The 143,317-nt window shown below is 38.0% G+C and overlaps 13 protein-coding genes, 2 non-coding genes and 2 pseudogenes across 18 annotated transcripts in view; 7 read left to right on the plus strand and 10 right to left on the minus strand.

Annotated features, from left to right (window-relative positions):
- The window catches only part of LOC126789275 (putative respiratory burst oxidase homolog protein H), a 4,289-nt gene extending 140 nt beyond the window's left edge, over window positions 1-4,149 (minus strand). The window contains exons 1-13 of the mRNA XM_050515402.1: window positions 3,822-4,149; window positions 3,568-3,736; window positions 3,435-3,483; window positions 3,224-3,337; window positions 2,164-2,973; window positions 1,560-1,655; window positions 1,365-1,480; window positions 1,180-1,282; window positions 923-1,047; window positions 683-842; window positions 447-599; window positions 237-365; window positions 58-136 (exon numbers count right to left, since the gene is read on the minus strand). Coding sequence (XP_050371359.1) covers window positions 58-136; window positions 237-365; window positions 447-599; window positions 683-842; window positions 923-1,047; window positions 1,180-1,282; window positions 1,365-1,480; window positions 1,560-1,655; window positions 2,164-2,973; window positions 3,224-3,337; window positions 3,435-3,483; window positions 3,568-3,736; window positions 3,822-4,149 — 2,431 coding nt within the window. The remainder of the gene's footprint in view (window positions 1-57; window positions 137-236; window positions 366-446; window positions 600-682; window positions 843-922; window positions 1,048-1,179; window positions 1,283-1,364; window positions 1,481-1,559; window positions 1,656-2,163; window positions 2,974-3,223; window positions 3,338-3,434; window positions 3,484-3,567; window positions 3,737-3,821) is intronic.
- Window positions 4,150-23,154: 19,005 nt separating this feature from the next.
- Window positions 23,155-28,508, plus strand: LOC126789269 (uncharacterized). 2 transcript variants are annotated; one of them, XM_050515393.1, is made up of 3 exons: window positions 23,155-23,366; window positions 23,532-27,604; window positions 28,110-28,508. In XM_050515393.1, the coding sequence occupies exon 2, from the start codon at window positions 23,534-23,536 to the stop codon at window positions 27,593-27,595; it is 4,062 nt and encodes a 1,353-aa protein (XP_050371350.1). In that variant the 5' UTR covers window positions 23,155-23,366; window positions 23,532-23,533; the 3' UTR covers window positions 27,596-27,604; window positions 28,110-28,508. The 2 variants fall into 2 exon arrangements, with proteins under 2 accessions (XP_050371350.1, XP_050371349.1); XM_050515392.1 differs by having other exon boundaries at window positions 23,156-23,366; window positions 23,465-27,604.
- A 4,154-nt stretch (window positions 28,509-32,662) lies between these two features.
- On the minus strand, window positions 32,663-38,721 carry LOC126789270 (kinesin-like protein KIN-5D). Of its 3 annotated transcripts, XM_050515396.1 has the most exons (23): window positions 38,558-38,721; window positions 38,134-38,348; window positions 37,860-37,989; window positions 37,477-37,632; window positions 36,919-37,395; window positions 36,703-36,800; window positions 36,450-36,606; window positions 36,289-36,358; window positions 36,124-36,200; window positions 35,982-36,035; window positions 35,801-35,881; window positions 35,608-35,719; window positions 35,371-35,457; window positions 35,114-35,289; window positions 34,847-35,008; window positions 34,659-34,766; window positions 34,363-34,521; window positions 34,146-34,229; window positions 33,827-34,032; window positions 33,643-33,744; window positions 33,443-33,552; window positions 33,199-33,350; window positions 32,663-33,111 (listed from the first exon to the last, which is right to left on the minus strand). In XM_050515396.1, the coding sequence occupies exons 2-23, from the start codon at window positions 38,310-38,312 to the stop codon at window positions 32,887-32,889; spliced, it is 3,162 nt and encodes a 1,053-aa protein (XP_050371353.1). In that variant the 5' UTR covers window positions 38,313-38,348; window positions 38,558-38,721; the 3' UTR covers window positions 32,663-32,886. The 3 variants fall into 3 exon arrangements, with proteins under 3 accessions (XP_050371353.1, XP_050371351.1, XP_050371352.1); XM_050515394.1 differs by having other exon boundaries at window positions 32,663-33,350; XM_050515395.1 differs by having other exon boundaries at window positions 32,663-33,350; window positions 38,134-38,362; window positions 38,558-38,715.
- Window positions 38,722-43,624: 4,903 nt separating this feature from the next.
- Window positions 43,625-43,696, minus strand: TRNAM-CAU (transfer RNA methionine (anticodon CAU)). Its single transcript has one exon. It is a non-coding gene; the product is annotated as a tRNA-Met (tRNA).
- A 4,053-nt stretch (window positions 43,697-47,749) lies between these two features.
- LOC126787379 (probable calcium-binding protein CML11) lies at window positions 47,750-48,597 on the plus strand. The gene is made up of 2 exons (XM_050513275.1): window positions 47,750-47,938; window positions 48,013-48,597. Exons 1-2 carry the CDS (start codon window positions 47,750-47,752, stop codon window positions 48,595-48,597), a joined length of 774 nt encoding a protein of 257 aa, XP_050369232.1.
- A 4,355-nt stretch (window positions 48,598-52,952) lies between these two features.
- On the minus strand, window positions 52,953-54,263 carry LOC126789283 (26S proteasome regulatory subunit 4 homolog B-like). Its single transcript, XM_050515410.1, has one exon. The coding sequence runs from the start codon at window positions 54,261-54,263 to the stop codon at window positions 52,953-52,955; it is 1,311 nt and encodes a 436-aa protein (XP_050371367.1).
- Window positions 54,264-73,050: 18,787 nt separating this feature from the next.
- LOC126787380 (pentatricopeptide repeat-containing protein At1g12300, mitochondrial-like) lies at window positions 73,051-75,800 on the minus strand. The gene is made up of 2 exons (XM_050513276.1): window positions 74,296-75,800; window positions 73,051-73,366 (listed from the first exon to the last, which is right to left on the minus strand). Exons 1-2 carry the CDS (start codon window positions 75,786-75,788, stop codon window positions 73,051-73,053), a joined length of 1,809 nt encoding a protein of 602 aa, XP_050369233.1. The 5' UTR covers window positions 75,789-75,800.
- Window positions 75,801-76,020: 220 nt separating this feature from the next.
- Window positions 76,021-77,102, minus strand: LOC126789285 (chitinase 2-like). Its single transcript, XM_050515413.1, has one exon. The coding sequence runs from the start codon at window positions 77,059-77,061 to the stop codon at window positions 76,138-76,140; it is 924 nt and encodes a 307-aa protein (XP_050371370.1). The 5' UTR covers window positions 77,062-77,102; the 3' UTR covers window positions 76,021-76,137.
- A 9,607-nt stretch (window positions 77,103-86,709) lies between these two features.
- LOC126789287 (zinc finger protein CONSTANS-LIKE 2-like) lies at window positions 86,710-89,271 on the plus strand. The gene is made up of 3 exons (XM_050515415.1): window positions 86,710-87,140; window positions 87,655-87,828; window positions 88,928-89,271. The coding sequence occupies exons 1-3, from the start codon at window positions 86,763-86,765 to the stop codon at window positions 89,123-89,125; spliced, it is 750 nt and encodes a 249-aa protein (XP_050371372.1). The 5' UTR covers window positions 86,710-86,762; the 3' UTR covers window positions 89,126-89,271.
- A 5,931-nt stretch (window positions 89,272-95,202) lies between these two features.
- Window positions 95,203-98,694, minus strand: LOC126789276 (protein GAMETOPHYTE DEFECTIVE 1). Its single transcript, XM_050515403.1, has 6 exons — window positions 98,139-98,694; window positions 97,968-98,045; window positions 97,802-97,882; window positions 97,371-97,525; window positions 95,993-97,287; window positions 95,203-95,518 (listed from the first exon to the last, which is right to left on the minus strand). Exons 1-6 carry the CDS (start codon window positions 98,652-98,654, stop codon window positions 95,397-95,399), a joined length of 2,247 nt encoding a protein of 748 aa, XP_050371360.1. The 5' UTR covers window positions 98,655-98,694; the 3' UTR covers window positions 95,203-95,396.
- A 13,394-nt stretch (window positions 98,695-112,088) lies between these two features.
- Window positions 112,089-113,421, minus strand: LOC126787381 (temperature-sensitive sn-2 acyl-lipid omega-3 desaturase (ferredoxin), chloroplastic-like; annotated as a pseudogene).
- Window positions 113,422-116,025: 2,604 nt separating this feature from the next.
- On the plus strand, window positions 116,026-116,651 carry LOC126789292 (histone H4). The gene has a single exon (XM_050515422.1). The coding sequence runs from the start codon at window positions 116,087-116,089 to the stop codon at window positions 116,396-116,398; it is 312 nt and encodes a 103-aa protein (XP_050371379.1). The 5' UTR covers window positions 116,026-116,086; the 3' UTR covers window positions 116,399-116,651.
- Window positions 116,652-117,071: 420 nt separating this feature from the next.
- LOC126789272 (calcium-transporting ATPase 4, endoplasmic reticulum-type-like) lies at window positions 117,072-123,551 on the minus strand. The gene is made up of 9 exons (XM_050515397.1): window positions 123,458-123,551; window positions 121,944-123,368; window positions 121,632-121,695; window positions 121,425-121,546; window positions 119,226-119,507; window positions 118,718-119,095; window positions 118,257-118,366; window positions 117,874-118,102; window positions 117,072-117,760 (listed from the first exon to the last, which is right to left on the minus strand). The coding sequence occupies exons 2-9, from the start codon at window positions 123,330-123,332 to the stop codon at window positions 117,179-117,181; spliced, it is 3,156 nt and encodes a 1,051-aa protein (XP_050371354.1). The 5' UTR covers window positions 123,333-123,368; window positions 123,458-123,551; the 3' UTR covers window positions 117,072-117,178.
- Window positions 123,552-125,796: 2,245 nt separating this feature from the next.
- Window positions 125,797-125,870, plus strand: TRNAI-AAU (transfer RNA isoleucine (anticodon AAU)). The gene has a single exon. It is a non-coding gene; the product is annotated as a tRNA-Ile (tRNA).
- Window positions 125,871-126,024: 154 nt separating this feature from the next.
- LOC126789273 (receptor-like protein kinase HERK 1) lies at window positions 126,025-129,521 on the minus strand. Its single transcript, XM_050515398.1, has one exon. The coding sequence runs from the start codon at window positions 129,021-129,023 to the stop codon at window positions 126,519-126,521; it is 2,505 nt and encodes an 834-aa protein (XP_050371355.1). The 5' UTR covers window positions 129,024-129,521; the 3' UTR covers window positions 126,025-126,518.
- A 3,549-nt stretch (window positions 129,522-133,070) lies between these two features.
- On the plus strand, window positions 133,071-133,517 carry LOC126787382 (pentatricopeptide repeat-containing protein At1g12775, mitochondrial-like). Its single transcript, XM_050513277.1, has one exon. The coding sequence runs from the start codon at window positions 133,071-133,073 to the stop codon at window positions 133,515-133,517; it is 447 nt and encodes a 148-aa protein (XP_050369234.1).
- A 5,076-nt stretch (window positions 133,518-138,593) lies between these two features.
- On the plus strand, window positions 138,594-140,817 carry LOC126789281 (pentatricopeptide repeat-containing protein At1g12300, mitochondrial-like; annotated as a pseudogene).
- The last annotated feature ends 2,500 nt before the right edge of the window (window positions 140,818-143,317 follow it).

Genomic DNA, 143,317 nt, shown 5'->3' on the forward strand with positions numbered 1-143,317 from the left:
GATGCTTGAAGTGCAGAAAACTTTGTAGCTGGAAGGGTTCACTAATTAGTGCCTTACCTATTCGAGACTGTGGATGAGCCGTAGCCATGTCTGAAAACACCTTTTTCCAATTAGGTCTTGAAAAATGAGTTCTTATCTGTTACATCACGGTAGAAGTTAGATATATCTAGAATTAGTGTTAATAGTCCATCTAGAATGCCTTGTGTATATGGTAAATTTGGTTAGTGAATATATACCCCACTTTCTGAGACAACATCGACTCCATTCTTAGCATGTTGTAGTTTTTGTACCATGGTAATAAGGGCAGACCGAGCATCTCCTTCTTCGTAGACGCTTGTCAAGTAGGTGTGCATTTCTATTACTTGCTGCAAAAATCATCGACTCTCATTAGTAAATTTTTAGTAGTGATGGTTCCTGCTGTTAAAAGAAGGCACTTTGAAACTCACATGGTGATCACACTCTGCAATATCATCCATGACGCCTTTGAACCATTCGAAGGAACCTTGTTCCCTTGTTAGCCAATAGAAGTATGCTCTTTCTGGAGTCTTTTCAATTCCTAAGCAGCTTCCCTGCCGTTTGTGACCTGCTGCTCCTGATTCCTGCATGGTTAACTAACCCGAAGTGTTAGTTACTAATCACATCGCATTTTCGATATATTGAAGTCTTTTGCTTCTGAACTTACAGGCATAGCGTATCCGACGCTTATACGGTTGATGATATCTTTTGCAATGCTGATGAAAGGAGTTGCTCCAATTCCAAGACCTATGAGCAATAAGATGTCATACTTGGTGTAATTCTGAGCAGGGGCTCCAAAGGGTCCCTTTACTACAATCTTCGGATATCTGTTACAAAAAGTAGAATTTACAATCCAATATATGATATCATAGCGAACTCACATTGATTCAGGTAAAATTCTGCTCACACTGGTTGTTCTTGGTCGAATTTTTCTAAATTATCGTAGGTTATTGTCGACGGTCTCGCTCTAGTTTCTGTTCTAACAAGAGATCCCTTTCTAGTAGTCTGTGTAGTTTGAAGCCCACTGCTGACCTGCATGGCTGCATATGTTAATACATAAATCTAATAAAAATAATTGAACAGAAAAATGCAAATGAAATGATCTAGCCTAATTAAATTGTTACACTAGAACAAAATAGATTAAGTGATACACAATTATACTACCTTAGAGAAGGTGTCTCTAAGCTCTGTAGTCCAGTCTCCTATAGCTCGGATGTGGACACTCAAGTAATCATCGCCTGGGGCAGAAGTGATGCTGAACGGATGCCTGTACGTATTAAATGAATTCTTTGAGTATGAAGATGATTTAGCTTCTGATTATGTCAAGAACTGTACGTGTGATACATTACCATTCGAAATTTGATAAATCAGGACACTTGACAAAGAGGTACATTCCACTTTCGTACTTGAATCCTGGGGGTTTGGTCATGTATAGTGCCAGAACATTTCCTGTATAAGTTATTGCCTGAAATAATTCAGGAACCTGATGAGGTTGATAAACTTCTTTATATTGTAGTGAACTGATAAACGTTTCTGGTACTGACCTTGATGACAGAGACAGGGTGTGAGAATTCTCGAAGTATTGTAATCAATCGTTCAGTTGCATACATTAAGAATGGAACTGATACATACATCCAAGTCTGCCAAAAGAAAAATCATACTTCATAACTTCACACTCTTTCAGACTTACACCATTGCTTATGCTTGACGGGCTATTAATTGTTAACTTTGAAACAGATGATGAAATTTGGAACTAGATGAATTCTACGACTAATTAGAAGGTGCTTACGGATTCTGTTGAATCAGTGCTAACAAAATTATACAATAAAGTGAATAAACAAAATGAGGCGCTTATGATTTTTCAAAGCGAACAAACACCAGAATTTCTGATCGAATAAAAAATTACCAATAAAATTTTGAAGCCAGAGTAAATATATATATATATATATATATATATCCTTGCGAATTTGAAAGCCTAAGATTTCCCTAAATGCACTGCTCACTGTCTCATGTGCATATGAAAATGTGGAAAGCATTTTACATTATATAACCTCATGTGACTCAGGTCACATACATAATCTCAATTTATTAATTAATTGAATTTGCTCAAAGGAAGTCAAAGCCCAGTGAAGTAGCTAGTTTACGTACCGTTTTTTTGTACCATATATGCTGAAAAATGAGGCAAACACCGTGTAAGATGAAGAGCATATATGCCAATCCCAGCAACTGATGTGAATACCAGAAGGAATTAAACCCTATCCATTTCTTTAGAGGCCCAGGTAAGTTGACACTTTTCCTGAATGAGTTCAATGCAAGAGTGAAGGAAAATGACATTATAACAACCATGACTATCCCAGTTATGCCTGGAATACTCCGAATCAAGTGCATATAACTTGGCTGCCTATTTTGGAAATAATGCCCGGCAATTTTCATGAACTTATCATGTTGACATGATGTCAGTCTTGGAAAATCGCAAGATAGATGCGCGATTCCATGTATAGCAGTCCCTATAGTTACTCCCAATGCAATCAACTTATGGAAGTTGATATTGTCATCAAAAGGGAACAAGTGACTCAACCATGTTGATCTAAGGGCTGTAAGGGCTCTCCTACAAACTGGAATGAGAATAAGAGCCATGTTGAACTTCAGGGTCTCAGCAGCACCCTTTGCCAAGCATAGGCATTCACCCATGATTTTGTATAACGGATTTTTATGGTACTCGCTGTATTTCCAGAAAAAGAGGCCCGCGTTTACTACTAACCATAACGACACAACCCATATTTTCTTCCAGTTGTCACAGGCAAGCTCTAAGGTGGTAGATATGAATTTGCTCGCAGGATTCCTGTATCTTCTGGGAATCATGGCTTTTGCGAGAGTTTGGGTTCTCTTGCTAATTTTTGGTTTTGCTTCAGTTTCAGCCATTGCCATTTCCTTAAGTAAAGTTTCTAACTGCCACATCTGGAGAAACAGAGTATAATATTAGACAATATCCTAGCAAGCTTTACCTGCCGAAAAACGAACTAATAGTGCATTCCCACCTGGTTGGGGATCCTGATTAATTAATTGGAAGTTTATAACTGTGATACAAATGTATAGCAACTACAACTAAATGGGATACGGATAGTTAAAATTATAATTAACAAGATGATGATGAATTGAAATTAGCTACTTTCAATCTGAGAACATAGTAGTGATCGATAGTACCCACCTCTATATATCCGAGGTGGTCAGGGTCAAGCTCTTCCATGATCAAAGCTGCATATGACGCTGCTTGCTTTTTAAGATTTGCCAACTTGTTCGTTGAGGCACTCAAAACTATAACCTTTACAATAATCAATCATTGAAATCTTGTTCCATAAACATATACAAAAACGGGAAATTAAAACGTACAAAACATGTAATTGAGTCTCATATCTTACCTCCAATACCTCATCCTCTGAGAGCTTCCCATCACCATTCTTGTCGCACCTAAAAAAAATTCATCAGCCCCCCTCATTCCAGTTTGTATATATTTAAAGCGTGTAAAATCAAGAAACAAGAGTTTTGCCTTACATGTCAAAGAATAACTGAAGCCGGGATTCGGTGTCTTCATTAGTCAAGTCTTCCCAAAACAGCCTCAGTTCTTCAAAAGTAATCCCTTCGGTTGCACATAGATTCCTTCTCCTACACAATGCATCAAACAGTTGGCATGCGAAGTCCTTCGACTCTCGTCCACCCATTCCTACGAAACTAAATCGTCAAAATCCTCACATCATTGTGTTTAATGTTCCATTTCAAGAACTTCGATCAAAATTTGTTCAACTTACCAATGCAGGTACCAAAATCATCCCTAGATAGTCTATTCTCAACTGCGTATTGATTAAAGCGCTTCTCCATAGGTTTCCATGCATCTGATTCCTTCCCTTTGATATTAAGAAAATGTAGGCCCTTAAGCCCTCCTCCTCCTTTAGGTTCAACCTTTCCAGTGCCACCTTGAACATTTGCATGAAAGCCAGCAGTTCTCCTCCTTACAATGTTATTGGGCCCCTTGTCATTGGAAGTAGCTAAGGGCACATCAATCATGGGATCAATATCGATGTTCTGAAGACCCCCTTTTGATGGGTCCTCCTTAACTTCATTTTCTAAGATGTTCATTGACACCAGGAAAGATTTAGCCGAACTGAGATGCGAAGAAAGAGTGAAGATTGAAGAATGAAGAAGAAATACTGAAGAATGAAGATTTGGGACATGGGAAAGAAGAACAAAGAAACGGCCGGTGGGTTTGTGGAGAGGATACAAAGTTTAAATGATCGCAATTAAAGGTTTGCAAAGGAGGGAAGGCCAATTGAAGGTTCATGTAGTTCAGCCATCTTGTCTAATAATAGGAACCAAAACAAATTCACTCCCAGCGACTCATTTTCTTTCTTTCTCTTTTGGTTTCGAGGCTGCCGCTAGCTATTTGCAGTTCTATATAACCAGGTTGACACGTTGAATATCTCAATTCAATCAGATCCTAACACGAACTCAATCGCCCGTCGAGAGCCCTAAGTGCAAGTAAATAATTAGCACCAAGATAATAAATCGAATATGCAACCAAATTAAATCTATATAATTATGAGCAAAACGTTGTATATATAGATTTAATTTGGTCTACTGTCTACAAGTCTCTTGTTGTTGGAGATCTCACGTCAAATATTTCTCCTTACTCCTTACAACCCCAAGAAAGTGCATCCACCATGTTGGGCTTAGCACAAACCCTAGAAAAATATGGGACTTCCGTGAATTGGTTATTGGTATGTGGACGCAGTGAGAACTAATCAAACACCTCGCTCTCTCTAGTTCAAAAATTCAAGTTCTTTTGGCAAGTTTAGGGTTTACGTACCTCTGCTACATGTGTACCAGATGAAGAATTGGACCAGGCCAAACTGTAATCCCAGGACCCCTCCCTCCGGTAGTGAAGGAGAGTTCCTAAGAAGCAATATGGTCACAAATTCAGTGTTAGCACCACCCCTCAAAGATTATTGGAGCACCGATATTCTGCGATTTTTTCATAACACTGCTAGCTGCGCGTCACCATATACAACAACCTCGCTTGAAGGAACACAGTGAATTCTAACAGTCTGCAGAGTACCTGTGTAATGGTACCGGGGAGGGTCAGCAATCGCTATAGAACTGATGAGTTGGGCCGACGGTTCCGGGATGCATGTAGTAATCCCCTAGCCTTCACCGGAAAGAATCAACGCCCCAGTCGTCGCCCCTATCATCTCAGACCTCAGCATCGATCCCGACATCCAGTAGTGTAGTTGGAACCCTAGCAGTTATAGGATTTTTAGAAGCCCCTCGTCGCTGCAGTCTCTAATTCTAAAGGGAAAGGCTTATCTCACCACAACCTTGGTCAAGATGTTCTTAAGCTAGAAGCCAATATATGTTAACCAAAGACCTCTGTAGTATGTACGTTGGCGATCTGATCCTTTTCTCTCTGCACCAAAAACTCAATTAAGAACAGGGGCGGATCCAAGGCATAGCTTGGGGGGCTCAAGCCCACCCAAAATTTTTGAGGTTTAAAAAAAAACTAGGTATATATAATTATTTTTATGATATTTATATTTATTCTCAGTCAAATTTTTCCTAATAATACTAATTCTACACCTCTAGCCTTTGTTATTTCCCACAACTCTCCATTCTTGACGCAGTTCACATCGTATTCGTTATTGAACGTGAAGAGAAAGTGATATTCCCAACACCGTTTTAGTTTTATTATGTCTTCTAGTTTCTGATTGATATATATATATATATATTGTAAAATAATTTTATTCTTCTTAAATAATCAAAATTTCGTAAGTAAAAACTCTTTTAATAAATAATCCCTCTATCTATTGATTTTGAAATTGTAAGTACAAGTTATTGAGGTTCAATCTAATCAATTTGAAAAGAAAAAATTAGTGTGTTTTCTAATGTCTTTGGTTTTCATAATATTCTTTTATTTGCATTCACGCCTATTTTTAATTAAAAAACTCATTAGCATTTACAATTTACATGGTTGTAGCAGTAAAAAATTTTTTTGCCTTCGGCCAAACTTAAAGCCCACCCCATGTCCAAATCCTGGATCCGCCACTGATTAAGAACAAAGCGATCACCTTTTTTCAACATATAGAAGATTATTTAGAACGTGCCGCCTCCCATCGAAGGTTATTACATTTCCTTTCTTGGAGATAGGAAGAGAAATTGTAAGCTTGGTTGAAACTTCACCCACCATTTGGAGTACGCGACGGCAAAGATAGACTAATAACCACCCATGGAATAAACCCTAGCTAGCCGAGCGTCTTTTCATATTTTTAATAGAAAATTACTTAACGGTAATATCACATTTGGATTAACTAATAATTTTTTTTTCATTTTTTCTTATACAAATTAGGACATAAGCTCAAGCCCAAAAAATAAGTAAAACAAAATTAATTAATTAATGCAAAAATATCTAAAATACCTTTATTTTGTGAAAATTACCAAATGTCACTTCTAGATTTAACAAATTTATCTCTCCTCATTTTTTTAGTTTTTTTTTTCCCGGTAAATTTAAGTTTTCTGGCCAAACCACCGGCAATTTGGAGGTGAGCCAATATATAAAGTTGTTCCTTATGTCTTGGGCTTTCATTTAAGTACTATATTACATATGTTTTGAGAAATTTTGAAATTTCGAATTTTGCTCACCAAAAATCACAGTAGCAGTTAGTTTCTTAATCGACAGTAGCAGCTACATTTATAGTCAACAGTAGGAGGTACATTCCAAGTCGACAGTAGCAGTTAGATTCATAGTCGACAATAGCATGTACATTCCAAGTAAACAGTAGCATGTGTCTTCCAAGATGACAGTAGCAGCTGGTTTTTAACTCGACAGTAGCAGTTAGTTTTTATAGTTGATAGTAGCAGTTAGTTTTTGTAACGACCCTAAAATTTCGAGCATAAAAACTCAAAATTTTAAAGTCGTTAAACACCAAAACAATCTCAACGAAACGAAATCATTTCAAATGCACATCGGATCAACACTGAGTTCTCAATACAACTCAGAAAACCAATTATTACAACCCAAATTTATAATTCAACATTACACAAGATGGAAATGTAACAATCCTCACAATCTCTCACAAAACTCACAAATAAATCCACACCAATTCTCACACACAAATCCACGCTAGAAACCTCACCACAAGTAGGATACGAACGACTTCGAGTCTCCGGAGTCGTCACTCAATCTCCACTAATCAACACCTGCGGAATTATCCCCTACACCATCGAATTGGTGCACCGGGATTGTAAACACAAACCCGGTAAGCTTATAGCTCTTATGAGTAAAATGAAAATATAATTTGCATATCAATATATACGAAAAATCACAAATCAACAAATATAAATGCCCTCATGAGTCAATGGACGGCCCATCTGGTTGTCCCAAAAATATATGAAATGTAAGTGCTCATGAGAAATCGGGCAACCCTTATGGTTACCTAAAAACATTTATAATACGGGTACTAATGAACGCTGGTACACATCTGTTACCCCTCACGTAGTACACCTCTGATATTGGGTAACCACCCGCTACCCAACATCCAAAACAATCTGAGTACTCATGAACCGATAACTACCCGTTACCTCACATGCAATACTCCGGAAGACAGGCTAGAGCTCTAACTGTATCGTAACTTTCACCCGGCCAAAGGCTAGGTTCCGACTTGCCCAACACGTACAATAATCTCACATCATATTGTACAAAAATCAAGTCCGAAGATAAATCAACATTTTAACAATCTCCATGTTAAAATTCACGTACAATAATCTCACATCATATTGTACAAATCAAAATCACATGCTCGATAAAATCTTGTCGTCGAAATGACATCATCACGATAAAATCATAACAGTACATTATATAGCAAACTATATATATATATGTACTTATTTACCATTTATACAATATATATATATATATATATAATCCACTATATCGTATACGTGTCATAATTCATAAACACGTCCGAAGACAAAACGTTTAACAAACACATATTAAAATCACGTACAATAATCACACCTCATATTGTACAAATTAATTCACATGCTCGTCATATTGTACAATAATCACTGTTACTGTTCACGTTTACTGTTCACTGTTACTATTTATGTATTAATGTACAAATACACATCCAATACGTATCTCTGTACGAGTACATACTGTTTATGTATTTATGTACGTATAAATACTATTCAAATGTACGTACTATCTCAGTAAATAATAATTACCGAATTACCCTTCCAAAATTACTTTTTACATTTACTAAAAGTAATTTATATTTACATTTACCGTACGTAATTAATATTTACATTTACCGTACGTAAATCACTTTTTTTACATTTACTATACGTAAAAATAAATTACAAAATTACCCTTTTCGGAAACACTGTTCACACCGCCGCACATGGCGGCGCGTGGGGTGCACGCGCCACCTCCGGCAGGCCGCGCGTGGCGCTCACGCGCCACTCACTGTGGCAGCGCGTGGGGCCCACGCGCCGACACCAACCAAGGTGCGTATGACGCCACCACCACCCCCAAACTTCTTCTCTCTTCCTCCTCTTCCTTCTTACGGTCTCAAACCACCTCCTACTCCTCCCATGATCCCCCACGCGCCGCCTAAAGCGGCGGTAACCTCACCCTCCTCACCTCCTCCGATCTGCCTCCAATCCATTCAAAATCCAACAACAATCACAACAAACCCATCAATTACATCAAATCAAACCTTAATTAAAGTTTAGAACTTCGATTTAGCACCGGAGAAGCTCGGATCGTCGGTGGTACTTCGATCCCTCGAGTGGATTGAGATCGTGCGATTTTGCCCCTGAGTCGACAGCAGAGGGCTCTAAGGCAAGGATTCGGCATCGTGATGCTCTCTTTCCTGCTCGTGCGTCGCCGGAGGTGATGCTGATGGTGGTGACGAAGCTCGCGGTCTCGGGTTCAAGCGCAGAGACTCACGGCATTGCGAGGAGGTGCGTCGACCTCGGGGTCGACTGCGGAGGTCCATGTGGCACTCTGGAGGTTGGCGGTGAGAGGCACGCCGGCCTAGAGGCTGAGATCGCCGGCCTGGTTTTTTTTAGAGTGAGGGAGGGACTCGGGGAGAGAGCACGAAAGGGGAGAGGGAGAGAAAGGAGGCGCGGGGTGGGTTTCCTGAAATGGAAACCCTATCTCCTTTAATTGTCTATTTATACCTATTTCCAAAATCGGAAACGAACTTCTGTCGTTAATATCTTCCGCGTCCGATGTCTGATTCGAACGCGTCACATGTCCACGCACTCGTATCGACGAGCTCTACAACTTTCATGAAGGAAGTTTTCGCAACCGAGCGACGGAATAAAAGTCGATATATACGTTGCGGAAACGTAACGTTTTTCTAATTAAACGTTCTAAGAACGTTCCCGTTTCTCGTTTCCAAACGTCACAACCAATCACATTTATTCTAATTAAATTTCACAACTTTATAGAATTTATATCAAACCAAAATATTGTTTGAAAAGTAGGGTTATTACATTAAAACTCTTGCAAAAATCTTGAATTTACCGCAAGGGTAGATTCGTAAATATGTGAGATTTTACTCACCGTATCGACTCGAGCGTAATTCCACAATTTCCGAAGATAATTCCTTTCCTTGATTTATCGATCACCTTGAAAAGATAAGAAAATAATTTAGAAATGTTTCGTAAACATTTAAATGCCGAAACAGTAATAATCGGTTACTGTTCAGCAATTTTCGGTTTTACGAATTTACTGTTCACTGAGTACTGTTCACTGTTTACTCTTTACGTATTTACTATTTTATGTATTAATGTACAAATACACATCCAATACGTATCTTTGTACGAGTACATACTGTTTACGTATTTATGTACATATAAATATTATTCAAATGTACGTACTGTCACAGTAAATAATATTTACCGAATTACCCTTCCAAAATTACTTTTTACCTTTATTAAAAGTAATTTACATTTACATTTACCGTACGTAAATAAAATTTACATTTACCGTACGTAAATCACTTTTTTACATTTACCGTACGTAAAAATAAATTACAAAATTACTTTTTTTGGAAACACTGTTCACGCCGCCAGAATTTGGCGGCGCGTGGGGTACACGCGCCACCTCTAGCAGGCCGCGCGTGGCGCTCACGCGCCACTCACTGTGGCAGCGTGTGGGGCACACGCGCCAAACCTAAAGCCGGCGCGTAGCACGCCACCACCGCCTTATTTTTCTCCTTTGTCTTCCTCCTCGACCCTGCATGGCCCAAGGCCACCCCCACACTGCCTCACGCTCTCACACGCGCCGCTTAAGGTGGCGGTGTTCAACACATCCACTCCCTCCTCCGATCGCCACAATTTGAACCAAAAACAACGACAATCCATTCACAACAATCAATCTATACTAACCCTCACCTCAATCGGACCCTTGGACCGTCAGATCGTCGTCGGAGAGTTCGAGATGCCGGCGGTGCCTATGTCACCGGAGGCACTAGGGGCGAGGAGAGGTGGTGGTGGTGCAGTCCCTATGCCTGGTCTCACCGGTGAAGTACTTGGACGACGAAAGAAATCGCGAGGCCTCGGGATGTCGCGTGGGAGCTTATGGCGGCGAGGTGAGGAGCGTCGTGCACGAGGGTCGCTCGCGGTGAGGCTTGCGAGGGTCGAGGATGTGGTGGTGCCTGCCACAGAGGGCTGGGCGGCAAGATTGTCGGTGAGGGTTTTTCGGGGGAAAGGGAGACTCGGGGAGGGTGAGGGAGAGAAGGAGGGAGGCGCGGGGCGAATGAAGAAGTGGGTTTTCTGAAAATGGAAACCCTACTTCACAAAGTTTCCTTTTATACCCCCCTCTAAAATCGGAAACTAACTTCCGTCGTTAATAACTTTTACGTACGACGTCCGATTCGAACGCGTGACGCGTCCACGAACTCGTATCGACGAGCTCTACAACTTTCCTGAAGGAAGTTGTCGCAACTGAGCAACGGAATGAAAGTCGATATATACGTTGCGCTAACGTTACGTTTTTCAAATTAAACGTTCCGAGAACGTTTCCGTTTCCGTTTCGTAAATTCGCAAACAATCAAATTCATTTTAATTAAATTTCACAACTTTATGGAATTCAAATGAAACCAAATATTGTTTTAAAAATAGGGTTATTACAGTTTTTATAGTTGATAGTAGCAGTTAGTTTTTATAATCGACAGTAGCAGATAATCTCTCAATTTATGGTAACAAACACTATATGTCAAAGAGGGGTTAAAAAGTAAAATATTTTATGATATGTGACAACTTGCCAACATTTTGTCCTTATTTATAAATTTTGGTCTTTATTTGCTCTATCAAATTAAACGCTCTTCACATTATTAAAAAGTAGCAATGGGTCAACGATTTGAATATCAAAAATCGCCAAACATTCGTAAATCAAACATGTACACTTATCCATACATGGATCAAAAGGAAAGAGAATTGCATAACAACTCAAAACAAGACCTTACAATGAAAACATATTTGCGCGTGGTATGACCTTCACACACTTAAATAGTCAGAACTTCTTTGATACAATAGGTATGGATGAACCGTAAAATATTCTAGACAATAGACACCAGTGGCTTTCCAGTGATATATGGTTCACAACCTTCTTCATTCTGAGATGATCACAAAGCTCCGTCGAAGTTGACTCAGCTGTAGTTTCCAGACATATCCGTCCTATTTTACTAAAACAGCTATAACTCACTCAATATAATAGGTATGGTTAAATGGTTAGTGTCTCTAGAGAGTAGACACATAGAGCTTTCCAACGGTATCAAATTCGCCATTTTCATACAAGTGAGCTGCCATATAGGTCCCGTGGAAGTTGACCTATGAATCTGGGCAGATTCTGAAATCGCTTCATTAAAGTGTCTTTTGTGTTGGGATTTAGGATTTGATGTCATAAACATGTTGTGATCAATCATTCACATGTGTGTGGGCGCACTCAGCCATTATCTTGGCCTTATGAGTTTAAACAGAATGAGGTGTCACGTCATGTATATTACAAAAAGTACATGCATACACATATCGTACTTAAATGTGGAGAGTTTCATCTCTTAAGACTTATCATCGCTCATACGGCGGAAACACGTCTTTTATGACTTCGACTTATTCATAGAATACTTGTAAATATTAGTTCAATATTCTTGTTACCTTTAGCCAACCAATGAACAACATCATCAATAACGATCATCACTTTTGAGACCTAGTATTCTCAAGATCATTTCATTCTAAGTACAGCGGCATGCAATATTGCATATCCCCAGACAATTATGGGTAAATTACTTATGTGTAACGAGAGCCCTATCTATAAGCTTTAACTGCTTAATTGTCGCTCACACTCATCCATTCATGTAGAATGAACTTGGGGTTACGGGGATGTCCAATAAAAAGTCTTCGAAGTGAATTTTCATGCATTTTCAAGGTGGTGAGCCCTGAGTTTTGAGCAAGGAGCATCAAAAAGCAGAATTTGGCTCTTAGTTCATCAAGAGTCCATCATACTTCATTTTACTATCCATACCTTAATCCAGCTATCGCACTCCGTGGTCTGGAGGTACTTGAATTAGGTTAAAACCAATCCATGCAGGATCTTTATCTACATCTCTTAACTTAGTCCAAACAGAGATGATATGTGACCACAAGCTGCAAATTCAGTTGTTTTGGAAACCACCTAACTGACAAGGTATTATGAGAACAAACCGTCTCATATTTGATTCTAGTGCGTTTTGTCAGAGAGTTTGCGCCATAAGGTGAGTCTAAACTCTTCTCTTTCTCACTACGCCTAACAAAGGTGTAATAACCCTATTTTTTTCAATCAATATTTGGTTTGATATGAATTCTATAAAGTTGTGAAATTCAAGTAAAATAAATTTGATTGTTTACGACTTTACGAAATGGAAACGGAAACGATCTCGGAACGTTTAATTAGAAAAACGTTATGTTTCCGAACGAATATATCAACTTCTATTCCGTCGCTCGATTTCGAAAACTTTCTTCACGAAAGTTGTAGACCTCGTCGATACGAGTTCGTGAGTATGTGACGCGTTCTAATCGGACATCGGACGTGGAAGTTATTAACGTCGGAAGTTCATTTCCGATTTTGGAAACTAGTATAAATAGGAAAATTTAGGGATTAGGGTTTACATTTCTGGAAACCCTTCACCCGCCCCCATTTCCTCTCTCTCTCCTCTCGCGACTCTCTCTCCCCGATCGCTCTCCCTCCCTCCATCGAGCTTCGCCTACAACCTCACCGACCGGCCGCCGTGGTGCACACCGCCTAGCCCAGAGGCATCACCCACTCCTCCGCAGTCGACCCCGAGCTTGCGGCACTCCGTCTCGCTGCCGAGAGCCCTCTCTCTCTCTCCCCGAGCCTCCCTCTGCCTCGCACCCCGATCGTGGCCTCCACGCTGCTGTGTCCCTCACCGCCATTCCCTGGGGCATCGCGAGACCCTCCACTGCCACCCTCTAGCACGCCGTGCCTCGTCTCGCCGCCAAGGAGCCGCATCGATGAGGGAAGTTCCTACGCGAAGCTCATCGACGATTCAATCGTTTCGACGCAATTTGAACTCCGATCTAGGTAAGGATGCATTTAATTCATGGTTGTGATGATTGTGTGATGTTTTTGGATGAATTGGGAGGTTTTTGGAGGAGGATCGGAGGTGTAGGTGAGGGTTGAGCACCGTTGCCTTAGGCGGCGCGTGTGAGTACGTGAGGTGGCCAGGAGGTGGCCTTGGGCCGTGCAGGGGTGGAGAAGAAGGAGAGGGGAAGAAATGGAGCGGCGGTGGCGTGCTACGCGTCGGCCCTAGGCTCGGCGCGTGTGCCCCACGCGCTGCCACAGTGAGTGGTGCGTGAGCGCCACGCGCCGCCACGTGCGTCGGCGCGTGAACAGTGTTTCCGAAAAGCGTAATTTTGTAATTTATTTTTATGTACGGTAAATGTAAAAGTGATTTACGTACAGTAAATGTAAATGTAAATTACTTTTAGTAAATGTAAAAAGTAATTTTGGAATGGTAATTCAGTAATTATTATTTACTGAGACAGTATGTACATTTGAATAGTATTTATACATATAGAAATACGTAAACAGTATGTACTCGTACATGAATACGTAATGGATGTGTATTTGTACAGTAATACATGAATAGTAAATAAGTGAACAGTACATTCGTAAAACCGAAAATTGCTGAACAGTAACAGATTATTACTGTTTCGGCATTTAAAGGTTTACGAAACGTTTCTAAATTCTTTTCTTATCTTTTCAAGGTGATCGATAAATTAAGGAAAGAAATTTTCTTCGGAAATTGTGGAATTACGCTCGAGTCGATAAGGTGAGTAAAATCTCACATATTTATGAATCTACCCTTGCGGAGATTCAAGATTTTTGCAAGAGTTTTTAATATTGAATTATGACACGTATACGATATAATGGATTATATATATTGTATAAATGGTAATAAGTACATATATATGTAGTTCACTATATTATATACTGTTATGAATTCATTAGAATTGGTCATTTCAATGACGAGAATTATATTTTGAGCATGTGATTTAATTTGTATAATATGAGGTGTGATTATTGTACGTGGTTTTAACGTGGTGTTCGAAACGTTTTGTCTTCGGACGTGTTTATGCAATATGACATGTATAAGATATAATGGATTATATATATATTGTATAAATAGTAAATAGGTACATATATATATATATAGTTTGCTATATAATATACTGTTATGATTTTATCGTGATGATGTCATTTTGATGACGAGATTATATATCAAGAATGTGATTTTGATTTGTACAATATGATGTGAGATTATTGTACGTGATTTTAACATGGAGATTGTACCATCAATTCATGCCGGATAACACTTTCCATGTAGGCCAATCTTCAATGTTGGAATTTTGCTTCAACATACTACGTATGGTTCGACATCAAACTCATTCAACATCATCATTATTCGAGATCTCTCATTTGGATTAATATTGACATTGATGTGTCCTCCAATGATAACCATCATCCAAGAAAACAGACGAGTGAGTATCATTGATCATAGATCAAGTTGTGTCATATCTCGCATTCAACAAGTATTCTCGAACCACGTGGTTTCTCTACACTTTCATAAGAGCCACGACCTAATGACATCATCTACCATATTTGTGGAGTCACCACGTCACCAACAAAGAGTGACTACATGACCATCTGTCGGACATCAATCCTTACTGGCATAGTTGCAACATGTATTTCTAATCTCATAACTTCTATTTATAGGACTATTAGGAATATGATGAGGCACAGTGGGACAAACCACGACAAAACCAAGTCGTTGAACTTGAGCAAACTTGTTCTTCTCTCCCCCTAACGACGGAGAGACTGGCTCATCAAAATTCACTAAATGAAATCACATAATAAGGTCTTTATGTAAGCGGACATAGATTGTAAGTTCATGTCTTATTCAAAGATGAAATTCAACATCAAATAACCATCATGATGTGCTTGTGGAGCAACAATTTGGTACACAAAATATGTGGACGATAAACCGTTAACATAATCCGTTAACAAACATGCATATTGTTAGATTTGAAACACTACAACTGTCATGTCAATGATGTTGGTATAGATGGATACCGTAAAACAAGACACGCTATAAGCCGTAGCTTATGGTTCGAATTGTTGGTTCGTTGGAAGCCTAGGCACATCAACAACCAATACCGAACCTCTGTTTTACACTTCCGTGAATGGTTCACTAACTTTCCGAACCCCGCATGCTACGAAATTTTAGGAGCAAATAAACAAGGGTGTTAGGAATCCAATGCCACCGGCCTCACTGCTAGAATCGGTCGGAAAGACATCGAACCGGCCGGAATACTCACCGGCGGTCAGTGACCACTTGTGTCGAGCGGTTCACCATGTCTTAGATATCCAATATGCTCAAATATTGTGCGTAGGTAGCCTTGGATGTTAGGAATCAGTGACCGCAAGTAGTACCTCAATAGCCCACCTAAAAGTAGGTGAACCTATCCTCATAATGACAAGTCCGCAATCTGTAAATTCTGAAAGTTTAGGGTTTTTCAACTTTTGTCATTGTTTTGGGTGCTCCATAACATCTAAGTGTTATGGTTTGAGTTTAACCATGATCAATGGTCTAAATATCGTTTTAGGCATCGTATCGGTCGAGAGGTAAAACGATATATCGGGGGATATATCGGTTTTATCGGGGATATATCGGTTTTATCGGATTTGCTTATTTTCAATAAAATTTATAAAATTATACTTTAATATGTATCAAATAAACTAAAAAAACGGTACTAAGTAAACTAAAATAAATAAATACTTCATTTAATGACAATTAAAGTACACGAACGACATCTAATAATAAAAATAGGCATTTAAAAATGATTATTTAGACTTGAAATTCATCATATATATTTAAAATATATATAAAGTAAAAATATATATGAAAAAATGAAAGAAAAAAATAAGTTTTTAAAAAAAAAAGGAAATAAATATTAAAAAATTAAACAAAAATTGAGAAAATAATAAAAAAATCAAAGTTTGACTGATATTTGACCGATATATCGGAGTTTGACCGATATTTGACCGATATATCGGGGTTTGACCGATATTTGACCGTTGACCGATATAGTCAACCGATATGGCGATATCGTATCGTTTTCTAAATATCGCCGATATATCGGCCGATATATCCGATATTTAGAACACTGACCATGATATATGTATCACCAAAATATATTTTATCCTCAAATTGAATTAGGATAAACCAATTTCGGCTTCCATCTTATGTCTCATTCTCTTTAACGTAGGAGGGTGTATGCCACTCTTAAAATTTTGCTAAAGAATAGGCTTGGAAATTGAGTATAGTCAATGAAGAATCAGAGAGGGAGTTTATGTACATGATAATGCATAGAGTACATCTCCATTACTTTTTGGAGGTATTTTATTGATCCGTTAACTTCTTTACTTAAAAGAATAGCCTAAACGAGTCATCGATTCATTATTTCGAATCATAGTATCGTGAAAAAATACAATTCACACTATTTCGACTCATGTGATGCGCTACATCATTAGAAGCGATACATAAGAACTCATTCACAATGAGTTTGTAAGTGATAAATAATGGTGGCACATCTATTGTCTTCAAGTAGCTTATCGTCTCACCAAATTTTTATATATGGTATCATTGTGAATTCATCAACGTAAACAACTACGATGATAAAAACCATTTCATAGGTTCAATTGCTCTCTTGATGCATAAAAGCATGTGACTTGAATCATAATGTCGTAAGGCAGTTAAACTTGAGCATCTAAACCAGTCTTGATTCTATGTGTGATGAGCTCGTCATCATAGTCACAATAGATTAAAACTAAATCCATTAATCATTTTCATTTAGCTATGCACTCACTGTCTCTTTACATACATAAATAAGAATATAGAGACAAGTATTCTTAGGTCAAGACATATATATATCACATTATAAAGCTTCGTAAGTGCATTGATATAGTCTCGAATGACTGTTTAACGTTACTTAAGGGTGGTAGACCCTCAAACGTTATTCACGAGTGATTTTTGACATGCAAATATCATGCATATACACCATAGATCCAAATACAAGGATCGGTTTAAGGATCGGTGTTGCCTAGGCATACACAAAAAGGGTTTCCGGCGTAAAAAAAATAGAGCCAAAAAAGCTAGGAGTTCGTGAGGAGGCCATATGGGGGAGGCTGCGGAGGCCGTGCGGGGGGTTATGCAGGGGCTGTGGGGGGCCTCGCAGGGGGTTGTAAGGGGGGCTGCAAGGGGCCTCGTAGGGCGGGGGGCTGCAGGATGTCTAGGGGCCAAGATAAGAGCTTAGCCAATTTTTGATGCCATTAGGGGTAAAACAGGGCGGCGGACGGAACATTTTGGCGATACTGCCAAGGCCGTAGTTCTTAAACCTGTTATAGTTTGCCACTCCCCTAATCTTGTACGAGCGTTAGTTCAATTCGAACTTTGTGAAAACATCACCATATTTTGAAACGGTGGAATATAGGGTGCATTACATGACGTGTAAGTATGTAACATAATAAATCATCACCAAAACAAGGCGGAAACATGTCATAACAAGACATCAATCAAGGTTTCATCATGCCAATGAGGTTTAAATATGCTACAACAAGCATTATCGGTTCGAAATAAAGCCGAGAGCAAATGCTCATGGCTCGGAGTCCTTCGGCGTTTTACAATGCTAGTTTACAAAGTGTTGATCAAAATCAATAGATATAATACCCCGAAAAATTCACGTCTAATTTCCAATGAGTTCCTTGGTATTATTAAGTTGGTCATTGTCCAATTTTATTTCACGAGGATGAAAACGAAAGGGTTCGAAAGATTAATTGTTATGGAACGTTCAATTTGACGAGTCTAAGAGTTGACTTTTTACTCATTAGGTTTCTTAGAAAACTTCTTACATGAAAGTCGTAGAGCTCGTTGATACGGATTCGTGGATACACGGCACGCCTAAATCAGAGTTCGTATGAAGAAGTTACGAATCAAAAGGTATTTGCACTTTTTTTTAAAATAGTATAAATAGGGGGATTAAAGAGAAAAAGGGAGATAAAAATCAGAAATTCATGTGTACTGTTCACCCCGAAAAAATCCAGAAATTCTCTCTCCCGAGCAGCCGACTTTGGGCCGCCGGATCTCTACATTTCGACCACCATAGAGCAGCGCATCGGTTGTTGCGTCCCCTATCGATTGGTGGCAGCGCCACCCGCTATCTTGCCGTCGTTTAGGAGCGGTGAAGTCCGGAAGTTCTCCCAAAAAAGCATATTTCACTGAACTTCAACTCGTCGGATCTCCCTCCTCCGGCAACCAATCGGTAAGATTCTTGTCTCATTTTGAAGGTCTTTTTCCATACTACAAACCCTCCAAAATATTTAACCCCAATCGTTGTGTGCTAGGAGAATCGAATAAAAGAAATGCTAGGTTTTTAAATTTAGGCTTTTCGATTCTTGTTAAATTGAAGTGTTTAGGCTCACAATTAGACTTTGTGGTGAACTAGGAAGTTATTAGGAATGTTATTTAGATTGTGGTGGTGAAATTTGGTGGTCATTGGTGGCGGTCGGTGAATAGTGGCGACGCATGAATAGTACTGTGAATAGTGTTTATGAATAGTTACGGTGAACAGTGCTCTGTAAACAGTCATGTGACCATTAAATGTGAACAATGTTATGTAAAACAGTAATGTGAACAATGTTTAGTAAAACAGTAAACATGAACAGTGTTCTAGGAACAGTGTTTTATGAACAACATTTAGCTGTACTGAAATCTTCACCTGATATTTTAAGTATCATTTTCTAAGCATTTTATCATACTATTAGGTGACCGACGAAACAATTGAGTACTTTCAGTGTCGTGGAAGTTGCACGCATGAAATAAGGTGAGTAAACCTCACAATAATCATCATGATCGAAGTAGTATTATAATTATTGAATTTAGTTTGAGTTGTTACCATAGTCGTTGCACCACTAGTTTATATAAATTATTTTAAAAATATGTTTTGGTTTAAATTACGTGAACTTGATCGTCTACGGTTCATTGGTCAATGGAACGCTATTTTAATAAATGATTAAAAAAAGGTTTTTAGTGATTATGGACTATGGTGAATGTGAGTAAATCTCACTATGACGAGTCTACCCGTGGTGGTGACTCATATTTACGTTTTCTTAAAAAGATCGAACTATGAAATGTACATAATATAGTGGGTTGTGTATGTGTATAAAATGGTAAATACAATACATATATATGAGTTGTTATATTATATACTGTTACGTTCTTATTTCCAAATGAATTATACTGTTGCAACTATATTTATTTTATTTGAGCAAGAGTCGCTTGTTGTAGTACAATAACATGAGTGTATTGTTATTGTACGTGGTTTTAGCATTGAGTTTTGTTAAAACGTTTTCTGTCTTCGGACGTGTTTTCTGTCTTTGGACCAGTCTTCGGACGTGTTCGCATGTCAGAACCTAGCCTTGGCCGGGCGAAAATTACGATACAGTTAGAGCTCTAGTCTGTCTGCCGGTGTACTGGCTTGAGAGGTAACAGATGAGTTACCGGCTTATGAGTACCCACATTTTTGGATATTGGGTAGCGAGAGGTTGCCCAATGTCTGACGGCGTACTTTATGAGGGGTAACAGATGAGTACTTGGCGCTCATGAGTACCCGTATTATAAATGTATTTGGATAAACAGATGGGTTGCCTGATTTCTTATAAGTACTTATATTTTTAGATATTATTGGACAACCAGATGGGCCGTCTAATGACTTATGAGTACATTTATAATTAAATATTTTCAGTATTTTTCTTTTGTATTTATACACGATTTATATTGTTGTTTTACTCATACAAGCTGCAAAGCTTACCGGGTTTGTGTTTACAATCCCGATGCACCTATTCGATGGTGTATGGGATAGTTCTGAAGGTGTGGATTAGCAGAATTGACGAACTACTCTGAAGACGTCGAAGATTTCTTTATGCTATTAGTGATGGGGATTAAGTGAATTTTACATTTCCATTGGTTGTGTATTATTCAAGTCGACTGAGTCATGATGTGGACTCAGTTTCGATACACTGTTATGATAAGATGATTTCAATATACTTGAGATTATTTTAGAGTTTTCATGGCTTCGAATTCGAATTTTTATCATTCGAAATTTGGGGTCGTGACAATAGATGATGACCTAATCCGCCAAAGATTATGGAGAACCGAAAAAAATGTATAATAACAACAACATCAAAGATCATATAAGTGTGTATTGTGCTACACTTATACCACAATTAAAACCGTGGACTTATGTAGGTAGTGCCATGTAGTATGTAATGCGTTACATTGCATTAACATATCGCTTTTGGTAATGAAACCATAAATGCATCAAGACATTCTCGTATGTTCGTTTACTTGAACTACATGAGAATTTTATAGCCAACAATTGGATTGAGATCTTGACCATGAACCAATTTAAAGTGCAATGACTAAGTAACTATAGTTTTCAAAAACTATAGTAACAATTCCCGTCGCAAACCAATGTTTGTCACTTTTTTTTCACACTTGTAGCTACACACAATGGCCACGGATGGTAACAGTGGCACTCCCACACACTCCTAAAACTCGGTACCAGGGGAATCATATCCCTGTATATCACCGGAGAAGTGAAAAATCGGGTTGAAAAGGAAATGAAAGTTGAAAGTCCCCGATGAAAGACAAAATTCAGAAGAATTGAAATTGCATGAAAACAACAACGTTAATTTAAAAACATACTTGGTTGTTTGCCAAATAAACAATGTATTAGTTGCTCTTAATTCCACGATCATGCTTGAATCCACGAATGTGTTGCGAAGTGACTTTGGGAAAAATTACTATGCTCTTTTTACCATATTTACCATTTACCCAGAGGTGAAAACCTCTCTTGCCGAGTTGGGTCGGATCCCAGAAAACTAACTGGTTGGGTCGACGTATCATGTTGGACCATGATCTGGGTCGGAGTAGTAGCATCACTGCGTCGTCGATGGAGGAGATCTCCATAGAGTCGTCGGTGAGCTGCGTCGATCTCTCCAGGCGTGGGTTGCCATCGTCAAGCGGAGGAGGGCTGGTTGGGTGGCGCTGAGATTCGTTGGGCTTGTAGTCGGATCTGAGAATCCGAGTTGGACGTCGGGGAGGCTCGACGAGCGACGAGGTTGAGCGTCAGAGTTCGTGGCTGCGAGGCGTTGGGCTACGAGAGGGTGGCCGGTCTCGCCGAGAGGTGGATGCGCAAAGTCAGGCAAAGCTTTGGTCGGCGCGGGTCGACATTTGTGGTCGGAGAAGAGGAGGGGTGCCCAGATAAAATTTTTGGGTGCCCTAAGGTTTCTGATTTTTTTGGTCTTTTCTTTAAAGTTTTAGCAGAATATTTTTTTTCGTCTTCCGTCGATTTTTTTAGGACAGAAGGAATTTACATCTTCTTATATCGAATTATTTTCATGACATAAGAAATTTTTTTTCTTCACAAATCAAGGTTCTAGACCTAGTAACTTAAGGTTAGAACTACGTGCCGATAACGTGTTACAGAAGAATGCAATACACATCAAATAGAGAAAAACATCATATTTTTTCATTGATAAGTATGTCTTATATATAGGCAATTACATTGAGTATCTCGTTGAATAAGAGATTATATATCGCCATTTATCTAGAATAACATATACTAATTATGACAAGATACACCGGAATGTTACGGAGAGTAATTCTCCTACCACAAGTATGAAAAAGTTATTAAAAGCGGCCACCAATATGTTTTTCTATTTTACGAGGTTATTTTTACACTACTGAGGAGTTGGAGCTGGGACAGAAAACCGGAATGTTACGGAGAGTAATTCTCCTACCACAAGTATGAAAAAGTTATTAAAAGCGGCCACCAATATGTTTTTCTATTTTACGAGGTTATTTTTACACTACTGAGGAGTTGGAGCTGGGACAGAAAATTATTTTTAGTTAAGCAAGATTTAACTGATAAAGTTAAGTTAATCCATTGAAGTGTTACCATATTGTAAAGTCTTATTTTTACGTGGACGAAGTGAGAGAATGTTTCGAGTCTACGTACGTTCCTCTTCTACCGAGAGTACTGCGTGTATTGAGAGATTTTTAGAACAGAAAGCAGGGCCTACATGTACATGTACGAGCAGAAAATGTACAATTATACGCATGATAAAATCAAACACAAACACAAACACAAACGACGTCGTTTCATCAAAAAAAAACACAAACGACGTCGTTCCGTACCAGTCGGGTCAAAATGAACAAAAGAAACGAAACGGGTCCCGTGGCGGGTAACTAGGTCCAAAGACCGAGGCAGCGGCGACCGAGTCGACTCAAAGGTTCTTCATCCTCTCGCTGTTGCTTTCTCCAGTTTTTCCTCCCGCTTCGCCTTTTCCGCTCCTGTCCCTTTTTCGTCATTTCCTCCCCACATCCGACGACCCACCTCCCTCCACGTCACCATCGTCTTCTTTCACCCCCCAAACTGCGAGACCCTCCTCCCTCTCTCTCTCTCTCTCTCTCTCTCTCTCTCTCTCTCTCATCACAATTTTAACAAGAATAATAATATCCCTCTCTATTAACCTAAAAACTCCACCCCTAGGGTTTCGCTTCTTCCTCATCCCAAATCTTCAACCGCCTCCTTTCCTTCTCCGGAGTCTTGAAATTCCATGTCTCCGTCGTCCCGCTCCGCCGCTCGGTTCCGCCATTGAAGCTCCTCCCAAGGTATTCAATCTCAACCTCTCGAAATTCGTAATGTCGTGGATTTTATTTGGGGCTTTTGTCGATTTCGGTGTTGTTCTTTGTTTTTGGTGTTGAATTAGGGCTTCGATTTGGTTCTGGTTTTGAAATTTTTTGTTGTCGACTTTTGGCGGGGGTTGTGGAAGTCAGCCATGGCGATTGAGAAGAACAGCTTGAAGGTTTCGAGGCTGGATTCGGAGGTGTCTCCTAGTAGTAGGAAGAGTGCTTCCAGTGACGACGATGAGCTTCAGCAGCGGAGCTCAGCTGCTGAATCTGATGATGAGTTTGATGATGCCGACTCCGGGGCGGGGTCCGATGACTTTGATTTGTTGGAGTTAGGGGAGACTGGAGTGGAGTATTGCCAGGTTGGGAATCAGACCTGCGGCATTCCTTTCGAGCTTTACGATCTTCCGAGTTTGGAGGACATTTTGTCTGTTCATGTGTGGAATGAGTGCTTGAGTGAGGAGGAGCAGTTCGCCCTCGCCAAGTATCTGCCTGATATGGACCAGGAGACGTTTGTGTTTACCATGAAGGAGCTTTTCACGGGCTGTAACTTCCATTTTGGGAGCCCCGTTACGAAGCTGTTTGATATGTTGAAGGGAGGACTGTGCGAGCCCAGAGTTGCGCTGTACCGCGAGGGGTTGGATTTCTTTCAGCACAGGCTGCACTACAATCTTCTGAGGAAGCATCACAATACCATGGTTCGTAATCTTTGTCGGATAAGGGATGCTTGGCTCAATTGCAGGGGATACAGTATTGAGGAGAGGCTGCGGGTGTTGAATATTATGAGGATCCAGAAGAGTTTCATGTCTGAGAAGATGGAGGACATGGCTAGTGACTCGTCGGAGAGAGATTCTGGGGAAGGTCTGCGGAGTAACAAGATCAAGGACAGGAAAATTGCACAGCATATGAGTCGTCATTCTCCATATGGGGTGGGCTCGGACATGGATTTTGCATCCAAAGGGCGGGCGCCGTCTTTGGAAGTGGCAAAATATGGGAAGCAGAACTCAAAAGGTATAAAGTTGGGTGGGTCAAAGACTCCTCTAGTAAAAGAGCCAGCCAGTTATCCTGGACCATACAGCTCAGCTGCTGTTCTTCCTCGGTCAAATAAGCCTGGGGCGTATGATTCTGGGGCAGCTCTCAGAATAAGTGGTGATGATGCTGAAGAAGCAACATATGGAATTGATGTTCAGCGGGATCGATTTGCGCCTCATAGCATGCTTGACAATTCTGGTATTCTGAAAGTGGGAAAGAATCTTATCAGAGGTGATGGTGTAACAACTGACAGTTTGATGGGTCTACCTCTCTCTTCGAAAACCGAGATGCAGGCCTATGGTAGGAATCGGGATGGAAACCTTCTCCCAGAAGCAAAGGAATTGACAGCCAAACCTCCTAACATGAGGGCTCCATATGATTTTGGTATAAGGACCAAATATTCAGGAAATATTCAGCAATATGCAGTAGGCGATCAGATGAAGTTCTTGAAAGGCAGACTTCCGCAGGCACCTTTCAGAGGAGATCGATATGATTCATCTGATCAAGCTCACATATTCTGGAATAATAGGAGTGAAGGGGAGCTTTTTGCTACAGAATCTCCCCTTCGAGCAGATGATTGGAGTCTTAGGAGCAAGAAATGGAAGCCTGGGATGGAGTCTCCTGATGTAAATAACAAGTCTTATAGAGCTTCCCCACCACAGATGAATGATAGACTTTTATCTTCAGAATTTAGAGCAAAACCTTTACAAGGGAAGTTTAGAGGGAATATACTACACAATGGAGGATCAGACATGGTTACGTTGAAAGGTAATAGAATGTTTCCTAAAAATGAAGATACAGAATCGGACACATCAGATCAATTTGACGAGGATGAGGATAGCAACCCTTTGTTGAGGAGCAAGTTGGCTTATCCCAGTGACATTATGGAAGGTTCTCCATCTTCCTTGATGATGCCTAATCGAGCCAAATATACTCAGAGAGAGATGAAGAATATGCAGGCTTTTGAAGGGATCAATTACTCCAAAAAGATGGGTGGTTTTGTTGATCAAGGGAATATCCGTAGTTTAGATAACTATCCTTCTAAAGCAAAACAGAAGGGTAAAATGGGAGACAGTAGTCCCATGCAATTGGAAGGGCGTTATGTCCTTGATGACGACGATGAACTGAAACCGGTCTACAGATTGGGCAAGAATGCAAAATTTCAAGGGGGACCTGGTGAAAGATTGCATGTACCCTCACTCAAGACCTATACTGCTAGTAGAAAGCAGAAACGAGAAATTGTTCATGACCATTCTGTTTCGCAGTCTCACTACTTTGTTGATGAGGAAGATGATTCACTTCAAATGCGTTTACTCGGAGATGGTAGAGCAGAGGGCAGATCAAGAAACAAAGGCCAGAATGTCGAAGCATATTTGAGGGAACACCGTGAAAGCATTGAGGTCCCATTACTGGGTGGCAATTCTGAGACAAGGAGGCGGAAAGGGAAAGAGGATGCTATGGCTGTGAGTAGAGAAGATGAAGATCTACTATCTAATCATTTGCAACGTAGTGCTGAAACCAACTCCTTGAAAAAAAAGATAAAGAGGAAGATGGAGACGGAGACTGGTAGTTCAGATATGGAAATTTCTGACCCACCAGTTGCTGAAATGGAAGCAACAGATATGGAGCTGGAAATCAAGCCCCAGAAAAAGCCATTTATTTTAATTACACCCACTGTTCATACTGGTTTCTCATTCTCGATTATGCATCTTCTTTCAGCAGTTCGCGTGGCAATGATTACTCCGCGTTCGGAAGACACTCTAGATGTTGGGGAGCCTATAGATGAGAAGAACAAAAGTCAGGAAGATGGTGCCAATGGCGTCACTGATAAAAAGGTGGACGCAAATGTCTCTGAGCATGCTGCAGAAGGGCCTACGAGTTTTGTGACAGTTCAGGAGATTGTGAACCGTGTTAGATCAAATCCAGGAGATCCTTGTATTCTTGAGACACAAGAGCCACTTCAGGATTTGGTGAGAGGAGTTCTAAAGATATTTTCATCAAAAACTGCACCTTTGGGGGTGAAGGGTTGGAAGCCATTAGCTGCCTATGAAAGAGACACAAAAAGTTGGTCATGGACTGGCCCAGTTTCCCATAATACATCAGACAATGACACAATTGAGGAGGTAACATCTCCTGAAGCATGGAGTCTTCCTCATAAGATGCTTGTCAAGTTGGTTGATTCATTTGCTAATTGGCTGAAATGTGGGCAAGAGACCCTCCAACAATTAGGAAGTCTTCCTGCCCCGCCTTTGGAGTTGATGCAGCCCAATGTAGATGAGAAGGACAGGTTTAGGGATCTAAGAGCGCAAAAGAGTTCTAGTACCATCACTCCAAGTTCTGATGAAGTGAAAGCTTATTTCCGTAAGGAGGAACTTCTTAGGTATTCAGTACCTGACAGAGCCTTCTCTTACACCGCAGCTGATGGTAAAAAATCCTTTGTTGCCCCTTTGAGAAGGTGTGGTGGTAAGCCAACATCAAAAGCCAGAGATCACTTTATGCTGAAACGTGACCGACCACCACATGTTACGATCCTTTGTCTCGTGAGAGACGCAGCTGCAAGATTGCCTGGAAGTATTGGCACCAGAGCAGATGTTTGTACATTGATAAGAGATTCTCAGTATATTGTTGAAGATGTGTCTGATACACAAGTAAATCAAATTGTTAGTGGAGCCCTTGATCGGTTGCATTATGAGCGTGATCCGTGTGTTCAATTTGATGGGGAAAGAAAATTATGGGTCTATTTACATAGAGAAAGAGAAGAAGAAGATTTTGAGGACGATGGTACTTCATCTACAAAGAAATGGAAGAGGCCAAAAAAGGATGCTGCTGATCAACCTGAGCTAGGAGGAGTGACAGTGGCTTATAATGGATCTGAGGAACAAAGTGGATATGATTTGTGCTCCGATCTTAATGCAGACCCATCATTTTTGGATGATGACAAGGGAATGGAACTTGAATATGATGATCTGCGGCAAGATGCAGATGTTGATACCAATCAGGGGTCTGAAGTAGACGAACTGCGTCAAGAAAATGCAATGGTTTGGGAGGAGGGTCTTGACTTGAATCCTATGCGTGAAAGCAAGTTGCTTTGTCAGGAAAACTCCACAAATGAAGATCTTGATGATGAGACGTTTGGCCGAGAAAGGACCGTTGGGCTCTTGAGTGCAAGCTTACTTTGAGGTCTTCAGGTAGTTGACAATATTCATTATATTTATTTCCATGCATTCCTTTGCGTTTTGGTTGGAAAGTTTACTATTGAGCGGATTTGATTGGGCTATTGTGTTGGAAAGTTTACCATTTTTATTTGCATTTGGATTCCTTTTTATTTTTTTAGGATCCAACAATTACATCAATAGAAGATACCATATTTAATTGAGTGTTCAATTTTGAGTTCGAATATACTGAACTATGGAGTTAGTGCTGCACTAGGAAAACTAGATAGATATTGGTAGAGATTTGTGAAAATTGTAAACATTAAGGTTTGTTTGTACTTTAGAGATTACTAAAAGCAAAGGCTGTCTATGAGACTGTTTTGCCAGTTTTTTCCTCGTGGCACATTTGATTGGTGTTACAGTGCTTAGTTTTTATTTAATGGTTGTAGTTATATCTTTTATTTATGTGTGTATGATTTTATGTACTATACCAGCCATTCTATGAGTTGCTGATGGAGTAGAATGTTGATATGTTCTGCAGGCATAAATATCCTCTACGCACATCTGATTGCACGATTTGTTTCAGATGAAGGAGTCTAGGAAATGCTGTCATATTGAAGGTGCAGTATTTTTGCATATATATTGATTCTATCAGGAAATGTAGAGTAGAAATTTGATCTTGTTTGAACCATAGGGTCGGTACAGGTGGATATCTATATAGTTCCGCATTCCATAAATAAAATTTTGTCTCTACTTTAGATCAGAAAAATGGGAAAGAGAAGCGACTAAATTGTGTACATTAAGTTGAGCAAAGTGATTTATTCAGTATCTGTGCAATCTGCACATGTTTAAAGTTCAGTCTCTCAAATGAGTTGTATTGTCAAACTAAATGTAGTTAGACTGAATGTGGAATAGCTTGCAGGGTTATAAATGATTTTGGTTTGCCCTCTGATTTTGGTTTGCCCTCCACGGCTCGACCCTGTTGCAATGTTTTAAATATCCCGATATATCTTCGATATATTCCTGATATTAAGAAAACGATACGATAAGTTACTTATCGGTCTATTATATCGGTCAATCCAAAAAATCAAGTCAAATGATGATATATCGGTGCATTTTTTTAAAATATTTTTTAAAATCACGTCGTTTTGAAAAAATAATTTATAAAAAATGAAAGTTTCGTTGATAACATTCAATGATGAGAGAGCTTATGATGAATGATCACCTTTATTTTTATTAATTAATACTATTTATGTATTTTAATTGTCAAAATAATCAAATATTTTTTTATGAAGTTTATTTAGTAGATGTACTTCTATAAGTTTTAATTTCTCAAGTTTATTTGGTATATTTTGATATATATGTTTATAAATATATTAAATTTTATTAAAAATTAGCAAAAATGATAAATCCGATATATCTCGATATATCTCCGTTATATCCTTATTTTACAAAACCGATATGATGCCGATAACCGTTATTTAGACCATTGCCCTGTTGAGTAGTGTTTATTCATTACTTTGCTCATTAGTCATTACCTTCCGTTTTTTATCAAAGCCTCACGGGAAACCACTTTTGTTTTCTATACTTGTTTGATTAGTTTTTCTTGATTTCCAGTAGAGTTTGATTCATGTGAAGAGGTATTTGATTCTGGTACATGTTCAACAAATGGTGGAGTAGAAAAAAGCTTTTCAATTTCTGATAAGAGGAACAGGTCTTTAATGAATAAAGTCAATAAACTAGGGTAGAAGGAGAATCATATTGACATAATCGGTGGAATCATCACGGAAACGATAAGTTGTAATTCTGCTGCATAGTTCGTTTTTAGTCTTGGTTGGATCAACGAATTGGTAGAAAAGCTTAGGGTGGGCGCGGTTCGGTGCGGGTCGGTTTGACACACTAACCACAATGCAAACTGCATTTACAGTTTGTTGATTCTACAAACTGCAACTGCTTCAAAATTATAACAACTGCAATTTCGGTTGAACTGCATTAGCGGTGCAGTCCGGTGCGGTTTGCACCAACCGCATTTCATGGTAACCTGGACAACATCTTGCATTTTCTATAATAAGTAAGTACTAAAATAGCAGAAATACTCAACCTACAATCATCAACAATCCCAAGTCCAGTTACAGACCATTAATAATAATTAAGTCTTATAAGTCATATCCTTACATACCATTAAAATTAAATATTCAACCGTCCTAAATAACTGAATAAGTACTTAAAGTCTTGATAATTAGGTTACAAAATAAGTTGGCAACTTCATTCTACTAAACTCATACTTAGCAGCTCAGCTCCTCAATCATTCTTCATTTTCTTCATCACTAGAAATCTCTCAATCTATCATCAAAGTCCAATGTAGTGGAAAACACAAACAAGGAACATGTAAGCCAACCTATTGTGCATTTCATTATTCAAAAAGGAACAAATTAAGAACAACTTACCAATTTCTAACTTTTCCAACGCCTCATACACCTTCAGCTCATCTCTGGTAGGCTCCTTAAATGCTTGAAATCCATCACCCCTTAGCCAATCACTCAGACAGACCAATCCTTCAACCATTCTTGGCGTTAGTGAGGCTCTGAAAGGGTCAATCACCCTTTTCCAAGGCTGAATGCTGATTCAGAAGCCACTGTGGAATTCAAGGAAAAGTTGTTCAAGTAGTCTTCTTCTCATAAAAATCAGAATATAAATGAACCGCACAAAAAAAAAAGATGAGAACTCCCTTCCATGATCTACAAAAGCCAAAACGAATCTAAAAGATGAGAACTCTCCTACTAAATGATGGACCAGTTGTATCTTTCAGTCCACTAAAAGTGTTGACAATCAAGTGAAACATCCTGCAAAAATATACAGAACAATCAGGCGGGAAATACCATAGCATGTAGATGAAGAGAATAAGAAAAAAAAAACTCAGTATGTCGTTTACTCAGGGTGCAGTTATCCGGGTTATCTCAGGGTTGGCAGTCAATCCAAGGCTAGTACTTATTCCAGCATACTCATGTTGGTATTGAAGCTCCACCTGTTTTCAAAATTACCCGAAATCAGAATGTTGTGTAATAATGCACCTCATATAGTCATATATATCAAGACATATGGGGCAACTCCATTATAAGGGATACAAAATGGTTGATACAATTGATGCAACAACAATGCTTTGTGAAGAACATAAAGATATCTTACCTTTCCAGATTTTTGATCAGGTACAATGAAGCTCAAGATTGCCTTAAGACCAGGTGCGGGCTCGTCAACGGTAATTGTTGTGAGAACTAATCATAATCAAATAAATGAGTATCATATTCCAAAATCATGTGATGTTTTCATATTTGATGGATGTTTACACATCAACCCTTAGCTACATAAAAAAACTACATATCAGAAATCAACATGACTTAAAGTAAAATAAATCAATGTTGTTGCACTAACATGAACAGCCAACTTATAACGATTAACCTTTGGTTCAGTTTGCATGATTCACAAAATCCCACAAGAATATGCAAACACTAGTCATGAAACCCAAAACAAATTGTTGTTAACCATCTAAGATTGCAAGTACATAGCCAAAACTAATATACATACTGACATCGTAAGGGGATTAGTAATTTGAAGTGGCTGATAACTTACATTTGAATTGGTATCAACTTTAACATCAGTCGTGATGTTCTTGTTCTTCAGTTGAGTGCTCACATCCCCAAAAGAAGATCTTATTTCTTAGTTCCGCTCGAAGTGATTGCCTAGAGAAGCACAATGAAAGTTCATATCAGAAACATAGCACAAATTCTACAAGACACAAAACATAATGTAAACCATATCCTGCTTAAAACATCAAAATAACACCATAAGCAATAATGACTGTAAAGAAGATCTACACTGAGAAATTACTATTATGAGTGAAGAACGAAATTATAAAAATATAAAATGAAACTAAACGGATAATCAAATAGTGATTAAAAAGAAAAGGCAAGGACCTCTAGCTTTCTTGCCGATATCGGAGTAGAGACCGGGTCCCTAATCAAATTCCCTCAACTCCTAATCAACCCAAATCATTGAAAACACTCTAACCAACTAGCTCCTAGATCCTCATTCATTCTACCAATCTAAAACACTAACAGATATATACAAAAAGAAATTATCCTTCTGCATAAACCAAGTTAGAGAGAGAGAGAGAGAGAGAGAGGTTTGAGAAGGGTGGTGAATGGTTAGAAACTGAAAATATAAGAATGAAAGGATGCGGCGCGGCAGTGGGTATTACTAATTGAATAGAGGAAAAAGTTTGCAGCTAGGGTTGGTATATACTCTAGAAAAGTTGCGGCTAAGGTATTAGGTTTGTGGGTTTACATGTGTATATATAAATGTGATCCGGTTCGGTTCCATTCGGACGGTTTGAAGAGCAAAACTGCAGTTGCACCGCATCAAACATGTTCGGTGCGGTTTGCACTCCGTATGACGTCATCCACAAACGGTTCGGTTACCGAATCAAAAAATGCAGTTCGGTTCCGGTTGAAACTGCTTTCCGGGTCCATAATGCCCAGCCCTAGACTAGCTGACATATGGACATAATTTTCCTTATTTCAATCCTCTAGCTGGAGTGGGAGTGATCGATAGCTCTCTTTTTGAAATTATGTTTTCGCCAAAAGTAAAGTTATGATCCCTCTGCATTGAGAATTAAAATGATTTGAACCTAATCTAATTCTTGAAAATGCACTCACAAATAAGTTTGCAATTTGGTTTATCATCTGAGACTGAGTTACTGAGTACATCTCATCGAAAGCTGTAATGTAATGAGAATGGAGACTAAGGTTGAGAGAACTGCCCCATACCTTTGACAAGGCACGATCCCAAAACTCTAGTCTGCACAAACGAAAGTTTTCTCCCCCATGAGAAAGCTCTTTACAAATCTCACCTCACTCCGACTTAAACCCTCTCGGCAAGTTTCCCGCAATTCGCATGGCCTCAGCTGGGTATCTAAGCAAGGTGCAGGATTCCGAAGAAACATCATCGAGCAACTTGGTGGAAGCCCCGGTGCCATTTGTTCACTTTTTTTCTTACACGTCAATAATACAAGATACATAGGTGGTAGAAGAATAAAGAAACACTCAAAAAACTCTTATCAATAAAACCCAATTGCTCAGTATATGTTACAAAGCGGGAGAATTCAATGAACTGATGTTTTGAAGTTTCCCCAAGACACCTACCGCATAGTGTCATTCTTCTTTTCTTTCAAGAAACAATCAAAGAATAAGGTAACGTAGCCGAATGACTAGCACATATATACACCAAATATCGATAAATTATGTACACACTGTTTTCACTCTTCAGTTAATAGCAGTGAGAGGAAGTCTGGAATCTTTTAAGGATTGCGCACCCTCATAAGCTGTTGCAAGGTGTTTCGCGTCTCCATTTGCCTGCTTTGCGGATCTTCCATCCCATAATGATCTCAACAAGTCCTCAAAAGCAGGAGTCCTAAGTTCTTCGATGGATGCAATGCTGGGAAGATTGAATGACCTCTTTCGTGGCGTGGAACATGATGGTTCATCCACCTGTTTATAAGCAAATTGCAAGACATGCTTAATAAAGGGCACATTGTTGATGAGAGTCCAAAAAATAAACATTGTAAACAGTCTTACCACATATTCTTCCAGAAGAAATTTTCCGGCATTCTCTGTGATTTCAACGATATTGTGGTAGTGGCCTCCCTTAAGTTCCCTCATATCACCGCAACAGGGAACAATAGTTGAGTTTAAGTTTCCACAAGCATCATGGTCAAGTTGTAATGAATCTGCATGCAAGAATTAGTTCAATCAGTTCACGTGGAAACCCAATATAACTACAAAGACAAAAGCCAAATTGTTATGTGAAACTGGTACTGACGATCAATAGAAGAGAGAAGATCCTTGTCTGCAACATCTACATCTTCAAGCGCAGCTGAAACAGCAGACGAAAACCTTTCCCGTAGAACTTGATTGGCGTCCATTCCCCTCCTAGTAATATAAGTTCAAAATAATAAATAATTTGCAATTGAAAGCTGCAGTATTATAAGAAATTTGCATAGCATACGGCATACGGCATACCTAACAATGGAGTCCACAGAAGCAACATTTTTCTTTTCGAGACTTAGCAGGGACTCTTGAGCATTCTTCCATTGTTGTTCACCCATTTTTGCCTTCTTCAAACTGCAATTTGGATTGGTACAAGTCATTCTACTAGAAATAATAAACTACCAGCAACATGCTAAGACCAAAGTCCTATATGTACCAATTCTGAAGAACCTCCTCCATGTCTTTCTTTCCGCATTCCACGGCAGATGTATCTTCAAGGTAATGTGATTCTATCTTTTCCATGTGAATTGTCCATTTTTCTTTGATAGAAGAAGTAGAATCTTGCATGGTTGACATTTCTTGCTGTAGCTTGTTGGTTCTGCTAGTTGCACTCTCCCGGAGGTCATTAACAGCTGTTTGGACCTAAATATACATGCACGAGGTTACTGGTGAGAAGCTAAATAAAATGTTTTACTGGAGTAAATCACAGGAACGAAGACATAGTTAATCAGCGCAAACTTAAGATCAAGACGTACCAGGCTTTTCTTCCTAGCATTTGAACTTGCTAGCAGCTCTGCCACTTTTTCTAGCAACTGTCTTTCTTCATTAGCAGCACACTCCTACATATATAAGGACAAGTTTAGAAGGCAAAAGGCAAAAGGCAAAAAAAAAAAAAAAAAAAAACTAGACAAAAGTACTAAGGTTACTAATAATGAGAATATCAGTTAGCTAAGTTGCTCAGGAGCCAATCACCTCAAACTTCTCTTCAAGCTCAGACAGTTTCTTATCATTGACAGTTTGTGCTTCTTCCACAATTTGAGTTAAACTGGATGCATGCATGTCCAAAGTCTTGAAGAAGTCCACGGTGACTATAGAAACTGACCGTGCCATTTCCACTGCTCTGGCATGAGCCTGTTGTCAATTAGAACAATTATACTCCAAAAAAAAAAGTTGATTTACAAGTACACCTTTCAAAAAAGAAAAAAAGTTTATTTAAATTTTCGGTAAGCATAAAAATTAAACCCTGAAAGGAACAATGCACTACGAACCTCACGCTGTTCTTGGGCATGTGAGCTTAGCTTCTCCTTTTGCTTGTGAAGTTTACTTTGAAGATCATTAAGTAATTCATCAGCTTCTGAAGCAATTCCTTTGAAGAGCTGATTATATTAACAAAGTCAAATAAAGAGATTGGAAGAAGAACACTGAACATGCCAAACCAAAGTTACTTAATACTTACATCCTCCACTGCAGAAGAGTGGTTAGAAACCTCGGAGTTTAGATGACAAAAAGTTGACTGGGAATTTCCTTCAAGTTCCACTGCTATACCATCCAGTGTCTTGATACCAGAACCATGCAGTTTTTTCAGCTTTCCTAGTCTTTCTCGAAGTTCTTCAGTAGCCTTCAAAAGGTATAACCAGAAAATTATGTTGTGTTATATGTAGACTGACCCAATAAGATATTATGAATGCATGCAAAGACAAGTAAGTTGTATTCTAGATCTTACCTCGGCCTTGGTGGATACAAATGACTGCATATCATCTTCCATATCCTTCAACTGCTGCTCCTGTTGTGTCACTGAAACTGCAACCATCTTATGCAAGACTTCAAGCTGTTGAGTTAGCTGTGACTGAAACTTTTGGACCAGTATCCGATTCCCATCTTCAATTTTATCCTTGCGCTCTAGACAAGCGATGATCAGTAATAAATACCAGAAATTTCCAGAAGACCTAAGAAATATATCTCACAAGTAATGATGCATACCAATTTTGGAAAATAAACTTGAAACATCTGATGCAGCATTCTCTAGCTCTGCTCGAAGCTCAAATGCATGCTCAACAAGTGATTTCTCTGAAAGATAACGAGTGGTTGTTTGTTTAGTAACCGAGGATTTAGTAACTAACACAGATTTTCTTACCCTTTTAACTTCTCATGCATTGCATTTCTCAAGTCAGATAAGTATTTATGTTACAACATTTAAAGCTATATAAATGTGCTTACCAGATTTGAGAAGATTTGATATAAGATATTCCTTCTCTTTAATGGTCGCATTTGCTTGCCGATGTTTTTCCTCGAGATCTACCAATGAATGTTCAGTTTCCTCAAGTTTTTTCTGCAAAAGGTTATATTGTTTGAATTATTACTAGGATGTCAAACAGAGAATGAGTAGATACTCTGTAAGTTGATATCTTACCTCGGTTTTCTCAAGTTTATCCATCAATTCGGCAGTCAAAAGTAGCTGAGAATTGTAAAGTTCCTGAAGCTCCATTGATACCTGCTCTTAGGTCACACCATATTTATTGTATTAGTACCCAAGTCATTATTTGAAAAGAAAAGTTTAAGCAAAGGAATGCAACTTATAAATGGAAATATACCTTGTCTTTCGATTCAGATTCATGTTCCATGCGCTCTATCTTTTCTGCCATTGCCTAGGGTTGAAAAGGAAAAAAAACAGTAAGTTCAGGGAGAACAAGAAGTATTTCACAAATTCAGTTATATATACAGCAAGAACCGGACCTTTTTCTCAGCTTCTTCATGAAGATATCGATCCCGTGGAATATAGATTCCATTCTTCTCTCTTGCAGCATATACCTCTGAAACAGTAGGCGAAACATGTTAGACCCACTAAGAAAATCTTGGACACAGAGAGAGAACAGTTTGATGCTGTAATGAATTAAGTACCTTGCTTGAGTCGATCAATTTCAGTATATAAATCTTTGATTAAAGCTGATTTCATCATCTTTTGATTAATCTGGACCAATAAGCAACAAAGAATTAGAAAGACAACAATGATAGACCATCCAGCTCTACAATTTGTGAGAACTAGGAGAGTGCCTTCTGACCTCTGGTTTATTCTTTATATTTTTGGCACGGTGTGCATAATCCAAGGTGCTGAGTGTTTCTTCCAAACAATGGATGGAGGGTGTTATGGTAGCAATAATGCATGTCTTTGTTTTCCCTCCTAAGGAGTCCCTCAGTAGTCTTGTTAGTTTACTATCCCTGATATTCAACAATGTCATTGTAATTAATTTACTTTCCGACCTTGCAAATAAAGTCAATACTTGAGGCAAGAGTTACATAATATATAAATAGTACCTATAAGGAATATGACCAGAGTGCTCAACCAGGGCATTAATGACACGACCAAGAGTAAGTAAGCTTTTATTTATCTCCCCAGCTTCCCTTGCTCTGCCCTGCCAGTGGAAATTTATTTTCAATTAGATGAAACTTCTTACCCTATCTGGCAATGCAAATAACCATTGCATCTTCCTGTTGTTGCTTTGCGTATAATACCCTGTTTCTAAACCTTACCTCTCTTGCACCAGAGCGAGAAATGTTCTCTGAACCAGCAAGGTCGACAAGATTCAGCTTCCCACACTTGATCATTTCTTCACCCTCTGGAGTGCATTCCTTAATGTGAATTGTGATTGAAAATATAGAATGTGAACGACTACTTTGCTTGTTAAGAAGAGTCTCAGCTGTACGTCTTTTTGCAGAACCTTTCTCCAAGATTTTATATATTTCGTTTGCTGTACACACTATCTCTTCTTCCAAGCCCCTCACGAAAACACCACCTTTTCCATCTTCCATGAGAGCTATCGGTTTCTTGGTTTTATCATCTATAAACTTTGTGGTCTCCTCTAGTGCCAACAGATCAGTAATTTCCTCATTATACAGCTCTAAAAAAGTGACTTTCATGCTATACTCAGCAACCTGAGCTTCTAATATGTCAAAAATTTGTTTCACAGCTCTTGGGATAACACCAGCATCACTTGGAAACTCACCATTCTAAGAATACACAAAACTCGATCAGCAGATGATGTAGAAGAATTCAGAGTAGAAACTTAGTAAACTCGGAAAAACACAAACCTTCTTTCTTGCTCCTCCTTCCATTGTGTAAGTCTTTCCCGTCCCTGTCTGACCGTAGGCAAAGATAGTACAGTTGTATCCCTCAAGTACTTCGTTCACAATAGGTGACACAGCCTGATCATACAATTCCTTCTGTTCTGATGCTGGCCCAAAGACCTAACCAACATTATCCAATTTTCATGTCAAAAATAGAAACAAAACATAGCATTATCAGTCAATCTATTTCAAATTTTCCTTTTCTCTAAAGTTTGCATCTAGCCGGGAACTTACTTTTGTTTGAATCTAGTATCTTTAGGAACTACATATCATTATTCTTTTTACAGCAACACTAATTTCAGAAGAAGCTTAGCAGTTGCACTATTATAAATTTCTAGCACACAAACCTTGTCGAACGCGAAAGTCCTATCAATCTGCTTGTTAGCAATGTTCTGAATTGCAGCCACCTCCTTCCTCCCCTCATTGCAAGAAATCACAACTGGCGTATGCACTCTAATTTCTTCTTCACTCAAAGGCCTACACCAAATGTAAATTCACCTCATCAGCTCATAACTCAATCAATTCATGATCTTTACAACTCTAAAAACAAACAACACTCAATCAATTCATCAGCTTTACGACTCGAAAAACAACCACTCAATCAAATCAACCTAAACTCACCTGCAACGCACTAGAACCTGCACATTGACGCCTTTCTCTTTCTCATTCCTGCTCGCCGAATTCGAATCCGCCGATCGCAGATCTCTCGCCGTCTTGTCGCTCGACCGCGGCGTCTGCGCCGGCGACAGCGACACCAGTCCTCCTCCTCCTCTTCTCTGCTGCGCCTGTACCGAATCCATTCCCTATCGGAATCCCTAGCCTTCAGTCAACCAAAACTACCGCAAAAACGCTGAATCAGTCAACGCAAAATCTCAATACAGAGCCAAACAACGAATCACGAAAACTAATTCGAGCAATGCGACCACCAATTCACACTGTAAACACCAAAACGGAAAGAGACCGCCGATCGAGACCGAAATGTACAGAATCGAAAACCGAAGAGCCGAAAACGAAGAAGAAGCAGTAAAAAAAGAAAGTAACTTACAGCGATCAAATCAGAGTGCCGGCCGGCTGGCGAGCACGATTGCGATGTGTTGGAGACTCTGGAAGCAATGCCGGCGATGGCGATTTCTAGAGAGAGAAAGAGAGACTGTGGTTCTGAGTGTGAATGAATTCGCTTTTTATATTTTAAACCAGAGAGAGAGAGAGAGAGAGAGAGAGAGAGAGAGAATGAGCTACTTGCTGTGTGTGAGAGTTTTTACAGTGAGAAAGTGAGAGGTGTGAGAAACAAGGAAGACTAGCGTGGTGGAGGTGGAGGTGGTGGTGTTTAGATTTGGATTTAAGAGCGCAAATATTATTTATTTAATTTCTATATTGGGAACAATTCCAGAGAGACGTTACGGTCGGTTTGAAAATGTAAAGGGAGATATTTGACGCCGTCAGATAGTGGAGATAGTGATTTCCGACCGTTAAGAAGCGGGTCTCGCCGGACGTTGATCCGGTTTTTTCAAATATCTTTTTTTAAACGGATATGCCCGTTTTGAAATTAATGCCCCTGGTTAGAGATTTTAATGACGGAAATGCCCCCCCCCTCCGCTATTATCAAACCTGTTTAAGTGTCTATTTTTCAATTAATGTGGGGGAGTTTAATGAGGAAAGGAAGTAAGTGGGTTTCTTTTAGTTTGTTGTTAATGACCTGATATGGGGTCCAGTGAATCAATTTGATAATATGGGCCATTTCATAATTTTTGTCACGGGTGTGCATAAGTTTGGGGTTGGTTTTTGCTGGCAAACAATAGAAAATACAAAAATGTGAATTTGATTGTTTAAATTTTGGAAAAGTGTGAATATTATGGGTCTATGAGATAGTTGCTCCCAACTTGATGGAGACATCACACATAGCTTAGTCGTGACTTGATTGATAAGTTATTCGGTGAAGAGTTTCATTTATACGATCATTAGTTAATTATGAAACTTATGCTCAATTACTATTTTAAATTACATATAAGGGTTAAAAATAAAATAACTCAATTTTTTAAAAATTCTCCTCACCATTTAATTTATATCCAAGAGTAATTAGATATGAGTTCCATAATCAACTAATGACTGTGTGAACATGATTGATTTGGTGAAATATGAAGTTTAATCTTAATCCAGAGGAATTTTAAATCAATCTTGATTACGAGATGTTGGTAGGGCGGTGTTGTACTTGTATGAGAATCAAATTTGCTAGCTTGCCTTGCCCTAGTGAATAAGATGAAGAAAGCGTAGATATTACGCAGGCAGGTGCTCCTACAAGATTAGCGCCACCTTTTGGGGGCAGTCCATGAATTTTACTCCTTAACAAAGTTCACAAGTGCTAGCCGAGGTACATAAAAGAAAGTTGAAGAATCGGGAAATAGCCAAGTGTACTTCCTGAATATGATGCCATTCAAGCTGTGTTAGGGTTCATGGTGGGCGATGATGGGGCTTTAGGGATTGTGCATAAACACCCTAAGAAGAGGGGTCGATTACGCGACAGTAAGAATTACAAGCCAAAATTTCTAGGCTCTACATCGGGTTCCAAAAGCAAGTGAAGGTTTTTTTATCGAGTTCTCTGGCTCTATAGTTAGCAGTGGAGACGCAGGGTTTGTCAGGTAGGTCATACTTCAAGAATGAAGACGGGGGTGGATGGTGAAGGAAAAGATGGTGCATCTGCAGTCCTTTCTAAGGACCAAGACCCCTACATATTATCTTATGAGAGCATTTTCGTTCTACTCGTCTAGAAATGTACCCTGTTGGGTTATTAGGCTTTATGAGGGAGTAAGAGTCTCTAATTTTTTTTTTCTGTTTTGTAAGTTATTTACATTTTTTTGGTCGAAATTTTTCCAAGTTATTTGCTTTGTAGTGTTATTTGCCTTATTGAACTAGTTTTGTTTATTGTTTACTTCAATTAGTTGTAGTTAATACTTCTTGTTTTCGGACTTCTCTCAGAATTCTCTCATATGTAATAAACTAGCAATATATAGTTGGTTGTATATTGTTAGGCAGTGGAATATAATTTCCGTTTACTCCAAAAACAAAAAATTGACAAGTGTGTTTCTTATTCTTTATAATATTCATTATTCCCCATAGTAAGTACAATAATTCATCCCGTTCTCGAAGTTTTAGCTTTTTTTGAATGGAACGAAGTTTTAGTTTGAAAGAATTGGAATATCAATTATTATAGTATGCTTCTTCTTTAGAGACTCATAGTACGCTCTCTTTCATTATGAAAATATGTATACATACGTGTGTGTGTTTGTGTTTTACATAAATAATAAAACAATTTGATTTACTATATAATATGTGGACAAGAATGTAGACCAAAAGGCCACAAAGTTTTGTCATATTCCCTCACCAATAGTTTAACTCAATAATTCATTAAACAAACCCTAAATTTGTTCAAGCGACGTAACATATTCAGAATAAGAAGCAGTGATCAGAGAACTGGGGCGATGTTGTTATTTGTCAAAATAGAGGGGGTAGGACGGGAATACTAAAAAACAATTGGAGGATGACGGAAAAAAGGGGAAGACAAGAGTGGGTTGAGATGTGGTGGCAAAGTAGTCCCACGTGATAAAGAGTGATGTTGTTGAGATTGGCACATGGTGTTGGTGCCTGAACACATTCTGCTCTCTTGTCATCACAACTTTGTTATATATGTTACTAAGTTCCTTCGGTTAGTCACAACTTGTGATGTTAAAATTAGTATCAACCAATATTACCTTTCCTAATTGCTTTGATTTCAGCTAATTTTTATGTCCAAAGCTTGCTTTTTTCTAAGTGTCCCGACTCTGGAGTTGTATGATTGTTTTTAGTATCCCACCCAAAGGGTGACCTTTAATTGGTGCAATAGTGATTATTCATTTCCTCACTGTACTAGAATGCCACTTTGGAATTATGTGGAAACTTTTTACTTAATTCATGGATATGTACCAAGCTATCAATACAATACCTATGCATATTCTCTTGTTTCATGACCGGAGAAAAGACATAATCCTTTTTAATTCCCAAATTTAAAAAACATCATCCAATATAATGAATAAATTACTGAAAAAGTGTGTCCATAATTAACGAATGTTAGCGCGTAGAGAATTACATTGATCTCAAATACCTACATTGTCAGTTACAAATATTGATCAATGTGGATAACAAACATATGTGAATCCAAATTTGAGTCTCGAAGCTAATTGATGACAATTGTTCATGTACGCTTAAGCCTACATGAAAAACTATTGATTGTTGTATTGTTGATAATTCCATGAATGTGCTACTAAAATAAGATATTGATCGTCTTCATTTGTGCTATTCGATTGTAACATGGAAATCGAGTTGGTCAACTAATGGAAATGATCGATCAAGTGAAGGAAATAACAGATTTAAACACTACTGTAATCATATCTCAGAACTTGACCGTCAACCAAATCCGGTGTACTTTCACGTTCTCTTCTCAGCCAGCAATGCTTTATATCCAAAAAGCACGTGCTAACTCATTCACCCAAACCGAATGAATAGATTGCTCAACAAATCTCACACTATTAAACAAGCCAAAGTAACCCAGATGTATTCATCTCGGACCTGCACGCTATACCATGTGAGCTCAACCCTATTGGATCGCCCCCGTCTTCTTCTTCATTCTTCCTCTCTTATTTACTTTGCTCTACTTATTCACAGCCTTAATTTAATTCAGACTATATGAAAGTAAGAGGCTACCTGTTGAAGGGGGACTGTTTACTTGGGATACACTCCATCTCCGTGATAGCTGCGTGGGCTTTACTGCTCTCTCACTCGCTACTGACATGTCTGCTACTTTGATTTTGATTCTTTCCACTATGGAAAAGGAAAACTATATGCCCCATTTGATGCCTCTCCTGCTCCAACCACAACTAGTCGAGGAGTAAAGGTGTTGAGGAAAGTGTTGCATTGACTTGCAAGGTTTGCATATCATAGTACTCCGAGCACTCTTGATCGAATAATGATAGCCAGTCCCACATGTTTGGTGTTTAAGCTGAGTATACACTCACACGGAACTATTAGTCATTATAACAAAGGGAGAATTCAACAAACAATACTCTAATTATTGGTATTTTTAATTTTTTAGTATCTCACATTTGAAAACTATCACATTGATACCTCAAGTTTCTATTTCAACCTAATTTTAGTTCATTCAGTCAATAACACCATTAGTACATTCATCTCCCACTAATTTTTAGGGGCATTTTTGTCACTTCATTTCCTCTGATTTCATCTTTCATTTTCCTTCAATTTCTATTTAAAAAAATTGATTAATTCATATCATTTCATTATAAAATTAATAAGCATCATTCATTTACCACAACAATTACAAGCAAGCTAATATTCACAATTACAAAATAAATCAGCATATATTTCATATTGCATATGTCCATAAACCAACAACCATATTTCCGTTTAATTTTAGTTTTTTCCGTCAATTAACATTATTAGTGGCTTTATTCCTCACTAATTTTAAGGACATTTTTGTCATTTTATTTCTCACTGATTTCACTTAGTAGTTTATAGCCAGTATTTTCTATCATTCAAACCAATTGTTATATAGACATTTTCTTTTGCTTTTGAAACATTTAAATGCCTATGATAGAGTTTTTTTTTTGCATATTATTATAACAATATGGTAGTTTTCAAATTAGACTGAAATATAAACTTGAGGTACCAATGTGATAATTTTTAAATATGAGATACTAAAAGTTAGAATTGTCAATAATTATGGTATTATTTGTTGAATTCACCCTTACAACAAATCTCATATCTTATAGGTCCTTGGAAACTTCATGCAAATCGACTTCATTCTTGGCGAGAGCATTTGCAGTTTCAGCATAGAATCTGGCCATAATTTGATATTCAGCAAAATCACTAATCATGATAATTAAGCACAATAAATTAGATTCTAAAATGCAAATAGTTCTCGGAAAAAAAGAAGAAGCTGGCACTGCAATGCATGATCTGCATCCCCACTTTATTCTCTTCCCTCATAAACTTTGCAGAAGTAGCAGTTCCACCTTATTGAGATAAAAATAGCTCAAAAAATTGAGTGGGAAGAAAAGCCACTCTCTATCAGAGCCAGGTTTCGATCCTGGGACCTGTGGGTTATGGGCCCACCACGCTTCCGCTGCGCCACTCTGATTATTTGTAACAAAGTTGACTATATTAATACTTATACGTTTCTACATTGGAATTAAGTCTACATCCTAATGAGCCTTTAGTTTGATTTGGAGAAGCCCATAACTATAAAAGCCCAAAAGAGCTTCTATTCATACCTCCCGAAATGGTACTTAGATCTCTATTTTTTTTTCTATATATTTTTGACTTAGTCAATTCGTATGAAATTATCTAAAAATAATTCTTAACTTATCTATTCTAAATTACAATGTAGATAATTATCCTTTTATATTTATTACTAGAAAAATCTCAAAATGGGATATCAAATTATATAAAATAATTTAATTGATTACCTTATTTTTTTGTAAACATCATAAGTCAAAAAAAATGTAGATGATTAACATCAAATTGAATGTAGACGATTTAATGTATAAATTATATGACTATCTAAACTTTTTTTCATAAACTTTGATTTTAGTCAAATAACAAAATTTGTTCATTAGAGGTTAGAATATTTCATATACGTTGATGTTAATTCTTGGTAAGTTGCATATATATATATATATATATATATATATATATATCAGTGAATGAAAAAGTTAGTCTACCAATTTTTTTCATGAATTTAGAAAACGAGTGGAAGAGTGAATTAATTCGAGAATATAGTTTGTATGATTATTATACATTTTCCGAGTTGTATATAATAAATGAATTTGAAATAGAATAAGAAAAGAATTAATCGATAGTAGTCTGATTTAATATACCAAATTAGATATTAGGCATTTTAGGAAACAATATGGAGGTATAAATAGCATTTTAGGTATCTATAAAAACAAAATGAAAGTCCACTAAGTAATGAGGTCTAAATACCGATTTTGGAAGTATGAATAGAAGCTCCCCTAAATTCCTTAAATAAATTCCCAAGTTTGTTTCAATTCTGATCCGCACGGCATTGTGGTGACCAAATAGAGGTACAATATCTTATTTGCCAAAAGAAAAATAGGGTATAGTAGTATGAGACTGAAAATTACATTATATTATAGATTACTTCTATTTTGTATTCTGTCACTCACCAATCTGCATAAATACTACAGACAAAGGTACATCTACTACCTTGTTGACAACTACATGACTCGGCTTATTCCACATATTTGCACATTTGGGATTGCCTACTCTTGAATCACGACTCTTTATACTGTATAAGTAGAGCAGCAGCAGCAGCAGCTTCCAATGTTCACTTCACTTATATCTAGTCAGCAGCAATGGTATTCCAAAGCTTAAGGATATCACTTATGAACACCCTTTTTGTCCATTCAAGAACGTCGTCGAATCCCGCACATTCATGTCTTCGAGAATATATAGGAGCTGAGTTCAGCAGTGCCGGGTTTTCTGATGTCCCCATTAACCCAAATGTTGAGTTCCACTCTCCTCTTTTTGCCATCGACTATGATACCTGATGGTTCTTCACCCACCGATGAAAATTTCAATGTCTTTTGGGATAAATGATAACGTTGGGGCCTCTGAAGTTTCTTGTATCAAGAATGCCACTCAAATGTGATAGTTGGCTTAATGTCACATCCCGCCAAACTTAGTCATTTTTACTTCGAGCATTTTTAAAGCAAGCATGGCTCAAAGAATGTTGCGAAGAACACTTGAGCATTCTAGGCGCATCCGGAACATGGCAGAACTTTTTAGAACCCTTTGGAAGGTTATGGAAGTTTCTGGAAGAATGAGGAAGCCATGGAACATCTCCAATTTCTCTAGAACCATAGAGAGGCTAAGAGACCAAGACTACTCCGGAAGTCTCTAGAATATTCAAGGTAGCTCTTAGACTTGTATAGACATGTATAGAGTTATCTAGAAATCTATACACTTGTACATAGTCCTAGAATTTTCTAGAACTATTGATGTAAGAAGAGGATACCTATAAATAGGGAGACACCCCTCACATTTGAGGCATCAAGTAAGTTGCCTTCAAGCATACTTGTAAACACTCTTGTAAGCTTTTTTTGTTTAATACAAGTTCTCTTTTAGAGATATTCTCTTTGTCTTTCATTTGTTCCAGCCAGGTGTTGCGAGAGTAAGGCTGACTTAGCATAAGTGAGTTGTTAAGGCCGCACGAGTAGCATAGCAAAAAAGTAAGCTCGTGACAGGTGGTATCAAAGCCGAAGTTCGATCAAGAAGCTAGCTCGACACAATGGCAAAGAACGACAATCCTGCTAGTAATGTTTCTGATGACACGCAAGAGAGGGGTTGTGAAGAACTTGTCAATCTGATGGTTCCAAAGAAGGACCAGCTCAAGGACATGTTAGCTTCAATCGACTCACGACTAACTCAAGTGGAGGAGAACGTGAGTGGCATGGGGGCCTAAGTGGAAGACTTAAAGGCGGAGGACGCCGCTATCCATACTGCGATCAAAAGACTAGCTCGACACAATGGTAAAGAACAAAAATCCTACTGGTAATATTTCTGACAACACGCAAGAGAAATGTCACGAAGAACTTGTCAATCCGACGGTTCCAAAGAAGGACCGGCTCAAGGACGTGTTAGCTTCAATCGACTAACGACTAAATAAAGTGGAGGAGAACTTGAGTGGCATGGGGGCCCAGGTGGAAGACTTGGAGGCGGAGGACGCTGCTATCCACATTGCGATCAAGGACATGATGCTCAAGCTAGAGGAGTCCTTGCAGGGCGAGATGGACAAGATTCGCGAGGAGTTCATGGGAGAACTTTACCGGATGCGTGAAGTTCATGAAAGGGAGCACAACAACATGATTGCACGCATGGAGGAGATGCAGGCATATTTTGCACGCATGGAAGAAGTGCGGACAGACCTTGCCCTATGCAAGCGTGCACTAGCCACGGGGGCTAGCACCAGCAGCACCGTAGAGACCAAGAGGATCGAGGTGCCAAAGCCAAAGAGCTTCGGAGGTATGTGCAACGCTCGAGAAGTAGACAATTTCTTATGGGGGCTAGACCAATACTTTGGGGCCGTAGGCATCAAGAGGAGAATGCCAAGATAAAGACAGTGGCTTAATATCTCACCGACACCGTCATGCAATGGTGGAGGAAAAGGTGAGGAGATGTCGAAAGAGGTACGTGCACCATCTCTACCTTTGATGATTTTATTAAAGAGCTTAAGAGGCAATTTTATATCGAGAATGCCGAGGATGAGGCAAGAGCTCACTTGTGAAAGCTCAAGCACACGGGGCCTATTCGTGATTATATTTCACTAACTTGGTGCTTGAGATTTCCGACTTGTCCGACAAGGATGCTCTCTTTAACTTCATGGATGGTCTCCAATCATGGCCTAAGACGGAGCTAAGGCGATGAGGAATGCAAGACTTTGCCACTGTCATAGCTGTGGCCGATGGCTTAGTTGATTTCTCAAGTTCAAGGGAGTCCACCAAGCCAAAGGAGAAGAGTAGCTATGCCAAAGGTGGGGGAGATAAAAGCCAACGCAAGGAGGAGCCCCATCGTGAGAGCTACTCGGCAAGGTTCAAGGATAAAGGCAAGCATAGGGACACGCGGAGCTCAGACAAGCCTAATGACAACAAGTGCTTCCTTTGTGATGATCCGCATTGGGCTAGGAATTTCCCATAAATGAGAGCTCTAAGCACACTCTTGGGAAGTCATCAAGGCGGGAGTGAAGCTGAGGGTGGCGATGAAGGTGCACACTTGGGGTCTATGCAGGTGCTCAATGAAATCCGCTCTACACCCAAGGTTCAAGCCAAAGGTTTGCTCTTCACGGATATCAGCATAGGTGGGAAGCCAACAACGGCCATGCACGACACGAGAGCAACCTACAATTTCATTTCCATTGAGGAGGCACGCATGCTAGGGCTAAAGGCGAGTAATTGAGGGGGCTCCATTAAAGCGGTTAACTCACCTGTCCGCCCCATACAAGGAGTAGCTTGAGAGTCAAGACAAGCGTGGGAGCTTTGTGTGGGAGTCTAGACTTCTCGATAGTACCGATGGATGACTACAAGGTAGTCTTGGGGTTGGAATTTCATGACCAAGTCAAGGCATTCCCGGTGCCATTAGCCAACAGTTTGTGCATCATGGATGGTGAGAAGTCATGCATGGTGCCAACAACTCGAGGAGCAAAGCAAGACATCAAGGTGTTGTCGCATTGCAATTCAAGAAAGGCATCAAGAGGGAAGATGAGAGCTACTTGGCCATCTTTAGTGAGTTCGATGATGAGGAGCCAAGACCACAAGATGACATGCCCAAGGAGGTAGCTGCAGTACTTGAGGAGTTTAAGGATGTATCCCCCGCAAAGCTGCCCAAGAGACTACCCCCAAGGAGAGAGATCGACCATGAAATCGAGTTGGAACCAAGGACCAAACCACCCGCCATGGGCGCATAGCGCATGGCGCGTCCGGAGTTAGACCTTCGAAAGCCTCTTTCGTTCCAATCCAAACGACTTCTAAATCGACTGCAACTAATAATGAAGTCAAGAAATACGTTAGGTCAGTGATGACAACGACAAGGGAGAAGGATCCGGAGCTGAAGAGGGTGTTTGCTACGTTCGACAAGAACAATGATGGGTTCATAACAAAGCAGGGGCTGAAGGAGTCGCTGAAGAACATCAGGGTCTTCATGAGTGATGAGGAAGTTGAAGAAATGGTGAAGAAGGTCGACATAAACAGAGACGGGCTGATCGACTTTTCCGAGTTCTGCTTGCTCTGCCAGGGTCAGTCTATTATGAATGGAGGAGAAGCCGGAAGTGAAGCTAGTGATGTGGACCAAGAGGAGGAGCTGAAGGAGGCTTTTGATGTGTTTGACAAGGATAAGGATGGTTTGATTTCTGTGGAGGAGTTAAGGGTGGACATGAGAAGCAAGTACTGTCAACTCCCACCAGCTTACATGGTCTGCATTGCAGTAAGAAGCCCAAGCTGGTGGGGCGGCCGTTACACCCGATGACGATGGTTGCGCCGCCTTCGCTCAAGCTCCACCGCGTTTTTTCCATCAAAGGATGTTGTGCCTCGCCGTCGACTTCCGACTCGGTCGAGGGAGGACAATCGACTCTATTCGAGTGCTGCTTCGTCACGCTGACGTTGTCGCCATCGAGGAGTGAGTTCGGTCCGGTGATGAAGGGGCAGTACGGTGCGTTTGGTGCCGTGACGCTTGAGAAGGGCAAGCTTGATATGACTCAAAAGCAATCCAAGTCTAGCCCCGAGCTGCAAGCTGGGGAAGGTGGTGGAGATATCGAAAAGATGCTTCTGTACGCAAGGCGATAAATGAAATCAATGCAGCTCAAAGGCTTCAGCTTGCTAATGTGTACAAAGGGGAGGGCGAGAAGGTGCTTCAGGTCAAAAGGGCAAAAGCTGACGGTGAGGCTAAGTACCTTGGAGGAGTTGGTGTTGCCAGGCAGAGGCATGCAATCACAGATGGCTTGAAGAAGAGAGGATTGTTCTTGCAACTCTTGGTTTTGATCTTAACTTACTGCATCCTTATAAACCCCTAGTCTCGGCTCAATATTTTATTGGCATACATATTATATGACACTGTTACTACAGTGAACACATGGCTCTATCATTACCTAACCTGAAGAACCACCAAGCCTAGAAAAAGAGCACTTTGCAATTAACTGACTGTTAGGCTCTTGAAAGACTAAAAGACCTTTTCAGCCTGAAACAGCAAGTAAAGCCAAGATCCTGCTGGCACAATAATACCCTCCATAAACAAGGCTAAAGCTTTGATGAAAAGCATCGGTTGACAGCAAGTGCATCTGCGAAAGTGACTTCCTTTGACAGGAGAGTGGGGTCTCTCAGAAATTGACAGTAGGCCTTTTGGTGGTTAACGAGAAAAAATGGTCTGATTGATGGAAAAGAGATAAAAAAACATTTAAAAAAAAAGGACAAATCAAATGAGAAAAATGGTCTGATGCTTTCGGTGGTAGATGGAAAGATTTTCAAAATTAAATTCATCTGATTAAAATATATGATAGAAATATTACTACAAAATTTGCAGAGCCTCGGAAGCTAGTTCCACAAATTCTCCAGATCAAAATGCATACTTCAAGTTGCACTTTCGGCACCTGACGAATATATGTCTGCAACACGACTTGAAGTGGGGGCACTTGTAGACACATGAAATTTAATAAAGTAAATCATCTTCATTAAATAATTAAATCGACCAAGAACCCGACAAAATTACACACGTGACCCAAAAGTCAACAAAGTTAGTGCATATCCGAATAAAACTCGTGTCAGCACATAAATGGATGATCGTAATCGAAGCTACGTGATTCCGACTTAAGTCGGAAATTGAATGTCATTGACGATTCGAAATGGTAATCGGACATTTGATTAAATTAATAAATTCTTTAACGGTTATAATTAAATCAATTATTTGAATCTGTTTAATTTAGTTATGAGAATAACTAATTTTAAATTAATCAAAAAATACATATTGATTTAATTATACAATTAAAGAAATTTATTGTTTTAGTGTCATTAAAATATTCTATTAAAAAGAAACTTTGACACTATAAATACCCCTTCCAACATGAAGAGAGGGGACTTGAGAAGAAGAAAGAAAATCACTTGAGCAAGATCACTCTCGAGAAATCCCGAAGTCTCCCGAGTCCACGAAGAATCGTCAAGCTACCAAATCGCTCGTTTTTCATCAAATCCAAATCCAAACTCAAGTCCACGAAGAGTCGTCAAGCTACCAAATCGCTCGTTCTTCATCAAATCCAAATCCAAACTCAAGTTCACGAAGAATCATCAAGCTACCAAATCGCTCGTTCTTCATCAAATCTAAATCCAAACTCAAACCCACGTAGAATCATCAAGCTACCAAATCGCTTGTTCTTCATCAAATCCAAATTCAAACTCAAGTCCATGAAGAATCATCAAGCTACCAAATCGCTCGTTCTTCATCAATTCCAAATTCAAACTCAAGCCCACGAAGAATCATCAAGCTACCAAATCGCTCGCTCTTTATCAAATCCAAATCCAAACTCAAATTCTCAAGATCAAGTGCATGTCACCGTTGACTCAAGTTACATACGGAGATAGAATCAGAGGAGTTCACAAAAATTGTAATCTCGCGCTTGATTATCAATAAATTATATTTTTATTTATACACGTGTTTGCACTCTTATTTGTTTTTAGATTCTTGTTTTACAGATTATAAAGACCGCAATTATAATTCCTCTACAGTCAAACACCCTGAATTAAAGACGGAGAACAACATCCGTAGCTTCATCACTAGTAGTAGTACTGATGTGAAGGCAGTGTGGAAGCAAGTTGGGTCCAGGTTCGGAGAGATGCAATATAAGATGTGGCGGTTCAAAGTTTGCTGGTACAAAATCTACTCCTTCATTGTTACACGTGATGTTGACGTCATCTTGAGGCTTGCACAGAAAGGACACAAATTAACTATAAGATTTGCAAAACCATTTGTGTAAGTTAACTATCAACATTGTTCTGGTTGAAAATGAAATTGGCAAAAACAGAAGGAACTTTTTGTGCCAAAAGAGCTTGAAAGTTTTCTGATGAATAGTTGGAAACGATCAATGGTATCTCTGATCAATGGTATCTCTTGAGATGATTTCTACCTTCAGCTTTTCTTTCATTGTTTTTCCTTTCTTTAAGGCCTTTGCATCTACGTATGCTTCGTGTGTTCTGCATCATACTAAGTTGAAGCTCCACTTCTCAAGAAACGTGTTCTCTTGTTCTTAGCAGTTTGGCATGTCATCTTCTTGTGCTTATACTTATCTTACCTCAGTACTTTGTTTGACACAACATACGTGGTGCACTGGTGTTGCATATGGCCTATAATCTATCTTTTCTTCTAGATTAAATTTCTGAAATGAGGTTACTGAAAACATGTCAACTAATTGAGAAATTTTAAGAAATAGCCATATTTTAGACACTAAATTGATTTTTAGCTTTTTTTTATTTACTTGTTGAAAACTGACCAAAATAAGAGTGAATGAGACTACAATACCCTTGAATTTTTAGAAAAAGAACTTCAATTTATTTCTTCTTGCCTACCGTCTGTTTCCTTCAATTCTTAAACTATTTGACTGGTTTTCTTACCATGATCAATGTTGATTAATTATGAAGTTTGAGACAACTATTTTTCTCCTATACACAAGCACAAAGAGGCAAAACCCTTTTAGCATCTCTCTTGATTGCATCCTCGAAACAAAGTTTAAGGCGTCTATTAAATCTTGTGACTACGTTTTTAGGTAGAGGTTTTGGTCAGCAAATTATATAGAACAAGAACCCTAGCCATATAATTGCGTCTTGGTCTGCACCCTAATTGAAGGTTTCACTGAATCCGTAAGACGATGGTGAATTAAGGATGATGCATACTGAATAATTTAAGGTACTCAATTTGAATACTCTTGATCGAAGAACACTAAATAAAACCCTAGATTCTTTTTTAAACAATTCAGATTCTCCTTTATATTAGAATACAAAAATATTATTGATGTGTATACCTTCAGAACGATAGTATTAATTCGGTTTTCGTCAATAGCATGTAAAAGCACAAGTCAAAAAGAGAGGAATTTATGATGAGAAGTAGGAATGATGAACAAAATATTAGAAAAAGAGAAGAAGGGTGTTATGGACAACAAGTAAATACAAAAGCTATTAATCAATTTAATGTCTAAAATATGGCTATTTCTCCAAAATTTCTCCTACTAATTTGGGCTAGTGTAGCTGAGGCCTCAGTCTAGACACTCATACTTTTAACTTGAATCAGGATCTACCTTTATAACCCGAAGCAGGGCTGTGAATCCGTTACCGATCCCGAGTCGGACCAGGGGTGGATCCAGCCCATGGCGGATCCATGCTATTTTTATTATAAGTATAGTTATTACAGCAAGTAGGGGCAAAGTTGAGTTTTGTTCATTTGGTTTGGACTTTGGAGTCACCCATCTTTTCCACCACTTCACCCATTCACGAACAAAACACCCCAAATGAATTCATGAAAAGAGAAATTATTATATATACCCACTACATATCTCACGTAGCGTACCCCTTTAATGTTATTGGTCTATTTTTTACTGTGATTGTTTCTGATTGATTCGTATATATAAATAAATTTTTGTCATTTTTCACCGCGTGTATGTTAATTATACCATAACGTAATATATATGATAATAACACGTGGTGTGACGGGTACATAGAATAATTATTCGAAAAGAGAAATAACGTTTGTTCCTTATGGCAGTAACTGTGGAAATTTTATTTATGAATTAAAACGTAGAATGAGTAAAACGAAGTAGCATGTCACTACTCACTAGTGAGGTTTTCTCACAAATAAAGGCCCTCAGGAATTCCTTCCTTCTTCTTGTACATGACTTTTTCTTTTGCCTTCTTAAAATCCCCATGAGTGACCTTCATGCGTCTCTCCCTCAAAGCAAGCATTCCAGCTTCAGAGCATATGGCCTTTATGTCCGCCCCCGAGTACTCATCTTTGGTCATCACCAGCTCCTCCAAGTTGACATCGTCAGCCAGAGTCATCTTCGACGTGTGAATGTTAAAGATCCTTCTTCTAGTTTGGATATCAGGAAGTGGGAACAGAATCTTCCTGTCAATCCTCCCAGGTCGAATCAAGGCCGGGTCAAGATTCTCAATCTTATTAGTTGCTAGAATCACCTTCACATCTCCTCTGGAATCAAAACCATCTAACTGATTCAGCAATTCCAGCATGGTTCTCTGAATCTCACGCTCCCCGCCAGAACGTGCATCGTACCTTTTCGTTCCAACTGCATCAATTTCATCAATGAACACAATTGAGGGTGATTGCTCATCAGCAACCCTAAAGATTTCCCTCACTAGCCTCTGTCCGTCTCCAGAGTACTTCTGAATCAACTCACTCCCAACAACTCTCAAGAAAGTCGCTGATGTTGAATTCGCCACTGCTTTCGCAAGCAATGTCTTGCCTGTTCCAGGTTCACCATATAATATGACTCCCTTTGGAGGCTTGATTCCAATGTCTTCATATAGCTCTGGATGTGTGAGCGGGAGCTCAACCGCTTCTTTGATCTCTTGTATTTGGGACTCCAACCCACCAATGTCGGCATACGACTCTACCGGAGCCTTTTCAACCTTCATCACCGCCACCAGTGGATCAACTTCATCTTGAAGAAGCCCTACAACGGAATGTTGCTTGTTGTGGAGCAAAACGTCACATCCAGGCTCTATCTGGTCTTTGTCAACAAACGACATTATCCCGACGTAGTGGTTCCCCGATGAGGACGACACAATTGCATGGTTGTCGTCGATGAGCTCTTCGAGAGTGCCAACGTCCATAGGGGAGCCACGGAGAGCTTCAACGGCTTTAGATCTGTCTTTTTCTTCTTCGTTCGCTTTTGGTTTGAGTTGCTCTTGGTTGGATACAAACTCTTCCTCCATGAGAAGATAATCCTTAATTCTTTCAAGCTTCAACAACCGAAGCTTACATTTGGTCAGTGGCCTAATCGATGGAAGCCGATTAGCAGCTTCAGGCCCTTTCTGCTTGCGCTGTTTTTTACCTACTCGAGCTGGCGGAGCAGCCGGCTCCTTCTTATCACCATTAGGGTTTTGGTCACCCTGTTGATCCCCACTCTGAGCTTGACCCATACACAGAACAATATCTTATGTTTCAATTGTAAACGTGCGCTTTATGATTTGAGGTTGGTATTTAACTATTTATAGATCGACATGGATGCAAGCATGATTACCAGCTTAAAAAGGATTCATAAACCTAGTAGGAAAAGTAACGAGGTTCAAAACTTACATGGTTTAGAATATTCTGGAATGAGTTGTTTTGTTGTTCAATATACATTGGTTTCCTACTCCACATTGGGTTGAATATATTTACACAAGAAGTAAGAAAGGAATTTCTGAGTTTTTACTTAAAATCGTAAATAACCTACTTGACTTGTCCTAGCGCTCCAAGGTCCAAGCCATGATTCCCCCATGATCAAACGTACGTGAATTATACATAGGTTTTATACTGGATAATATATTTAGAACCAGATAGATTAGCCTCTGTAATCGAACAACGACATTGAATTCGAACAGTGATTAAGAACTTCTGTGTGCAATCAATTGAATTCAACTTTGCAACTTCTAGTTCTAAGTTCTAACTACGAGGTACCACTGAGTTAAAAAAAAATTAATCAGAAAACAGAACAGCCTTTGAGTAAAATCCAAGCACTCAAGCAGTAACCAAAGGTGAGGCCGGGAAAAAGACTGGTGCCCATTTGGCTCAACCAGGAGCTACAACCCGGAGTCCCGGAGAGACCAGGAGCCACCTCAACTACCATAAGCACCACCGACTTGTATGTATGTTCTGGCCTTGTTTGGTTTAACGAAGCAACTGAACTATAACATATATCGTCTTAAATTTCAATTGTAATCTACAAACTTGTAGGCCCTAGAAGGGGTGAAAAGGCCTGTGATAACTTTTTCGAAGCAGTGACACAAGGATGGCAATGATGTGTCATATCCTAATGTACACCATAGACGATTGGATATGTATGTAAAAATAACATAAGCAATAAAGAGATGTAACACCAAGCTATTTTTTACTCGCAGAAATCATGAATAGAGGTAGAAAAACTACGTGTCCTTAACTCTTGAAGGGAAAACCTTTCTACTATGCAACACACCTCCTAGTACAAGTTTATAGTAACATGTGGATAGCAAACTATGTTTCTATCATGTTTCAGACTGAACTATTCTCTCAACTGATCTGCCTCACTTGACTCTCAAGATGCTTACACATGAAGATTACAGATAAGTTCAAAAACCTAGATTACAGCAACCCATATCAGGTATCTAATGTGAGACTTCTCTCAAGTTATTGCACCACCAATCACGATCTCATGGCATGCAAGTGTATGTATGAATGAACTATGGGAGTTCTTGCTCTATACTTGAGTAACTTATGACTAGCATAAAGACTCAAAACGCAGAAGACAAATATGGGACATATGAAGTAGGACTAAAACCCTGGAGAGATATGCTATGGCAATTTTCCCAATCTAGACCACTAAGTTGGAGAGAGAAAGGCTCTCAATTTATTAGCAAAAGGTGAGGCTCTTCGGGAGTCTACACAAGCAGCTGATCAAATCAACTCAACCTAACCAACTTAGAAAAACTAAATTAGAGAAGCCAACAAGAGAGAGCCAAGCTAAGTACATGGTTGAAAATCAAATATACTTAGAATGAAACAAAACACAATTATGAGAAGCAATAAATTCAGGGACTTAGAGAAAGTCAAAATGACCAGCAACATACATTGCACACGGTGTAATAGATAGACTCAATGGACAAATAAATAACAAAAATCCTAAAAAATATGCATAGTCATTACCAAGCCAGATTTGAGGGGAAAAGAAAAAAAGAAGAAACGACTGAGTCCGACAGGGAACTCAGATTCTCTTATTGAGGCACAATAGTAATGGAGCAAATTAAAAATACATCTAGTTGGTTCTAAAGTCCCCAAACGAAACTAAACAAAAACTAGAATTTGTCAAGGATAAAAGTAGAGTCTTCTATCCTGAATGAAATGCATATGCGTGATTACAAATTTGCCCATGAGATCATGTTGGGTCTTCAGACATACTTGGCCCAAACAACTTCAACCAATTCAAACATACATACTTGGCCCAAATGTTGTTGTTTTGTCATCAAGGAGCTATGCCAACATAATTTGAACCTACAAAGCTTCATGTTAATGCAACTCAAACTCTTCAACTACTCGCCTTCAATTTCCTTAGTCTAGTTATGAAGTTTAATCCAAGTATGAAATTTGATATGAATAGAGATGACGCATGAAAAATATAACTACCTTTCTAAATTAACGAAAAAGAAGCCGAACAAGTCCCCCAAAACAGTGTTTATTTTGGTAGTATACTATGTCTCCAGTGTCACTGACATAGTGGTCATTGCAAATGCTTGCCACAAGATTCTTGATCAAGTAATGGAAATATACCGGATTTTCTTGGCTCCCGGTAATACTTCCCCAGAACATGTTTGGCTGACCAGGTCATCAATACAAGTATGCCAATTGCACCTGTAGAATTATCAAGTAAACTGAAACTCTAATACATTTCACATGTCAATTGTGAACAGGTCAGTAGTTTAGTTGAGATGAAGGAGAACATACTACTTCAACTAAATGCTAGTAAGTATTCTGAGGGAAGAGATGCTGGATTACATGGGTGCCAATACCATGGTAAAAGTTTTTAATCAATCCATAGTCACGATCGACAGCTGTAAGACCACCTTTTAGATAACTCCATTCCTGCAAAATGAAACCAAGAGGAAAAGAGGCTTCTTAACAACATTCAAACAAGAATCCAGCCATAGCCTTCCAAAAAAGAAAATTGAGCAAGATAACATTTTCCTTTTTGACAAAATCTCCCATTGAGTACTGAATTCTTCAGTTTTAGCAAATAAGTTAAATGACATGTAAACTAAAAATACATTTGTCATGCTCTTTCTATAGATTATCTGAATGCAGAAACATACCATTAACATCCATTGAAGTTGTCATTGCTCCTGCCAGTAGTTGAGAATGAATCGAGGTTGTTGTCTTATGTTAATCACCAAACTTAAGCTTATGAATGGGCATAACAATTTCTTGTAAAATCGTGGTGATAGTAGGGACCCCAAGCCTCTATTTATACTAGTTCTAGTTATAAGGATGCCTCCTATAAAAAGTATTCCTCATAGAATTAGAACTGACTGTAATAGATATTCCTAATACATTACATATTTGGACATTCTTGTTGTCCTAACAATGGATTCCTAATTCAGTAGTAAATACACTTTTGTATTGAACATCTAGGAAGATAGTGTTTCTGATCCACGTTATATTTGGTTCGGCATTGGATGATTCCTAGTTACTCTAGGATAACTATGTGATTGTCCAGTTTTAGTATTACAATCTCCCACTTGGACTATCACTTGTTATCAAGGAAAATCATCATTGAATAATGTCTAAACAATTTACAACCGACTGAAGTGTGTACCAGAAAAGAAAAACTTCTTAAATCCATTCACCATGATCAAAATACAGTAACTTATGCAGAGCAAGAAAAACATACACTTATCAAAAAATGTAGTACTTCTATACCACAACATAAGCCCATGCACTCTGCATATGCTATTTTAATAAAATAATGCAATATATGAACAATGTGTATTACAAGAAAATCATATACCAACTAGTCCAACTAAATGTTTCTAATGAAACTCAAGCATAACTAAAAACACTGATGATCCTTAATGCTTGAACTGGAATAACATGTTGAACTGTAATTCCACAAGATCATTTGATTTCAAGATAAAACAAAATACAAGATATAGTAACAGAAATAATCTCAATGAATTATCTCATAATTTATTAATAATTATAGTTCAATAAAAAAAACAAAGGTTTAAAGAACTGAAACATAAGAATTCAGAAAAACACAGACTTAGAATTTTATTTTGCTCTTTAACTAAATAGGCTCCCACTGAACTTAAGCATTCAATCTTGACCAAATTCCCATGTTCTCGACATGCTGCTTAAAATGCTACTGCTAATGCCTTGGTAAAAGGGTCTACAAGCTGCAATTATGTGTTGATGCCTAAAACTTTAACTTCTCCATGTTTCACCCTTTGTCTCACAATGTAGTACTTAAGATCAATATGTTATGAATTATTTGATCTCTTACTGTTCTTGTTAAAGAACATAGTTGCTTCATTATCACACAAAATTTCAAGTGCATTTGAAACTATATAACTCAAGATATCAGTTTGCATCAAGAAATTTCTAATCCATAAGGCCTCACACATTCCTTCATAAACTGCTATGAATTCAGCTTGCATTGTAGACATAGTTATCAGGCCTTGCTTCATGGCTTTCCAAGCAACTGCACCACCTGCAAGCATGAAAACGTATCCACAAGTTGATTTCTTAGAACTTGGATAGTTTCTTGCAAAATCTGAATCAGTGTATCTAACCAGCTTCAATTCCTTGGTTTGTTTATATACTAACATGTGGCCTTTAGTTCTCTACAAATATCTAAGCACTTTCTTGCCAGCTACCCAGTGTTCATGGCATGGATTAGATTGATATCTAGATAAAATGCCAATTGCAAACGATAAATCTGGTCTAGTGCAAACTTGAGCATACATGAGACTACCAACAAGCTTAGAATAAGGCTTACTCTCCATCTCAACTTTCTCTGTATCACTCTTTAGACACTGATTCTTTGTAAGCTTGTCACCTTTTGACATTGGAACTTCTCCTCCAGCACAAGTCTCCATATTGAATCTCTTCAACACTCTAGAAATATAGTTCTGCTGTGACAATCACATAACTCCTTGTGCTCTATCTCTCTTGATCTCGATTCCAAGCACATATGAAGCCTCTCCAAGATCTTTCATGTCAAAATTATTTGACAAAAAATTCATAGTTTCTTTTAGCAACTTCATATTACTGCTAGCCAGTAAAATATCATCAACATATAACACAAGAAAAATAAACTGACTTCCTACAGTTTTGAGATACACACATTCATCTACGAAATGTTCTGTGAATCTAAAAGATGAGACCACATAATCAAACTTCTTTTACCATTGCCTTGAAGCCTGTTTAAGACCATAAATTGACTTTTTCAACTTGCAAACTAAATTCTCTTTTCCAGCTTCAACAAAACCCTTTGGTTGCTTCATATATGTTACTTCATCTAATTCTCTATTTAAAAATTTTGTCTTCACATCCATTTGATATAGCTCCATATCAACTGTGCAACAAGCGCCATAATGATCCTAAATGAATCTTTTGTAGAAACAGGTGAGAATGTCTCAGTGTAGTCAATTCCTTCCTTATGTGTAAACTCATTTGCTACCAATCTAGCTTTATGTCTCTCTATTTTTCCTTGTGCATCTCTTTTGGTTTTAAATACCCACTTAGACCCTATAGGTTTCTGTTTAGGATCAAGTTTGATTAATTTCCATACTTCATTTTGTTTCATGGACTCTATCTCTGCCTCCATAGCAACTTTCTAATCATTGCACTGGTCACTTTCTATAGTTTAGCTAAAGGTAAATGGATCATTATCTTCACCAAAATCCATCTCAATTTGCTCGGTCTCTTGCAAATACATAATGAAGTCTTTTCCAGTACGTGATTCTTCCCCATAAATTGGAATTTTTGTTCTCATAGACCTTCTAAGTTCAGGGTTTGGTTATGCAGCTTGGTCTTGTTCTACTGGTTGCACTATTAGTTGGACTTGTTCTGCTGGTTGATTCTGCACAGGTAAGTGTTCTAACTCGTCTAAATATAGATCTTGTTTTTAATGTTGCTATTTCTTTCTACATTATCCTGAACACCACTATCAACCACAATTTCCTCAAATTCTAAAGGCAATTCTTCAAAAGTTGTATTGTGCACACTTTCATTTAAGAATTTAACTTGATGTGTTTCAAAACTTCTTGGTGTATGACTAGCTGAATAGAGCTTATAGCCCTTAGATTTTTCAAGATAACTTATGAAGTAGCAGCTGATAGTTTTAGGATATAATTTGTTGATTTTAGGATTAGAAACTCTGGCTTCTGCAGGACATCGCCACATATGAAAATGATGAAGACTTGGTTTTCTACCACACTATAACTCAAATGTAGTTCTATCAACTGTCTTACTTGGTGTTATATTGCAAATATAATTTTCAGTCCTAAGTGCTTCACCCCATAAAAATCTAGGTAAACCTGTTGTGCACATCATACTTCTGACCATGTTCAGTAACGTCTTATTCTTTCTCTCAGCCACGCCATTCAGTTGAGGATTATATGGCGTGGTATAATGAGCTTTTATGCCTTGTTCTTGAAGGAACATTGCAAAAGGACCTTTCTTTTGTCCAAACTCAGTGTATCTACCATAAAATTCACCTCCTCTATCAGACCTTTCAGTCTTAATCTTTCTTTCTAGTTGTTTTTCTACCTCTGTCTTGTATATTTTAAAAGCTTCTAGAGCTTGTGACTTCTCAGAGAGTAGATAGACATAACTGTATATAGAAAAATCATCTATGAAGGTGATGTAGTACACGTTTCCACAAATTGTTTGAGTTCTAAATGGACCACATATGTCTGTCTGTATGAATTAATTCTAAAAGTGCATGGCTTATGTGTGCAGTTTTCTTCCTTGTGTTGGTTATTTTCCCCTTAAAACATTCAATACAATCTTCTAAATCAGAGAAATCAAGTTCATTTAGGATATTGTTCTTTACTAAAATTTTCAGTCTCTCTTTTGATATGTGGCCTAATCTTCTAGGCCATAAGTATGCATAATTCTCACTGGACTTAGTTCTTTTAACACCAATTAAGGCATTACTGAGTGAATATGTGTTCTCAACAAGTAAAATCTCTTGTTGTGCAGGAGAACAATTTAACTGTAAATAATCACCAATAATATTTGCAAAACCAAGTCTTTCTTAATTTTTGAAAATAGAAATTTGATTGAGGTTCATGAGAAAACCACAACCACTCTTTATTAAACGAGAAACTGAAACTAAATTCCTTCTTATGGAATGTACATAGAACACATTATCCAAATTAAATTTTTTCATAATCCGAGATCTAATGCTAAGGTTCCAATAGCTTTGACTGCAACACACATTTCATTTCCTACGCACAGGTTCACTTCTTCACTTCTTGAAATTCTCTTCCTTTGAAAACCCTGTAAAGAATTTGTTATGTGTAAATGACGGCCAGAATCTAACCACCAAGAACTTGGTGCTACATCAACTAAATTAATTTCTAAAATAAAGACTATGTTAGACAAATTACCCTTCTTAATCATCGAGTTCTTGAAGCTAGTGCAATCTTTCTTCATATGTCCAACTTTCTTGTAGAAATAACACTTAAATTTGAATGACTTGTTATCATTAGCTGCAGAGTTTGAGGTTGAGGTTGAGTTGGAATTTTTGCTAATGGTTTTGTTTGGTTTTAGCTTATTTTAGAACTTCTTCTTCTTCTTCTTCTTCTTCTTCTTCTTCTTCTTCTTCTTCTGGTTCTCAACCAAATTCACTGAGGTTGCAGACTCTCTTTCTCTTTTAATCATATCCTCTTCAATTGAACAGATGGCTATGAGCTCCTTGAGTGACCACTTCTCCTTTTGTGTGTTGTAGCTAGTTCTAAGCTGACTGTATGAGTTGGGAAGAGAATGCAGTGCATGATGCACCACATAATTATCTGGATTCCCCATCTCAAGCTCCCTAGTTGAGCATTGATATCAATAACTTTCACGATATGCTCCCTGACATTTCCATTCCCATCATATTTTGTGTTATGAAACTGCTTGGACAATCTTGCAGCCTCAGCTTTGTCACTCTCCTTAAACATGTCCTGAATTGCATACAAAAATTCTATGGTTGTTTCAGGTTCCTCTATGCTACCCCTTATTGTATCAGACATGGTATTCAAATCACAGTCTTAGCCATCTTGTTTGTTTTCCACCAGTCCTTGTGAGCCTTCTTTTCTTATGTGGTGCTCTTCTCAGTTATTTCATTAGGCATTTCATCATGCAAAGGTCCATATTTTGGTTCATGGCTAGGTAAAAATCTACTTGGCTTCTCCACTTCTTGTAGTTATGTCTGAGTAAAAGTTGGATGGTGTTGAGGGTAACTGAGTGGATTCCTAAGAGCAAAAATAAAATTTTATGAGTTTTTCTGTAACTTAAGTATTCTTATTAAGTCTTAAAATTTTATATTTGATTCTTAAGACAAACAATGTCACACAATACCTGTTGCAAGCATTACAAACAATGTCAAGCAATCTATTTATGCATGCAGATGCATCAAAACAGCCCTAAAATTTAATATTATGCAACACTTTTGAGCAGAAGACACAATATTTTGAAGTTTCTGAATCAATAAGCCATCCAATTTGAATCTAAGTTATCTAAAGAAACCAAAAACCATCTTTAGACATAAGTTTGATTACTAAGTATCTGAATTTGAAAACAAATAAAATGCTTATTGCTATATTTTGTTTTAAAACATTTAAGCACCTTTTTAGAGGTTTTACTGAATTATCTTTTTAAAGACAAAAGACACAAGTTTTCTAGATTTGTTAAACTGCATCTTCCCTGCAAGAATCAATTGAAAAGCTTTGGCACAATCCAAATAACTCTTACAGAAAACACAAATCTCGTTTTATACTTGTAAAATTCATTTATGCAATAACCTGAAGTTTTTGGGATATTTACTCATGCATAAGAACTGAAAAACAGGCAGTACATATATAAACCAATCATATATGCATCATCAATTTCTTATAGCAAACAAATCCTAGTTTATAAGTTTTATCAGCTCTATCACACGTCAACACAAACCAATTCACTTATGTGCACTGCTGGAGGTGCTCTAGGGTTCTTGCATAAACAGTAATTGAAAACGGAATTGAAAATTTACCAAAAACCTCTAACATTTTGCTTTCTTAATGATGATGCTACAACTTTAAAAGCGAAAGCATGAATATAGATGCATCAATCTTCTTTCCAGCCTTGAATTCTTAAGAATGAGGTTTGAATCTCAATCGAGATGGATGCATCTCGTGCGCTTTCTGCATCTCATCCCCAAGCTCAGCCCCAATTCGAGATGACCATTGATTACAACATTCACAGTCTCGATCTCAGCCTTGAAAAGCTTTTGGGCTGGGTCTCGGGTCAAGGAGCGCGAGTTCATAAGACCCAATTATTTTGTTGTTCATGATGAAAAAGATTTTCGTGTTCTTGAGTTCTAAGGCATATATCCAGGTTTTTTAAAAATCCTAAAGAGCAAGGAATGTTCTGATGCCATAATGTAAACTAAAAATACATTTGTCATGCTCTTTCTACAAATTATCAGAGTGCAGAAACATACCATTAACATCCATTGAAATTGGCATTGCTCCTACTAGTAGTTGAGGGTGAATCGAGGATGTTGTCTTCTGCTAATTACCAAACTTAAGCTTTTGAATGGGCAGAACAATTGCTTGTAAAATCGTAATGATAGTAGGGACCCCAAGCCTCTATTTATACTAGTTCTAGTTATAAGAATGCCTCCCATAAAAACTATTCCTCATAGAATTAGAACTGTAATAGATATTCCTAATGCATTACAGATTTGGACATTCTTGTTGTCCTAACAATGGATTCATAATTCAATAGTAAGAACACTTTTGTATTGAACATCTAGGAAGATAGTTTTCTTGATCCATGTTGTATTTGATTCGGCATTGGATGATTCATAGTTACTCTAGGATAACTATGTGATTGTCCAGTTTTAGTCTTACATGACATCCAAATAAAAATAATAAATTCATGTATCCATCAATACATTGCCCCGGTATCAAGGAAGTTTATGTTCATCATAACCCACCATGGTTAAATATGTTACCATATGCAACCACATTAAAAAAATCTTCTAGTAAAACCCAATACAAAATTAGGAATAAACTCTTCAAGGTGCTGTTGTTTTGTCGAAGAAAATTGAACTAACACAGTAAGGGACACCATAGCTCTTCAAGACTTGGACGGTCCTACTATAATGGACATACAGAGAGGTTTTACTACTGGAATATTGAAAACCAACAAGAAGAATAGCAAATATGATTTATCTGATAAAAATTATTATGGTCTCTCTTTTCTCTCTGCAATCATACCATACCATGGTATTTGATCTATGTTGACCTACATGTGGGTGAATGATATGCTGGGCTAGACTATTAGATACCATATATAAGCATCTAATTCCAATGTCCTGGCAAAAAAAAAAATGGAAAAGCCACTTATATGGATAGTTGGATACCAATGCACGTAGAAAAAAACATCTCTTTCATTCACAGATGCCAAAATATATATTTAGCAGACCTCACAAACAGTACCCATTAAAAAAATCGGTTTAGAGAATTAGATTAATTGCATATGGAGCTTCTTCTTCTTCTTTTTTTTTGAATAAAGGGTTTGTATAGCTACCCTCCAGCCTGCATTAATGAAATTATCGAATACAAATGAGGCACGTGAAGCCTAAACCCCTTGTTATAAAGATCTGAAATAATATCAGAAGTCTCTACAAACAAGTACCTAACAAAGCACCAACTAGTAAAGAACACTACTCTAATAGCGACTCTATTTGCTATAAAACAGCGGTGACATAGTTGAGAGCACAATATATATGTACCGTTGAAAATGATGAAACATCTCTTACATATCCTAATGTCAAATAAAACAGCTCTCATCCTACATTGCCGCCAAAAAATTAATATGACGACACTTAGTCTCACCTTACCACTAGGCGGCAACGACCATTTGACGAAGCAAGAAACTCGTCACCGACCTAGAGTAGACAAGACACAAAGAGTGCACACACGGACACAAAACCCGACTCGCCCGACATAACTATCGTAGGAACTTATTAAATACGAAAAAATAAACAACATTGAAATAAAAACTAAACTTAGGGTTAAACCCAAAAGGAGGGTCCAAACCCAAACATTATTCCAGAAACCAAGGATACTATTGGCTGCCAAAAGCGCCTGACTCGACCCGACTGAGATCTCCACCGGCAGTAAACCCGCGACGCCGTCTACCCACAGACACCGGACAACAGCCATCGTCGATGCACCATTGTTGCCGCTCTCATGATGAGTGTTGCCTCTAGCATACCCAGAAGCAGTCGGACTCATCCAAAACCACACCCCTAGATCATATCTAGATCTAACCCAAGCGCGCCTTCAGATCTACAGCCCTCCGACCGACCACCACCACGTCCACAAGATCGCTCCCTACCGACGACAAGACCAGCGAGCCAAGAGCCAAAACCCAATCAGCGACCCCGATCTCCTTGTTCTTGACGGCCACAACTACCCCGATCTGAGCACAATGGAAGAGACCAGCACACAAGCAACCCCATAGAGGATTGACAAAGTCTATCCGACGACGACAAAGGGCTCGCCACTGGACAAGAGACACGAACTCTTTTGTCCTTCAAGCGCATGAAGCGCGTTCTTTTTTTTCTGAGTCTCTATCCTTTTTTCTGAGCTTTTTCTTTCTCTTAAATATTTTATGCTAGTTTTTAAAACGTACTCATTGCAAGTATTATGTTGCATCCACATAGTTTGAAAATAAAAAAGTGGTGTGTTCTCAAGCGAGGTACCTGACTAACGAGATTGGCAAAAGTACTTGTTTCATCTTTCCTCTATTGTGTTATTGGCCCTATAATTGGGGGACCTTGGAATTCCTTGTCAATCATATCATTTCAATCCACAAGTTCTTGAAACCGCCAAATCTACCAGCCATAGGATCACCATTTTTCATCAGTATGAGAGAGTAGCTCATTGAAGTCTCCAACTAGAAACCAAGAAAAATGATGTGAAACTAGAATAGTATCAAGATAATTCCAAAAAAACAATTAACAACAATCTGAAAAGGCAACAATATCTTTACTTACATAATCAGACGAGGCAACCACCTTACTATTTGGATTATACAAAGCAATCATCTTCCGAACATAAACTGATAAGACAATCATCTTACTATTATAATCTGACACGTTGATTTAAAATATAACAAGGCAACCATCTTACTAACATAATCCGACAGGGCAACAACATAAACCGACAAGGATACTAACATAATTTAACAAGGCAACCATCTTATTAACATAATCCGACAAAGGAAACCATCTTACTAACAAAATCCAACAAGGCAACCATCTTTTTAACAAACTGTGACAAATGCAATCATCTTACTAGCGTAATTTAATATGAAAATGCAATAATCTTACTGACAAAATCCGACAAAGGCAACAGGTAATCTGAAAGGAAACAATAACAAAATTCAATGAAGGCAACCACGTAACCCGACAAGACAACAATTTTAGTAACAAAATCTGACAAATGCAACTATCGTGCTAACACAAACTGACAAGACAACCATCTTACTAACATAATCTGACAAGCACCAATCCAAGCAATCAATGACTTGTTGTTTGCTAGAATCTATCAAGTTGGGCTAAAATCATTTATTAGTTTCATTGATTCTAGAAAAGAAACCTTAAGTTTCTAAAGTTAGGGCTCACATTGAAATTGGAACCACGCAAAACGACTAATTGTATGTAAAGGTTCAAAACTACAAAACAATGGCAGATGATTGAAACTTGCTCTAGAGAGAGAGAGGACAAAGCCGTGAAAGATATATATTAGCCAATAAGCTTCAAAAGATGCTCAGTTTTCAACAACTTTCATCTGATTGGCCTTTAAATTAAGGATACTATCCTTGCTACAATACAGATAGATTCAACAGAACTTATTGAAGACGAATTGAAGCGATGGACTTAGGGTAGGTCAGAGGCCATGGATAGGGTATCAACATATTAGGCCACTACCAGTAGATGATTACACACTGGTTTTTGATTAGTGAAAATAATTAACTGGATATTTTGCTAGATACTACCCTAACAGCCTTGACCTGCTAACATTTTATTACAAGTCTAGCACATATATAGACTTCCTTACACCAATTGAATGAAATGCAAGAAATACTCATGTCAAAACTACATAGCAATAAGTCTTAGTTGGTATATCAAGTTGTGCAAGATCACGTGAGCGACAACAATTTTATCAACATATATAACCAAATAAGGCAACTATCAAACTAACACAATTTGACAAGGCAACAATCTTATCAACATAATCTGGCATGACAAACATCTTACTAACACAATCCAACATGACAACAATCTGAGTAATCAAAAACTCACTTGGGACCAAATATGTTTTAACTCTCATGTGAAGCGTTTTCAAAAAATCAATTAGGACAAATCATTTTGATATCATCTTTCTCAAGTGAGATTACTCTCTTATTAAGTCAAAAGCAGAGAAAATCAATATCATCAGTATCAAGGGATGGGAACAACCAAGGGACCAAAATTAAATTTTAATTTTTAAAAGAAAATATCAATAAAGAACTCAACAACAATACGTTTCATATTAGAACCATCATCATCAAACCAATTTCAAGAAAAACCAATTTCCAGAGGATATACATTAGCCACCACATTGAGCCTTCAAATTCTTCAGAACTCACAAAATGCACATCATTGAAATTAGGACTGCGCAAAATGACTAAACGAGTGTAAAGGTTCCAAGCTTACAAAACTAATGCAAATGATTGAAACTAACTATAGATAGCAAAAGAGAGAGGACAAAACAGTAGAGGATACATTTACTCATGACTAAAAAAATGCGTTGAAATTGGAGCTGCGTAAAACGACTAAACAAGCGTAAGAGCTCTTTTTTAAAATCTCAAAACTGGGCAAGATCACTCAAGTGACAATAATTTTATGAACATAACCCGACAATGTAACAATCTTATAAAACAAATCCTACAAGGCAACAACTTCATCTACAAAATCCGACAAGACAACCATCTTACTAAAATAATTCAATAAGTTAACAATATGAGCAATTAAGGCTAATTTGTGGGAACCTCAAACTGGGCAAAAATCACTTGAAACTGACAAATGTTTGCAACATATGGTTCAAATGTTAGGGGAAATATTTTCGAAAAATAAAGTGGAACTAATTTTTTGACCTCACTACTAAACAAAATCTCCTTTCAAGTGCTTAAGTGTAAGTACCTTATGTAGAAGAAAATCTCAAATTGTGACAGAAAAGATCAGTAACAAACTTAACAGCAATATGTTTCATACCATAACCATCATCGGATAAATTTCTAGATTAATGAAATAATCTCACTTAGAATTCGCGCAAACTTATTTAATTCATGATACAACTAACAAGTCATCTAACTATTATAATCCGACAAAGCAACCATATTCCGAAGATAAACCGACAAGGCAATCATCTTACCATTATAATCTGACGCGTTGATTTAAAATCTAACGAGACACCCATCTTACTAACATAATCCGACAAGTCAACAACATAAACCGATAAGGAATCAATCTTACTAATGTAATTTGACAAGACAACCATCTTATTAATATAATCCGACAAAGGCAACCATCTTACTAACCTAATCTAACAAGGCAACCATCTTACTAGCGTAATTTAATCCAAAAATGCAACAATCTTACTAACAAAATCCAACAAAAGGAACCAATGACCTGAAAGGCAACAAGAACAAAATCTCACGAAGGCAACAAGGCAACAATTTCAGTAACAAAATCTGACAAATACATCCCTCGTACTAACGCAAACCGACAAAGCAACCATCTTACTAACATAATCTGATAAGGCACCAATCCAAGAAATCAATGACTTATTGTTTGCTAACCTATAAAGTTCGGCTAAAATCATTTTTAATTTCATTGATTGCAAAGAAACCTTAAGTTTCTAACGTCAGAGCTCACAAATGCAAATGATTGAAATTGGAGTCGAGCAAAACGACAAATTGTATGTAAAGGTTTAAAACTCGAAAACAATGGCAGATGATTGAAACTTGCTCCAAACAGAGAAAAAGAGAGAGGGAAGCCGTTAAGAATATATATTAGCCACCAAGCTTCAAAAGACACTCAGTTTTCACCGACTTCCATCTGATATGTCTATAAATTAAGGATAGTATCCTTGCTACAGTATAGATTCAATTGAACATACTAAAGATTCATTGAAGCGATGGACTTAGGGTAGGTTTGTGGTTTTGGATAGGGTATCAACATCTTTGGCCACCACTAACAGATATAATACACATTAGTTTTTTATTAGTCAAAGTAGTTAACATGGTTTTTTGTTGGATACTACCCAAACAGCCTTAACATGCCAACATTTAATTACAATTCCAGCATATATATATATATGCTTCCTTGCACCAATTTAATGAAATGCAAGAAATACTCATTTAATGCTTTGGTACAGTCACAGGTCATTGACATATTTATTTGTTCCACTGTCACATGTCCCAAAGAATTGAAATTTATATCAAAGAGCTCTTAGTTGGCATATCAAGCTGAGCAATATCACTTGAATGATAAAACTTTCATCAACATATATAACCACATAAGGCAACAATCAAACTAACACAATCTGACATGGCAATGGTCTTATCAACATAATCCAACATGGCAACAATCTTAAGACTGAATAGCTCTAACTCTCATGGGGAACGTTTTCAAAGTCTAAAATGGGACAAACCATTTTGATCTCATCTTTCTCATGAGAGATTACTCTGTTATTATGTGCAAAGTATAGAAAATCAGTATCATCACTATCAAGGGATGGGATTAATCAGGGGACCAAAATCAAAACTCAAATTTTGAAAGAAAATATCAGTAAAGAACTCAACAGCAATACATTTCATATTAGAATCATCATCATCAAACCAATATCCAGAAAAACCAATTTCCAGAGGATATACATTAGTCACCACTTCAGTTTGAGCCTTAAGTTTCTTCATAACTCACAAAATGAAGATGATTGAAATTGGGGCTACGCCAAAATGTCTAAACGAGTGTAATGGTTCAAAGCTTACAAAACCAATGCAGATGATTGAAGTTAGCTCTAGAGAGAAAACGGAGAGGACAAAACAGTAGAGGATATACATTAGTCACCACTTTCAGTTTGAGCCTAAAGTTTCGTTAGAACTCACAAAATGCAGATGATTAAAATTGGAGTTGCGCAAAATGACTAAACGAGTGTTAGAGCTCTTTATTGAAATCTCAAAACAGGGCAAGATCACTCAAGTGACAACAATTTTATCAACATAACCGAACAATGTAAGAATCTTACTAAACTAATATCACTACAAAAAAACTGAGCCATTTGAAAATGTCATTTTACGACGCGGTCTTTAAATGCGTGCATTTGCACACTGTAAAAGAGTTTTACGGTGTGTTTTGCACAACGTTAATGGTTTTTTTTTCCTTTAGTGTATGACAAGCCAACAACTTTATCAACAAAGTCTAACAAGGCAACCATCTTAGTAAAAAAGTTCAACAAGGTAACAATCTGAGCAATCAAAGGCTTGTTTGTAGGAACCTTAAGGTGGGTAAAAAACATTTGAGACTGACAAATGTATGCAACATATGCTCCAAATGTTAGGGGAAACATTTTCAAAGAATAAATTGGGACTAATTTTTCGACCTTATTGCTTAAAAAACATCCTCTTTCAAGTGCTCAAGTGTAAGTACCCTCATATTTATTAGGGAGCTGAGGGAATCAATATCATCAGTATCAAAGGATGAATGCCGAATCAAATCTCAAATCTTGACAGAAAAATCAGTAAAGAACTCAACAACAATACGTTTCATATTATAACCCTCATCGAACCAATTTCCAGATTAATCAAATAATCCCACTTAGAATGCAAGCAAGCTCATTTAATTCATGATACAACTAACAAATCATTGGAATCATTATATATTCCAAAGTAATGTATCCCACATGAGCGAAATTCCAACTCAATGAGCTCTTTGTTGACACCTAAAACTAGGCAAAAGCTACTTGAGTGGCAAATGGCTTAACAACAGTGTGAAAAGGCAACAATATCTTACTTACATAATCATACGAGGCAATCATCTTACTATTATAATTCGACAAAGCAACTATTTTATCAGCATAATCCTAAAAGGCAACCATCTTCGGAACATAAACCGACAAGACAATCATCTTACTTTTATAATCTGACAAGGCAACCACGTTGATATAAAATCCGACAAGGCAACCATCTTAGTAACAGAATCCGAGAAAGCAACAACATGAACCGACACTAACGTAATTTGACAAGGCAACCATCTTATTAACATAATTCGACAAAGACAGCCATCTTACTAGCATAATTTAATCTGAAAAGGCAACAAATTCACTAAAAAAATCCGACTAACGTAATTTACTATGACAAGGCAACAATAACAAAATTCGAGAAAGGCAACTTGGTAATCTGACCACCACATTATTAACCGAAACCAACAAGGCAACCATCTTAATAACAAGATCCGAAAAAGGCAACCAGGTAATCCGACAAATGCAACCATCATAGTATGAAAATCTGACAAAGGCAACATTTAACCAAAGTAATCTGACAAGGCAACATTTAAGCAGTCGATGACTTGCTTGACTGCTAGAACCTCTCAAGCTGGGCAAAAATCACGTGAGGTTCCAAATAGGCTACGTTATTCGAGGATCAATCGAGACCAATCTTTTCATGAAAATCTCTAGAAAGTCAACACGAAACACAATCAAAAATGGTTCTCAACCCAAAAAAAAAAGAGGGAGCACCAGTGAGTCAACTGCAATTGCGTGCTAAACTACAAGAGTTTTCATCAGAAACGCAAGGCATCTAATTCGAATTGAACATGCATCAAATAGTGAAAACCCACCCACCCACAGCGATTGATTTGAAAGTGAATTTCAAGTAAATGCAAAATCAAACCTCATTTTGATTTGACAGAGACGATTGAAAACCGAAGCAAAACGTAATCAACAGAGGAAAAAAAAAAGAACAAAGTTTACCTTGGTGGTTGTGAAGTGCTTCGCTTCTCTCTGAGTTTCTCTCCGTCTCTTTTTCTCTTGAAACCCAAATTTGAAATTTAATATTGAATGTGAGAAAGAGGCTTCAAACACTAAGATAAGTGACGTATCTATTTTGACCATCAACTCACTAGTGTTTTGAGGCAAGGAGTCTCCGCATTAAGGTCGTGACACGTGTTTGCCTTACTTCACGGTAAAAATAAAAAGCGACTCCTCTAGCACATGTAAAAAAAATAGTATCTCAATCCTCTTTCTTTTTTTGTGAGATTTAAAACGGGAGGGAAAATCAAGGCTAGCAGAAGGGTTTAGATACGGCAAAGCAACGTAAGGAGAACACATAAATGAAAAGCTCAAGGTAGATGTCATCTCAATTCTCAAGTAATACCATCGACCCATTGTCTCCAACTCTTCATTGCAAAACTTTCAAGCTCGCTTATTACCAAAGAGTTCCTTTTATCTGCAAATGTTATCTTCAACCAGAACAAAGTTGATGATAAAATTACACAAACGTAAAGTCTTATAATTCACTTGTGTCCATACTGTGGAAGCCTAAAAGATGTTGTCAAGTGTCAACATCAAGTGTAATAAAACTAAGGAGTTTAATTTTTACCGGCAAAAATTGAACTCCGCCCCTTGGATTATAGAACTCCCCAATGGTGAAACGGGATCTGCTTGAAATATTTGAAAGGTAATGGAGGAAATTTAATGAAAAATATGGTCAGACATAAAGAGCAAAAAGAAATTATGTCATTGTGAGAACAGAGAGTCCAGACACGAAAGAGAAACAGAGTGATGACATCATTATAGCCCAGCTAGAAATTTATCTTATTTTGAAGGCAAATTGCCAGCTCATGTAGGATTTAACAGTGGCAATGATCACTGTGAAAGTGTAAAATAAGCTTCATGCTGATCTTTTTATCAATGGCAACAAGGCTGGATCCACTTTCTCCCTAGACAATAAATGGATTATCATTTCCATTGTTGATGCATCTGCAGAGAAACCTCGCGGCACCAATTGATGAATAAGATCCATCGCCTTTGATAATTCATTGTTATTGATAAACCCTCGAATAAATATACTGTAGGTACCACCATCTGGAAAGCAGCCTTCCTCTTCCATTTCTGCAAGTAACTTTTGTGCCTCTTTCATTTGGCCTGCCTTACAATATCCTCCGATCATTATAGTATATGTCTTAACATTGCAATGAAGTCCCTTTGATGATGAGGAATTTTGACCAATGACCACTTTTTTGTCCCCGAATTGATATTTAACCTTGTTATTAAATTTTGTTTAAAAATAGCCATATGAGAGTACAAAAAGTCCTCACTACCCTTGATTAATTTATATTTAACCTTGTTATAATTGGTTAAGTTATCAGAATTACAGAGTCGATGGCTTGATGCTTATGTGAATGAATTGACAAATTAAAATCATCACGACCTAAAGTGTTTTTAGCTTGTGTAGTTGGTCGTAAGAAAAAAAATGATTCCCATGGATCTAGCTGTTGGGTCTGTAAGGACTACGCTATTTGTGAAACGTACATGATTCAATAGATCTGGATCAAATCGGCAAGAAGAGTCATATTGATCAGCTCATTACATCAAATGTGTTGAAGAAATTAGGTTTTCTTGCAGGGAAGACTATGCTCTTTGCCACGCATAAGAAAACAGAGGGAGACGTGGTTATGTTTAAGAGTGGCTGTAAATATATTGAGATGAGGGTTGAGAGGAGAATAGGTGGAGAAAAAGATGAGTGTATGAGGACGGAGGAAGGTAGAGATTTGACTTCAAAGTCAAAAGCTAGCCATATATGTGATATTGGATAATTTGGATGGTTCCTTCTTATTCGACCTAGCAAGAATGAAAATACATTTTAATTAAGAAGCAAGGAATGATCGATAACTATCATAGCTAGATCATAAACATAAAGGATCGGAAACCATATATAGATGATCATCATGATATTGAAAAATAGAGAAATTGGTTTATCATTAGAGAACTGAGAACAGTACATAGTAGGAGGAGGAGGAGAAACGAGAAATAAGTGAGTAATTTACCAAGAGTAGTCAAGACTTTTCTTATTGTGATATGGTTATTTTTCAATTAAATTATGAAACAAGGTTAAATATCAATTCAAAGACAAAAAAGTGATAGAGAGAAAAATAGATCCCTTGCAGCTTCAACATTTCCAGCTTTGACAAAATAATCCATTAGGATAGTGCATATAACAATATTTGGTTGCAACTTCAAGCCTTCCATCTCTCGCAGAAACTCTATTGACATACCAAGTTGTTTGTTTTTACAAAGGCCATCCAGCAAAACAGCACATGTTTGAACATCCGGAATTTGGCCGCATTCTTGCATCCTAGAGAACAACTCTTTGGCATCTTGTATTCTCCCCAATTTGCAAAAACCATCCATAAGTGTGGTGTAAGCGATGGTATTAGGAACCACTCCCTTACGAGACATTTCCTCAAATAGGATCACAGCCTCATCAATCTTTTTATGCTTGCAATATCCATTAATGAGTACGTTATAACTAAGAACATTGACCATAAGACCCTTGCTAACCATTAGATTGAAGACTTTTCTTGCCTCGTCCATCTCTCCTCTCAAGCAGTAACCATCCATAAGCGAACTGTATGTAACTACATCAGGTACAGTATCTCTTTTGATCATCACTTCAAACACAGATTCAGCTTCCCGAACCTTCCCCACTTTACACAGTCCATCTACCAAGATACTGAACGTCCAAACATCTGGACAGATATTTTGACTCGCCATTTCATTCAACAACCTCGTAGCTTGTTCCCACTGGCCTAATCTGCAAACTCCATCAATCAATGAGTTAAAGGTAATTACATCTGGGGGAATATCTTTTATGCTCATCTCTGAGAAGAGGTTGAATGCATCGGCGATTAGTGTCTCCTTGCAAAGACTGTCAATAATCGTGTTATAAACAACCACGTTAGGCTTGCAATCAGGAGATAGTTCCATCTTCCTGAGCCGTTGAATAGCTCCATTATTGTTGCCGTTGATGCACAACCCCTTTATCAGTGTACCGAAAGTAACCACATTGGGTTTACAACCGCTGTCCACCATTTTTCCGAAAATTTCTGTTGCCTCGGGAACTCTATTTACGAGAAGAAACCCGTTGATCAAAGTGGTGAAGGTCCAGACATTTGGTTCCATTCCAGATTTGAAGAATCTTCCGAGGACAGACAAACTGAATTCCATTTGGTTCAAACGACAATAACAGTTGATGATGAAACTAAGACTATAATCATCAAGAGCCACACCCAATAGATTCAATTGTCTATACAAAGATATCACTTCCGAATATTGCTTCAATTTTGCGAGTTGACCCAATACCTGAGTGAAACGAATGATGGAAGGCAGAGGACGCGTTTGAAGCATTTCATCGAACAGCTTCATGGCTTCCTCAACTTCTTTGGGTTTTGAACGTGAAACTCTCAGACGCTGCTCTAGTTGGGTATTGTTTCTAGTTTGGGTTGGTTCTGAGGGTCGCGAGTGAAACGAGGATGAGTTGCGGGTGAAGAGAGCAACAAGAGTAGAAGGGGGAAGATTGGACATACCTCTGTATAGGCTATAGCAAGAGTAAGCAGTGCTCCGTTTCATACTTAAGGCAGAGAGAGACAGAGAGACAGAGAGAGATACTGAAATCGGAGGTGGATCGAATCAGGTGTTCCTTTTGGACCGCTCGGTTTTAATCTTCGTAATGCAAAGTTTCTGAGGGCTCGTCAAACATACTGAGTGATCGAGTTTGAAAATGAGCTCTCTCAAGAACATTTCCATCATTTTACTCGTATTTTATTATTGAATTATTTTTATTGAGGGTAATATAGGAAAATTAAACTATTATTTTTCATATAGGAAATAACTGATACAATACCGTAGCCTGGAAATGAAATCAACAGACTGAACATATACATGAGGAAGCAAGCATGGAAATTGGTGTGTACATTTTCTAATGAGGAATTGCCAGAAGGGCCTGGGATTGCTTTTCATAACGAAAACCATTTTTCTTGGAATCATCAGCAGACCAGACGAAGATACCATTAAGGTTTTGTTCACTCCGGAGCCTATGGCAGGCAGTAAAGAATCCATTTTCAGGGGACAATCCACCACTCCCGTCGGTGCTGAAGCTCGCTAGGACCTTCCCGCCATTGTAGTTTGAGCTTTGAGTCTTGAAATAATCTATAAACTGAGACACTGTGGTGCTTTGATCATAGGCATAGAATTGGAAATTCACATAGTCTATCAGTTGGCCGTAGTTCTTCCACAAAGCCAGGTAGTGACTCTGAACGTCATCGTCATCAAAAGGAGCAATTGAAGCAAACTTGATCACACCATTGTCCTTGAGGGTTTTTATAAGCCTTCCAATGCACTCGGAGAAAGTATCGGGATCGGATTGAAAATGCTCGTAATCAATGTCAATCCCATCAAGATTGTACTGCTGGATGATACTTGTGAGTGAAGAAACAGCATTAGAAACCCATGAATCAACTGAAGAAGGGTTGAAATAGGCAGGGCCGCTATTGACACTGTCCCCTCCTAAGCTTAAACCAACCTTCACGTTTGAATGTGCATTCTTGATATCCGAAACTTGTGAGGCGCCGAGGTTGTCAGTGTCCCAAAAGACATTGAAGTTTCCATTTGTGGGTGAAGAACCGGAAGTGTCATAGTCGATGGCGAAGGCGAGAAGGAAGTGGACTTCAACATTTGGATTAATGGGGACATCGGAGAACTTGACATTGTTGAATTCAGCTCCTATGTATTCTCTAAATATATCTGAATTTGATGGGGCAGCTTTGATTGAGGCGTGTGATGTGATCATGAGGGCTTGAATGAACACGAGGGTGATAATAAGCTTAAGCTTTGTAAATGACATTGCTATTGAATCCGAAGAGTGGTTATCCGTTCTAGATTGGGGTGGCTAGTTTGTGTTGTGTGGTGAACACTACCTGTAAAATACCTAGATTTATAGTGAAGTCTACTCAAGTGAATATGCAGATTGATTTAGCTAATTACGCGACGATAAGCTAGTTGGTTGCTGTACGTTGTGTACAAAGAGAGACGCTTGTCTTGGAAAGATGGCACAGAACAAACTTAAGGTAGCACACCATCTAGAATGTGACGTATATATGTGGCTCAGAATCCAGTCGGATGTACCCAGCTACGCAGTGGTTACTTCTCAGTTTGGGCCAAATAAACAGTATGAAACATCCGGATTAAGAATCACAACAAATACCGGTAACATAAATTGGGCCCAATAGCTACGAATTATTTAATTAGTTTTTAAAGGATAATACTGTACTTTCAACTTTTTTGATAGAATCAACGCTTCAGAGTTTGGGTTCTGATAAGATCAACAAAGGTAGTTAAAAAGCTTCATGTGACTCGTATGTTCATTCCCGCGACCTCACACATAAAATAGATTGTGATTGAAAGTTCCATTGCGCAGGCGAATATTGTACATACCTCTAAACTTAGGCTCTTAACAACATAATCGCTTGTGCCTCCGTCTGTCCCAACGTAGCATTAAATGCTCTATCAAATGTCACACAAGAAAAGCCAAAGTGTCAGACTCTAATGTAGGTACTTTTTGGGCGGTGCATGTCCCAACTCCATATCTTACTCCCCTTTGATGGCACTCCATGATTAGAGACCTAACCAACAAACCACGTCTCTGAGTTGACCCTTAATTTCAAGCAAGCTAGGGCAACAAAGTCCAACATAGTAATCCAATAGGTAGAACGACCTGATTGCTTGGCCTACCCGTCGTCGACCTAGCTAGTTCGCTCAGCGTTCTTCTATCTTCTATGAGAAAATGACCATAATGCTTTGACATCAATAACTACCGTATCCGTCGTCGACCTAGCTCACTGTTCTTCTATCCTCTAATGTGAAAACTACCATAATGCTTTGACATGCTGCATTATCTTGACGTTCACTATGTATCGTAAGGGTCAACTTACCAGTTACCACTAAAATTTAGGGCTGGGAGATCAGAAGATAGCTAGTGAGGTGAGGATTAATAATTGGAAATGACATTGATGTGGAAATTAAACTCGACAGAGTTTGCGGTTAGAAGTGGTTCTTGTGTGTAGCACAAGGCCACAAACCACAATGTCAGCTTAGGTCAAATATACCTATTACCTACCGTGGCATATTGTTGATTATCAGGCTTGACTTGATGATCAAAAAATGGAGAAACCCCAAGTTAAGGACTTAAGGGCGTGTGTTTACTGCGCAAGTTTGTGATGGTATATATATGCTCAACATGGTAGATCAAGTCTACTTAATTGCCTCTTCTAAAAAAAAGTCTACTTAATTGCCCTAAAATATCGTAGCGAAGAAACAACGATCATTACTCGATAGACAATGGACAGAAGAAAGAACTGAAAGGAGTGTGAATATATGCGATAATTTATGGTATAGCGCGCCCTTGAGAATTGCCCAGTGCAGTTAGTTGTGTTTTTTTGCTGCAGATAGTGTTTTTAGTTGAAAAACAATTAACAATCTGTTTCATGTACTTGTACGTGCCTATATTAACTCCACTGACAGTTTCATTTTACTGGGAGATTTTGGTACGTTAATGATCGTGACATTGAAATATATCTGAATCTGTAATATCCCCTTTTTATTTTTATCAATTTCGATCTATAAATACGATACAATAGATTGTTCATAGATCAAATTATATCATAGATTAGATTACGCTAGCTTGAATAACTTTATAATGTGTTTTGAAATTGACTAAATAGATTTCGCTAGCCGATTATAGCATGTTTAGCAATGCTAGTCATATTTTAGTTAAATTTCAAACAAAATAGTTTAAAAGTCATTTTAGTCAGCCAATTTAGAAATGCGTTTACATTAGTACTCTCTATTATAGTTTTATTCGAACTCAAAGTATTAAATACATCACTAAAAAAATATTTTGAATTTATTTTTAAATTATATATAATTTTATACAAGAAATGTTTTAAATTCTAATGTTTTAACTTTAAACTATCTCGTTAGACAAATATGTTGAGTGAGATAGCTCAAAGTTAAACTAAAGTTATAATAAAAAGTGTAATACAATCATTATTTTTCGTAAAAAGCTAAAAATACTTTCTAAAATAGTTTAAAATTATAATAGAGAATCTTCTCAGCTAAAGATGCTCTTAGACCTTAATAATTAGGGCTTCTTATAAAAAGTCTATTTTGATACATGAAATAAGAAAAAAGTCACCAAGTTTTAGAAATTAGAAAAAAAAAATCTATTTAAAAAAACGCTTAAATCGTTGCCACTGCATTTTCAAAAAAAAAAACAAGGCATCTAGGTCTCGGCGACGCCGACGAGGAAAGTGTCGAGCGAGATGAATCAGACAAGTGGTTTTAATCCAGCAAACAAGAGCAAATTCACAATTCCATTGTGTCTACTTTGCTTGCTCTGATGGATGGTCTTGATTCCCATGGACAAGTGGTTTTGATCGGAGCAACCAATCGAATTGATGCAATTGATGGAGCTTTGCGGCGCCCTGATAGGTTTGATCGTGAATTCAACTTTCCTTTGTCCGGCTATGAGGCCCGAGCTGAAATTTTAGACATCCACAGTCAGAAATGGAAGCATCCTCCTTCACATGAGTTAAAATCGGAGCTTGCGGCTAGCTGTGTTGGATATTGTGGTGCTGATTTAAAGGCTCTTTTCATTGAAGCTGTCATACGTGCTTTTCGTGAAAAATATCCTCAGGTCTACACAAGTGATGATAAATTTGTAATTGATGTTGATTCAGTAAGGGTTGAAAAGTACCACTTCATTAAGGCCATGTCAACAATCACCCTAGTTGCTCACAGAGGTGATGTTATTCACTCTAGGCCATCATCTTCAGTTGTTGCACCATGCATGCATAGGCATCTCCAAAGAGCCATGAACTATATTTGTGATATTTTCCCTCTGATATGAGTGTCACCTGAATTGTAACATGTAGTGTGATATGGGTTGTGACAGGGGATGTCACAGGTAGTGTGATAGAAGTTGTGACAGGTAGTGTGACAGAGGGTGTGACAGGTAGTGTGATAGAAGTTGTGGCAGGTAGTGTGACAGGAGTTGTGATAGGTAGTGTGACAGAGGTTGTGACATGGGCAATGTGTATGATAGTGGTTGTGACAGTAGATGTGACAGTTAGTGTAAATAGATAATGTGACAGCTTCTGTGACAGTGGGTGTGATAGCGGTTGTGACATGAGGTGTGACAATTAATGTAAGAGGTAGTGTGACAGTGTTTGTGACAATAGGTGTGACATGCCGAGAGAAATGTGAAAATATGCGAAATTTTGTTAAAATTCAAATAAGATTGGTATAAGTATGCTCAGAATGAAGAGAATAGCTAGAATTAGATAACCTTGAGCTTCGGTTTCGCCGGAATTACTTGGAACACCGCCATTGATGGTGGCAACCCTTTGCGATAGTTGTTGCCCCTTGTACGGTTGGTTGATTCAGAGTGGGTAGTATATCAAATGAAAGAGAGGAGCGAGATCTTTCTAACGGTACCAATTTCGTCAAAATCTATCGCCGAAAGGGAAAATTATAGCCGAAATTAGAAAAAGAATGAAAAAAAAAGGTGAGAAATGACAAAACAGTCCATAAAATATTTTTAAAACGATTTTTTTCTAATTTTGTTAATTTTTTTTCTAATTTCTACTTTGATAAAAATTTTATAATTAATTCATAAATAGTGACATTTTTCTAATATAAGTTAGGAAATTGTACCTTTTTATAATTTGCCCTAATAATTAATCATGCGGGTACTTAAACCAGGTCAAGTTATTCAGCTTATAAGCTCATTTGGTTGAACTTGAGCATCTCCAACAGTGTTAGCTATATACATAGCTAAACGTAGCATTTAGCTACCAAATATCATCGTTATACTTTAGTAGTTATAATTATTCTTAAGTTAATTTCAATTTTCAACACATAAACAAAGTTTAGTTAGAATTATTTTCTCTCCCCTCTCTAATATTTAACTAGAATTTTTAGCTAAAATTAAAACTTACTGTTAAATAGATCGATGTAAAAATTATCCTAAACTTTGTTTAAAAACCAATTTTTTTTCAAGATAGCTTGTGTTTTGGAGATGCCCCATGAGCAAAAAATTCAGCATAAGGATCCATCCTATAATCAAGTCGGAGTTCTTCAGCTCATTAAAGCAATTCAATCATTCGACCTTACCCGGCTAACCATGCAACAAAATCAGAGGGGATTAATACGTGCATATTTTTGCCAGTACGAGTTCGTAACTAGTTTTTTTTTTTTTAATTAGTCAAATAGTGCAATATCACATATGACCTTGAGGCTAATATATAAACATTAACCACATGGCGTACAGAATCACTATCATGGACTCGTGGTAGTGGAGAAGCTGTTCTAAATTCTTGTTGACCCTATTTGACAAGTCCACAAGCTACGCACAATTTCGTTTTCTAGAAGAAAATACCCCACCCACGTATATTTTCTAAAGGTTCACCATAGGAAGGAATAAGAGCACAGTTGCCTACTAGGATTGTAGGCAATAGCCATACATGATTTCGATTTTATAGCCTAGCGAAACTAATTGGGATCGTGATGATGCTTTTTTTTTTTCCTTCCAAGTATTATTGAAAAAGGAAGAAAAATATCGAAACAAAAAAAAAAATTGTAGGATAGATAAAGGAAAAGTGCAAGTGACTTTGATAAACATGAGCGCGACTTACTAATATAAATTTTAGGGAAAATTACAAATGAGGACATTACGACGAGGACCAAGTGATGAAGACGTTCATATCAATTTTAGATACTTTTTTATATCATGCATATAATTTTATGCAGAAGTGAGCTAGTTTTTATATGATATGAATGATAATTATAATTATTTATTTTAATTTTTTTATAATTTGTGTGGTTGTGTCGGATAAATAATATTGATAAGTTTAACCATGCATGCGCATATTAAAACCGATTGAGACGCAATGAGGAATCAGACCTATAATGTCATTAACAAATTCTGCATATTTAACACTGCGCATTTTAGAACCGATCGAGACGCATGAAGCCCCCCTCATCTTTGAGGCTAGCATGTGCATCAACATTTTCAAAGTGCAAAATCTTTATACAATTCGAGTATGGCACGTACTAAATATGCAAGTCATAATAGTAGACAAGGAAAACGATACATGAAAACCTCCCATGGGGTGATGGGGACATGCTAGGTACGATCAACAAGTTGGTAGAATAGCACAGTACGTAACACAATTCCGTTGTTACGTTACGCAATGGCATTGCACAAAGTCCTGCAAATCACTATAGTCTTCTTGAAGAGCAACAGCTAGAGGATGCAAATTAAGTTCGTTCCGATTGGATGGAATCAGTTTCCAACTGAGTTATCAACCAGACGAGTCACGAAACGTTTGGTTGGACAAGTTAGTTACTCTGCGCACTAGCTAGTCTGTGCAGATCGATCAAAAGGTCTTAGAAGCAATTGATTTGGGGGGGGGGGGGGGGGGGGACTGGGTTTGTTCTCTGAGTCTCTGACAGATCACAAGATCGATACTACTCATCATACTCGTATTGTCTTCCTTTCTGAAGTGATATAGATGATTCGGTCTCATGGACCTACAGCATGCGAATTATGCATGAAAGATGCTGAGGATCGAGGTCCCTTACTTGGGGTCAATGTACATCTTCATTGATCGTCTGAGAGTTTTCAAAGTCTGCATCATCGCGTGGGAATTATCAGAGTCAAGCATATGTTATTATGCCCTAGATTGGTTTTCAAGAGCATGGATGGGAACCAAAATTAGCTAGGCAAACTCATGCATCAATTAACCTTCAGTGGGGAAATTAATTGATGAAGTGAAACTGAAATATTGATATAACATTGTGTTCCTTTTTTTTTTCTAATCGAATATAACGTTAACAACTTAACATGGTAAAATTACAAAGAGAAGTCGACAACTTTTTAGAGGTATTTGGAGTTGCCTCAATTCATTCCTTAAAATTTATTACCCACCCCCCCCCCCCCCCCCCCCCCACACACACACACACACACACTTAGCCTCCTTCATTTTTAGTTTTTAATACGTACAAAAGAAGAAGATGCTGGAGGTCCAAGATACAATTAAATCAATTGTATTGTAGTTTGGTTTTTTTTTTAATGAAGTATCTTTGGACTAGTTAGTTATTGTTGCAATTTAAGAAAAAAAGAATTGTTGTTGTTGTGCTATCAATTGAATCAACTATAAACTAAAAGAATTTCTTGTTTTGTAAATATTTACTTGGAAAGTTGTTGTTATACCATAAAATATTATTTTCTGTATTTTTTTAACGGCAAATCTTAGAACAACTATAACACTGGCTCACATGTACTGTTTCTAAAATCTGCTTTCAGTGACTTATAATTTTAGAGAAAAATATTTTTATTTGATCTACCAAACATAATAGAATTAAAAAATTGACACATAAACTGTTTTTTTTAGTTAGTGTGATATTTCCTGCAAACAAATTCTCATGAGGATTTGTCATTTTGAGAAATGGGTTATATAAATATATACATATATATAATATCAGAAAAAATATATATAACTAGCTACTTAAATCTTTAGTCATTATTTTATTGTCATAGAAATTTAAGAAATATCATGAAGTTAATAATTATATTGTTGTAATATAATTTGAAAACAAGACAATGGTACTTAAGTTCAATCATGCTTAAGATCCTAACCCTATATTATTATAATCCTTCCTAACAAGAGGGTTGGTATGTCTCTACATCCCTAATTATTAATATGACTAGGTGTAATTAATCTATAGATTATAATCATCATGATTTTGTTAGTTTCAACTTTATTCATATGATTGGGATTTCTGAATGCTGCTCACATGGAGATGTGTAAAATACTGACTTCTTTTCAGCTCTCATGTGGATCTAAGTGATGGTAGATCACATATATAAGTACCGGTGTATCACATATAAGTTATGTTCTTTCGATGGATCGACAGTTTCATGATCTTCTTGTCATCAACTATCACTCCAAGGGTGCAGCGTTACAATTATGTAGAACCAACATTTAACTAATATCAAAACATGCGCAGGAATCAGAACTCATAGAAATGAAAGGAAAACCTTGCGAACCCTAGCTAATAACTGCTGAAGCTAGCTAGAACCAAGAGAGTCGATAGGACGATAGATATATTTAACTGAGATCTTGCTATGCCAGTACAGTTTCCTTGTCCTTCACTCCTTCCTGATTCACTGTGACTACAAGTGAATTATTTGCCCAGTGGGACTGGTACTGGCCGGTACATTCATATGGGTTTGTAGGTACTAAACTAGAAGCTAGTTCATATTTGCCAAGGCAGATTCAACCTGGCAAACGATACAGGCCTCCACATTTCACCTGCTTACAAACTTGTACCATACAAGCTTAATTTGATAAGTTCATCACCTAGCTGCTAGCTGGAAGGCCTCCAAATACCTGAACCTAGATAACTTTCTCCCATGTTCTTGATATATATATATATATATATATATATATATATCAATCTTTATGCATGCATACTTAAGCATTTCAAATCTATATGGCTAATTCGGCTAACTATTTATATCGGTAATTAATAACGCTTATTATGTTATTAGAATCTCTTTTTTTGTTATAATCATCTATGTTGTTAGAATCTAACAACCATATTTTTTGAAAATGAAAATGAGATGAAAACGTGTTCGTTAATATATTTTTTTAAACAAAGGAAATGAAACCTGAAAATATTTTTAACTTTTACAAAGGAAAAGTGAAAACATTTAATCAACGTTTTCACTATTTCATTTTCTCATTTTTACTTTTAAAACTTATTTTAAAAAACCGTTTTCGAAAACATTATCGAACACTTTTCTTCCAATAAATTGTTTTAAACTACTGATTTATTGAAAGAAAAAAGTGTTATAAAAAGAGCGTTGAAGCACATATACAATTTTCATTCAACGTTGCATAGAGAACACACTGGGTAAGTGGTCGACAGGTTATGATCGAGCAATAGGTACTCGTATATCCTCTCCAGCAGAAGATAATCGAAATCCAGCGTAGGGCTCGTCAACAGGCCAGACCTTAGTACATTTAGATAAAGTGACGGGCCAGTTATTTTCACAAATATGAATATCTAAGTCTTTCTATCTAAAGCGGGCCTTGCGGGATTTTACGGGCCGAACCTTGCGGGTTTGTATTAGAAAAAAAACATAATACTCTTATTTAAGGGTTTGGAACGATAAAAGAATTCTTAAAAAACATTCTCAAAAAAGTTACAAATAAATTCTATTTTTAAAATATTGTCGATCGACACCAGTATATGTGATCGATATATAAATTTAAGGACCCTATAAAAATTTCGTCTGTTTTGGACATGGTTTGACCGTCCGTACCTACGAAATTCCGACAATCAAACGAGGTCTGAATTGAATGAAATTTTTACATGGTCACTAAATATATATACCGATCACATCGGCTGGTGTCGATCGATCCCGATAAGTTTCCTTCATATTATCACTTCATAATGCGATAGTTTTATTGTAAACCTAATATAAAGGTATTATGATATATTAGTGGACACTTCGGCGATCGACAACTCCACTTCGGAATATAGTCAATCGACACCAGCAGATGTGATCGGTATATATATTTAGGGATCCTGTAAAATTTCGTCTGTTTTGGACATGGTTTGACCGTTCGTACCTACGGTCAACAAAAAAAACATTTTGACATATTAAAACCATATTGACCAGAGTTACGCCAAATAAGTTTCCTCGGTGCGACTCTGCATGAGTGGTGACAAAAATTATGTGATTCTAGATATGCAAACGGTTTTCGGGGTTCTCATCTTGGTAATGAGTCATCCATTATGACATATTAGTAGTGTTTTCGGTTTACCGGAAATTTCGACGGTCAGACGAGGTTTGAATTGGATGAAATTTTTACAGGGTCACTAAATATATATACCGATCATATCAGCTAGTGTTGATCGATCATGAGAATTTTCTTTCATATAGTCGCTTCATAATACGATAGTTTTATTATAAACCTAATAGAATATGTGTGTATAATATTGTATTACCTGATTGGCTTTTTCGGGCCGAGCCTTAGAGGCTTTTACGGACCGGGCTTTGGTGGGCTAAGCCTACGGGCTGGGCCGGGTTTTACACCTCTAAATTAAACACGACCATCTACCCACAGAAGCGGGCTCTGGAGTGCTCTCTTGCGGGCCGGGCTGGATAAAAGCCCATTGAGTTTGTGGACCTCCATGGATTTTTCAGATTCGCGGGCTAAATGATGAAGCCTAATCGAGCTTGCACAAACTCTCCTTTGGTCAACGCTTTTTTCTTCAAGAACATGACGTCAGTATCCACGTCACCAACCATGCAGACCCATCCCGTCGTCCCTAATCTCTATGGCCCCTTGCTACCCCTTTGCTTTAAGTACCCCCAATCCCCTCCTCCGGTATATTCACTCCCATATCCCCTCAAAACCTTCCAACACCTCCCAAAATTCTCGACCGACATCTCCAACTCCACGCGCCGCCATGTACAGTCACAACAGCACCGCATTCCCACACGACTTCGACGGCCTGCCAATGCCGGCTCAGCCCTTCGGGACTTACAACAATGACTATAACTACCACCATCACCACCATGCGGTGGCCGTGAATGAATTCAGCAACAACAGTTGTAGCAGCGGCTGCAGCAGCTACGGCGGCTCGCCGACCTACGCGAGTACCACTACGACTACAACTACTCATGATTACGAGGTTGAGCCGAGCCTACAGATGATTCAGAAGAGTGTGAGCAGCCACTCGCTCCAGCAGAAGAAAGTTGGGACCCACCGGCTTGTCTCCGACTTGCTGGAGCTCGAGACCGGGCCCGTCCGGAGGGTTTACAGCACCGGCGACTTGGATTTGCAGGTTTGGCTCTGCATGGCTTTTAGGTCTCTCAGGAACATACAGAATTGATCAGTGGCAGATAATTAGGTTTATTCAAAAGACCACGTCGTTACCAAGCAGTGCATGTGTTAGGGTTTGGACGTTTAGTGTGTCATTAGTACTAATTAGACTGATCATTGAAGCTTAATCTGGGCTATAAATATTAGGTGAAATGTCTTTTCACTGTATATGAAGTGTATATAATCTTCTTTTGTCCAACATAGTGAACACTGAACACTAAGACCATTATTTTCTGTGATTACGAGAAAAACATGCGACTTTATTTTTGTCTAACCTGACATATATATAAATAGATTGTAAATTTGTACTTATTTGGTGTTAATTATCGATTACACAGTTTGACAATATAACATGCATGTGAGAGTATCCGGCAATTAGATATTTGCTCTTTATATACATTTGCTAAATCTAGTTCTGGTAACGATATATCGATGGCATGCAGAGGATTAACATTTCTAATTGGGTGCAAGTGCAGCAATTGCATAGGAGCTACAGATCATCATCAGAAACTAGTCCATTGTCAAGTGAGAGCAGCATGATCATTGAAGGAATGACCAAAGCCTGTCGATACAGTCCTGAGGAGAAGAAGGAAAAAATTGAGAGGTACAGAAGCAAGAGAAACCTCAGGAACTTCAACAAAACCATTAAGGTTTAGTTAATTCTGCTACACCTTTCTCAATCATCTAGTTTCTTCCTCCCTTTACTTTTATCAATCAAGACGTGATATCTTTGAATTAGTATTCTTCGGCTAATTGCTCGATCATTGACCCACCAGTACTTTGAGGTTTTATGGCCATAGACGATGGTGGTCTCGTTTATTGCTTTTTGGCCCACGATTTCTTACATGTAGATTCTTATGTAAATGTTTTACTTTCACTATAGCTCTGCTTGTTTTCTGCTATATCATCTATGGCCTTTGTGTGACTGTCACATCCCACATCGTTTCCATTCTATATGAATACATCCGAGTAGTGGATCATAAAGATGGTGCAATGTGGCGTGACACTTCGACATGAAAGGTCTGGTAGTCTTAGTCATCTGTATATTATCAAAACACAATAATAAGAGAGAATAGTCAATTTCTGCATGACAATGTTAAACCTGTCCTCGATGAAGTGTTCTCTATAGTTACTATGCAGGTGAATAGTATTAAACTATTAATTCCTTTTCTGCACTTTATCATGTATCTACATAAAAAGAGAAACTTACAGATACAAATTAAATACATTTCGAAGCACCATCAATATTATTCTCTAATCTTATATGATGTCGAAACCTTTTACCTTAATATTTTTCTGACCAATACTTATATTTTTCGATAACTTTGTATATGATGCTTAATCCTGGCTAGATTTCATTTCATTCCCTCTCTATGTCAATGCAGGTCATAAAAACAGACGTTCAACTCTCTCTATTGTCTTACTCTTGGATGTCTGTTTGAACTAGTAAACTTCCCAACGGGAGTGGTACATCTGATTTGTCTTTCATTTGTTAGCTAGATCAATCAACCTAGTTTCCTTCTAAATTATGATCGTATGTATGGTTCTGGTGTTGAAATTAATGTTCTGATGAGTCGTCTTATCCTTGAGAAATTAAGGTACAACCATGAAAAATAATGCAGCATATAAACTTGTATCCCTATGAGTGTGACAAGTTTATTGAAGATATATCAAGTAATTTCTGCTACTTTGGGTTTTACATAAATTTGAAACAAGAACCTTAATTTGTTGCCCCTTTTCCGAATTCAGTATGCATGTAGGAAGACATTGGCAGACAGTAGGCCGCGCATCAGAGGACGATTTGCAAGGAATGATGAAATTGATCAGAAGGATTCTCCTAATGTTCAGTGTAGCCAAATCAGTGGGGAGGATGATGAAGAGGATGGCGATAGTTGGATCAACCTGCTCGATGCATTCTCTTCAATTGAATCAAACTCCTTAATCTAGGACGATGAAACTATTATGCCAAATGTTTTAGCAAGTAGCTACTAGCCATATTAATCTTAGGCTGCTCCGCTTGATCTATCTTTTATTATGCAAAATGCTCTTCATGCGCTATTAAGCTTGAAGTAGGTGATGTAAAATTGTAAATATAGGTGATTGTATCATTCCTAGAATGATATTATTGAATTTCAAGGCTTCTAATTTTGCACTATCACCTAATTAGTCAATATGGTCATGCTCACGCTTGAATAGTGTTTCGAAGGATGACATTACTGTGACAGGTGATGAGAATAGATGAAAACAAAGTCATTATCACGGAAAAGGAAAGGGAAAAAAGCTTAACAGATATAGGTGGCCGGTGACCGTCACCTTCTCTTCCTGAGTTTGAATTTGGGAAATGTATATGCTCAAAGTAGCATCACAAAATCTGTGCTAGATTTTTATTCCTTGAGCCTACAACTCTACAAGATATACGAATATAAAATACTTGGTAAACCCTACAATGCTGGGATCTTGAACGATATATGGTGCTGCGAAGTATAGTGGGGCACGAGCTACTTATTGGCCATTGCCTACTTTGATACCAATATCAAGGGTTATTTATCAGCATTGCAATTTGCAAGAGGATAAATTTGCCCGGAAGACACTCCTTTGGTTCACGGAATGCAAAATTATTGTTCGACTTCCAGAGAATTGTTTCAGCAGTTTCCTTTTCGAGTATCATTTTCACATGTAGAATGTCCTTCCGATTCTGAAGACTTTGAAAAGATCAAACAAATTCCCAAGACAATTTTTATTCAAAAAAAAAACTTATGTATTGTTTGAATATTGGATGGTTTAGAAAAGAGTGAAATCAATGAATCAGTTACTTTACCCCCATCGAATTTAATTCAGAGCAATTGGAATGTAACTATCAGTTTAAAGATAATAATAAGGTGCGGTTCAATTCTTATCGCTAATGAGGAGAAATGGCCATGATATGATACATCATACATACTTATCAATGGCATCTCAATCAACCTCATATTATCATAACAAAAGGTGCTCTGAGTCCTTTATCATCAAACTCATACTGATTAGTGATTACTTAAGTGCACCAACAAACCATATAGAAACCGATCGAGTAGTATTATCATTAACGTATGGCAACCTACGATCAGCTGAGAATCATCAATATAGTTACAAATTTGTGGTCGGGAACGTTTTCCTGGCAATCACAACTTACTTCACAACTTCCACAACCATATACAAAATCAATTCAATCTCCACCCAAAGCAACCGCAATTTATAGAACAATCAGAAGAATCATCAGGTAGGTTTACAACAATGTTCCCTTGATTTCGGAAAGTCCTATGTTCAGAGTTTGCATTACGTATTTATACGGCGTAGACTTCACAATATAGGACTCAAATAATCTTGCTCACAAGAAAAACTTTGTGTATATGAAGGCGTGAGACGCGTATATGGTCAAACTCTTAAGCAGCTTCTGAATCCCCACTTTAATCATCTTTACAAACCATACAGCACTTGGGATTTGGTCATAAACTCCAAATTCTGTAATCAAAGCTTTCTGCTAATCATTTTGTTCCATGTTACTGAATGATTAGTGATGTTTCCTTAGGTTAAAAATTAGGAGATATGATTAAGTTGCAAGTCCACTTTTCTCTTTTACCAAAGGCTATAGCTCTGGTGAGACAACTTGTAACCAAAAGGGAGGGAGGACGGCGGTATTGATTTTTGTCGGCCGGCGGTGGATCAACCACTAACTAAGCTAAGCTAGGGACAAACATTATATTGATTCTATATAAACTACACTCATGGACTTTAATATAGAAGTTGCTGGTGTTTATAGTAGAAAACTAGAAATGCAGCTCCTGGCTATAGCCCAGAAAGTACAATTAGCATGACTTCACAACTTCTCTCCTACAGGCTAAATCAATGATTAACAATCACCCTTTACAGGGCCAACTCGTTAATGAGTGCGTGTACAGGGGATCAGAAGTTGCAAATTAGATAATACGCAATTCGTAAAAAGAATCTTGAGTTACCAGGAAAAGAAAAAATAATAATTTAGTTACCAAAACTTCTAGTTCATTGTGGTAGGCCAAACATTACACAGTTCATGAAACTGGTGCATTGAGGCATCTATAGTTCATTGATGTTGAAAATGCTCGAAGAATTTGGGGCTTTGTTTTTTAAACCATCTGAGGTTCCAACATTTTCAAGAAATTGGTTTTAGTATAAATGTAAGATCACGTATGTAATCTGAGGAGCCAAAACAGATCTCCCACGTAACTCTCAAGAAGCTCGATTTTGGCTCTTGATTATACTTGGGAGCCCATGATTTTACAGAATCCAGTTTTTTTGCCCCTCAAATCTATAATCAAAGTACATTGTCCAATTCTTGACTGATATCTGTTTCGTACAAAAGCCAGAACTCGAAAAGAAAATAACATTGGCTGTGCCCCCGACCAAGGGAAAGTCGAGCTATAATTCAATAAATGCACGTTTGTTTCCCCGTACTAACCTGCACTACCTTATATAAGAACTCACATAAATATAGCCGGTGTTTGTTGCAACGCGGCACTACGTTAAATGACCTTCTTTATTGTCACAGGGACACAGTCGATACCAAAACTTTTTCCCTATGTGATGGCGCTAAGTAGCCTACACTACCTAACCAGCCTACCCACTTCTCTCACTCAATTGTCTATTGCACAGCGGAAACTATCTAACAAGCGACAACGAGCATACAAGCAACACGCACACACACAACACAAGTGTTTAGGTAGGATCAAGAAGATTACAACGAGTGCTTTCAGCCTTGATCTACCCAAACCCAATCTGCCTAGCCACTCACTTAGTGCGCCTACACTAATCACTCAACCTAAGGGTACAATGAGGATACAATGAAGCTTACAACCTTCGCAATTCCGACATGCCCTATCTGCCTAGCTCTCTATTGTGTTTTCCTCACCCTTACAATTGTTCTCTCCTTGCTTGTGTTCTCACAGTCTTTCGATTGTGATTACATCTCTCGTTCTCTCTCTTTCTACCAATGACAACCCCATTGGCCTAGGTTATGTTGCACTACAATTGTGCATGGCGGTTGACACCCCCAACCGCCCTAGGGTGATGTGGCAGCCTGCATGCTTGTCAAGAAAGCCTTGTAAGTCCCATGACACAGCCCACTGACTTCCCTACCTTGCATGAGTAACTGTTGTCCATATCTTCAAGCTTAAGTCGCCACCTTGCATGAGTAACCACCCACTCACTTGGATAACTGCCCACTGCCTTGGATAACTGCCCACTACTTGGTAACTTCCTTGGTTGCTTGATAACCGCCCACTACATGCTTGGTAACTGCCCACTGCTTGGGAACTGCTCAATAACTGCCGTGCATGAGACATGCCTGCCCTGCACGCCAAGTGTCACAGCCTCTGCTGTTGACATGCATGCACGCTGCGCGCGCGCATGCTTGCTGCATGTGTTTGCCTGCCACCGTACCCTTCCATGTGTGCTGCTGTCTTGCATCCACGCCTATGATCAGTGCTAGCGAGGCTAATCTCTAGCCTATAGGTTTGCCTACTCCGTGCTAGCGAGGCTAACATCCAGCCAACTGCCTGCCCAGTGCTTGCCGAGGTCTGCTGGCGAGGCTAATCTCCCTGCCGTGTCAGATCTGCCCACTTCCTTGCTGGCGAGGCTAATATCCAGCCTACAGGTCTGCTAGCGAGGCTAATCTGCCCGCATCTGCTAGCGAGGCTAATCTCCAGCCCAGCCCTTGCACTTGTCTCCGCATCTGCCTTGCATGCTGACGAGGCTAATATGCTTGCATCTGTCGAGGCTAATAACTCTGCATCCTTTGCATTGCTTGGCACCTGACTCTGTGCTTGTAAGGCTCCTGCTAGTGAGGCTAATGATCAGCCAATCACTGTGCTAACGAGGCTAATACCTCCGCTACTGATCTGCCTTGCTTCTTGCATGCATTTCCTTACATGTGTGAGCCTCGCTAAGGCACGGCCCAAGGCTCATGTCATGCCCAGCCTATCAGGCTCTAAGGTTGTAACACTTACCCAGTACCCGAACATCATTTTCACCTCCTTAACTCGGCTAAACGTGGGTAGAGCAAAAGTTGTCCCTTAACTAGAATGAAACCCATCAAATCTCTCTTTACTCATCTCCTCTAATCTTCTTTGATTCTACCTAATCAATTCCTTTCTCTCTCAAGGTTTTTGGCACGCAATTTCTTCTCTGCACCCAATTTCACCTACTCTTGGTTGGGAGGAGAGCTCTTCAGCGGTAAATTGCCAAATTCGTGATTGACCTTCGTCAATAATGTATTACAAAGCTTTGAATCGGGTTTTTGAGTCTAGGTTTCAGAGTTCTGGTGATTTGGGGTTTTGGTTCCAGGGCTTTCTATGATTTCCTTCGTTATCATCTTCCTTTCTCTGGTCGTTTAGGTTCTAAATGGTTTCATTTCTTGGCTGTAAGTTGAATAGTTGGCCTGGGTAACTGGGTTTTGTGAAGCCTATTCTCTTGTTCTTGTTGGACATGAATACTCTGGGGAAAAAATTGAGGTTAGCAGGAAAGAATGAGATATTCAACTTGGGTTCCATCTGTGGTAGGGAGTGGTGCTTCCTTATGCAGCACTGTCACACCAAACATAGTACAAATTAGTATTATGTAAGCCCAATGGTCTAAATATCGTTTTTGGTATCGTATCGGTCGAGAGGTAAAACGATATATCGGGGGATATATCGGTTTTATCAGATTTGTTTATTTTCAATAAAATTTATAAAATTATACTTCAATATATATCAAATAAACTAAAAAACGATACTAAGTAAACTAAAGAAAACAAATACTTGATTTAATGACAATTAAAGTACACGAACGACATCTAATAATAAAAATATGCATTTAAGAATGATTATTTAGATTTGAAATTCATCATATATATTTAAAATATATATAAAGTAAAAATATATATGAAAAAAATGAAAAAAAAAATAAGTTTTCAAAAAAAAAAGAGGAAATAAATATTAAAAAATTAAACAAAAATTGAGAAAATAATATATAAAAATCAAAGTTTGACCGATATTTGACCAATATATCAGAGTTTGACCGATATATCGGGGTTTGACCGATATTTGACCATTGACCGATATAGTCAACCGATATGGCGATATCGTATCGTTTTCTAAATATCGCCGATATATCGGCCGATATATCCGATACTTAGAACACTGTGTAAGCCTACTCAGGTGAAGGTAGCACATACTAATATTTAAGTGACTCAGAACAATCCTAGGGCCAAACGTGCACTAAAAATACAAAGCGTCTTGTCACACAAAATTAGGCAACTATATAACTCGGAAGTCAGAATATATAAACGCCAAGTTCAAGTGAGGTAGCACATGAACAGCTGTAGCCTTCACCTAAAGCATTACAAAGTCTGAGTTTGATCCTTTAACATAAGATCAGGACCCAGATGCCTCAGAAAGTACCCTTCCGCATGATTGTGTATGAACTAACGATCTAATGATCACTTTGAACTACTGAGTGCGTAGTAGGAGCTAGGTGGGGAGTAAATTTTAGGTCTGCAGACCTCTGTAGAAATTTCAACAAAACTCAGTTTGGTCGGGAAAGGTCAATTTAGCCAAGATCAGACTTGGGCAGCGTATATCTAAAAAACAGTCAGATTCTTTGTAAAACCCAGAAAATATGAAACTGTAAAGTTACTGACAGATCCAAAACTATAATGCTCAAACCCTATAGCTACAACACAAGTACAAATTATTGTGTTGGGAAAGATACCAAGGGCCAGTGCACACCCAGAACAATAACAAATTGGTGGATATCAACGAACATTTTGTGAAGAATTGTGGATGGTGTAGGAAGAGGTACAGGATGTAAGAAATGAGTAAAAGCAACAACATAAACCAAGGAAACTAGTTTAAGTATATGGACACCATCTCCAATATTCAATTTCTACACCAACATATTAAGGTATAAGAGCATATCTGACATTTTTCACAATTGATGAATGCTAAATAGAATTGTGTATGACAGTATAAGAGTGAATGCAATCATGGGCAAAATTGCTATAAGGATCAAAAATTGATAGTAGATCCTCTGTGAGGCCCTTGGGGCCAATGAAAAATTACATCCACTACATGTGAATGGATACCGAAATGTCAAGACAGATAAATATGCAGCCAAATTTCCTCACCTACATCGCAAATTAATAATATTAAGACTAATCTTTGCTTACCTACGCCTTCTTATGTCTCCTTTTACTTTTCTGAACCTTCTTAAAAGGTGTAGCATACAGTAATCGCTTGAGAGGAAGAAATCCCACCTGATGAGGTTTCTTCCTTCTAGCCTTGGACTTCCCTGCAGCCAATAAACATGCAAGTCATGGATGATGTAAGTAAACTTTCACGCAGGTAGTAAGCTGCATTGGGAGAAGACATATGAGGTAGACTAATTGGGTTTTCTTTTGGAGCAATTAATGAGAATTCAACAGTGGCTGACATTCAAAGGGACTAAATTAACTCGAAAAAATTTAAACAGAAAAAAAAATTGAACCTCCATATCAGCTAAATATTTGCAACGATTTGAATGTTGTAATTTGATTGTAAACATAGAAACATCAAAACAATCTACACTAGGTTTTATCAAATCTATACTAAGGAACACATTCTTTGAAGGAAAAACAATAAACAACTTGAGGCCAAGGCAACATTTATGCTGTTCCTAAGCCCATGGATTGGACTGCATAACAACAAATCCTATTTCTACAATGAGTATCACAATACAAAAGAAAGGGAACATGAGTTTAAACACACATAAGATAAAAAAGCATACCTAAATCAGACTGAACCAAGGCTGAATAGCTCAATGAACCATCAGCCTTCCCATGTTCTTGCTCATCCCTTATCACCACTGCTGTACCGTGATTTGCAACCGAAAAATCATCATTTACTGTCATCTCATCATTAGAATCAAGAACAGGGACCTGACTTGAAAGTGCAAGTGCAACTGCATCATCTTCAGATTCCCTCAATTCATCCATTTCTGGGATACTATTATCCAATACTGAACCAAGAGGCAAAAATTCTTTTTCTTTACCTGTTAAAATTGCATCCACTAGATCACTTTGTGTATCACCAATGTTAACACTATCAGTCTCTTCATAATGAGGACAAGGAATTTCACTGTCTTGATAATTAGTAGGAACTTCAACTTCAGAATCAGGATTACAAGCAACACTCAACCCGATGTCTACTGCATGAACATTCAATTGGCAATCAGTCATACTCCTTTGTTGCACATTTTGGATTTCTGTAGCAAACCCATCTATTCCATCTGGATTCTTTGTTTCCGCTCCAGTGGTTATTGGAGCTTCAATTTCCATAGCATCTCTAAAAGTTTCGGCAGTCACAGAATTCAGCAATTGCACATCATAAATTTCTGTTTTAATCCCCATTGATTCAGCTGAATTCATAGGTTCTGCTCCAGTGCTTGCACAAATTTCAATGTCCATAACTTCATTAATAGCATTTGCAACATCAGACTTCTGTGATTGTGCATTTAGAATTTCTATAGTAATTGCATCTGTTTCATCTGGACTATTTGCGCCGGCTCTAGTGTCCATCGCAGGATCTTCAATTTCAACAACATTGTTAACAGCTTTGGTATCACAAGCTGCATACCATTTCTGAGAATGTTCACTTTTGAACCTTTGCCGCTTCAACAGGGTATCACATAAAACAAATTGTTCTTGCACTCCATCAGCTGCAATTGATTGTGCACTTAACTGGAGATTAGAAAAAATGTTTTTCTGAGTTGGCAATGCATGTGCCACACCCACACTAGGTCCTGATTTATCATCCTTGACTTGAAATCCAAGTGATGGCATGCTGTCAACAACCGAAGCAAAATTAGTGCTTTTGACTGTTTTGGTTGCTTTAGTGCTGGAATTACTGAAAGCCTTTGCCAAATCATCTAAAAGCAAATCACCTTCACCACTAGAGATGGGATCCCAATTAAAAGAGTCACTAGACCACGGTTTGTCAATTTCTTGACCTGATGGTAGTACTTCAACTCTGATAGCCTCCTTATGATAATGTTTTTTCCTCATAGCATTAGATATAAGAGTCCTGCAAGACATTCATTCAAGAAACTTAGTGGGGAACACATCTCCAGATCAACAGCACTATGACATTTATGCAAGCTGTCGTACCTACAATTTCTTGAGACAGCTGCTTTAGCTCGTTCCACAGAGAGACCAAGCAATGACATTAAGTTTGCAACATCATATGGCCCTCTAAATTCATTTGCAGTTGGGGCAGCACTAGAGATAATAATATTCCTTCCTCGAGTCCAATCTACAAGTAACTGAAAACCAAGGCTGAGATTACACGTGGATAAAAATGATAACTAGTTATCAACAAACTAATACTCAACACCATTTTAATGATTAGTTATCCCTAAAAATTCACACATACATCGGCATCACAGTAGCGAGTGTTGTCTTGGCATACTACAAGACTAAAATCTCACATCTCAGTCTCCTAACTAAAGCGAATACTAAAATCAATTATGCCAATTGCCTATTATCGGTGTGATTCAAGTGTTACCAACCTACATTCTCATAAACTTTGCAAAACTCACCTTAGCATTGGTTATAATTTGCCTTCTAGTTCGAACATCGGCAATAAACCCGGCATACGTGATCTCAAAATACACATTCCGCTGCATATTGAACACATTCAAACACTCATAACCTAACCAAAAACAATACAATGACTACAATGAGCAAAAACAACAGAATCCTAACCTCCATGGCAGCTTTAACAAGGTGCTGCTTCAATCGAAACGGCAAACTCTCCGAAAAATCAATCGCAATTATATCTACCTACACCAAACCAATAACAACTAGTCCTCAAATTTCCAATCGAAACCAAAATGTGAATGTAAAGAAAGCAAAGGGTAAATGTGGAACACACACCTCCAATTTCTCACAGGCCTGTTCGAAAGCCGACTGGTTCATCGGCTTGACGGCGACCAGATCGTAGGTCTTCAAAACGGGGTTGCCGTAGTTGAGGGCCTGGGCCTGGGCAGGGGTTTCGGCGCAGACGGTGAGGCGCGTGTACTGGCGGAAGGGGGTGGCGCGTGGGACGGAGAGGAGGTCGCGGTGGAAGGCGACGGAAGAGGTGAGGTGGGGGGAGAGTTTGAGGAGGGAAGGGAGAGTGAGGAGGGGGATGGAGCAACGGTCGCGATCGGACATGACGCCTTTGATCGTACGGTTGTAGGCGACGCCGGCGTAGCCGAGCTCGAGGGCCTTGGTGACGAGCTTGGCGCGTGTTGAGCGGTCAGGCAGCGGCGGGAGGTCGGTGTAGGGTATGCCCAGGTCGAAGAAGCCCATGGCTCTCTGGAGTACTGAGGAGAGCGGGGGCTCGAAATTTTGGAGTTGATTTCGGAGGGTTTTGGAAAAGGGTTTGTGGAGGTTTAGGACATAAATCATAGATGGGTTTATAGAGTCCCTGTATTGTAATCCCTGCCCTAGTGTGGTCCGCACATTGGGCTTTTTGGTTTCCAAGTATTTTAGGATTTGATGGTCGAAATTGGAATCGTGTTCGATCCCTAATTTGATCGATTCAGGGATAGGTGTTAGTATACTTGATAATTCTTCATATGTGTGTATGGTTTTCATATCTAATGTGGTGCCATTGGTTGCTGACTAGTGTTTGTTGCAATTTGAATCAGGGTTCATGTGATTTTGGCAGCTGAGTTAGCTGCAAATGTCTCATTTTGGGTTTGGATTTTGGAAAACTATATTCATTTTTGGGTCATGTTATTTTGTATTTGTAGCTTTCAAGCTCTGTTACTTTCCTTACTTCAACTTTATGTTTGATGTGTCTAGTCTTGTTTGTGGTTCAATATATTGCAATAAGTACAATTAGGGCCAGTTTGAGACAACTGTGCTTTGAGCAAAATGACTTTTAAGTCTGTTATGAGCAAAATGACTTTTAGATTTGTTATGAGAAAAAACAGTTGAGGTGCTTATTAAAATATTTTTAGAAGTGTTGTGAGAAAGAAAAACTATTTTTTGTGTTTGATTAATTGTAAGTAAAAAGTGCTATGAGTTGATAAAATTACAAAGAAAGTGATCAAAAAGGTTCTTGAGATTACTACCACGATTATAATGAATATTAATTAACTAAATTATATAGATTATGGGTGTTTCAATTATTTTAGTAAAATATTTTGCAATTGTACTAAATACAAAAGTTATCAAAAAAATGTTACAACAACTACAAGGGAATGTCGTAATATCCATTAACTACAAATATCTAAATTTATGTTTAACATTTTTTTAAGAAAATATCTTTAACATTTAAATCTAAGTTAAATATAATATAATTTAATATGTAAATCAAATAATATAATCATTCATAGATATACTATTATTATCTATGTATTAAACACTCTTCTTTGTTCTCTCTTGTGTTTTCGAGAAGCCATGCGAAGCTTTTCCACCGTTCCAAACCCCGACGACACATCGGTTCCAGACCACCAGACCTATCCCAATCTCTCTTCCTCTGTTGATTTCCCCTCTTTGATATCAAATGCAAGGAGAATCCAAGTCAAATTAAGGTAGAGGCAGATCATTTCCTTCAATAAATTTCAACTATTTCTCAAGCTTCCAGGACTCTTTGATCTCTTATTGATATTCTAATTCGTTCTTGTTCAACTCTACCTTCGATTCTCTAAAATCGAAACCCAATTCTAATTTCATCAATCTGCTTTGCCTTCGTCGTGTCACTAAAATAACCCACTATGTGCTTTCAGTTATGCTTCTTGTGCAGAACTTTTGGATTGCTTTGTTTTTTTTTTTTGAATTAATTGGAGACATTGATTGCCATGAAACGACCAGACCCAAAACTAACCTATTTACGCGTTAAAATCCAATTTATATCAAGCGAACCAATATCTAATCTCAAATAATTGTGGTTGCACTCAAACCTTGGTTTGGCTGCCTACGTACTTTTTACAAGGGATCAAGCCATTCGTAGTTCAACAATTCACCAAGCCAAAATACTCCAACGTACTGAAACCACGAAACCCACACATTTACCACAAACCTACCACATTCACCATAACAACGTAAACCTCATAACCATTCTGATTCGTATCACAAACACATCACAACCGACACACATAGTTAATATCATAACCATCATTAATCAAGTACACAACACCATATCCATTATCAATCAATATAAATACATAGCAGCCGACTTTAAATTAACACAATGCTTACGACAATAATATTTTATTCCTACCAACGATAATCTAGATCAACAACCTCATACGTGTTAACGTTGTGATTACCGGATGGGTGGCTAATCACGCGGTTAGCTATTAGTGAATGTTAGCTTGACACAAGAAGTATAGTGGTTCACCTCCCTCTCTTGGGGTAGGCTACATCCACTTAAATCCACTAGTATGGGCAAATAGTCTTAAGTTATACAAAATAGTGATTCCCCCTCTAAGTGGGATGAGTGGTCCCTTTTATAGGTGAGAGAACCCCTCTCATTTACATATTCTTCAATGTGGGACAAGTGCCCCTCTAGGCTTACTATGGAGCCATATTGATGAGGCCGGAAAGGTGACTTCCCGGTGGTGTCTTGGTGAGTTCCGACTATCATTGGAAAGCTTGTATGATGAGGTACACTATGAATATCATGGTTGAGCCACATAGTGACTTGTAGATCCGCCTAGAGAGTCATGCTTATGCTCGGTGGAATGCCATACTAGCTTTATGCTAGTAGGAGTGCCAACATGTCCCCCGCAGTCCCTAAGTAAGAGGAACTTCTTCCTTGGGGAGTTTATCAATCAATCAAGTCAACATGCTTGGGGAGTTTTGTCTCGAACAATGTTTTTTTTTCGTTTGGCAGATGAAGGCACTGATTATCTTACTGATGATTCCTTTATCTTAGCATTTGGCCAAGAAGCTAGACTTTGATGTATTTGTAGGCTTGTAGCTAAAATGGGTTGCGAGTTTGTTCATGATCAAGGGATCAAACTCAGAGTTATGTCTATCTCCTGTGACACCATGGCTGCTCCATCTAACAAATGTTGAGGATATTTGTGTCATTAGTGTTGAATCCTAGCTTTTAGGGATTCAGTGATCATATCCTAGTCGATTTAGTATTCCTGTTAGAATAATGTCATAGTCTCTAGGGATTAAGATTACTTTTGAATTCTTCAATTTAGTTAGCATGTTGGTTGCCTGTAACCAAACGTGAGCAAGTTTTCTAGCTTTTATGTTATGTTTCAAGGCTTTATATAGCCAGTCTTTCATTGAATAAACTTGGTGTGTTGAGTACCATTTTATTGTGTTAAAACTTTTAGCTCCAATAAACTGGTATCAGATCCCTACTAAAGGGCCTGATCAAGTGTGAGTGCAGAACAAAAGAGTGAAACACGAGAGAGAGTTGATGGCTGAGAGTAGTGATGTGCAATTGAAATTGCTAGCGGAAGGCAGTTCAACTCCTGTGTCCATACCTATCTTTGATGGGTACTATGACCATTGGTCTATGTTGATGGAGAACTTCCTACGTCAAAGGAAGCTATGGAGGCTTGTGGATGAAGGCATCCTTACCGCAGCACAAGTGAATCAACAAGCTGCAACCTTCTCTACAATTGTGGCTGAAGGAAGACAACAGACTGAGGCACAGAGAAAGAGATAGGAAGATCTGCGTCAAAGAGTAGAGCTGCTGAAGGAGGATGATCTCAAAGTCAAGACCTTCCTCTTCCAAGCCATCCATATGACTATCATGAAAACCATCCTTGATAAGTCGAGTTCCAAGAGCATTTGGGACTCCATGAAGCAGAAATATCAAGGCACAAACTGAGTGAAACGTGCATACAGACAAGCCTTGAAGAGAGACTTTGAAGTGCTTCAAATGAGAGAAGGAGAAAATGTGGACAAGTATATTGTTCGTACACTTACCTTGGTGAACAAGTTGAAGATGAATGCAGGAGAAAACATGCCACAAGTTGACATTGTTGAAAATATTATGAGATCATTAACTCCCAGATTCGACTATGTAGCTTGCTCTATAAAAGAATCAAATGATCTAGACTCGATGACTTTGGATGAGCTGAAAAGTAGTCTTTTGGTGCATGAACAAAGATTGAATCGTAGCAGTGTTTTTTTAAGGGAAGAGCAAGCTTTAAAGATCACCAATGGAGAGGGAAGCAGTAGAGGAAGAGGGAACAGAGGCAGAGGTCGAGGAGGACAAATGGGGAGAGGAAGAGGCAGACAAACTTTGAATCGAGCAACTATTGAGTGTTTCAAGTGTCATAAACTTGGACATTATCAATATGAATGTCTTGCATGAAATAAATAAGCCAACTATGCGGAGTTAGATGAAGAAGAAGAGATGATCTTAATGGCTTTTGTGGAAGATTCAAAGAGGAGTGATGCATGGTTTTTGGATTCGGGATGTTCAAATCACATGTGCGGTGGCAAAGGTTTGTTCACAAGTTTAAATACAAATTTTAAACATTTTGTTAAACTTGGGAATAACTCAAAGATATGTGTCACCGGCAAAGGCAACATTAAGCTCACCTGTAATGGCTTGAGGTATGTAATTGAGGATGTGTACTATGCTCCTGATTTACATAATAACTTATTAAGCATAGGTCAATTGCAAGAGAAGGGGCTTGCTGTGTTATTTCAAGAAGGAACATGCAACATTTATCATCCACAAAGAGGCCTTATTGCAAAATCTACAATGAGTGTGAATAGAATGTTCATTCTCGTGTCAGACAGTTCGACTTCCTCCAACCAACATCATGAACAATGCCTGCAAACTGCCTCCTCTGACCTAACCTACCTTTGGCACCAAAGATATGGACACTTGAGCTACAAGGGTTTGAGAACTCTTCAGTACAAGAAAATGGTGAAAGGATTGCCACAATTTGGAGCTTCGAAGAAAGTGTGTGGAGACTGTTTAATTGGGAAGCAAGCAAAAGGAGTTGTACCAAAGAAGAGTCTATGGAGAGCCAAGAAAGTACTTGAGTTGATTCATGCCGACATCTGTGGCCCAATTTCTCCAACTTCTAGCAGCGGCAAGAGGTATGTACTATGTTTTATTGATGATTTCAGTCGTACAACATGGGCATATCTTTTGTGTGAGAAGTTTGAAGCTTTGAGTCACTTCAAAGATTTCAAGAAAATTGTAGAGAAAGGATCAGGAGAGTTCATCAAGTGCCTAAAAACCGACAGAGGTGGAGAATTCACTTCACATGCCTTTAACATTTTTTGTAGAGAGCAAGGCATCAGGAGACAGCTCACCAATGCTTACACACCACACCAAAATGGTGTGGCCGAGAGTAAGAACAAAACGATGATGAATCTAGTTCGGTCAATGTTGTATGCAAAGCACATGCCAAGGAGTTTTTGGCCGGAAGCAGTCATGTGGACATTATATGTGCTTAACCGTTCTCCTACATTAGCTGTGAAAGACATTACATCTCAGGAAGCTTGGAGTGGTGTAAAACCCTCAGTGGATCATTTCTGAGTATGGGGCTGCCTAGCACATGTGCACATTCCAGAAGAGAAGAGAGGTAAGCTTGATAATAGAAGCTTTATATGCATACATTTGGGTGTGAGTGAAGAGTCAAAAGGGTATAGACTTTATGATCCTAAAGCAGAGAAAATTGTTTATAGCAAGGATGTTGTGTTTGAAGAAAGTAGAGAATGGGATTGGGGAAAAAATTATGAGCGTCAAATAAATGTAGAGTTGGCACGGGGAGATAACACAGTTGAGGTTGAGTTTGAAGGAGAGAATGAATGTAAAGGAAATAGAGAAGACAGTGAGGGTGATGAAGGTGAGGGAGAGGAAAACAATGAAAGTGAAGAAGCTACAAACCCTAACCTTTTTTCAAACCCAAATACTGATGTCACAAACTCTAATCCATCTGACCCAAACCCTACTTGTGAAGCTTCAAACACAAGAAACACTACTACAAATCCTAATCCTACCCATAAAACACCAAACACTCGTTCCTTTGGAGAAGTTGTTTCAAACACAATAAGAGAAAGGAGAATGCCAGCATGGAAAGAGGATTATGTGTGTGGTGATGAATTGAGTGAAGAAGAGGCTTTGATGATGGAGGATATGTACTGGCAAGATGGAGATCATGTGTACTTTGATGATGCTGTAAAAGAGGAGAAGTGGAGGAAAGCTATAGATGCTGAAATTGAAGCTATCGAACGGAACAAAACCTCGCCCCTAGTCGAGCTTCCTTCAGGTGCAATAAAATTGGTGTCAAGTGGATTTTCAAGACAAAGCATGATGAAAAGGGTGACTTGATCAAGCATAAGGCTCAGCTGGTTGCAAAAGGCTATGCACAAAGACATGGCATCGACTATTCAGAGGTCTTTGCTCCAGTTACACGTCTTGACACAGTGAGAACAATAATCTCTCTTGCAGCTCAACGAAAGTGGAAGCTATTTCAGCTGGATGTAAAGTTTGCCTTCCTTCATGGAAATCTGACAGAGAAAGTTTTTGTCGAGCAACCTCAAGGCTATATGAAGAAGAACAAAGAGCATATGGTGTACGAGCTACACAAGGCTTTGTATGGATTAAAACAAGCACCTCGTGCTTGGTTTAGTCGAATTGAGAGTTACTTTGTTGACAAGGGTTTCCAGCGTTGTGAGAGTGAGCAAGCGTTGTTCACAAGGAAGGGCAAAGGAGGACAAATCATCATTGTAAGTCTATATGTAGATGATTTAAATTTTACTGGTGATGATGATGGTTTGTGACTCGATTTTAAGTGTACCATGATGAAAGAATTTGACATGACCGACATGGGGAGTTTGAGGTACTTTCTTGGACTTGAAGTTTCACAAGCCGCAAGGTATATTCATTTGTTAGAAGAAGTATGCAGTTGAAGTGTTAAAGAAGTTTGGCATGTTTGAGAGCAAGGCAGTAGCAACTCCAATTGTACCAGGAACGAAAGTTTCAAAGGATGAAGAAGGCATAGCAATTGATGAGACTTTCTACGAACAGGTGATTGGTAGCATGATGTATCTAACCTCAACTCGTCCAAACTTGATGTTTGTAATAAGCTTACTCAGCCGGTACATGTCTAAACCCACAGAGTTGCATCTACAAGTTGCAAAGAGAGCATTGAGATATTTAAAGGGGACTGTTAACTATGACATCTATTACAAGAATAATGGTGAAGATGGTGAACTCCTAGGTTACACAAATAGTGACTATGCTGGCGACAATGATGATAGGAGAAGCACCAGTGGATATGCATTCATGTTAAGCTCTACCACTGAAGTTGAATTTGTAGCTGCAGCAACTTGTGCATGTTAGGCTATATGGTTGAAGAGGACATTGAAAGAACTTGGAAATAAAGACAAGCCTTGCACCAGTATCATGTGTGATAACAGCTCAACAATCAAGTTGTCTAAGAACCTTGTCCTTCATGGAAGAAGCAAACACAGATGTGAGGTACCACTTTCTTCGAGATGTCACAAAGCAAGGAGAAATCTCGCTAACTTACTGTGGAACTACTGAACGATGCCACTAAAGACTGAAGCCTTCACTTATCTTCGAAGTAGGCTTGGAATGTGTGAGATCGAAGAGGTAAACTAAATAAGTGACACGATTTAGTTTAAGGGAGAGTATGTTGAGGATATTTGTGTCATTAGTGTTGAAACCTAGCTTTTAGGGATTCAATGATCATATCCTGTTAGAATAATGTCCTAGTCTCTAGGGATTAAGATTGCTTTTGAATTCTTCAATTTAATTAGCACGTTAGTTGCCTGTAACCAAACGTGAGTAAGTTTTCTAGCTTTTCTGTTATGTTTCAAGGCTTTATATAGCCAGTCTTTCATTGAATAAACTTGGTGTGTTGAGTACCATTTTATTGTGTTAAAACTTTTAGCTTCAAGTCTTTGATTCCAATAACAAAACCATCCATCAGCCTCCAATCTCCTTCCATTGGAACTTGAATGATTAGAAACCAAATGAAATGACATCTACCCATACATTGGAATCGAATTTAAACCGAATAGAAATGACCCGGCAACAGAAACAAAGTAATTGGAGCATGATTGAGGTGAGAAATATCTTTATCTCTTCGCGTGATTAAAGATGTTCTACTTGGCATTCGGTCTTGACCGGCGACTTCTTCGGCGTAAGACAGTCAATTCTAGGTTCTTCGACTTCCATTTAATTCCTAGGTGGTTATAGCTTCATCTATGGATTCTCTCTCCTCTGGCTTTAGTATCTGGAAAGATAGAGTTTGACCAAGAAACTAAAAAGAACAACCAGTGAAAAATCAAAATTTTCACCATACCTACTATTCTGCTAAAGACAAATCAGACGACGTCTATAAAAATTAGTTGGGCTCCTGGAGCGAAGAATGTGCCTTCCAAATTCTGCCAAACGTTGGATTTGTCTTATTTTCTTCCGTAAACTAGTCCAATCCCAAGGTATCAACAAACATGCCATAAGTATCATTTGGTAGATGTTGTTTTTTAGCTATAGGTGTCACCCTAAGTTATACTGTTATTTGTGGTCATGTTTATGTTCTGTATATACAAGGGTCATGACTCATGACATTTACTAGGCACATCCATAGGCGATTTCCAAAAAAAAATTGTATAACAATGCAGTATAGTTGAAGAGAAATTAACCCCTCTCCGCAAAAATTCAAATTCTACACCTATTTTGACTGAATGAGCAGCCTGTTGCTATATGCAGTTTCTCTTCTAGCTTCTCAGCCATGGATTCTCCTCTACCACACAAAAACACAAGCAATCTGACTATCTGATGCTGGAAACTTGAGACTCTTCATGTGGTCGTCTACTTGACTAAATAATTTATAGCTTCACTCTGAACTAAGCTTGGGGTCGGTTTGGTAGTACACAACATCCCCAGAGTCACTGACGTAATGGTCTTTTTTTCAAGCTTGTTATAAAATCTCCGAGTAGGTGAAATGGTAATGGTAGAGGTCCTGATTTCTTTGGCTCTCTATAATATTTCCCAAACACTGGCTTGGCTGCTTCTGTTGCTTCAACTAAATGGTAGTGAAGGATTTGAGGAAAAAGATGATGGATCACATGGTTCCAATATCGTGATGAATGTTATTGATCAAGCCGTAGTCACGATCAAGTGTTGTGAGTGATAGGGTCAATCCCTCCTTAATGGAGGTGTGAAAACTATGTGATGTTTACATTAGTAAATCAAGCACACCTATTGCTTTGGTGACCCATTAATTGATGGAGTTGATTTTGTTGAAACTTGGAGCAACCTTTGTTGAAGGTAAGAAACAAATCTACAACCTTATGGTGGTAGATGGTTGATTTGTTTGACAAAGAAAGAAGAATGCATTGATGAACATGCCAACATTGAGCATGAATCAAGGAAGAAAATTGACTTTGCTTCCATGCATGTTACATGCAAATGCATGAATTGCACAAAGATGTTTGCCTATATGAAGACATGAGAAGTGGTGCAATAAACATAGAAGAACAATAAGGGAGAGATCATCTTGTGTGTGATCAAGAGTGAGAGATAGAGAGAAAACTCCAAGTAGAGAGTTTTGTGTGTGTAGCAAAATAAAGTGTGTGAGAGTGTATCCCTTCAAGTGTGAGTCTTGAAGTAGTGTTTCTCTCGGTGTATCATTTCTTCGTATAGTGGAGGTTTTTTATTGTTGCTACCCGTGGACGTAGGCACTTTGCCAAACCACGTTAAATCCCGGTATTCTCTATCATTTTTATTTTTCGATTGTGGTTGTGAGTTATTTCGATTTCCATTCTACAGTTCATTCTTCCGCATTCCCCAACAATGGTATCAGAGCTCCTGGTTCTGACTGGGAGCTGCTAGAATGGAAGGATCACGGAGTACCATGATTAGACTCAATCACTCCAACTGGATTACCTGGATGCCGAGAATGGAGGATATTCTCTATTGCAAAGATTTTCATGAGCCGATCGAGGGAGACGATGCCAAGCCAAGTGAGATTTCACCAGCAATTTGGACGAAGATGAACCGCAAAGCCATCGGTCATATTCGTGAATGGGTGGATGATAGTGTGTTTCACCATGTTGCCAATGAAACCAGTGCGCATGAGCTTTGATTGAAGCTGGAGTCCTTATTTGAAAAAAAAACTACTGCCAAGAAAGCTTTTCTCATTAAAGAGCTCGTCAACATGAAGTATTGAGGAAGCGTTCGAGTGACCGAGCACCTCAACAATTTTCAGAGTATAATCAATCAATTAGCCACAATGAGCATGAAGATTGATGATGAGTTACAAGCGTTGCTGCTGCTCGGTTCGTTACCAGATAGCTGGCAGATATTTGTTGTCACTATAAGTAACTCTGCTCCTAATGGTGTATTATCTATGGAAAATATTAAAGATAATATGTTGAACGAAGATACAAGAAGGAGTTCTTCATCAAGTTCAGAAAATGGTCAATTCTTCGTTGCAGAGAGGAGAGGAAGGAGCAAGAGCAAAGGACTTAGAGGTCACGGAAAGAGTATGAGCAAATCCAGAACAAGGTTCAATGGAAAGTGTTATCATTGTGGTCTTCCAGGCCACATGAAGAAAAATTGTAACAAATTGAAGCGGAAATTCAAAAAAGCGAGAGAAGACGCTACTCATCAACAAAAGGAGGACACAAATAATGTTGTTGTTGCGGTGTCTCATGATAAGTGTGAGTTCCTGTCACTTGGAGGTGAATGTCTACTAGTAGATAATCCTGGAGTTCAATGAATCGTTGATTTCGGAGCCTTGTTTCATGTAACCTCTCACGTAGAGTTCTTCACTACGTATAAAACATGTGACTTTGGTAAAGTGAAGATGGGCAATGACAACTACTCCAATATTACTGGGATTGGAGATATTTGTTTGCAGACAAATGTGGGCTGTCAGTTATTGTTGAAAGGTGTGAGACATATTTCTGGTCTACGTCTCAATCTTATGTCAACTGGTGTACTTGATCGACAAGGCTTTCATCATCATGGTGGTGATGGAAAGTGGAAGCTTACCAAGGGATCTCTTGTAGTTGCCAGAGGAAAAATGTGTTGCATACTCTACAAGACCTATGGAAAGATATGTAAGAATGAGCTGAATGCAGTCGAGGAATCTTCTCCAAGTTTGTGGCATACACGTCTTGGCCACATGAGTGAGAAAGGAATGCAGTTTTTGGCAAAGAAGTCGCTAATTTTGTTACCAAAGGTAACTCACTAGACTCTTGTGATTATTGTTTATATGGCAAGCATAAGAAAATTAGTTTTTCAAAGACTTTCACTAGGAAAGAAAATATTATAGATCTTGTACATTCAGATGCGTGTGGCCTGATGGAAGAAAAATCATTAGGTATGCATAAGTATTTTGTTACTTATATCGATGATGCTTCATGAAAGGTTTGGGTTTATTTGTTGAAATCCAAAGACAAGGTGTTCCAGACATTTACAATTTTCCACACTATGGTGGAAAGGGAGACTGGAAGAAAATTGAAGTGTCTTCGTAGTGATAATGGCAGAGAGTACATAGCGTACGAATTTAGAGATTATTGTGCAAAGCATGGCATCAGACATGAGAAGAAAGTTCTTGCACCCCTCAACATAATGGCATAGCAGAGCGGATGAATCGTACCATTATGGAGAAAGTCAGATGCATGTTGAAGATGGCAAAATTATCAAAAGAATTTTGGGGAGAAGCTGTGAAGACTGCGTGCTACCTAATCAACAGAGCACCGTATGTACCTTTGGAATTTAAGACTCCAAATGAAGTCTGGACCGGGAAAGATGCATCCTACTCACATTTAAGAGTATTTGGATGTAAAGCATTCACACTTGTATCCAAGGAGCATAGGAAAACGCTAGATGACAAGGCGACACCATGCATATTTGTCGGCTATGGTGAAGAAGAGTTTGGCTACCGGTTGTGGAATCCAAAGACGAAGACATTCATAAGAAGCAAAGATGTGGTGTTCCATGAAGACCAATCTATTGCAGATTTCGACAAAGAGGTACTACCAAATTCAACAAGTGATAGTCGCATTTATGATTCACCATTGCAGTAGGAATACAACGTTGGGCTGCAAGGTGATAGAGTTGAAAATGTACCTGACACAGGAGATGCTGAAGTCGAAGATGAAGGGGAGCTTGATCAGGGGGAGCAGCATGTGAATAATCAAGTAGTTGTTCGTAAAAGCACCAGGAGGCAGATTCCATCCACCAAGTATCCATCATCTCAATATATTTTGGTGACTAATGATGGAGATGATCCTTATGCAAATTACATCATTTTGACCAGTGACGGAGAACCTGAAAGTTACAGGAAAGCAAATATTCATCAAGACCACGAAAAATTGAGACTAGTCGTGGAGTCTGAGATGGAGTCTTTACTAAAGAACGACACCTATGAGTTGGTGAAGCTTCCTAAAGGCCGAAAAGCACTCAAGAATAAGTGGGTGTTCAAGTTAAAGCAAGATGAGAATGAGAAACTGATAAAATTCAAGGCTCGCTTAGTTGTCAAAGGATTCAGCCAGAAAGAAGGAATTGATTTTGATGAGATTTTCTCACATGTTGTCAAGATGACTTCGATTAGTGTCATTTTGGGCATGGCTGCGAGCATGAATCTAGAGGTGGAGCAGATGGACGTGAAGACTGCATTTCTTCATGGTGATTTAGATGAAGAAATATATATGGAGCAACCAGAAGGCTTCGAAGTCAATGGAAATGAGCATATGGTTTGCAAGTTGAAGAAAAGCATGTACGGATTGAAGCAAGTACCAAGACAATGGTATAAGAAGTTTGACTCTTTCATGGTGAGTCATGGGTGCAAAAGAATATCAACAAATCCGTGTGTTTATATTCAACAACCCGCTGGAGGTAATTTTATCATCTTACTACTTTATGTAGATGATATGTTAATTATTGGCAAAGATACTGCTATGATTCAACAGTTAAATACAGATTTATCAAAGTCCTTTGATATGAACGATTTGAGACCAGCCAAGCAGATTTTAGGCATGGAGATTGCTCGTGATCGTGGAAACAAGAAATTGTGGTTATCACAAGAAAAGTATATTGAGAAGGTACTAGAGCGTTTCCACATGGAGAAAGCAAAACCAGTTGCTACTCCACTTGCTAGTCACATGAAGCTCAGCTCAAAACAGAGTCCTACAAATCAGAAGGAAGAGGAAGAAATGACAACAGTGCCATATGCCTCAGCAGTAGGGAGCTTGATATACGCGATGGTTTGTACTAAACCAGACATAACACATGCAGTTGGTGTTGTTAGCAGATTCTTATCTAATCCAGGCAAGGAGCACTGGAATGCTGTCAAGTGGATTCTAAGATACTTGCGAGGAACTTCAAAGATGAGTCTATGCTTTGGAAGTGGCAAGTCTGAACTAGTTGGCTACACAGATGCAGATATGGCCGGGGATATTGACACGAGAAAGTCCACATCCGGATACATGATCACGTTTTCAGGGGGAGCTGTCTCGTGGCAATCAAAGCTACAAAAATGTGTTGCTTTGTCAACTACAGAAGCAGAGTATATTGCAGCTATGGAAGCATGCAAATATATTTTGTGGTTGAAAAGATTCCTACAGGAATTGGATCATACACAACAAGAGTTTGTCTTGCATTTTGACAGTCAAAGCGCGATTCACTTGAGCAAAAATTCGAGTTTTCACTCGAGGTAAAAGCACATTGATGTGAGGTATTACTGGATACGTGATGTGCTGGAAGCTAAGGAAATGCTGCTGAAGAAAATTCATACAGACAAGAACAATTCGGATATGATAACGAAGTCTCTACCGAAGGAGAAGTTCGAGTTCTGCAGAAGCCCGTCTGGAATGGCGCATCCCTCCATCTAAGTCGGGAGGGGGAGATTGATAGGGTCAATCCCTCCTTAATGGAGGTGTGAAAACTATGTGATGTTCACATTAGTAAATCAAGCACACCTCTTTGGTGACCCATTAATTGATGAAGTTGATTTTGTTGAAACTTAGAGCAACCTTTGTTGAAGGTAAGAAACAAATCTACAACCTTATGGTGGTAGGTGGTTGATTTGTTTGACAAAGAAAGAATAATGCATTGATGAACATGCCAACATTAAGCATGAATCAAGAAAGAATATTGACTTTGCTTCCATGCATGTTACATGCAAATACATGAATTGCACAAAGATGTTTGCCTATATAAAGGCATGAGAAGTGGTGCAATAAACATAGAAGAACAATAAGGGAGAGATCATCTTGTGTGTGATCAAGAGTGAGAGATAGAGAGAAAACTCTAAATAGAGAGTTTTGTGTGTGTAGCAAAATAAAGTGTGTGAGATTGTATCCCTTCAAGTGTGAGTCTTGAAGTAGTGTTTCTCTCGGTGTAACATTTCTTCGTATAGTGGAGGTTCTTTATTGTTGCTACCCGTGGACGTAGGCACTTTGCCGAACCACGTTAAATCCCGGTATTCTCTATCATTTTTATTTTCCGATTGTGGTTGTGAATTATTTCGATTTCCATTCTACAATTCATTCTTCTACATTCCCCAACAGTGAGTCCTCCTCTGAGGTAACTCCATTCCTTTCCGCGATACCTCGGTAGCGTGTCTTTGTGACCATGATGGTGCAAGTAAGTCACTAAATCCAACCACATCACGAACACCCTGTACGGAATGCCATAGAGCTGCATATGAATAGGATCGATCACAACTGATTACCCCATAAGCAAATCAGCCATTGCTGTCCAACATACAGTGGAAGTGATCAGATCTTTCTTCTCACTGGGGATAAAAAGGTCGATGCTTCGCTCAAAATGAGAACCAGTCTTTCCTGGACTTCTATTCCAAAGGTAGAAAGGGTACGCTAGCAAGGGAAACGGCAAAGTGAACCGCAACATTTTGTGTTGTTTTATCCAAAGTTTTGTAAATTCTCTCGGACAACGGGTGCCATGATTCATCATTCTCAACATGTCCATGATTTTGATGATGAGTCCTGTGGCTAATTCTCCATCCATGATAGGGTACAAGAATTGAAGAATGCAGTAGGTGTCCAACCACACTATTTGCTTCGGATTGTTCGAAAAGCTTCCATGTTCACAATCATGACCAAGAACAAAGAGAGCCCAAAACATAGTCCCCTGAGCTTGGTCTGGAGTCCGTAGTCTGGACTTGTGTGTTCAAATGAGACCATAAGACCTGTTCCAAGGACTGGTCAACCTAGTCATTTGCCTCATTTGGTAGATATTGTTTATGTGCAGATTGTCTCCATGTCTTTGTAAAATATGAGTGAAGTCACTGGTTATACAGTTTCTTTAAATAAATGAGTGATTGAAATTTGATGATATGAGGCTACCAAACGTTCGGTGGCACATAAAATTTCTTAAACTATAAAGGTTATGATATACACAGGGTTATGAATAGTCATTTATCCGGACTTAATGGTACAAATGTTGCTTCATTGAGAATTTTATATATCCTTTTCTAATACTCTGGAGCAGAAGAACCTCTACAACACATATACAAATGGAAAATAGGATAATGGTACAAATGTTGCCTAATAGATCCAGGACTACTAGCACACTTTGAGAAATTTATAGTCGGCATTCCATGCAAGTATAATCTAATGGCACACCAGGTGTATCCACATGTAATGTATTTAGATTACTCCAATAGCTTAAAAAAACCTAACATATATCTAGTAATTTGTTGGTATCAACATCAAAACAGATTACTGAATGTATGTGAATTTGTGTGAGGAAAGAGTTTTAACACCAAATAATTACTATAATTTTAGACTAATCGAAGTAGAATAGTAAACTTATATATAGAGGGCAAACAGGGATAAATGTTCTATTTTTGAAAGGCAGGGACAAATGTTGGGAGCCATGCAATAAGCATGTGTTATGGATGCTCAAATGTTGTAACAATACTTGTTACTTGGAGGCTTAAGAAGTCATGTACGTTGAACGTCCACAACTTAATTTTACCGTTTTCAATAGCACACAACTATTTTGTTGTGTAGCATTATGCCATTATGGACTAAATGAAGTGTATGAAGTCATGTACTGATGTTGTTAGTCCTTTTAGTGGATCGATATTATTGAATTATTTAATGAATGTCATCATTGTCATCACATATCGTAGATATGCCTAGGGGTGGGTATAAACCTAATTAAACAAGTAAAACTGACCGAACCAAACCGAAAATATGGTTCGGATAACCGAACCGAAGAAATGTAGTTTAGAAATGAAGAAAACTGAATCGAAACCGGTTTAAACGGTTTAAAAATAGTATACGTGATCAAACTAACCGATTTAAAACCGAACCGACCGAATTTAATTTAATGATTTAAAAAATAATAAATAATGGGTATTAGTACAAAAAAATAACAAAACATAACATAGAAGGTTGTCTAGTGCAGTTAGTAGAGCGCATGGTTGTTATATTATAGGTCAGCAGTTTGAATCTCAACATTGACATTTTGATGTTTTATTGAAAATCTATCAAAATGAGAAAAATATAATCTTTACATAGTTATTAATGAGACGTGCGTTTGATGTACTGATTTGTGACATCATTTTTAGGTAGGAATTTGAGTCTCACCTCTTGAAAATTTTTAAAAAATTACGTATGAGGTGTAAACCGAAACCGAACTGAATTTTAATTAAACCGATTGTTTCGGTTCAGATTAATTTAATTCGATAAATGGTTTGAATTTCTAGAAAATCGATTAAAATAATTCGGTTTCGATTTAGACTAAAAACCGAACCGAACCGATATATGTCCAGCCCTAGATATGCTCTTCCCCATTGCAAAGCAGTAATCAGATTCCCATTCACAAATCACAACTGTTGCCTTCTTTTGATTTCATCTATCCTCCAATTGTTTTATAACAATGGTTTCGTGGTTGGGAATGTCACAGATCAAGTAGTTGTTTTGCAATCAGAACTTGTAGGAAGTCAATAAAGTCTTTCATGGAGCTTGTCCTTGGTTATAACTGTTTGTTTTTTTGGAAGCGATTGTTAGAGTTATTTGTGAACAAAATTTGTTACAACTCCGAAATTTGCATAAGCTGATTAATCCAACATTAGTGTTGTTAAGTTGTATATTTGAAGCCCATTCTTCTGCAACTAGGGACTTTGTGGTTGCAAGAGTAAGTTATGGTGCAAGGAATGAGCATCTGTCTGACTCAGCCAAACTAGCGTATGAGCCGATGAAGTGGTCAGGCGGGAATCTGGGACTATTCGACTAGCTTGTTTCTTGTGATAGCCGCAAGGAGATTTTCAAATCTTATCATAAGTGAGTTGTAATCTTTTCATTCTAAAAAGAAAGAAAGTGAATTGTAGTCTTTTAGGTTATGTTCTATCTAGATTTTTCATCTAAAGTTGTGTCATATTGCTCTGTTATTCTTGATACAATCAAGTTGATAGTAGGATCTACTAAAGTGTGCAAGGGTAAATGAATTTTTTTCACCAAATAATAGGGTGAAATTAAGTTACCAAGGGTAAGGACTTCACCGGTGCTTCCGTTAGTCGGTTAGTCCACTAGCTCCAGGCACGTGCAGCTCGCGCCCCGCTTTCCCCAAAAATTTCAAAACTCCCACTCAAATTTGAAGTTCAAAATCACCCACCTTTTTGTGTTTCTTCTCGAACGCCAAAACAGCCAAAATCTCACAACCAATAACAACACACGACGCGGATCGACTGTCTCAACCGTCGATAAGCACTTTCATCCAACGACCACTATTAACCCGCTAGAGTCCCAAACACCTCCCCTGCTTCTATATAAAAACCCACAAACCTCCTCCCCTTCCATCACAACAAATCTCACCCTCCACTCCACTCTCCCCATCTAAATCAAATTTAGAGTCTCTTTTCTTCTAAGTTTTCCGGTGAAAAATGTCAGGCCGTGGTAAGGGAGGCAAGGGATTGGGCAAAGGAGGAGCAAAGCGTCACAGGAAGGTGCTGAGGGATAACATCCAGGGCATCACCAAGCCCGCCATCCGCCGTCTCGCTCGCCGTGGCGGTGTCAAGCGTATCTCCGGCCTCATCTACGAGGAGACCAGAGGTGTCCTCAAGATCTTTCTCGAGAACGTCATCCGTGACGCCGTTACTTACACTGAGCACGCTCGCAGGAAGACCGTTACTGCCATGGACGTCGTCTATGCGCTCAAGAGGCAGGGAAGGACCCTCTACGGATTTGGGGGTTAGGGTTTCTGGGGTTGAAAGTCTTGCTGTCAAGAATAGAGTAATTGTGATTCGGTGTTGGTTTGGTAATGTGATTAGTGGTTTAGGTTTCTTTCAAATCTATGGTTTCAGTTTGTAATTACTAGTCTGGTTTAGGCTTATGTGTCTGTAATTTGCAATTCCTTCTCTGAATTGCGGTTTCTGAAGAAATTGAGAAGCCTGTACCTTTTTGTTATCTATAATCTTTGCATCTTTATCATTAAATTTCCAACTTGAATTGGTATTGGCTTTCTGATGAATCTACCGGCGGAATGTGAATTAAAGTTAACAAGTTTTCTGAACTCTTACAAACTCTTGGGCAGAGTAAGAATAAACCCAGTAACAATGTTGTTATCTTCAATCTTTGCATTTCCATATTCAAATTTTCCAACTGCAATTGGTGCTGACGTAATGATAACATATTGGATGGCTGTAATGTATATGATAAATCTTGAAGTTTAGTGTAATGTGAAATGGGTTAGTTATACATCTTCATGTTCAGAGCTTCAAGATTTTAAAACGTGCACCCGGCAAGTTTCTGAATCCTAGTTGATTAGAGAAAACCCAAAATTCAAAAATTTCAGAAGCTCAGAGTAAGAATGAACACTGTAGCAATCTTTTCAGGAATGGAGTCTCTTATCATATTAGAACAATGGACTAAAAATTGCACTATGGTTGATTTGTTCTATTAGTTTAAGTAGTCGTTTAAGGCGAAAACCAAATCCTAGTTTTTTTTTTTGAAAAAATGTCATGATATGTTGCTGCTCATTCTGTCTTGCGCTTGGACTTTTCTACAGCTGAATCTGGCAAGCTAGTTGTACATCTTCCCACAAACTTGAGCACCTCATCAATTAAGACAACCGGAGAAGCAACGGCCAACACCAAGAACCATTCGTTCAGGCTAAGGGGGACAACGCCGAACACTTGAGCAAGGAATGGCACGTAGAGAATCATGAAGTGCGAGCCGAAGGAGACAGACATGGCGAGAAGGAGCCATGGATTAACCCAGGGAGGCATTGTCAGGAGGCTACTGTCCTCGGACAGGGCATTGAGGGAGTTGAACATCTCAATGGCAACCAGGACTGAGAGGGAGAGTGTTGAGGCTTTCATCTTGCCGGTAAGGAAATAGTCACATGGATCCGTCTCGAAAGTGAACACCTGAGCTCCAGCTGTGAAGTTGGATGCTGAGAAGCTCTCCCAAGAAGAGCACTTGTGCCAGTTTGCAAGTTGATTGTAGGTCACAAGACTATGGCCATCTCCGCTGAGGTCAATGCCCAAAAATGAGGAATGGGTGTACCAGATAACGAACACCCCAACTGTTGCAACACCAACGTAGACTCCAATCACCTGTAAAAGTTCCAAAAGGACAGCAGGGTCTGATGAGAAACTGACTTATAAAGTAGAAGAAAACAAATTTATCTGAAATGTTTTTGATGGGGAGATATAAATAGTTCTTGTACCAGATAACGGAATAGAATCCAAGCAGTGATCAATGAGTCGTTGCTTCTTCTAGGGGGCTTCTCCATAATATCTTTGTCCGGAGGATTGAATCCCAAAGCCGTTGCAGGGGGTCCATCAGTAACCAGATTGACCCAGAGAAGCTGAACTGGAATCATGCCTTCTGGAATTCCCAGGGCAGCTGTTAGAAATATGGAGGCGACTTCGCCAATGTTTGATGAAATCATGTACCTGCATTTTGGATAGGAAATTAGAGAAGACAATAGTAACTGCAGTTTCCAAAAATCAAGGAATACAGACTTAATCCCAGATAAGACTAGATCAGACAGGAGAAATTACATTTATCTTTGAAAAAAGAAGTAATTTTTTTAGAGATGAATCAAACCGGATAAAAGCTTTCATGTTGTTGTAAATAGATCTGCCTTGTCCAACAGCAGAAACTATGGTGCTGAAATTGTCATCTGCTAATACCATATCAGAGGCTTCCTTTGCAACCTGTGACAGTAGACCAGGCATCACGCAAATTGAGCGGCATTATAACATCTGAAGATGTAGGATTCCATGCTAAAAATATATTATTAAGACCAAGTAATAAGCACATAAGGAGACAAGATGCGGAACAGTCCACTCAAATGGCTTTCAAATGACGAACATGACAACTTCACAAGGTGTTAGAAATTGTAACCAGGCATTGGTGGCAGGATAATCTTTTGTGATGAACATAAATAGAATGAGTGCAGATACAAACTTGGGCTCCCTCATGATCATGTTCAACAAACCTCATGATCAGACCGGAATAAATGGGGATGAAAAAGGAAAATGAAAGACGAAACATCAATCAAGTACCTCTGTCCCAGCAATGCCCATGGCAATCCCAATGTCAGCCAACTTCAAGGCAGGCGCATCATTCACTCCATCACCAGTCATAGCAACCACTTCACCATCCTCCTTTAACAACCTCACTATCTCTTGTTTATGCCTTGGTTCAGCTCTAGAAAACAAAAGGCCTCCACTTTGTCTCAAATGAGTTTTCTGATCAGGGTGATGTATAAAATCTTTCCCTGTTAAGCTTCTAGAACTGATATTTTCAGAAGGTCCAAATACACCTATTTCGCGGCAAATAGCTTCAGCTGTATCCTTGTTATCTCCTGTGATAACCATAACACGGATTCCAGCAGTTTTGCAGTCCTCAATTGCTTGGCGGACTTCTTTTCGTGGAGGATCCTTTAAGAATTTACAATTGTATGTGTCAGTTGTGAGAACAATAATAAGTTTTAAAAGCACAAGATATGGAAAGGAAATGCCTAAATTGTAACAGATTACTGAAGAAAGACAAAAGCCAGGAACAACTCACTCTTAGCCCAACAAAGCCAGCAAAAACAAGTTTACTCTCAATTGAAGAGTAGTTGGAAGGATTGAGTAACTGCTGATGAGCTGGATGGTCTTCATCACCATTATACCCTGTGAACTCTGGCAGGTCCTCCTTGTATGCAAACCCCAAACAGCGCAAAGCACTAGTCGACATCTCATGAAGGCTGCCTAAGATAAGATCCTTAAAATTTTGGTCCAATTCGGCAATGGAACCATCAACCAACTGAATGGATGAGCTTCTCTCCAATACATTTTCAACTGCACCCTACAAATGTTGAATATCAAGTTAAATTTGGTCAATATTCATATGTTCCAGAAAAGGAAAACAAAAAACAAAAAAACAGAGAGATTGGTATAACAGTGGGAGACTCGGGAAAAATATATACTATTGTTGCATGTGAGATAGACCTTAGTGGAGTGGATGTAATAGTCATACAGAAAAACCAGCTGAAACAAAAAAATTTGGTTCATCCTTAAAAAAAAAAATTTGGTTCGTTATATGAAAACAAGGATGTAGAAGGGGAACCAGAAAATTACAAACACCTGACCTGAACCTGTGAAACAGATAGAAACGAAAAGAGACACATAAAAGAACAGAAAAAGGAAATTATTGCGTTGGGGCGTATAAATAGAAATCAACAATACGTGATTCTATCCTTCTAAGTAAGAAATAAGAAAAAAGTAAAATCTCAAGGGATGAAATGGTGCACTGCTCCAACTTTAGATATGACGCAAATGAAAATGTTTTAGTGCCATAATATGACGCCATATTCGGCGCCGCGGTATGCCACGTCATCTTGTCACGTCAGCAATTATAATAATCACAAAATGTCATTTTTGAATAAAAAGACAATCATATCCTTGTTAATCCAATGACTAGATTATTATAAAAAAAATTGTAGTTCTTTTTTATATCATTTATTTTTTTCAAAATGCTTTCAAAATGTAATTAAAAAATACGATATATACAAAATATGCTTGAAATATATAGATATATATATATATATATATATATCTATGTGTGTATATGTGTGTGGGGTGTCTATATGATAATTGTATTAATTAATTATATCTATTAATTAATCGTAAATATAAATTAATTAAATAAGAAAGTCATGAATCTTTTATATTTGCACTAGAAAGATTACAATCGACATAATTATATTAAATATGGTATTAATTAAGATATGTATACTCTAGGAAAAATAACATTTGTTACCTTACATATCCCCTTAAATCGATTATACCATAACAAAAGAATATTCCCTTTCAGAAAAAAAAATCAAAAGAATCTTACCAAAAGTTTTCATCTAAATATAAATGTTATAGTTACATTACATCATTTGAAATTTAAAAATAAATATATTTTGTGCATATATATATATATACAGTCTCTATCCAGAGTGAAGGTTCACTCTGAAGTTTCAGAGTGAAGTTCCAATTTTGACACACTTTTCGATCAAATTTTTTCACCATAAGTGATTCAATATTTAGGTATGCTATTCAAGATCATCTCTACAAAATTTCATCTAATTCGTACATCGTTAAGGTATTGAAATTAGATTAAATCAATGAATGAATTAAAACTGTTCAACGTGAATCGTTCGTGTAAATCTCAATTTTGAAAGCTCAAATCATTGTCAAATTGGATGAAACTTTGTAGAGATGATCTTGAATAGCATATCTAAATATTGAATCACTTATGGTGAAAAAATTTGATCGAAAAGTGTGTCAAAATTGGAACTTCACTCTGAAACTTCAGAATGAACCTTCACTCTGGATAGGGACTATATATATATATATTTCGGGCATGCACACACATATTTGAAGCATATTTTCATAAATTTCAATTTTTTAAATTGTATTTTAGAAGTATTATTGTGATGAAAAATAAAAAATGATAAAAAAATAATATGTTTATAATGATTTAGAACCGTTAAATTAACAAAGATATGATTGTCTTTTAATTTAAAATGATATTTTTATATAATTTTAATTATTGATGTGACAATGTGACATGACATGTCATGTATGATTGCATCGCCAGATTTAACGCTATATTATGCCGCCCTAACACTCCTCATGAGGCAAAATTGTACTTGTAAGTTGTAAATACAATAATTTCCTATTAAGTGCATCGCCAATCAAAGAATCCAATAGCTATGATCAATGAGCAATGTACCTTGACGTAAAGAGAGTTCTTCCCTGCGCCAGTATTCACGATTACACCCATGGATTTGCGGTCACGGTCAAACTCAAGTGTTGCAATCCGCTTATCAATTTCCTTCCAATGTGTACAACAACCTACAATGTGATAATTATATAAGAAAAAGAATTAGTCCCACAGAAGATCATGAAACAAGAGATGATTCAAGGGTTGTTTACTTACGCAGTGTATCCTTAGAACCAGTAGTATTGAGTGATTCAGGAAATCCCATCTTCTCAACCAGAACCTGAAGAAAAACAAAACCCACAAAGTTTAGCACCAGAATGAGCACATACAAATTTCTTTAGCAACCTCAGGATGGTAGTGGTTAATTAATTAGTAGCAATATGTCATTATATGCTGCAGTATGCATGGCACTTTCATATATTCCAAGCACTGGTAAAGAACAACTATCGACTGATAATATGTTGTGTGAACTATGCAAACTTCCAAAGCATAAAAATCAGGAATACCCTTCAAATAGTGCCATATCACCTTCAAGGCTGCTTCTGTAGGCATTCCACTGGCAACATAATGAGACCCTGACAATTCAACACCAGCATCATTACACAAAGCAGAGATCTTCGCAATCATTTGAACATTCGAATCCATATGACCAGCCGGCGGCCAGTCAGGTATTTTCCCATCAGAAGGATCGTACGTGGTTCCCTCGACATCAAACGATCGAAGAGTCCCAGGCCTATTACCAATAGCCACAAGCTTCGCCACCGCCATCTGATTAGTAGTCAGAGTCCCCGTCTTATCAGAACAAATCACAGTAGTACAACCAAGAGTCTCCACACTCGGCAGCTTCCTAACAAGTGCATTCTTCTGCGCCATCTTCCTCGTCCCAAGCGCCAAACAGGTGGTGATCACTGCAGGCAAGCCTTCTGGAATCGCCGCCACAGCCAATGCCACAGCAATCTTGAAGTAATAAGTACACCTCTCGAACGAAAAGGCGAAATTGGTCGGCCAGCCATCCACCATTTCCCAGCTGAGGAAGTACTTGAGGTTGATCAACCAAACCAAAGCGCAAATCACTCCGATTATAGCTGTCAAAATCTCCCCAAACTCATTCAGCTTCTTCTTCAATGGCGTCTCCTCCTCGCATTGTGAAGCCTCCTGAATCTGAGAATGCACTTGCCCTATCTCCGTCTTCATCCCAATCCTTGTCACCAAACACACGCAGTTCCCATTCACAACCGTAGTTCCCGCGAAAACCATACACTTCTTCCCCTGAATATCCGCATTCTCCGCCACCGCCTTCGCCGTCTTGCTAACCGCCTCACTCTCACCGGTCAGAGAGCCCTGCTCCACCCTCACCGTCGAGCTCACCAGGCTCAAAACCCTCAGATCAGCCGGAACCTTATCTCCTACTCTCAGCTCCACAATGTCGCCGGGAACAAGCTCCTTCGCCGCCAAATTCGGCACCTTCTTCCCGCCACGCACCACCGCCGCCGTCTCCGACTGAATCTCCTTCAGCGCCTCCAGCGCCTTCTCGGCGTTGCTCTCCTGCCAGATTCCGACGATCGCGTTCACGATCAGGATCAGGAAGATCACCAACGGCTCGACGAACGCCGTGACGTCGACCTCGCCTGTCTCCTCGCCTTCGTACCAGGCCAGAATGAAGGAGATGACCGCCGCGAAGAGCAGAATCCGGACGAGCGTGTCGTTGAGCTGGTCCAACAAGAGCTTCAGGATGGACTGATCCTCGTGCTTCTCGAGTTCGTTCCATCCGTAGAGCTCCCGGCGCTTCTCGACTTCCTCCGGCGAGAGGCCGGAGTCGCGGCGGACCTTGAATTCCTCCTCGCATTCCTTCACGTCCTTGGACCACGCCGGAAACGACTCCGTTTTGGCCGCCTGTTTCTCTGATTCTTTTACCATAATTGAATCGTTAAAGTATTCCGACGGTTACATTACCTGAAAATTAGTGTGACTGAGAGAAAAACGATCACGGAAAATTAACCGAAGAGACATAGAGAGAGAGAGAGAGAGAGCGAATAATTTACCGGTATTATACGCAGCGAGAAGAAGCAGATTGTGATTTAGATTGAGAAGCGATCCGAGTAGGTGGTGGATTTTTGTGATTTTGTTTGATTTCTGGGACTTGTTTGTTGTGATTGAGAAGAGTGAGCGATTCAAGGGGTGTCTTACGTGGGCGTAACGAGAATGCATATTGAGCAGCCGATGAGGACGCGCCACGTACGGGGGTGGAGGGGGAGAGGCCAGGAGAAGTGGGCCATGATGAAAGTTATTGTTTAATAGTGTGATTCTGTGCTTTTTGGGTTTTCGTGGTTTCCTTGATGTGGAATCTCTGACTAAATTAATGGCCCATCTGGCGACCCCGGTCGTCGACTTTTTGAGTTTGGTTTTGCCGGGATTGAACTACATTTCCTTATTAATTATTATTCAAGATGAGGGATGACAATGGGGCTGCGGGAATCGAAATATCATATTCATATTCAATTTTAATTATGTTCCATATTCGTTCTAATTTCTGTTAGAAAATAATGTGTATTTCCTGTTCCCATATCCGCTGGGATCAATTTCTCATACCCGTCTCAATACCCGTTAATGATATTTTGTTATATTACATAAAAATTTATATGAAGTATAGAAAAAACGTAAAAATCTAAAATGAAATTAAATATCATGATGAAATTAGTTTTTTTTACATTAATCCAACTTAAACCAATACAAGTCTAGTTCAAAATAAAATAATAACTATTAAATGTTTTTATTTACATAAATATTAATTGATTAATTAATATTAAAAATATATATATTTTATTTTTATTGGGTGGGGATGAGAATGGGGATCAAAATACCATCCCCACCCGTTATCCGATTTCATATTTCGAATATAGAGAATCTTCATATCTATTCCCCGTTCTTACCCATTACACAGCCTCATTAAGATCGAATACCCATAAATACCCTACCCGATGGATAATATTGTCATCCCTATTCAAGATTGGCCTGCACTTTGTTTATGCGAGAAAATCATGTATGAAGTGCGATATGTTTTCCCTGTCAATCTTACCCGATCATAGTTAGCTTCCTCACCTATACAACCTAGTGAACCACCTTAGTAAATTGCACTTCATTCACTAAATTTGTATTTATAAATTAAAGAAGTGAATGAGAAACAAATTTGCCGACTACCCAAAAATGTCCACCAAAATATCCACCATTTTATTCTAAAAATTCTATAGACACATGTCATTTTTTCTAACCATAGTTTTTTTTTACTATGGTCAATCATTTCCACATATGAATATTTGCAATTATTAAAACTAATGCAATGGAACAATGATTTCAATTGCCCAGGTTCATACCTATACCTGAGACATCAACTTTCAAATTTATTATTTTACTTTTTTTCTGGGTTTTACTTATATAGTCACAAAGGTCATGTAGATTTCATTATTGTATCAATGTTTCGTAATCAAAGTGGCTGGGAAAGTGTGATTGATTAATTATTCTTGATTTCATATATATATTAGACCCCTGATCTTAATTTGATGTGAGAGAAAGTGCCATGACTAGATGCCAGGTGCTGAGGGAGATCGCAAGAGAGAGATGGAGAGAGATATATCTAGTACATTATAATTAAAACAGAGTTTGTCAATCAAAATACACGTAAAAACACATGAATTTTTTTTTGGTTGACAAATTGTAGAGATGGAGAGAGAATTTTTTTATATTTCAGATAACTTCCACCGCATGCTCTCTTCTCTACTGTTGAATATGTAAAAAAAAAAAGAAGATTTTCCACATCATGGGGATACTTCCACTTAAAAAAAATGTGCATATCGAATTGATTGGTTATGTACGTGCATTTATCACTTTTGATTACAGCATTATGTCACATTGTTAGTAAATATAAGTATTATTTTTCAATAATTATAAATTATTAAACTAAGATCAGATAATATCAGAACTTCAGCCAAACAGAGTGTTCGAAAAAAAATTACTTATGATTTTCAAATATCGTCGATATTCTCATTATTTGCTTCTTGTTCGGTTTATAAATTAGAACTTAAATCATCTCTCAATTTGACTCCAGAATCCGCCACCGGAATGGAACGAGGCCGAGTTGCGAGAGAGCAACGAGAGTAGAAGGGTCAAGATTGGGCAAACCTCTCTTTAAGCAATAGCAAGAGTAAGCAGTGCTCCGTGTCATATTGAAGTCTGAGAAAATCAGGTGAATGATTCAATAGTAAAGTAACGAAACATTGGTGAATAATGGTTGGACACTTGGACCATCTATCATTTCTCGGAAAGAAATAAAGTAGCTCATCAATTAAGTTCTAAGTTCTATTGATTGTCATGACACATCAAAAGTGGCCTATTAGCTCAGCTGGTTAGAGCGTCGTGCTAATAACGCGAAGGTCACAGGTTCGAGACCTGTATGGGCCAATTTTTCTTTTTTTCAAACTATTTTTGTGAAGTTCTTTGCTACATACATGTTCTTTTCTACAGCTATTCTGTATGCATCTTTGAACGAACACAAGCATCTCCTCGAAGTATTGACAATACTGTAAACATTCGTGTGAAAGAACCGTAGTTGCTCGAGAGGAAAATTTGAATTTCTTATAAATTGTTTGTTGTATAAGCGTAAATAGGAAAAGGTTCAAAGCCAGGAAAAATAGATACTATCTAATTATTACAAATCTTGCACCCTTATACAGAGAGTGTCTACTGAAGTAAAACTTAAAAGCTATTAATGAAATAAACCAGAAAATGAAAGAGTAACCTTGTACCCTTGTACCAGTAATATCTTCTGTTCGCAATCACCTCGCATGACGTAGACAACAGGCGGCAGGGTTGAGAGAACAATGTGCATGGAAGTATGGAACTACTATCCCACTCTAGAATGTATGCTTCACATTGTGTGCAAATTTAATAAGAAATACAGAATCCGTATGAATTTGCTGAAAACACACTTAGACCACCACCCCTTCTGTACAAAACGGAAACTCAGAATGCTTCATGAGGTTTAATCCGGGAAAGTTTATCAGAAGAGAAGCTAAATCTCGTGGAATCCAGTCTACCTCAGAAGAACAGTTACCTACCCTCGGACTTTACCAGCTGTGAGAATACTCTACTCATGGAAACACCTGAAAGATCATCTACGCTGGAGACTTCAAACTGTCCGGGAGAAGTGGCTGTGTCGATGTGATTGAAATTATTGACTTGCGGAGATAGTTCACCGATCATATTGGTGCTGTTATCTTCAGGGTCCCCTTGAACTAAAGCCTCTTGAAGTTGCAGAGCATACTCCAGATTCCACAGCACATCACCCATTGAGGGCCTGTCAACACCATAGTCAGCCAAGCATTTCTCTGCGGTTTCTGCAAATTTTCTGAGAGAATCTGGTCTTATTTTTCCTGCAAGTGTAGGATCTATGATTTGCTCCAACTGCCCTTTCTTCTGCCATTTCATCGCCCACTCAGCCAAGTTCACCATTTCCCTTGGGAGTGATGGATCTATGACAGGTCTTGCACAAAGAACCTCAAACAAAACCACACCAAATGAATACACATCTGATTTCTCTGTCAGTTGTTGCCTTCTAAAATATTCAGGATCAAGGTATCCAAAACTCCCTTTCACTGCAGTACTCACATGGGTCTGATCGAGCTCTGGACCAGTCTTCGAAAGCCCAAAATCAGCAACCTTGGCCATGAGGTTTTCATCAAGCAAAATATTTGCAGACTTCACATCACGATGAATAACTGCTTTTGCATCACCAGTGTGAAGGTAGTGAAGTCCTCTAGCTGATCCAATGCATATTTCAAGTCTTGCCTTCCAGCTTAAGCTGGGTAGACCAGAGCCATAGAGATGACTCTTCAGCGTCCCATTCTCCATATATTCGTATATCAGAATCATCTCACTCTTGTCATCACAATACCCTATCAATGACACAAGATGGCGATGACGAAATTGAGAAAGCATCTCAATTTCTGTCCTGAACTCTGCAAGCCCCTGTTGAGACCGTGGATTTCCTCTCTTGACAGCTACTTTAGTTCCATCATTAAATTCTCCTTTGTAAACCTTTCCAAAACCACCAATTCCAATAACCCAACTCTCGTCAAAGTTGTTGGTAGCCTCCTGAACCACCCCAAAAGGAAAGCGATACTGGTAGTTGGAAGGAGCACTAGCAGTTGTACCGTATGAGTACTTGCTTCCCATGGTGTGAGAATTGGTTCCATTCATGGAGAAAGGAACCCATGTCTTAGAATGCCCCTGGTTCGCCTTATCTTTCCTTCTTCTGCACAGAATAAAGAGAATAGCAGCCAAAACCACTGCAACAAGTGATCCAACAGTGGCACCCACTATAACTCCGACATTACTCTTTGAGCCGGAACTTGAAGTAACTGCACTGCTTGCTCCATTGAGGTGGCCATCTGAATTGTTCATTTTCAAAATCTCAAGCCCATTTAGAATGGCATTGGGATAAGCTTTATTTACAGAAGAAGGACCAATACTGATATGAATTGTATTCCTGACAACTGGTGTTGTAACATAATCCATGTAATATGGTGCGGCCAACAGGTTAACTGTTACAGTACTCAGATCAAACTCCGGCGCAACATTCACAGAGTCAACATACACATTGAAGTAAAGCTGATTTAGAGCTTTACTTACAATGTCGCAAAAGTGAAACCGGACAAGATATTGATATCCAGAATCCACTGCAAACTCCCAGGTCACATTGAAATTGCTGTTGGGATCATCAGCTGAGTTCATCTCTGTGAGAGTACCATAAACAGTTCTAGGAGCTGTCTCTGCAGTTGCCAAACCGTCGGCATACTCAACAGCTGCAACATTTGACACATCTTTGGCCAAGTTCTTGTTCAGTAGATAGGCTTGATCAGGAACCCATGTTCTCCACAGGGTATCATTCTCAAAAGACACCATTGGTCCACCCATATTCACCCTCCAAGTTGTCTCCAGTGCCTGCTTCATCAAACCTTGGAATTTTCCAGGAGTGGTGCTGGCTTCATCGGCAATGAGATCATCTGGGACCGAAACAACTTCTATGGCATTCAAGAATGCAAATGAACCACTAGAAGGGGCCAAAGTGACAACAAGGCTATTCGAAGTCACATCCACCGAAAACTCTTTCATTAAAGAAGAGTTCCGAACACTGAAATCACTAAGCAGGCCAAATGTTTGTGTGGAAACAGAGAATGTGGCCTTGCTGAGATCATAACTGCCCGAAACAAATGGGTAGAAATAGAGGCGGATCCAGTGCCTACCGGTCTGGCTTATCGGAAAGGTGAATTTTGAAGATTCAGTAAAGACTCTTGCTGTCGGATACAGCGGTGAGTCATCAAAGGAAGTGATTGATTTCAAAGGACTAGTGACAAGAACTTCTTTGGGAGTTGAAAGGAACTTCAAAGCCAACTTATCAGATAGATAAACACGGCTACCAACTGAAGTATTAGACGTTGAACCACAGTCTATGAAGTAATTGTCTACAGAAGTAAACCCACTACAGAAGCAACCCAAACTCAAGATTGACAAAACCCAGATGCAAATATTATACTTTCTACTACCCATCATCATAAAGATAGGAACTTTATTGAAATCTGGGTTCTTTATGCAGAACAGAACACAAGTTTCTACTTATAAAAAAAACAAAAACAAAATCTAAGCAAAAACCCAGGAAGAGAAGTGATTGAAGAAGTGAAAAGATGTCACCTTTTGAGATCAAATGAGCTTTAGTTGTGAGATATGTGTGAATCCCAGAGCACAGAGACACAGAGCAGAGCCAATCTCGGAGGACCCTTTTTAGAGTGGTTTTGTTTGTTTATTGTGGGATTGAGAGGACAACAGTTAATTTGGGCTGAAATATTGCAGAGCACAAGCTGGGATGAACTAGATGACAACACCCAGATGGAGACTGACAGCCTTCAAATGCTATAATTCTATTTTATTGCATTTTACAAAAAATACAAAAACAAAGGGGAATTAGAGTCAAAGTTGCTGAGAGGAAATGAGTGAAGGAGGAAGAAAAAACCGGCCAGGTTTGGGAGAGCTCAGATCTTGTGAAAGTGAAAATAGAATTGATAAATTCTTCTCCATGGTGAGTAGTTTTATTAAATAAAGTAACTGACCAGTAATGAATAAGTTGCAGAAATTAAAGGACCAGTGGGGGAGGCAACTCCAAGCAGGTAGAAAGTAAATGTGGAGGGGGGTCATCCTTTCTCACTGCATGAGTCAATGAGTCGTAACCTATGAGTTACAACCTACATGAATAACATTAGATATATTTACTTTGGTCAGAGGAGAAAAGAGATTGGCCTTCCCTTGCTAAAGGCCATTTGAGCTGTTTAGCCGTTCAAAAACAAAAATAATATATGATTTTCATGGTCATCGAAAGTTATTGACACATTTATTTACAGGGAAAATCTAATGAATGACATACCATAGTCACCGATAATTTTAGTATATCAATTTTGAAAACTATCATTTAATTAACATATATATCGTTAAGTTTTCCGTTATGTTTGACGTTACAAATAATTTTTTTAACACTAGCAATTAATCAACCAATTTTTCAATAAAAACTAACATTTAATATGTCAAAACATTTTCACCTAACGACTTTATGTCTATAGTTACTTTAAACTTGGTGGAATCATTGTTGCCTTAACTAGGAAAAAGGTTAGAAAACTGCTACAAAACCAAGACCATCTTCAATCTTTTGAAAACAAAAGAACATAAACAAAACCAACTCATGATCCACACTTAAGCGGTAGTTTGCCACTGAGGACTTAAGGATTTCAAACATTTAAAACATATAGACAATGTTCTAGAATTCTAACCTCTGCACTCAAAGGTAAACAATTATTTTTACCTGAAATTATTAAATCAATTTATATATGACTAGACTGTCTAGCGTTTTGGAAAATAATATATAAAGAATTGCAAGAGAAAAAGAAAAAATTGAAAAGGCTAGAAATTTTTAGGGGTATTTCTATAAAACACCCCGGGATACTTGGATATTATTTATCAAATCTAAAGAAGAATCTATTATATTCGAAGAGACATAAAATTCTCCAAAAAACTCTTCAAGATGACAAAAAACCTCTTAATATTTTGAGTATCGGTTTGATCCACCCTAACTGGTATCAGAGCTTGTTTTGCTCAAAAACAAGCAAAAATCAGGCTTATGTCATAGAGTTGGCTCCTTTTAGCCAATAAAAAAGAATCCAAACTAAAGAATTATCAGTCATTTTGTATTGAAAAAGCTACTGCTAAGTGACAAGTGTGCTTTCATTAGAAGCATATTCAAGCAAACCAATACTCAATTAAATACGTGTGTAGATACTAAATACTCCATACGACGAACACATTTATCTCTAAAGAGAGATTGGAGTAGCAGATCTTGATCCATCAAGACCAAACCTGATTGATTTCCTAGATTATCTAGTGTCAATGTTTTGAAATAGTAACCGTAGACATGAGATCGTTAGGTGAAAATGTTTTGGCATGTTGAAGGCTAGTTCTTATTGGAAAATTGGTTGATTAATTGCTAGTGTCAAAAACAAAAAAGTTTTGTTTGTAACGTCAAGCTTAACGTCAAAGTTCACGGCATATATGGAAATGATGTTAGGATTCAAACTTCATGTACTAAAGTGTTAGTTTTCAAAGTTGGTATACTGAAATTTATCAGTGACTAATAGTTGGTATATTGTTCTTATAATTTTCCCTTATTTAAATGCATATGTTTTTCATTGTACTGGTTTGTAAAACTTAACTTCAATAAATTTTTTTTAAAAGACAATATTTTTATGTAATTATGTTTTCTACGAATGATAGTTTTGACAAGATACATCAATGAAACATTTGTATTTTTATATAATTATCGTTATATATATGTGTGAAGATAAAATTATAGAGGAGTAGATTTGACAGTTCACAATTTTGTGAATCTTTTGAGTGTTCGTTTTATAGTAGTAGAGATGAGCAATTGCACCCAACTTAGTATTTGATAAAATTTTCAGAATTTCTCGTATGTAGTTATGTATTTATACTCAACGATCACTGTGTATTTATATAATTATCTCTAATTTAGGCCGTTTATTCTATATGCGAAGATGCATGCCATACGCTGAAGATATTATGTAAAAGTTCATATGTACTTTCAAATATGCTACGTTTCATGTGCTTTTCTGTGTTACTTTTACATAAATTATGTATTATGATTTCATATAATCATTTGCTGAATGCTAATAAAGATACCACGATAACTAAAAAATATTTCCAATACCTAAATTTCAGCTTACATACACAATTTTTTTGATTACTAATGATCCTATATGGACTAATAACGGCTCAATTTCTTAAAGTAGCTGCACAGCATGATCAAATATCTACATGTGATAAGAAGAAAATGTAAATTGAAATTATCCTTATTTGTTTTCTAATTAGTTATGACTTATGAGAAAAGCATATTTTGAGCTTTAGACACCTTTTGGGGTAATGCTAGACACACTATGCTTGGGGAAATGACATTAACCAACCTAGTGTGCCTAATGGTCTAAATATCGTTTATCGGTATCGTATCGGTCGAAGGGTAAAACAATATATCAGAGATATATCGGGCATATATCGATATATATCGGTTTTATCGGATTTGCTTATTTTCAATAAAATTTATAAAATTATACTTTAATATATACCAAATAAACTAAAAAAACGGTATTAAGTAAACTAAAGAAAATAAATACTTGATTTTGTGACAATTAAAATACACGAACGACACCTAATTATAAAAATAGGTATTTAAGAATGATTATTTAGGCTTGAAATTCATCATATATATTTAAAATATATCTAAATTAAAAATATATATGAAAAAAATGAAAAAATATATATATAAGTTTTTTTAAAAAGAGGAAATAAATATTAAAAAATTAAACAAAAATTGAAAAATTAAAAAAAAATCAAAGTTTGACCGATATTTAACCGTTGACTGATATATTCAACCGATATGGCGATATCGTATCATTTTCTAAATATCACCGATATATCAGCCGATATATCCGATATTTAGAACACAGTCCAACCAGTACTTTACTTGTATTACAAAAGAGGATGAACAAATTCATCACATATTCACATTTGCTTTCTATTTATTTCCGAAACGTGGCAAGTAATAATACAATAATTAATGTAAAGTGAGTTATATATCATTAACATAAATATATAAAAAAATCAATAAAAAATACAAAAAGAAATTACCAATTAAACAAAGAAACTCAACCCCCTAATTTTTAATGTATGACAACTCTTGTTTGCTGTCAAGTGTTAACTCCACCACGTCTAACGAATCTTCACTAACCTCCATGTTCCAAACACAGCTCCCATAATCGCATTGACCCGACCAAATAAGAAGAATAATGAATGTAGGGGAAAAAAAATATGAAAACCTAATTTAGTAGAAGCGGTGCCTTCTCATCTTTGGTTGGCAATTGGAAACCTACTGATTAGACGGCATTGCAAAGAAGAAGAATCAGAAGACAACTAATTCTTGGCTTAACATACTCAGCCGTGTCGAAAACGGCAACAAGAGACGCGCACACAAGCACACAAAACTTGGATTACATGAAAAGGTTGTATTCGAACACTCTAAAACCAAATCAAGGAGATAAAAAAGATATCAGGGCAGCAAAAAGAAACACTAGTGGAGCTACTCAACTGCTCAGGAAGATAGAACTATCTCCTGATTGCAAGCCTGACCTAGTTACCTACAGCATTGTCATCAACAGTCTTTGCAATGAGACGCTAATTGCTGATGCATTCAACCTCTTCTCGGAGATGATCAGTAAGGGTATCAAGGCAGATGTCATCACATATACCTCATTGATTGATGGAGTTTGCAAATTAGGCCAGTGGGAACAAGCTACGAGGTTGCTGAAAGAAATGGCAAGTCAACATTTTCCAAATGTGCAAACGTTCAATGTCTTGGTAGATGGACTATGTAAAGTGGGCAAGGTTCGGGAAGCTGAAACTGTGATTCAACTAATGATCCAAGGAGATATTGAACTTTGAACTTAATGCAGTTACATTCAATTTTATGACTTAAAAGTTTCAATAATCACAAAAGTGAGTTTTAGTAAATTCTAGAGTCCATTAAAAGCTATGACACATAGTTATTGAATATGTAAAAAATAGTGAGGTTCATGAACAACCACGAAATTTCATATTACATCTCATGAAAAAACTACATATAGGCTCAAAAACTCACAGGTTGTTATCGACTTAAACTAACCAAACATGTATGACATATTACATTCAATCCAAATTTCACATGTTCATACCAAATCCACATCATCAATGAAACTTACAATTCAATTCTTATGGAATGCAAAACCATCATCTATGTATTTAGAGACATAATTATCCTAGACTTTAGAGACATCCTAAGACTCAATTGACTCAAATAAAGCAAACACATTTTTGTTAACTGTGCAATGGACTGAAACAGCCACAAGTAAGGGTATTGCTTTATCCGATATAACTTAAAAGTTAGAATATTATTTTCTTTTGAAACTATATACATCTATTTATACAAAGTTATTTTCTAAGTTATAAAGCGAGGTGGACGTGCGGCCTAAATCAGTCGTCTAGCACAAACTCATCCATTTGTTTCAGAAGGCTGGATAACTAGAATCAGAGATAATCACAAGGCATAACTCATTTGTTGGACACCACGGGGGCCACATCCTCGAAAAAATGTTTTCCCAATCGACTCCATCACTGAGATGTATGTCAGTCGATGGGTCTCTAAGATCCAATTTTGTAAATCTTGAACCAGTGTAATGAAAATAGCATGCCCATTACTCAACTCGGAATAACTTTGTCTGTTAGACTGACCCTAAAATGTTAATAAAAGACACATTCAATCCTAAGTGACCTTAACAAGGTACAAATGGAGGGTTAATGCTAAAATTAACAAAATAAACTTTACATATTCCGTTCCCTTTATAACTTACAATAAACTAAGCATAAATAAATATTTTAGCTTTCTTAAAAATTTATGTAAGTGTAACAAGTATCCTATATGCATACTGCAACAAAATTAAAACATTTATCACAACCATATAGAATAAAACAAAATCATTTAAGACTTATAATATAATGATTGGAGGATTTTGTAAGGGAGGCCTGGTTGCTGAAGCTGAAACACTGCTCTAAGAAATGGAAGAGAAAGGTTGTTCTCCAGATGGTGGTACCTACAATATATTAATTCGAGGGCTCATCAAGATCAATGAGTTATCAAAGACGATGGTTCTTATTCATCAATTGGTGCCACGGGGTTTCTCCACAGATGCATCAACAATGGAAATGATAATTCATTTGTTGTCCAGAGATAAAGTGGATCCAGCTTTGTTGCCATTGATAAAAAGATCAGCATGAATTATGTAGAATTTTTTTTCTTTTACATCTTTGAATCTTCAAACTGATCATTGTGGCTGTCACGTTGAACTTTGAAATTGTTGAAGTTTAGGCAACCATTGTGTACCCGATTCTTCATGTATGTGCTATTTGACTTATGTGCTATTTGAAGATTCTTCCAGCTTAGCTATAAAATGCTGTCATTTCTGTTTCTCTTCTGTATCTAACTATCTGTTTTCACACTGACAAAATTGGTCGCATGCTTTTCATTGGATTGGTAATTTTGCAATCCATGGTTTTGGAATTTGAGGTTTCTGGGTGGCTTTTGCTTTGCCCAACGTCCAGACTTCTGCCTCATCGCTTTTCTTGAGATAATGCAAGTTGTATAGGAAACTGAAGGTGTAAATAGTTTTGCAAATTTTTTATTTATATAGCCACCACTTGTATTTTCGGTTTAAAGTATTGTCATCTTGACAATCACTTCTACTAGTTACATATCATTTATGTCAAAATACTGAAAAAGCCTATGTCTTTTCTAATCAGGTTTCTCACAGAATTTTCAGATTGTGGATGGGTCATATAATTTTTGCAGGTTTGTTGCTTAAAGAGATTGCGTGTATGGTTTTCGAGTACCGGGAGTCGGGAGACTGCGTTATGCATGGTGAAAGAGATTGCGTTTCATATTTTGGTGGAGTTTGATTACTTGAACCGTGAGTTTTTGATTATACAATAGGGATTTGAAGCCAGAGTATGTGTTGCTTTTGTCGATGATTGGTCCGATTCATCCGAGTAAAGATCTTGGGAAGTTGGCGTGTTGCAAATGGAAAAACAAAGTTGCAACAATTTCTAGGGCTTTGAAAGATTTTAAGAGGTCGAATGGGGATCTTACTAAGAATCAATGTTCTAAAAAGCAGCTGCCTAGGCGTCAACTAAGTACTAGGAAGCGGGTCACCACCATATTTTTTGCCTATTCATCAATATGTGACATTTGAGGAATTTGACGGCCACCTAGGGGGTTTTAGCCAGTACATGGCGATCAAAATCGGTGTAATTTAAAAAAAACACAGTGGAAGTCAAAGAACTTTTTGATGAGATTTTATTTCAGATGTGACACAGAAGATGAGGAAAGAGAAATATATATTGAGTTTGAATCCGATACCTGAAGAGTTAGAGAAAAATTTGGAGAAGAAAAACTTGAGATTTAGTTTTGTATTTGTTTTATAATTTACCTTTTGTTCTAATATTTTTATATGGTCTTTAGACTTAAGTTATTTTGAGTTTAGACTATTTTGAAAATTAATATTTAACATCTTTATATATTTTTAACTATTAAACTATTTAAATAAATGTATATAAATAAATAAATATTTGATAATTCGAATTTGATTAGGCAATGCCTAACCGTCTAAGCGCTAGGAGGTAGTTGTCCGGCTGCATATCATCTAACGGTTTTTTCTTTCGAACTTTGCCAATAATCAGAAGTAGAATTAAGATTTGGAAAAAGGCTGAGACAACTCAGGGTTGTGGAGGGGCGGAAACCTCTGAGGATGCTGAGGCAGAGTCCATCGTGGCTAGTGTAGCCAGTTTTGTTAATGAAGTGAAATCAAATGGGAATGCTGTGGAAGAACGAGTGAAGAATTCTGTGGTTAAAGATGATCAGCTACAAGTGAAGAAGTAAAAGACAATCACCAGGAAAACAAGGACCAGAAAAGACCAGACCCTTTAAAAAGGAAAAATTTTCTTGCAGCCGCTGACCTTAAATGCAAATTGGTTGATTTTGGAAATGCTTTTTGGACATAGAAGCAATTAACAAGTGATATACGGACAAGGAAGGCAGTGCAGATTTCCGAAAGTTATTCCTGGAGATAAATACTCGACTCCTGCAAATATGTTGTCATTTGCTTGTGTTTGCTTTGAGCTAGCCACTGGTGAAGTGCTTTTTGATCCACACAGCGAAGCGGTGACAAATATGACAAAGATGAGGTGAGTGCAGTTTCTTGACCATCCCTAATCCAAAGAAAGACTAAGCATGTTTTGAGGTGAGTGTAGCTTCTGGCTCAGTAGCTCTTTTATCTTTTTTTTTTCAGGGTTGAGAAATCTGAAAGAGCCGGTTAAGGTTGCTATATCTTACACAGCACTATCTGACCAGTTGATAGCTCAGATTACGATGTACATTGGTAATTATGGTATTCCAGATATCTACTTTTTAGGTTTCTGGCTGGCTTTCGCCTCTCTTTTGCCAATTTCCAGACTTCTGCTTCATTGGTTTTCATTAGATAATGTAAATTACATATGTCCATCAGCTTTCCTACTATGATGTCACTAGAATCTACAATGTCTATTATGGTGGAATAACTTTTATTACACTAGTTTATTTTCTATCACATAATGTACAATTAATCCTCTATACATTTATAGATAAAAAAGTATTAATTAATCGAGGTTATAAAATTATCGATAAACTTTTAACTAATAGAAAAAGAATGGCTAGTCTCTTTTTTTACCCTAGTCTTCCTCTTCTTGGCGGGACAAAATAAGTTTTCAAAATAAAAATAAGAAAATGAAAAAGTTTTAATTTCCTTTTTCCTTTGTACAGTCACATGTTCTCTTTCTGTACTTTATTAACCCTCAGCTTAAGTATTGTATTTGGTTATGTACTAAGAATGTTGACGATTTGGAAGCAGTGACGAATCCAGAATTGAAATGTGACATGAGCTACTTTAGACAGACAAAAAAGGTTGTTCGACGGTATTAGTTTTATTTATTTATTAAAAATAACAAACATACATAGGAAGGACTCAGAAGATGATTCTTCAATTAAATCATTAGCAATTGGAGTGCTTACTAAAGCTTGTGAATGTGAACATGCTGATTGTTGATAACTCTTTTTACTAAATCATGTATCAATTTCTTTAGATATATGCCTTTTAACACAATTAACGTGATCATCATCAGATATCTTGAAAAAATACATCATAAATTATATAGTTACTTAACAATTGTTCGATGCAATATTTAAAGTAATTATACAATTGTTACTGCTTATTTTACAGTAATTGTTTTTAGAGAATGTACTCAATGTAAATAAAAGTTTAAAAGCTTTGTTTGTTGAAAACCACGGTGATTCATTTAAGTTTTCTGCAGACCTCAAATGGCATAGGACTATAGAAGGTTCCAGCGCTGATATTTACTAAATTAACCATAACAGAACATCCGCCGTATTAGTTTATTAACCAGAAAACCAAGCGAACCATCAACTGAGTTTAGAGAAAAAGAAAGCAAGTAGTTGCTACAGAAATTGGAGAAGCTTGATAAGAATCTCAATCTAGTATTTCATCATATATGAACAAATAAAGCACTAATCTTGAGTTCTTGACTACACTGATAAACTAGCCAAACAAATTTGAACATCTGAATTCTATTTTAGGGTCAACTGGTCAAAAACTACTTAGCAGAAATAAGAAGAACCTGATTGAGCCTGAGCTTGGCGGCTTACCCTTCTCGGAGATTGGTAATGAGAGCAAGGCCAATGAATAGGGAGCTTCGGCGGAGTGGCGACTGGCGAACTGGCGAGTGACCAGACTGCCGGAGTGGTGACGGCCGACGAGCTTGGAAGATGAGAAGAAGAGTAAAAGACGCGAAGACGGCGAAGTCGAGAAGATGAGAAGAAAGAGAACTGAGAAAAGGGTTCAGTGCTCTCGCGGCCTCGCCTCTCTGTTTCACTTCTTTTTTTTTTAAATAGAAGTTGGTTTTTTTTTTGGAAACCCAAAGTTCACATCGCCTGGATCCGCCACTGTTTGGAAGATATAATTGGAGGAGAGATCTGAGAGAGCCAGTTGAGGTTGCTGATTCTTAGAACCCGGCTGATCGGTAATTTCAAATGAAGATGATAAGGCCGACTGCTTCTTCTTCTGCTGCTGTTTCTCATTCCTATCGGTATTGTGGTTGCATCAGAACACAACGTACAAGAGGTATTCCTGTTCTCCTTCACTCTACTCCTCTTGATAATTTCTCCTACAGCTTTCATTCTTAACCCTCAAAGCCTAGTAGGAAGTCTAGAAACACCCAACCTATTAAGGTGGACAATGTAGTGAGTAATGTTGAGGATGCCCAGAAGGTGTTCGACGAAATGCTTCACAGGCGTCCTCTGCCTTCCATTACTCGTTTCAATCAATTATCGACTCCACTCGTGAAATCCAAGCGTTATTCGGAAGTGATTGCTATGTATAGACAACTGAGTCTGCTGCGAATGGCTCCAAGCGATTCTAGTCTGAACATTACCATTAACTGTCATTCTCGTTTGAATCAAATGGGAACTGCTCTATCTGTCTTCGGCAATTTCTTCAAGTTTGGTCTTCCACCAGATGTCTGCACCTTCAACACTTTGATCAATGGCTTCCTTCTCCAAAATAGAGTTGCCGAGGCTACAGAAATTTTCAGAAAAATGGCGTACAGCGGGTGTAAACCCGATGTGGTTACTTTCAATACTCTAATAAAGAGATTGTGCATCAAGGGCAACATTAGTGGAGCTATTCAGCTGCTCAGGAAGATGGAACCTATCTCCTGATTGCAAACCTGATATATTTGTATATAACACAATCATTGACAGTCTGTGCAAGGACACACTGATCGCTGATGCATTCAACCTCTTCTTAGAGATGATCAGTAACGGTATCAAGGCAGACGTCATCAGCTATACCTCAATGATTGATGGAGTTTGCAAATTAGGCCAGTGGGAACAAGCTACGAGGTTGTTGAGAGAAATGGTGAGTCAACATATATTTCCAAATGTGCGAACGTTCAATGTCTTGGTAGATGGACTATGTAAAGTGGGCAAGGTTCGGGAAGCTGAAACTGTGATTCAACAAATGATCCAAAGAGATATTGAACCTGATGCAGTTACATACAATTCTCTTATGGATGGTTACTGCTTGAGAGGAGAGATGGAGGAGGCAATACAAGTCTTTGATCTCATGGTAAGCAAGGGCTCCATGGTCAATCTTCGAAGTTATAACATATTGATAAACGGGTATTGCAAAAATAAAAAGATCAATGAGGCTGTGATGCTATTTGAGGAAATGTCTCCTATCAGATTGGTTCCTGATACCATTACTTGCACCACACTAATGGGTGGTTTTTGTAAATTGGGGAGAATACAAGATGCGAAAGAGTTGTTCTCTAGGATGCAAGCACGCGGCCAAATTCTGAATGTTCGGACATGTGTTGTTTTGCTGGATGGCCTTTGTAAAAACCAACAACTTGGTATGGCAATAGAGTTGCTTCGTGAGATGGAAGGCATGAAGTTGCAACCAGATATTATTATATACAATATTCTTATTGATTATTTTTTCAGAGCTGGAAAAGTTAGAAGCTGCAAGGGATCTATTTTGCTCTTTATCATCAAAAGGACTTCACCCCAGTGTTACGACTTATAATATCATGATTGGAGGATTTTGTAAGGGAGGCCTAGTTCCTGAAGCTGAAACACTGCTTAAAGAAATGGAAGAGAAAGGCTACTCTCCAGATGGTGGTACCTACAATATATTTATTCGAGGCCTCATCAAGAACAATGAGTTATCAAAGGCGATCCTACAATATATTTATTCGAGGCCTCATCAAGAACAATGAGTTATCAAAGGCGATGGTTCTTATTCATCAATTGGTGCCACGCGGTTTCTCTGCTGATGCATCAACAATGGAAATGATAATTCATTTTGTTAACGTAGTGAATTATATTGATGTGATACGCTATACTCTTTGTAGACGCAGTATGCCGTACTCCTTGTCCATTTCTTGTCACAAATAGCACAAGTCGTCAAAGTGGAGACCACGGTGGCGTGACCTTCAACTCTCCGACGCTCAAGTTAGGTTGATGGTAATTTATGCAGAGTAACAGTGTAGGGTTCTGTATACTTACCTTATGAGGTCAAGGGTTTGACCTTTTATTGTTGAGTTGAGGTAGATCGTTTACTTATCTTCCGGTGGGGACAAGTTCCAATTAAGGTGTTCTTTGGAGTCTTCTTTAGGATGCGCGTGAGGGCGTGTCCGTAACTGGTTTGGGCCGCGAGACAGCCCATTGCACAGCTAGTGCGGCTGGCTCACTGTTGGTATTGCGAGACTGGGCTATTTATTAGCCTTAGTGCGCTGATAATTGTGCTGATTATAGCGGGCATAAGCTTATACCAACACATTTGTTGTCCATAGATAAAGTGGATCCAGCTTTGCGGTCATTGATAAAAAGATCAGTATGAATGAACTATGTTTTTTTTTAACATCTTTGAATCTTCAAACTGATCATTGTGGCTGTCACGTTGAACTTTGAAAGTGTAGACACATGAAATTTAATGAAGTAAATCATCTTTATTAAATGATTAAATCGACCAAGAGCCCGACAAAATAGCACACGTGGCGCAAAAGTCAACAAAGTCGGTGCAGATCCGAATAAAACTCGTGTCAGCACATAAACGGATGATCGTAATCGAAGCTACGTGATTTCGACTTAAATCGGAAAATTGAATGTCATTGACGATTCGAAATGGTAATTGGGCAATTGATTAAATTAATAAATTCTTTAACGGTTATAATCAAGTCAATTATTTTTTGTTTAATTTATTTATGAAAATAACTAATTTTAAATTAATCTACATATTGATTTAATTATACAATTAAAGAAATTTATTAATTTAGTGTAATTAAAATATTCTAAAAAAATAGAAACTTTGACACTATATATACCCCTTTCAACATGAAAAGAGGGAGGATTTTTGACTTGAGAAGAAGAGAGAAAATCACTTGAGCAAGATCACTCTCGACAAATTCCGAAGTCTCTCAAGTCCACGAAGATCATCAAATCCACGAAGAATCGTCAAGCCACCAAATCCAAATCCAAATCAAACTCAAATTCTCAAGATCAAGTGCACGTCACCCTTGAGCCAAGTCATATACGGAGATAGAATCAGAGAAGTTCACAAAGATTGTAACCCCGCGCTTGATATTCAATAAATCACATTTTATTTGTACACGTGTCTGCATTCTCTTATTGGTTTTCAGATTATCGTTCTACAGAAAGTGTTGAAGTTTAGGCAACCATTGTGTACCTGATTCTTCATGTATGCGCTATTTGACTTATATGCTAGATCAAGATTCTTCCAGCTTAGCTGTACTGATCCTTTTACTCTATTTCTCTTCTGCATCATACCGTCTACCATAGTTCAGTTTCACCCTTTATAACAGACTTTTCAAGTCTTTCAAGGACATTGTCTGTTCAGTTATACGTCTGGATTGATAGCTCAGATTACGCTGTACAGTGGTAAATTGGTAATATGCTATTCATGATAATAAGTTTTTAGATTTCTGGGTGGCTTTCTTCTCTTTTACCGACTTCCAGACTTCTGCCTCATTGCTTTTCATTAGATAATGGAAGTTTGAGGAGTAAATGATAATGTTAGTTTTGTCAAATTTTGATTTACAGCCACCTGAATTTCGGTTCTGTAATCTTGACAATCACTTGAAAGGACCTAGGTCTTTTAAAATCAGGTTTCTCATAGTAATTCCAGATAGTGAGGGGTCATCGTTTTTCTGCAGTTTAGTTGCTTGAAGCAGTACAGGCACACTTGATATTGACCTTCCGAAATAGATTCAGAAATAGCACATCTCAACAAAACTCAGATTCTGATTCCAGTCATTCCACCATTGAAACACTTGGTTGGTCCTTTGAGTCTGGCCATGCACATTTGAGGTGCTGACCAAAAACCACTGGTGAAAGTTTTGATCTGCATGGGTGTGAATGATCAACATTAGTGAAGTGTCAGCTAAGACAGTCTAATGATCTCTGAAAACACTTTTATTGTGATCATACTCGTCAATAATCGTGGCAGTCCAACTGTGGACTATTGTGCATACAAAAGTAATTATGTGTGATACTAGGGCTGTCAATTTCGACACGACCTGATAACACGACTCGAAACCCGCACGAAATAAAGCGGGTTGAACCCGCACGATTAAAAAGCGGGTCAGCGGCGGGTTAACCTGCCATGACCCATTTAATAAACAGGTCAATGACGGGTTAACCTGCTAACACGAAATGAACCCGCATGACACGTTTAATAAAAGAGTCGAACTAAATTCTATATAAAATACGCGTACAAAAGCTATTTAAAATGGTAATATTATATGTATATAAAAGTTTAGTAAGTTTTTCTCATTTTGAACTAGAATTTTGGGTAATACAATGAATTTTTTTAATTTGATTATTGTTTTAGTTAGTTATCTTATCTAAAACGACAAATATATTTATTAAATATGTTAAACGGGTTAGAAACGGGTAACCGGTTTAATAAATAGCTTTGGTTTGAGTTTAAATTTTTGACACGATTATTAAATGGGTTGGGTTTGAGTTTATATTTTATAACACGCAAAACACATTGACCCGACACGACCAATTGACAGCCCTA

Source organism: Argentina anserina, chromosome 3, assembly GCF_933775445.1.
Source record: "Argentina anserina chromosome 3, drPotAnse1.1, whole genome shotgun sequence".
In the NCBI taxonomy this organism is placed as follows: Eukaryota; Viridiplantae; Streptophyta; class Magnoliopsida; order Rosales; family Rosaceae; genus Argentina; species Argentina anserina.

Bases quoted from the DNA above. Each gene is read 5' to 3' on its own strand.
- LOC126789276 (XM_050515403.1), bottom strand. From the start codon at position 98,654: ATGATTTATGTCCTAAACCTCCACAAACCCTTTTCCAAAACCCTCCGA. The intron at 97,883-97,967 runs GTTAGGATTCTG...TTCAATATGCAG, and splicing joins TTGTTAAAGCTGCCATGGAG to CGGAATGTGTATTTTGAGAT. The intron at 95,519-95,992 runs GTATGCTTTTTT...TATTGGCTGCAG, and splicing joins CTTGGTTCAGTCTGATTTAG to GGAAGTCCAAGGCTAGAAGG.
- LOC126789272 (XM_050515397.1), bottom strand. From the start codon at position 123,332: ATGGTAAAAGAATCAGAGAAACAGGCGGCCAAAACGGAGTCGTTTCCG. The intron at 119,096-119,225 runs GTGAGTTGTTCC...AAATTCTTAAAG, and splicing joins CTGGCTTTGTTGGGCTAAGA to GATCCTCCACGAAAAGAAGT. The intron at 118,103-118,256 runs GTTTGATTCATC...TCCAAAATGCAG, and splicing joins AACATGAAAGCTTTTATCCG to GTACATGATTTCATCAAACA.
- LOC126787380 (XM_050513276.1), bottom strand. From the start codon at position 75,788: ATGAAACGGAGCACTGCTTACTCTTGCTATAGCCTATACAGAGGTATG. The intron at 73,367-74,295 runs TTTTTGTCTTTG...TTCCTCATCATC, and splicing joins CTATTTTTCTCTCTATCACT to AAAGGGACTTCATTGCAATG.
- LOC126789270 (XM_050515394.1), bottom strand. From the start codon at position 38,312: ATGGATTCGGTACAGGCGCAGCAGAGAAGAGGAGGAGGAGGACTGGTG. The intron at 36,801-36,918 runs GTAAGGTTTAGA...TTCCACTGGCAG, and splicing joins CTCGCTCTGGTGCAAGAGAG to GGCAGAGCAAGGGAAGCTGG. The intron at 34,522-34,658 runs GTTCGTAGTGCA...AATTGACAACAG, and splicing joins ATGCCCAAGAACAGCGTGAG to GCTCATGCCAGAGCAGTGGA.
- LOC126789273 (XM_050515398.1), bottom strand. From the start codon at position 129,023: ATGATGATGGGTAGTAGAAAGTATAATATTTGCATCTGGGTTTTGTCA.
- LOC126789292 (XM_050515422.1), top strand. From the start codon at position 116,087: ATGTCAGGCCGTGGTAAGGGAGGCAAGGGATTGGGCAAAGGAGGAGCA.
- LOC126789285 (XM_050515413.1), bottom strand. From the start codon at position 77,061: ATGTCATTTACAAAGCTTAAGCTTATTATCACCCTCGTGTTCATTCAA.
- LOC126789269 (XM_050515393.1), top strand. From the start codon at position 23,534: ATGGCGATTGAGAAGAACAGCTTGAAGGTTTCGAGGCTGGATTCGGAG.
- LOC126789287 (XM_050515415.1), top strand. From the start codon at position 86,763: ATGTACAGTCACAACAGCACCGCATTCCCACACGACTTCGACGGCCTG. The intron at 87,141-87,654 runs GTTTGGCTCTGC...GTGCAAGTGCAG, and splicing joins CCGGCGACTTGGATTTGCAG to CAATTGCATAGGAGCTACAG. The intron at 87,829-88,927 runs GTTTAGTTAATT...TTCCGAATTCAG, and splicing joins ACTTCAACAAAACCATTAAG to TATGCATGTAGGAAGACATT.
- LOC126787379 (XM_050513275.1), top strand. From the start codon at position 47,750: ATGCATGGTGCCAACAACTCGAGGAGCAAAGCAAGACATCAAGGTGTT. The intron at 47,939-48,012 runs GTATCCCCCGCA...GTTGGAACCAAG, and splicing joins TACTTGAGGAGTTTAAGGAT to GACCAAACCACCCGCCATGG.
- LOC126789283 (XM_050515410.1), bottom strand. From the start codon at position 54,263: ATGGGTCAAGCTCAGAGTGGGGATCAACAGGGTGACCAAAACCCTAAT.
- LOC126787382 (XM_050513277.1), top strand. From the start codon at position 133,071: ATGAAAAGGTTGTATTCGAACACTCTAAAACCAAATCAAGGAGATAAA.